The sequence below is a fragment of the Arctopsyche grandis genome, chromosome 11, assembly GCF_051622035.1.
Source record: "Arctopsyche grandis isolate Sample6627 chromosome 11, ASM5162203v2, whole genome shotgun sequence".
Classification (NCBI taxonomy): domain Eukaryota; kingdom Metazoa; phylum Arthropoda; class Insecta; order Trichoptera; family Hydropsychidae; genus Arctopsyche; species Arctopsyche grandis.
This window is the reverse complement of record NC_135365.1, coordinates 29,398,172-29,520,067: the sequence shown is the minus strand read 5'-3', so window position 1 is coordinate 29,520,067 and position 121,896 is coordinate 29,398,172. Positions and strand designations below refer to the sequence as shown.

The following is a 121,896-nucleotide window of genomic DNA, read 5'->3' as shown; positions in this document are numbered from 1 at the left end:
TACATACAATTGAGCCATTTTATTGGAATAAAACATTAAAAAGCGCAGATGCAAATGCGGTGATCACAAACTAACAGAAAGTTGGCAAGAAATATGACTGTTATTTAATCTAATATATATGTATGTATTATACATAGATACATTATATTCATCATAATTATTTTTTAATAACTGTAAAATACAATATTATATTATAGCTATTTAATTTTCGACTTTTGAAAAAATGCACATTCTGTTAAAAATTATATTACTTAACAAAAGAAGAAATGAAATATGCATAACTATTGCAACAATGATGCGATGATAATATACACAAAAAAATGGTTCTCGGTTACTTACCCTCAAAAAGGCGAAGAACGACGCAACTTGGTCGTTGCGTCCATTTCTCTCGCAATCTTTCTAAAATTTCTGAAAATAAAAAATGATAATTAAAAAAAACTATTGAGGATCTGAAAAACACATGAAAAATCGACCAACTACTTATCGAATCGTATTTGTTTTGAGATGAAACATTATTCTGAATGGCGTGACAAACAACAAAGACTTTTTTGTCACGAGAACGTCAAATCTATTAAAATTAGATTCTTGGCAAACATCTAAGTCCTATCTTGGCAAGTAAATGCGTAAAATTCATATAAATATACGGCGACTACCATTCAAATTATGGGAATTTCTTTTTCACGTGGTCGTGAATGTACGCACGTACATATGTATGTATTATATTTACCTACAAAAATTTATTCATGAATTGTATGTACATACATATGTATAATAATGAGTGTGTATTTCATTTTCTGTATTTATTCTATTGGCAAAATTTTCAAGTTAAAGCCAAAACCTGTATTTGAACTTAAAACTATTTAATTACATATTAATATTCGAACTATTTATATGTTCATACATATGTACATTGACGTCGATTGTAAAATTTTACTCTTGATACTTACATTTGATTAATATGGTAATAACTAATCTAAAAATAAAACCAGATGGATCTCTGAAAATACATAAATTTGACAGCGGTATTAGAATTCGTGATTTCTTTTCCTTGGTATATATAAGTATACGGAAAATAATAATTTTATTTCCCAGGAAACACGAAGAACGATCGATATTTTGATTAGGTTTTTAAACCATAATGTGTTATGGATCTTTTTTTTTCGAGCATTTTCATACTAGCCACATTTTTTTTTTGTTTTGACGAACTGCATTCTATGCACATATTTAGTATGGATTTCGTCAATATTTAATTTAAATTTAGAGTTTCAAATACATATTATATTAGGTATATTTTATGTACGAAGAACGAGTATTAAACGTAGGAAGAAACGAAAAGAGAAGAAGAGAAGTGGCAATTGTGGAGCGTGACGGATTGTTTCAACGGGTGACATGACACCCCAACGGTTTATATTACGAATTGTTCTTTTTGTTGCACATACATATTATACATACACGTATGTACATACGTAAAAGTTAAATGTGCGTGCAGTCATTTCGGTAAAATTCCGGTTCTATTCTCTCTAAACTGCAACTGCACTACTGTCAACTTGCATTTATCTTGTCCAATATTGTACATACACAATGTAGTATGCATAAGTACATACATACATATATTGATCTATCTTTTTAGCCACCAAAAATACAAGAAAAGACTGACCTCTAAGAAGGGCGTTTAGGGGTGACTTTCCACCTGGAAAGTACATAATATTCTCGTGAGTTAATGAAAAAGAACTAAGAAGAGGCTAGTAAAAAAAATGATACATATTTTATGTTATAATTTGTGATCAAAAGATTTAATAAATATCGTTTTTTTTAATATAATATATTCACGAGTAAAAACCTACACCCCTAGCATATATGTACATATGTATAGCACATATGTACATATACATATATGTATATGTAATACATATACGCATGTAATAGGTAGATTACACTAAAGTTTTAAAATAAATCAAAATGAAATATTATTATTTGAAATTCTTAAAGGAGAGATTCGACTAGGTTTTTGTGTAATTGCACAATATGACATAGTAAAAAAAATATATGATTCACAAATTAAACGCGAAGCCCCGATGGAATTGAAAAATGCGCAAAAATACATTTCACGTACATTTGGCCCAAATTCAAATATACAGCACCGCAGGATAAAACTAAAAAGCGTAAGATTCTATTTTAGAAGCTCGGCAATATTCATTTTATAAGAGAATATTCAAAATATGCAAATTTATGCATCAATTCGTCGACGATTTCAAAATGCGATACCCATCTACTATTATTGTTAAAACTGTAAATATTACTTACAACAAAGTAACGAGTTCGCGTAGTTTTTGTTTTGTTTTTCTCTTCTCTTCTCTTCAAGAGCATTGACTGACAACTATTTTCAAAAAAAACAAATTTTGTACATATGTATGTACATACATACAAACTTGAATTTACAAACCGTTGAACACGCATTAAATACGTATAAGTAGGTAGAATTGATAAACCAAATTTTGACAATTTATTACTATCTTACTTCGGACAAACATGAAAAGAAAATTAGGAATTGATGTAACATGAGAATGAATTAAAACAGTGTGTTTATACAAGTAGCATGATTGCAAAAGTGCATCCATTGGTTACTACGTACATACATACATATGTAGATATATATACATATGTAGTAAAAACGTCTTCAAAAAAATTTTAAACGCGTCTACTACGATTATTTTTCACCATCGTACTGGCGGAATTGATTTAAATATCTATCGTTGACCAAACCGCACAAAATAGCAAAGTTTAAAAACGATCGGAATAATGTAGGAATTACAACGGAATCATTAGCGAAGTGAAATATAAAAGAGCCTTGTCAAAACAAATGGACAAAAAAAATGAAAATCAGTTCGAGTATGTATGTACGTCGGTATAATAAAAGGTAACATATAACATGCCATAAATGTTTATTAAAGAGAATATAAAGACCTGAAGTAAATAGAGATAAAGTGACGGCCGCAGAAGCAGCAGATCATCGAACGTCACGAAGGCAGAGCAGTAAGTACATCACAGATCAGTGATGTGAGAATGCATACTTGTAATTATAGGGTTTCCTAGAGAGCCAATGGGCAGAGGTAGAGTTGTAGAGTTGTAGAGTTGTAGAGTTGTAGAGGTGTAGAGGTGTAGAGGTAGAGAGAGAAATGTGACGACCGGAGAAGAACGCGTCGCGACACCGACTGACGGCAAGGACGCTCTAAGGTCGACTCGAACTCGTCTCAAAACGTCGCGTCGACCGCCGACACCAATATCACTAAACACTACTATCACTGTCACTACCACACCACACCACACCACACCACTCCACTCCACTTCACTTCACTTCACTTCATTTCACTATCGCCACGCTTCCACCTCCACTTCCACCTCGTCTTTCATTCAATTTACTTTCATACTCGGCAATCAAAACACACCACCACTAAAGCTTCAACCTTTCTCATTTAAACTGATCGAAATTGATCGACCACGCATCATCTTTCTATTCTATACATACTCAACACGAAGCTTCGTTGCTTTGTTTTTTACATTTTTTACTAATGAGAGAAAGCCTCACTACTTTTTTGGACAAATTCATATTTGGCAGTGGCGAATCTAGAAAATTTGCAGGGTGGTGGCCATTTCTATTTTTATACATACACACATTTTTTTTCAAAAATAAGATTATTAATTTATTGACTATTAATAAGCAATTAATGTATTATTAATTATTCAACGGAATCCAAGTTCCACAAGCTTTGTCAGCCAAATATTTAGGACTGCATCTTGACTCAAAGATTACGTGGAGGCATCACATTAAAAAAAATAGAACAGATTCGAATGAAACAAAGAGAAATGCATTGGCTAATAGGAAGACACTCCAAATTAGACCTACAATGCAAAAAACTGATATACCAGGCAATCGTGAAGCCAATATGGACATATGGCATACAACTGTGGGGATGCAGTAAGCCATCTAATATCGAAAAAATGCAAAGATGTCAAAACCAGTTTAAAGCGAAAAAAGTCAGAGGTGTTTAAAGCGAAAAAAGCCTCACGAATTGGTGTTCTGAATGTGAGAGACTCAGAAGCCCAATTCACAATTTTGGGGACGGAGTGATGATTCCGTAGTGCCCGTACATGATCTGAAGAGCAACGATATCGCTGGTGATGATTTATCGGGAATCGATAAGATGGCACCAAAAAATAAAAAAAATTAATTATTCATTTATTGTTATGTATGTAAGCTTATTAATTTTTGAAGCAATATTTCAACTAAATTATAAAAATACAACTTCATAAAAAACATATATATTTTCAACTTTAATTACTTACATAAAACCACAACATTAAATAAAACCTAAAAAATAGAAGAAATATTGATACATATGTATATGTGTATTATAAATATACGCATATTAAAAAAATTGCACATACAAAAAATACACATACATATGTTTGTACATACTGTTACGTATACTTAAAAGAGCCGCCGGTTAGTTGCAATCGGATTAGGCCGGGTAGCATCCCAGAGACTGTGTGACCGTTATAATTGGTTTCGGGGATTATCGGCAAACTAAGTGCTGTCGTATTTCAGCGGTACTCTGTCGCTTTCCCATGGAGTTCTCAGAAGTGACCCATACCGTGGGTCTGAGTGTCGTGGGAATGCATATCCGAGTACGTGACGATAACAATAGGTAAACAAATCGGAAGTCGAAGATCTCCTGAGAGACCTATCCCTTATAAGGCGATACTTAGGCGATATCAAGCCATTCTGGACTGAGCACTGCCAGTGTGCGTATCTCCTTAATCATCAATAAATGCTGTGAAACGACTTTGGCCTTTTACTTGGATCCTCCACCCACCCCTACGTAACAATACCTTTTTATGGGAAAAAATGAAAATGACAAATAATTGATTTTCAAATAATAAATTAAAGTAAAGTAAAAATTCATTTCATAAACGGTGCCTTATTTAAAATCAATCCAATCATTTAAAATAATTGATTGTGTAATTGTTGATTTTCAAATATTAATCAATTTAAAAATTATGTCCGAAATATCCCTAAGTTGATAACAAATCTAGATTTTCATTTTACACCAAAATTTTGACAAATTATTATTTTCCCAACGAATTTATCAAATTATGGAATTTATCAAATTATCAGCTCCATTGATTATGCACATGACAACATTTTATACTTGAAGGGCAGAGTAGTCTGCTCACACCCCCGATTCAATAATGTTACTTTTAAACGTGGAATGCGAATTTTAATTATTATGTATTATATATGTATAATATTATGTAGTTGTCTAGACCAGCGGTTCCCAACCTGTGGTACGCGTACCACTTGGCGGTACGTGGTTAAAAAAATCAGTAATGGCGGACATACAGAAATTAATGATTTACAATCATAAAAAAGTAATATTTATATAATTAATAAACATTATTTTAACTAATCATAGTCGACGTCAATTATCGAAAATCTGGCAAAATCTACCGTTTTCCTCTGATCTGGCGTGGAGTTCATTTTTAAATTTACCCTGTTAGCGCTCCAATAAATAAATAACTTGAGTTTTACACTTCAGAAGAGCTCGATAACGATCTTTAATGTTACGGATAAAATTGAAAGTATGATTAGAAAATTAGATTTTTGGAGGCTGTGTATCGAAAAGAAACAACCTGAAGTATTTGAAACCTTACGCAGTACTTTCCCAAACCTGAAAAAGCAAACAATTGGATTTCAAACCCTTTTGGTAATGAACATTTTCGGACAGCTCGTCATTATCAATCAAGAAAAAAGAGAACTTGATTGAACTTTCAAGTGACAGCATTTAAAAAGCTGAATTAAAAAAAAAAATGTTTTTAATATAAACAGCTTGCTGACAACGCGCTTCAATTTCTGTTGCCATTTACTAGCAATGAACTAGTTGAGAGAGCTTTCTCTTCATATATTTTTATAAAAGACAAATATAGAAATATAGTAAATGCACCTCCAGACTGAGTATATCTTGCATGATTTGAACCGAATTAAAAAAAAAGTTCTTCGATACAAGCGCATGGATCTCATTAAATGTATTTTGTAAGGAGATTTAATTAAGAAAAGTAAATATATTATAAATATATTGGGTTGTATATAGTAAATATATTATAAATATATTAGTAAATATATTGGGTTGTCCCGTCATAAAGTATACTATAAATACATACACACCACTAAATACTATCTGCAACAAAAAAAATCAAACATCCATTTGTTAATATTGATCGAAATTGAAATCATATCGGATGTGTTGAAATTTATGTACTTTGTAATTTTGTGTTTGTATTAAAATCTTTTATTAGTAATAGAAGTATGACGAAATAGTAGATAAATACATTAAACTTTGAACATATTATATGTAATTGTTACTCCGCAAAACAGGTCCATTGCGTCTACCATGTCTTCACATTCCTTATCATGTAAATACTATCATATATATGTTATTACACTTGCAATAAAAAACTTCATGAAATACAATCATTTTTATATAGTGGTACAATTCAGCGTAATGTACTATTAAGTGGTACGCGAGTCAAAATGGGTCGGGAACCGCTGGTCTAGACTCTAGAGTGGTAGCTATTGACCTCTTGCCACCACCGTGAATCCGCCAGTGATATTTGGTGATACTGATTTTGTTAACACCGCAATTCTTGTAACAATGTCGTGTACTTACGGTTCGGTGATTACATCGCAAAAGTGAATCGCTACCAGGATAACCGCCGCTACGAAAATTCGCCGTACAGAAGACTGCAAATATTATTGCGCGAATCTTTTTATAATGTTAATAATAAAAATCTCGTTAAAAACCATTCGCGCAATACATTTGCGCAGATTTTTCTGTACACCGAATTTCGTGCGCCGGGAGATCCACGCACGCGATTTTCGTAGCAGCGGTTATCCTGGTAGCGATTCACTTATGCGACTTAACCCGTTTACCATACATACATATATAAAAAAAAATCAACAAGTTTGATAAACCGAAAGTGGGATTTTTCCTCTAAGAACCACACCATTTTTACAAGGTTTTTATTTCCACATTTATTTATTTTTTTGTACTAGTAGTAATAATTTAAGTATAATTTTTTTAAAACAATATTTCATTATTTTATTTTGACCTCTAAAATTATTTCTAGATATATGAAATTTAAAAGGTCAGAGGTCTTCTTGACATTTTATGCTTGTAATCTTAATACATATGTATTGAAATAAAAAATAAAATCACGTGTAATATATTTTTTAGAATTTTTAAATATTTTTTTACGTATTCACCATGACACAGAACGTCTTTTCCAAATTAAACTGTTTCCAAATTCCAAAATTTGGTGTTTTCGATGTACTTACCCTAGTGTAGATACATACATACATATGTACACGTATATGTATGTTGCATGTATGTAGATATATCATATACATATGTACATTCAATAAACAATTCTGTCGATCTGGATCTTACCCAAAAATCCAACTTATTCGGCTTGCAAATAATATTTCCGTATTTATCTCATGTAAAAATGATCTAGTTTTTACTTCCTACGTAATGTGTATGTATAATTTGTAAGTATAATATATAGGTACATAATAGTATTGAAAATAAATATAAACGAAGCTGAAAAAGTTGTATACTGACGACTTTATAAATTATAAAAATATTTTTCTAACGTTTAATTTTATTTTTCAAAATTTTCGATTTAAATCAAATTTTACGACCAATATAAAATATGGTGGATTTATAGATAACTTGTTGTTTTACCCGGCTTCGCTCAGTATTTGTAATATAAACAGCTTAAACATGGCGAATCTAATAGTAAATATTCATTTTTTTATTAAATTTATTTGAATCGAAAAAAATATATATCAAATCGTCGTCATAGAAACTGTGATTTTTTTTCGATGTTACCAACAAACCTTACATACATACATAGTTAAAAAGTCTCTTTCGAAATTATATTAGATATATTGAATTTCATATATGTATGTATGTACATACATACATACATACATACACCCAGCGCAAAGCGAAGCTTATCAGTCACAAATTTTACCGGAATGGCCCATTTTTCGCCCTATTGGGTCTCACTTTCTGGCAATTTTGTTTTTATACTTTTACAGTTGTTTTCAGCATACCTCAACGTATTGTTGCCAAAAGATTTTAAAGTCAGTTTCCCCCAGACTTTCAAGTAGTGCGTGTTTTTACTTTATCTATGTACGTAGTAACAATAGATGAAGTTTTGTTTTTAGTGTTGTGAGCGTTGAGCGTAAAATATGAATTTTTGTCGTTCGCCGAGAAATCAAAAATTGTCACTTTCTGGGAGGAAAATTATTCTTTTGCGGAAATTTATCGACGAACGGGGACACATTCTTCCTACAATAACTGTATTTTTTAAGAAGTATAAAAAAACAATGGACATAACACCTGTCGAAAGAGGAAAAATGGCAAAAAAACTGACTTCTCAAGACGAACGGATTTTAAAGAGAATTTTACTTCAAAACAGTTTCAAAACTGCGTCAGAAATTAGGTCTGAGTTCATTGAAGTTGGAAAAAACAGTAAACCTTAGAACAGTTCAATATAAACTAAATGAACTTGGTCTATTTTAACGGCGCCGTGCAAAAAAAAACCCTCCTCACGAAGAAAATGAAGGATACTCGTCTTTGGTGGGCCAAAGAGAAGAAAAATTGGACAGTTCAAGATTGGGAGACGATTACTTTTTCAGAAGAATCCAAATTCAACCTGATTGGATCAGATGGGACGGCTCTAGTACGACGAAAATCAGGCAAACGCTATAAAGAATCGTGCTAAGCGCTGACTGTATAACATTCGCCATGGTATGGTATTGGGGGCCATCACACAGTATGGTGTTGGGTCAATCATTAAACAAGATGGGATAGTCGACTCACAGGAGTTAAAAAAAATCATCGACAAAAGCGTTATTCCTACATTAGAAGGCTTACCGGAAATGGTTAAGGATCTTCTCTTTCACGATGATTCAGCACCGGCGCATCGTTCAAAATTAGTGTGAGTATTCAAATTGTTTTAACAATTAATTTTAATTATTTTTAATGAATTGGTATATCACCATTTGGTTTTGTTTTAAATATCGATCAAGATAAAGATAGTTTAGGTATAAACTCCATTGAATGGCCAGGAAACAGCTTGGATCTAAATATAATCGAAAATATTTAAGCAAAATAGGCAAAAAAATTAGAGATAAGAAACCAAAAACCATAAAATATTTCAAATAAATTATTTATGATGTATGCTACAGTGAAATTGGTGATGAATTATTAAAAAAAATAATATGAATCACTACTTAAACGAATAAAACTACTTATTATAAATAAAAGGGGTCCCATTAAATATTAATATAAAAAAAACATTTTTATTTGTATTCCCTATTATTATTTGTCCCCTTCATATGTTGAAAAGCTTGAATAAGAAAAAAATCCGTTTTTATCGATTTGTTGATTTATGAAATCTACTCCAGGTATAAAAAAAAAGTTCATTTTTACTCCAAATTTACAATGATTCCCCTCATAATGTTATCTATTGACGAAATCGCTTTTATTGCTGCATATTGGTGAAGAGGAGTTGTAGAAAGTAATACGAAAACTGTTATTTTAAATTCCTTTCCTAGTCTTTTAAAATATATCGTTATTTGCATGTGATGCAACTGATAAGCTTCGCTTTGCTGCTTATCTTTTGCGCTGGGTGTATGTATGTATGTATGTACATATGTACCTATACTGAAGGGCTTTTTTCCAATTTAACGCGGTGAACGGCGTTCTGGCACCTTTTTCTCGACATTTTTTTATGCTTCAGAAGAATATTCTCAAAAGTTTACTTTAAAATATTTTTATTTTTTCTTGGAAACCATCGGCTGTTTGTCCTTATCTAAGATCCGTTTTGAATGTTATGTACTGGGTACCATAATAATCATAAATTAATGTCAATACAAAGCAATACCAGATCTATAGACTTATTTTGGGACCAAAACCAGTGGGCTAATACTTGATGTATTTTTTTAGCTTATAAGTTTAACCCGAAGTTTAAAAATAAAAAATTACCACTTACACGAAAGCCATGTGAAACTTAAAGGAGGTATGTAATGAAAAAATCTCTTGTTACTTCTCAGACGCTGCTGCCGATTCCCTCAATAAAAAGCCGAAAACAATCAGTGGCGTAGCTAGAAATTTTGGGCCCTGATGCAAAAATTACGTAAGGGTCCCTTGATAGTGGAAAGTCTATTGGAACTGAAACTGAAAAGTCTATTTTGTGACATTGTAGACCGGAGATAAGTTTTAAGTTTCGAAAAACTACGTTCACCACTTAATACAGTTTCAGGCAGTGTCAGCAAAATTCACATAGCAACCCAAAAATTCGGATAAAATTCTTGTAAATCATTCTGTTTTATAAAATTTAATACAATGAGTGGATTAATTTTACTTTGAACTTTATTTGAAAGATGGGCTTTTATATTAATTGGTTCATCGAAAAGTTCATTACTAATAATATCTTAATTTGAAGATCGGCACTTTCAGGTAACTTTATCTTTTATACCATGCTTCCCCGAAAAATAATAGAGAACTGCATTTATATATGTATATATGTGCAGAATCACTAGGAAGTACTGAAAATTGGAAAAGTTTCAAGTACCCGTTGGGTGGCATCTACATACATAGCTTTCGTTCAGTTTCTAGAAAATCTGCTTTTAAATTTTATTTAAATAAAATTGAATATAATATAATATGAAATATAATTTTGTTCTAGTAATGAACTTGACAAGAAGTGAGTTCCGACACCATTTTTTTTTCAAAAAAGCCCTATCTATACATACCAAGACAGAATGCCTCCGAATGTAAAAGCATCAAAGCGTCGCCTAATGGTGCGTACGCACCAAGCCAACGAACGGCCCACAGGCCAACTTTTAAAACCAGTAGCGTACAAAATATCGAAATAAAAATTAAATTTAAAAATTGAAATTAAATATCAAAATTAAAACTATTATTATTATATAAAAATTAAATTCAAGTATCAAAATAAAATTATAATCATTATATTAAAATTAAAATTAAATATTGAAAGTTAAAACAGAACATGCACAATTTAAATAAATTTTCGAGATTGACCTAAAATTAGATCATCAACAATCACATACAGGTAATCCTCGACTTTTGTTTGTCGAAGATGTTTTGACTTACGAAGATACGCACTAAGATCGAAAAAAAATCAAAGAATTATTATTTTTACTTCCCCGTAATGCGCAGTTACTGAGAATATATCATGTATTAGTATGGGTGATCCAACGATGGAAGCTAACCCGGGGTGTTGTCGGTCACATCAAACGGATTTTTTTATTTTTAAATTGTTTCTCACGTCGAAATAAATCAAGTAATTAAATCATTTCAGAGGTGAAATTTATCGGATAATGTGTGATTATTAATTTTATTTCGACGAAAGAAAAAAAACCCTTTGACAAATCACCGACATCCGATACCGCGTTTTTTTATGAATTGTTTTTTTTTTTATCGATCATCCACGTGGAAATACAGTAACATCTCGTGACGACTTTAACAATTTTTTTTTTTTCCGCTCGTAAGCAGAGAAATTATAATATTTCTCTGGTTTTAAATGCGTATCGTCGTAATTCAAAACATTGTTATAATTCAAAACATCAACGATGATCTAATTTTAGCTCAATCTCGCTCTTTAGCTTGATTTTGATATTTTTTAATTTCAATTTTAAAATTTAATTTTTATTTCGATATTTTGTACGCTACCGCTGGTTAAAAAGTTGGCCCAAAATCGTCGTTGGTTTAGTCCGTAAGCACCATTATACATGATATGTTCGTATAATGACTCCTCTATCACTGTCTAGTGTACTTACTGTCAGGTGCAATAAATATATAATTGGTACATATTATTTGGGAAGTAAGTGTATATTTAATTTTGATTAGAATACAATAGAGTTGTATTGAAAGATATGTAAGTTGTGATTTATACATGAACGTGTAGAGCGCGCATGCGTAGATTCTACGAGAATGTACCTATGTATGTATGTATGTATGTATATTATGTTCGTGAGCCGTAGTCAGTTGTAGAGCCGATGCGAATCGAGCTGTACCCTTCCCTTGTAGGGCCGGCTACTCATACTTGCGATCCGCAATGCGGCAGACATACTCTCGTACATGTCACTATCCCCGTATCCCCGCTAACACTTATCCCCTCGTAAGAAACATACATACAGTCATGTCATACTAACCGACACCCTCTACACTCTACACTCTACACTCTACACTCTACGACCTACGTCACCTGACATGTTATCCCCCGCTGACGGCACCGAACCTCTCTTTTCCACCAAATGTCTCACGCAGGTATTACATACATATCTACAATCTATAATACATAATATTACATATTGCACTATGTATAATACATACATATGTATGTATGTATCATTAATTCCTGTGCGTTTTTATGTCATACATTATATATGTATGTACATACATACAATATGAACATGCATACATACCATTAACTATGTATTTTGAAATAAAACTTTTCAGATTAACCCCCTTTCTCATAACTTTTTTGAGGTACTTACGCAATAATTGATTTCGATCATTTTTTGCGGGATCTTATTTCAATATTTATGTATAAACATATATTGTACGTACATGTGTGAGTAAATAGCATAAGACAATGAAAATCATTTTCGAAAGCGCTAATCGATTTTGATTGTGCAATGATTGTCTCATTTCGTTTTGTAAAATACCCGACACGCATACTACAAAACCATATATGTAAATACATATGTACATATGTATGTACCTATACTTGCATATGCTTTTCTCATATTATGCGTGATCTTTTTTTTTTATTATGACTTTTATACATTTTAGCTTGGGGTGGCATGAAAGTTAATCCGTCCATATACAATGTACATATGTATGTACATAAATAGTACCTAACGTTATTCGATCAAATTTTGAATTACACCCAATTGATCTATTGTAGTACAAATATATATTTAAACTAGTGTTGTACCCGATGAAATATCGTCGCATGGGTGTTGACATATTAAATTATTAAATAAAAAAAAATTAAATAAATGTGACGATTTTGTGTTTGATCCGCACGCGGTTGGATTTTTTTCAAATCCCTTTTAAATACATCTAATTTAATATTTATATTTAAATGTTTAATATGAAAAAAAGGTAAAAACTACCTACTTACCTACATACATGTAAAAAATATAAAATACAAATTAATTAATTAATTAAATAAATTTTCAATAGATGGCGGTAAATTATCTGGCAATAGGAAACATTGGTAGCAAATAGTATATATATATTATATATATATATATATATATATATATATATATATATATATATATATATATATATATATATATATATATATATATATATATAGAAGTTTTTTTTCTTTTTTTATTGTATTCGTAAATACGTTTTGACAGTGGTTTAGCTGTGACATACATATGTACATATGTACATATGTCGAATCGAAACAACTATTATAGTACGGCGAGCGTTATCTCAGACAGACACACAGGCAGAATAGTGATATTATATATATATATATATATATATACATACATATGTATGTACATATATACATATGATTAACGCATTGCACCTTAAATTTAGATGACGCCTCGATTCGCACCGTATTGAGAGAAGAAAAACATAAATAATTGATATTTGAAATTTGATTACAGATAGCATATGAGAGTGTGGTGGTTTTTGCGGCGCTTGGCGCCTCTCGTCGTCGTGGTGATAGCGATCGTCACCTCCATTGGATTGATGCTGCAATGGGGACTGGTTTGCACAAACCTCCAAACTCTACATCACATCAACCATTTGGTAACGTTGTCGTTACATCTACACACATACATACGTATGTACATCATATAGATTTTTTTATGTTAACATGTGGCCATGATAATTTTCAGTGTACGAAACATCTGCTGGGTAACGCCGTTGGAAATCTTTGCGAGCCGTTGTGCCTTGAAGAAACGATGGAAGCCCTCGCGTGTCATCCCTCGAATCAACCTGAAAGAATCGCATTCAGCGCCACTTGGAAGGGCAAACGAATTCTATTCAAGTCGCCCAAAAGCGACGTCCTTTCGATACCAAAACTACTCAACCCCAACAGTAAAGTAGAATTCTTATCGAGTATCAAGCAATTGGTGTATTCAAAGCTCTACATCAACATATCCCTGGAAGAAGCGAAGGAGATCGGTACGCTTCCGCGAGAAAATCAGGGAAAATCGGGCGATAACTTGTCCGAAATGGATAGCGCGTGGATGCTGTTACAAGACGAAGACTACTTATCGACTGTGCTGTTCGCGAAAAACGACATATTTCCTAAAAGAATTGGGACTTGTGGTAATTTGTACGCCATCGAATACGCAGAGACCATAAAAGGCACGTCCGCGCTGTTTTCACTCGAGGATGACGAAGAGGAGTGGGAAAGAAGAGTTCGACTGGCCGTGTTGGTGCTGGATTTGCTCGTGAAATTGGACGAGGCCAATTTGCAACTATGCAACGTTCAATTCAAGAACTTCGGATCGTTGGGAAACAGAGTGCAGTATCTGTCGCCTGGCGATGTCCGCCTTCGCAACTCCTTCCCCAAAAACTTTTCGTGCAAAGCGGACCACGATTGCGGCCATTTTGACTGTCAGTCTTTGTGCAACATGACTACGGGCCGCTGCAACAACCCGATCGAAGGCGACAATCTGCAGCTGGTGTGCGAGAAGATCTACCTGGGATGGACGGCGGCCGGTCGCATCATCCTTCCAGGACTGTTGGTCTCCACTAAAGCGTCCTCAGCTCTGGCGAGTCTGCTTCGTCGGTGTGCCGATCCCACCTCACGCCCACTTTCCACTTCTTTCAGGCGCACACTTTACAACACCTTAATTCGTAAAAACTAACATTTATAATCTATCTATTTTTCAAAACATACATACTATATTTTTAGACAGACTCGTTCTTATCATACATTCGCATGTATTTAGTAGTCCTAGGAAAACCGTACAAGATCATTTTCTCCTATGCCGAACGGGTAAAAAGTTTCGCCACATTAAACGTATTGTTATTATAATTCGAATATATCTGTGGGTTAAGAAAACAAATTTGCCCAACATTTTTTCCAAACCATATGATCGCCTTAAAATATTTTATCTAAATAGAATTAAATATATATTTCCGGTTTTGTATTATTTCATTTGACTGCTGACAGTTCTGTGACAGTCATAAGATGATATGACATATCGAGACTTTCTTTCTAAATTTCTAACCAATACTAACCCTCAGCAGTTACAAAATAAAAGAAAGCCTTTTCATGCCTACTTTATACTTCTGCTCATTAATCAATTAGATACATACATAGGTATGTACATAAGTGATGCAACTAGTAGATATATACATATAATATTTTCTCTCCAATTGCAAAATTTACAATGATTCATTCGACTACATACAGCAGCAGTCACATAAAACGGAACGCTTAAGCGAAACATGTTTTTGCGTGAAATTTCGGTAATCTTATATAAAACCAAAACCGAAAGTCATTTAAATGATAGGTTGTATCATAGTGCATTCGTGTAACACCAAACGTGAAAAAAAAAGGTGATAAAAATGAGTTGGGGAGAAATTTAATGGAGGGCAGATTTTACGACCGTGCGTTGACTTCACAGTTAAATGAAATTTGAAATGAAAATAACACTATACATGTACATTTTTAATTTTTTTACAGTCACATATTATTATTTACATCTTATAAAAAAGAAATTAATATTTTGTAGCGGCTCCTTTCGATTTTATAACTTATTTTATTCGGTTTGGCATAGAATCTACTAAAGTTTTTAAATTTTCGATTGGGAAATCTTCGTACCATATCTTTTCTATTATTTCTTTCAACGATTTAAGAGTAGTAACATTGTTCTTCCTTAACCTGTACTTGATACACATCCATAAATTTTCGATTGGATTTAAATCGGGACTATTGCCAGGCCATGGTAGTGTCTTTACACCCATTTCTTGTAAATAGTCCCGAACCTAAAAAAAAGTTAAAAAAAAAATTCAGTTTTTTGATTGAAATTTTATAATTTATATTCAATGCTATCAAATAAAATGAATACTCACCAATTTAGCTCGATGACAAGGGGCAGAGTCATCTTGAAAAACTATATCATCGGAATATGAAAGGTGGTTTTCCATCGATGGGACAAAGCTTTCTTCTAAAATTTTTTTATATTTTTTTCCATCGATGGCACCTTGTAGAAACTCCAATTGTCCAATGCTATGGTACGAAAATCATCCCCAGACAATTTGACTTCGAGGATGCTTAACAGTTTTAAGGGTACAATTTTCATTATACCTTTCGCCAACTTTCCTTCGGACATACGGAAAACCATCAGGACTATAGAGGTTAAACTTTGATTCGTCGGAAAATATCACTCGTTGCCAATCTGATGGACTCCAATTTTCATGTGCTTTCGCCCATTCCAATCGATTGTTTTTCATTCTCTTGGTTAGTAGTGGTTTTTTTGCAGCTTTCCGACCGTAGAGTCCAGCTTCTCTGACTCGCCTTCTTACTGTTGAGTCATTGATTTCTATGGAAAATTGTGAGGATACATCTGTTCTTATTTCTACAGCAGTTTTGAATCGCTGCTGTAAAGATAATCTGGTTATTACACGGTCTTGCCTCTCCGATGTGCATATTTTCAGTCCGGTCCCCTTCTTACGGTCAAAACTTCCAGATTCTCTTTTTTTTTATCAGTATTCTCGAAACAGTCGATAACGAACATCCCATTTTCTTGGAAATTGACCGAAAGAAAAATCCTGAACTCGCCAATGTTGCGATTTTTACACTCTTCTGCAATGATAACTGAGCTCGTTTTTTCATGTTGACGTGTTAAAATTCGAATTTGATGCTTTCTCCTCGAAAACCCACACTATACTGAACTCAAATCTTAGAAAACAATCATATTTAGAATATTTGGTCGTTAAAAACCCTACACATAAAGGGATAATCCTTAAATGGCCTCGAAGTCGTAAAATTCACAAGCGTTCCGTTTTATGTGACTGCTGGTGTATATATGTACATATGTACATATGTATGTATAGTCAAGACAAAACAACGTCCATGATGCTTCCAAAATGCTCCATGATACATAGTATGTATATTAATAAATTTTATTAAAAAGACGTATTTAGAATACATATTTCGATTACTATTACTGCAATATTAATATTCGCACTTAATTATCGATTTTATTTTAATTATTTAAATTAGGGTACGTGGGTAGATACCTATTTACTAAATTTCTTAGTCAATTTTTCCACTAGAGTACCTATTACAAAGAAAAATTTAAGCATGTGATAGAATTTGCCTGTAGCAGATAATATACCTACTAAAATTGGGTTCTATACGATAGATAGTGTAAGCAATAAGTAAAAGAGAACTTTTATGACAAAGTCTGTTTTTGACAAATTTGTCTCATTCATATTTATCGAATAACTTATGAAAAAAAATATTCTCAACTATGTAAGTCTTATAAAAGATTGGATTGCAACGATGGCCTTATTTAAGTGTTGCCTATGTTAAATTGTACAAATTATAGAATTGACATTGATCGTGAGTTAATTTCACAAATGTAAAACTTTTCAAATTAAATCCTAGATAGTTCAAAATGCATTTAAACATTTTTTTATATTAATTAAACACGTTTTCAAATGTTCTGTGAACATTTATTATATTATGTACATATTTAAATTTGAATTAAATTATATTTAAATTTTCAACCTAATTGGAATGAAAAAAAAATGGTTGTGCGGAAAATAATATTACTATTAGATTAAATAAACAACCAATATTCTCATCTACATACATAGTTTGATTACCATTTGGTATATTAGTGGACCAAGAATAGTTTCTTAGAATTTATGATAATTCTCAATTTTCCATTTTTAAAAATATAATATTTTCGACTGAATCAAAACGATGCAATACATTTATATGCATATGTATCTATTTACATATGTACATATATACGACGGTAAACGGATTATTTCGCACATCGTGATCACGCAAATAGCGAATACGGAATATCTCTCTGGTTCTTGATTGTATGATAGTTGGCGTTGGTATCGCTTTGTGCGGAATAGTTACCGAACCACATACGACAAAGTCGACTATTGTAAGTACATACATCTAATAATTATTAATTGTTACTTACATTCTAATATTTAATGTAATATCTATGCGCACCTTATTAAAAATGTTTGAACTTTATCTCGTATTTATTGAAAACTAAATAATTGTAAGACACACCTTGTTCACGTGAAAAATAACTAATCGATTACTATAATTAGAAAGGTGGGGGAGCCTACGATGTCACTCGTCATTTAGATTGAATAATACATTCACGCTGATTGACGGTAAATGCGGTAAACGGGTTACATCCCAAATGTGAATCGCTACCAGGATAGCCGCCGCTACGAAAATCGCTCGCGTGGATCCCCTGTCGCACGAAAATTCATCGCACAGGTAAATTGCCGTACAGAAAACTATCTAAATATTGCTCAGCAAATGCTCATTTGAGCAGTTTTCTGTACGGTGATTTTCATGTGCGACGAATTTTAATGCAACAGTAGATCCACGTGAGCGATTTTTGTAGCAGTGGTTATCATAGTAGCGATTCACATTTGGGATGTAATCACCGAACCGTAAATGCAAGGACGTCATTTAGAGGGGCAGAGAGGGGTATTTGCACCCCCCCCCCCCCTTCCTCCATATCTGGTCATGCCAGGAACAGAATCTTAATCAAATCAATTATTAATTACTAAAATTTTAGGCTAGCAATAAGTTTAAACATGTCGATCAGAAATTTTATATAAAACAAAAGTGGTCTTATAAAACGCAAACACAAATTCAGCTTCCTCCCCCTGGCAAAAGCTGAAAAAATATTTATGGGTAAAAATGAAAGTATTTCTATCAATTAGTAGTGAACAATGTAGCAGAAAGGATACAATTCAATCACAGTATGGGGAGCCTTTGACATGGTCGAACCTGGGACCTAGTACTTCCTTACCACCTATCATATTTAACAAGTGAAACTGAAAGTGTTCCAAGTGAACAACGAATTTAGCATGAACGACGTCTGGAGTGTTTTCTGTGACCGTTGTTTTGAAGCGAAGGACGAAAGGGAGGTAATGGCATTTTGAATGAATTAAAATGAGTGTGAGATGAGAGTTTGAATTACCCGTGCAGTAAGACTGGCCGCGCACTAGGCAGCCAATCTAACATACGGTGGCTCATTGGAGCCCGCGCACTAGGCAGCCAAGAATTCCTGGCTGCGGCAGCCAATAGATCGCGTACGATTGCACGGCAGCCAGCTGGCTGCACGCAGCCAGAGCGTGCAAGGTAGAACTGACAGGCTAGTATGTGGCTGCCTTCAGTCTCCGCGCACTTGTCGTAGCAGCCAGAAGTATTTTACGCTCCGAAACTAGTTTTAACTTCTTTTTGAAAATGAGTTTCGATACAGAGAAACTAATTCGAGAAATCGAAAATCGTAAGGCAATATGGGATATGTCTTCAGAAGAATATAGTGATCGGAATGTGAAAATACGAAGATGGGAAGAAATCACAAATACAATGTGTGAGGAAAGCTTAGCAGAAAATGAAAAGAATGAATTCTCCATTTATTTGCCAGAATGGAGATAATGGACGTCATACAAAGAGCACAACCGCAACCTATGGAAACTCAGCATTCGCAATTTGGTCTGTTTCGCCAAGGCTATGCTGATAATGAACCAGCAACATATAGCCGAAGATATACGACACAATCGAATTATGGAGCAGAAACTTCAGTTAATGGGCAATATCGCCAATACTCGACACAGCCAAACCATGAACAGGAAACCTTCAGCAGTGGGCAATATCGCAATCGTACTACGGCATATAATGAGCGGTCAAAATCTTCTCTTTGATTTGCGTTTCTTACGAAACAAGAGGTAAAGAATTATTTCTTCTACGTCCATATCGCTTGACGGAAGGGTGACTACCGGCCGTCGACTCTGGCTGCCGAAACTGGCTGCTCAATATTTTGGCTGCGGCAGCCTGGCTGCCTAGTGCGCGGCCAGCTTAAGTGTGCATAGAAAAATGGGTATTACATACATATAATGTGTTGGCGGCATTGGCATAACAAAGAGCGGTGTGGGTGTGGGTGTGGGTGTGGGTGTGGGTGGGTGTGTGGGTGGCAAGCGTGCTAGCGTTCGGGTGGTGTGATGTGAAGTGATGTCAGATGTGTGTGACGTTCGCATCGCATCGCATCGGCCGTCGTCAGTGCGAGGTGGTGGCCGGTCGGCGGTGGACGTGCGGATCGTTGTCACTGTCGCTAGCACTGTCACTCACTGTCACTGTCACCGGAACTCGCACTCGCCTCCTCTTCCCTGGAACGCGCTGAAGCCAAGACATGAGTCCGGGATCGCAGCCCCTACCTGTGCGCGTGTGGTGCGATGGCTGGTATGTTCTCTATTCTCTTCTTTGCTCATCCTTCAAATATTCACGCCCAAACCAAAATAATACCGATCTCGTACGTCGTATTCGGCGAACATGTTAATTATATTCGCCTCGACATTACTTACACGTTTCACGATTCAATCTTTTATATATCTTTTCATTACACATATGTACATACAAATAATATTATTATATTGCATTGCATGCCATTAAAACCTTACGATTTAAAATAACATACATACATGCATGCAAAACTTATGTATTATGTACTGTACTGTATATTTGTGGTGAGGAGTTGAATTGTCGATACGCATTTATAATTCATATACAGTCGCCGCATTTAACAATTATAGATATTTTAAGAGTGGACTCAATTCGCTATCTGCTGATGCGCACTATTCTAATTTTCATTTTTAATTCGTCGATTCCAAATCTTCAAACTACAACATTTTTTGTGGACATTGTACTTTATTCACTATATTAGAGCCAACAATTTAAAAGCTTGCGCGTATTTACGTATAGTATAGAGTTGCCATACGTCCCAGTTTACGGGGACATGTCCCCGTTTTGAGGCTTGCGTCCCAGTGTCCCCGTCAGAAGGATATTTGTCCCAGTTTTCCATATATATTATTTAAAAATATATCTTTCCGATAATATATAATTAATTGGATTTGCACTAGAAGCAGATGGTTATCACTCCTTCCATCAATTACAAGGATACTAAGTATGTGGGAGGCGTTGAAAGACTTTTTCTTAAAAGAAGAAAATGCTCCAAAAGCGATAATTGATTTCTTTAAAAATCCTTTGTCAGAACTTTATACCATGTTTGTACACAGTCAAATGTTTTTATTTGAAAAGCAAATTAAAAAGCCTGAAAATGCTATTATAACTACAATAGAAGTAAAACATATTTTAGAAGATACAAAAAAACAATTAATGGAAAGGTTAACTAGTAAATACATAGGTTTACAAGCAAAACAAACTGAAGAAATGCAAAGAAATTACGATAACACAATTAAAAGTATTTGATGAAGAAGTGAATAATTTCTTCAAAGTTGGAATTAAATATTTGGAACAGCGGTCTGTTCCAATCGCGAAATATAATGTTTTTTCATGGATGCTTCTCAATGGTGTACTCAAATAGGAACGAGTTGAAGAAACTATTGCATATTTAAGTAACATCAATATATTTTTCACGAAGAAGTACATAATTAATGTACATGAAATCATTTAATATTACAATTTGTTAATATTATAATTAAACATGATTCAATTTATTATAATTAAACTATCAAAAATTATAATAAATTATTTTTATTGGGGGGGGGGTGTCCCCGTCTATGGTCCGACAATTATGGCAACCCTAGTATAGTATCAGGGCCGCGCCTGCTATGTGTACAAATGTGTGCAACACACACAGGCGGCCGAAACAAATGAGAGTCAAAAATATTATACTTGTGGATGGATTGCTGTTGCAAGTTACAACTTATAACACACCCGAATTATAATTCGGGGAAATAACGGAATAGCAGGTATAGCTTCGGTCCGCATAGAGCTAAATATTTTATGTTCCATTATCTTTGCAACTGCGAGATAATTATTTCTTCGAGGATGTTGAGTAGTATTGGTTGGTCATCGAAAGAACAATGTCCTAGATGTGAGATTGAGGGTAAAAACACTATATTTTCATGAATGAACTTGAAAACATTCAGTCTCTCTTGTCGTCTGGTTCTATTCAGAACTAAATGTTTTAGTTTTCTGTCTGTTTTTCTGGTTAATTTTTATTGTGATTAAAATTTTTAACTGAATCAATATGACTTAAATGCTGATAAAATTAAATACTTAAATGCTGATACGTATATTTAAATGCTTAAATGCTGATAAAATGAAAGAGCGGCCGATTTAAGTTTGCACACAGGCGGCCAAACTCCTAGGTTTGGCCCTGTATAGTATAATATAATATTATATATGTGTATAGTATCCAAGTAATTTGACTTGATAAAGGCCAAGTATATCTACTATGTAGTTCCCAATTGCAAAATTATAATAAATCATGCAGTGTATTGAAATTTAATAGGTTTTGTTTTCGAATCCAAAATGTCATTAAAATTATCAAAACGAACTGAAATTGTATAAAAATTTCCTCCAATATAATAATGCGTATATTTATCTCGATATAAATATGTATGTGTATATACATACATATATTAACGAGATATCGCTATCTGCATATAAACCTTGTATTTTTTTTTTGAATCGTATTTCCGTTTCAAAATAAATGTGTATTGGACATATGTACGTACGTATTAATGAGTGTTGTAAATGTTTGCTTTGCAGCTACGATATGGTACATTTTGGACATGCAAACTCGTTGAGACAAGCGAAAGCCCTCGGTGAAATTTTAGTAGTGGGAATTCACACGGACGAGGAGATTTTGAAGCACAAAGGCCCACCTGTATTCACGCAGGAAGAGCGCTACAAAATGGTGCGAGCGATCAAATGGGTGGACCAAGTGGTGGAAGGAGCTCCCTACGTCACAACCCTGGAAACTCTCGATCAAAACGACTGTGATTTTTGTGTGCACGGAGGTTACTTCAAAACAAATAATACATATATACATACATATGTATGCGATATATGGACATGTGTGGATAAATCTTATCTTGAACTTTCACAGACGACATTACGATGACAGCAGACGGAGTGGACACTTATCATTTGGTGAAAACGGCCGGTCGATATAGGTTTGTGCTTGTACTTGTCCACTGGTGACCTTTTAACAGTTGTGACGCCGCAGCTACATATCATATCTTTCACGGTGTGTGTCATTTGTTATCCACAGGGAAGTGCAACGAACTGCCGGTGTGTCCACGACGGACTTGGTCGGAAGGATGCTCCTACTCACCAGACAACATTTTCGGTTGGTATAATATTTGTAAAAGGAGTCGTCACCATGATCATAGTGACATAGTGACTTGTGATTAATTGGCTCGCTGTTTTTAGACGAGGCGATCTCGAATACACGATTGGCCACGATTCGTCCTCAAATATGGGCCAAGATTCTGCGGCTCGGAGCCCTTATACCGGTTGTTCGCAATTCTTGCCTACCACACAAAAAATTATTCAATTCAGCAATGGATTGGCGCCCAAGCCTACAGATCGAGTACGTAATTTCATGTTTTCGTTAAAAAAGCGACTATTTTTTTTATTTTCTATATTAGATTTTATTTTGCAACAACTCATACTTACAATGAAACTTGCATACATGTTTATGTAATCGGCTTATGTTGAATTATTTGATATTTCGTTGGACCTTTTAGTGAAAATCGACTTTCATATGATGTAGTTTCAAAGTTATTCCAATCGCTTTATATTTGCATTGTACATATGTAACATATGTATGTATGTTGTTTTTCAGGTAGTGTATGTGGCTGGTGCGTTTGATCTATTCCACGTCGGTCATGTAGACTTTTTAGAAAAAGCCAGAGAACATGGTGACTTTCTGATTGTGGGCTTGCACACGGATCCGGAAGTAAATCGCTACAAAGGATCCAACTTTCCGATAATGAATCTCCACGAAAGAGTTCTGAGTGTTTTAGCTTGCAAAGTCAGTACTGGTTTTTACCATTGTGTACACATGTAGTATAATTAATGTATGCATGTGCCCGTTTGAAAATAATGAATTAACATTTACTTGCAGTACGTCCACGAAGTAGTCATCGGTGCACCTTACAGTGTGACGGATGAACTGATGTCTCACTTCCGTGTAAATGTGGTGTGTCACGGCAAAACTCCGATCGCAGCCGACATGGACCGCAGCGATCCGTACGCCGCCGCCAAAAAAAAAGGCTGTTTCAAAGTGATAGACTCCAATAACACCATGACAACCGAACACATTGTTCAGCGAATTATTAGACATCGGTTAGAATTCGAAGTACGAAATCAAATGAAGGAGAAGAAAGAAATGAGCATGCTGAACACGTTGAGCAATGGAAATTGACATGTACATGTACAGTTTCAATCACGAATAGTTCAAAAATTATGAAACCTGCATTTATTGTTAAAATACCAACGCTTCTTTCTAAATGATGAAATTGAAAAGAGTGTTACTATGTACATGTATATGTACAACATACTTGTATTACACCGTGTTTTAGGTGATCATTTATATGTACATAATAATATTACTCTTTATGTAATTGTTAACTGTACATTCACGACTGTTTCAAAAATTATAATGGAAATTTTTATTAATATTGTACAATAACCATACAATAAATACGTATGTAAATGTAAATTTCTAGAAAAATTTTTACACTAAAATTAGTTCAAACTCTATCAACATTAACACTTAAATCGATTCGCCAATAATCTATATATTACTTTTATTAACTTGCCACAAATTATTTTATACATATTATTGAATGCATGTACATATACATACATATATGTATGTATATATTTAAATCTATTGATTACTTTGTTTTATCACAAATGTGCTTATAATTTTTATACACCGAATATATTGCAAAATATACCTACGTATATTATATTATTTAAATATTTATTAATATATTATATAAATTGTTTGCATTTATAAATATTATATTACTATATTACTTTGTATATATGAATATAAATTAGCAATTACATTTTTCTGTACATTTTTGTTACTTGTTTTTGTTACATATTTTTAAAATGATTTAAAAATGAATAGTAATTACAAATACGTTTTTATTTCTGCCAGTTTTATTTACCACATTTTAGTTGTCATGATTAAGAAATCGGTAAATGGGTCGGATGCGCTTTTGACTCATTGCCGTTTCCCAATCACAAGCTAATCAAATGTTATACACACACACACACATACAATACTTACAGCAGGTACGCAAAAGAATTAAGAATTAATAAATACAACTTACATATAAAGCTTAATAGCAATAATAATAAATTACGCAACACATATCAATAGAAATTGAGTGGCAGGAATGAAATATCCAACGTGTATCTCATCACTGAACTGTCGGTCTCCCCGTATATCCTATCGAATCGCAATACGTGTTGGTTTGAACTTGGCGTACTATTTGTTCGATAGATTTGTTGGACACATTGCTATGCAGGGCAACTGTGTGTAGTCGATTAGCCAAATAGCACATCTGCAATTGAGAAAAACTCGAATGTACCATACCATGGTGGTATGTTTTCAAAGATAATTTCATAATAATGATGAAGAGGGACTCACGATGACGCCCGACAGGAGCAAGAGACACCCCAACGCTCCGGCGAGTACCAGTGTTGTATTGCAGGACGCTTCCAACACAGCTGATTTGTGAAATAATTCTCCAGGCATGACGACAGTGTACTCAATATTCTCCTTGAATTTGGTGAATTGAGTTGTGTCGTTGAATTTCTGAGTTAGGGCTTCTGCCCTGATTCCTCCTGACGATAACTGAACGTTGGTTGTATTTTCATATAGAGCGAACGACATTTGCCGTTTCCTTCTCCCGTGACCTGTAATGGAATCACAAATCAGTCGAGTGAACTGTGTAATATATCATACAATATGTACATATATGTACACGTGTATTAGTGTATGCAGAAGTGAAATTACCCGACGATTCAAACAAATCTAGGCAAAAGTCTGGTTGACAGTCTGCGACGTCCATACAAGCTTTAATCTGAGAATGGATCCAAAGAGTGCTGCGTTCCTTCATGGTGCTCAATAGAAATGCTTCAAAATCCAAAAATACTTCGTTGTGTTTATCTCGATATCTTGCCGGCTGATGCGGAATGATCGAAGCGAAATCGCGATTTCTACACCTGCAAATTTTTTTCGAAGATTAGTGTTTTAATATTATATAAATGACCAATTTTATTTTGAATAATATACAAAAATTAAATTATCATTTTTATATTGATTTAGGGCTTAATATGTACATAATCTTCGAATATATGGATAAATCGATACTCCGTTGATTTTTATTTTATATTTAAAAATACTTGAGCGGGGTGGCATAATCGATGAGTCCAAAGAGATTGTAAATTACATACATATAAAATAAGAAAAACTAGAATCGAATTAAATTGAAACTGATAAAAAGCTTTTAAAAAGACTCAAACATACGATAACAAAAGAAATAAATATAATATCCTAGAAATTTATCAAGAATATTTTTAAAGAGGTTTATGTTACTATTAGTTACCAATTAATTTAGTAGACTATTCCAAATTTTAACCACTATTTAAAAAATAGGATTCTCTGATTCTAAAGAATAAACATATTTTATGGTGACTATTTTTTTCAAAAAAACGTTAATTAAATATCAATTCCAATTTTCGTAAACAGACCCACCCCAAGGAAGCAGTTGACTCCGCACCCCCCTTACATTTTTTATTTTATATATTATTTCTGGGAAAAAATAAAGTCATTTTCTTCAAATTCTACACAAGACTGGTTAAAATTATACTTAGTAATTAGCAAACATTTTAAAGTTTCTGCATTCAATTGCTTTTTATCACTGGACCACATATTATTCATCAAAGAAAAGAGTCGTTTGGCAGTTGCATTTGTTCTTGGTAAAACAGAGACAATATTCAACTAACTTTTCAATATTTTTGCAAGAGACAAACCTTTTTTGCCGAAAGCTTTGAATATTTCGATCCATGTATTTGATTAAAAAATGTGGACTGGTTTTGTCTCACAATTTACCTGGACAGATACCCAAAAATCCAGCACAGTACTGATAAAACCAATACGAATGGTCACCCTAATCTATTTCGAGCAGTGGCGTAGCAACTTGACAGCAGGTCATGCAAATCATGAGGGCCCAAATTTCTAGCACTCGATATGAAAAAATAACTGTTGCCAATCTAAAAATATCGAAAGTTTAAACAGAACATACACAATTTAAATAAATTGCGAACTTCATATGAAAAAATAAAATCAGAAGCGAAAGATATGGCCAATTAGTGGGGCTTAAATGATTATTTTAAAAACAAAAGTCACAATGTCATCAAACTTTATGCTGATGAGTTAGCGTCCGACTACCGATTCAACAACTATTCAGAGTTAGTGTATTTTATAATATTATTGACAAAGTAACAAATCAACTTAAAAGTCGCTTTTAAGGAATGCAGTTACTGAAAATCTATTTCAGTTTTCTCGAACCTCGCTATAATATAAATACATCAGAAGCAAATATTTATATATGTATTTTGAAAAATGGTTTGAAACTTAGAAAAAATACCCAGAAGTTTTCTCAGAGGAAATTGATGCCCAGTTCATTCACATAACTTCACTATTGAAAAAAAACTTGACTGAAAATATGACAATTTTCAGAATTTCTCGTCACGAAATACAGTTGCCGAGAAAGTGATTTTTCAGAAGTTCATGTTATTTTTTATTAAAAGTGGCGAGTGTTAAAAATGATTAAGACTAAATAATCTCGCATTACTGGCCGTTGAACATAAACAAGTATCAAAAATAAAACTTAAAAAACTTATTAGTGATTTCGCAAATATAATATTAAAGCAAGAGAGAAGAAATTTTAAAATCGGTGAGCTTATAATTCAATTTCTTATTTACTCTATTATTAGAATATTTATTATCTGCAAATATGTATGTATGCAGTTAAAATTATTTTATTTCATATTTTTTTTAAAATGTTAGGATACCCTTACGTAATTTTTGCACGATGGCTCAAAATTTCTAGATACGCCATTGATTTTGAGTATGAGAATATGACCTCTTAGATAATTGTTTTTGTTGAGCGTAAGAAGGACAATTATTGTCTTGATTACTGATTATGAATTTATAATGTTGTAAACTTCTATTAGATCGTTTCGTCTAATCGAATGTGGAGAGATTCAAATCTCTCCAATGTACGAAAGTGATTTTAGTTCGGAAGGCATTTTTGTAAATGTTCTTGGAACCTTTTCAATACATATAATAAATACTCTTTCTAAAATGAGGACTCCAAATAGTATATGCAAATTCCTATTTAGGTCTAATACACATTTTAAAATGTATAGTCAAAAAGCTTAGCACTAAAAATAAAAACATTCATTAATGATAGAATTTATATGAGTTGACCATTTCAGATCGCAGGTGGTAATAACTCATAATTTATAAGATATTTTTAAATAATTGAAACCTAAATGAGGTCATGATTAAATGCTCTTGACCATGCATTGATGCAAAATCAAGGTCGTCTTGTAGTATAATATGTATAATGAATATTGAGATCTAGTGTTAGTCTGATATTTATTGATTAATAAAAGTTAATATTAATATTGTCATACCCTTCTTTCACTAAAATTACACTTCCTGACATTCTGGGGTCGTCAGGATCGGGGGAAACCGTCACTTCCATTAATTTCACATATTTCCAAGCCGAGTCTGGGTTGATTCGAGCTCTCAGTTGTAGTTTGGTACCGATGGGAACAGCCTTAAAATAAAAAGTAGGCACACGTAATGAATAAATAAAAATCGTCAAGCACACATACACACGTATCTATGTAAGTAATTTGCATTCACTTGATCAACTGGAAGTTCGCCTGTAGAATTGGTCACTCTCGCAGCTGGCGCCTCTTTATACAGAGCCACCTCGTATTCCAGTCGACCTGGAGTTTCCTCCACTACTCCAGAAACGCGAGCGCCGTGTGGACTGCAAACGTTTACTTTTTAAGTTGACTAGTAGTCAAATAGAGATCATAAAAAAATAACAGATTAACTCACAAGCTTCCTGCAAAACCCGCTGCCTTGTTTTCTATAACCGTCGGTTCCGGAGGTTTGCACATTATGATGAGTTCTTGGTCAGATTGCATCACTACGCCAGGAAACTGCGGAAACCACACCCGAACATGCACAAACCCCTGCGAAAAATAATATTGTACGCACTATGCAAACTACATATGTGTGTGTATGTAAACGTTGAGTACTGACGTTTCTTTTCAAAACTCCGCAACGAGAAAAGTCTGTGATTCGCAGACGATAGAGCAGACCCGTGGATTCGGCTGGATCGGGCCTGATTTGACACGAAGTGTCAGTTTCTGCAGCCACGGACCTGTCGTCTGCGAAAAGAGGAGAACCCTTGAATCCTTCGGGTTTCCTCAAAAGAGCAATGATTGAATCGCGACTGCCGCCTCCATTCACTCCACCCCCAAAACTGCATTGGATGTCCGTTACTGCAACAGTAATACCTGTATATAGTACATGCATATTATCTTCATCTACCGTATTAATTGGGATTACCACTTATGCACTATCCATGTACACAAGTTATACATACACATAGTATAATATGTACAATTTACCGTCATAATCTTGCGACACCGCGGAGTGAAACTGAAACAAAAGTATACTTTTTAGTTTAATGTCCTAATATCCTATATTTTTACGAATTACATTTGCAAGAAAACTTTAATCGAGAGCAATTACCTACACACATTATATTACATATTCTTATATTAAGTTACAATCCTGAGATTCTAGTAGTAGGTACAACATATACATATGTATGCACTGGTGTCACCCCAATTTTGGAACAATGGGTTTCCAATTTTTTTTTCAATTTTTATATATTATACATATATGAATAAAAACGGAGTCTTCGGCTTTCTTTGGGTAATTACAGAACGACACAATAAAGTTTATGACTTTTACTAGAAAGGATGATTCCGAATGCAAACTCCAGACTAGGGATCCCAAATCTGAATATTCGAATACTTTTTATACGATCTTATTTTTTTATTTTCAATCTATAGCACATTTAGTTCTATTTGATGTTCCGGATAATGATTCTCTTAAAATTTTAATAATATCTTGAACTTCTTAAAACGACAAATAAGTAATTTAAAGCTACTATTCGATATTCGAATATATTCGAATTTGGGATCCCTACTCCAGACCATAAATATATGTATGTACATATGTATATTATTTATTATTTATTAATAGTTTTGGACCATTGTGGCATCACAGGAAGAACCTAATGCGCCACAATGGCCTACTTTAAGTTATTTTATATCAATACTGTAGACAAATTAAACGGCTAAAAGTTAATTTTGCTTGTGCATAACGGAAAAAAAGTATTTTCTCTTTACCTGCTAAGTAATCGACTGTAACCTTTTCGAAGTTGAAACCGTCGAAAACAATTTTTAAGATTTGTATATGTTTTGATAAAAAATATATGAATTTTTAGATTTCTAACAACGGGTTTACGGAAACTTTTTCGATTTTTAACAGCGGGTTTCCGGAAACCCATGGAAACCATTAGGGTGACACCACTGAATGTACATACATATATACATATGTATGTATGTAGTACTCACGTAGGTAATTGAACGAAAGCAAAACATCACTAAGAATGATCAAATGATATTTTAAAGCTCTGTTATAATATACATATAATATAATCAGTATTATGTACAATATCGGTGATTATCCGGTATAATATCAGCACTTGACCTAATACCGCTTCATAAACAGTTACAAGTGCGCAAGTGGTCATCATCCCGATATTCATCGTTCCGTAACTTTTCGGTCAGTGGTCCACGATGCTTTTTTTGCATTCAATTTTCATTCTTTCGCCATACCGAATTTGGAACTCGAATTAACGCATCAACAATGAAAAAACGAACAGTAAATTTTCTCACGCTATACGAATTCGGAAGGCTGCGGCCTACTTCTTATCCAGACATCTTAACCCTGAATATGTACATATAGGTAGGTAGGTAGATGATGGATGATCAGCAATAAAATAGACTCACTGCGAAAAGTAGCAGCAGCAGAAGCAGCAACGGCATGGTGGGGATGAAGACGGAAGACGGAAGACAGAAAACTGAAGACGGGGGCGCCACGCTCTGGTTGAGGCGGGGGCGCGCGCTCCGGGTCACCTCAGTTGCGGTATCGCTTGCGGTTCGCTGCACAAACATCATCAACTTCGTCAACACTCTTACTCGCATTCATTTATCAATATTAACTACATATATCTATCTTATTTTGGAGTTGGCTAATATGTGTAGCTAGCTGCATACCTTACATATTACATACCTACATTTATGTAGTATGTATGTACCTACACTTTTAAACGTGCTTGAATAAAAACCCAAAAGTAACAGAATATTGATCAATTTTATAATACATATCTATGTGCATTGATTCTGCCTTCAAAATTAGCTAAAATCAATAAAGACCTTAGCTGATCAATTGTGCAATCGATATTTTACTTGGGTCCCATATGTATAGGTTCAATTTAATTTTAGCACTGGTGATTTTCAAAAATACATTTATTTCACAGCTATTTTGTCACACATTGTTCATCGCAGTATGATTTTTGGCAAATTATATACATATGTACATATATACTTTAGTCATTTATAGTGTTTTTCGGTTCAAGGGATAACAATGCTTTCAGTGATCAAACGAATGATTTTAGAAATTTTGAACTTATTATTCGCTTTATTTTCTAATTTAGTGAATGAGGCGAGGCGCAAGTGGAATTTTCATACAAAATGGGGCTTTTTTCATGCAAATGTCCTGAAAACTTATAGCATTATATACTTTTCCTTTTACTTTTTTAGTTATTCTCACACAAAATAAATTGCAAACATAGTTTAGAAAACACTGATCTAAAAGCCATCCAGTTGATAAATACAAATAGTAAATTCACAATGGTTTATCTCAGAAAATTTTAAATGTAATATTATGACATATGTATGTACATAGTAGGTTTTAGCAAATATTAAGAGTGAGCTGATCAAGCTTTTTATAATAAGAAAAAATAAAAGAAATGTTACCAATTGTCAGGCGAATGAGCGAAGATAGTGGTGATGGTTGCGAGATCAAGAAACGACTGTCACAGAGTGGTGTTGTAGCGTTTTCTAGTGAAAACCGTTGCAGACAGATGGAAATGGCACTATGTACAACTACGATTACAACTACACTACATACATACATACATATACATAAATGTATGTATCTACAATACAACTACGGCTACATTTGCCTGCAACATTATATTATACATCCATGATAAAAAAAATAAAAAAAATGTGTGTGTAATATACATATAATATATGCTTTTTATTTCATCCTATCATTCCATCATTGTCTATTTTACAAGTTTTTATTAGTAATTATAGTATTATATTATTTTAATGTTAATGTATAGCATATATATATATATATATATATATATATATATATATATATATATATATATATATATATATATATATATATATATATATATATATATATATATATATATATATATATATATATATATATATATATATATATATATATATATATATATATATATATATATATATATATATATGTAATACATATATATTTATTTATAAACATATCTACTTACAGTCATACTGTTACTTAGGGCTGCCACTTACTTACTCTACTATTCTACTATCTATCTGTAACGGTAAATAATGCGATTCACTGTATTATCGTCGCATGCATTTACGTCGAATGTATTCCTTCAAACCGATCATCTAATTTCCATACTATTTTACTCTTTTGGAAAACACGCTACTAACTAGGACAGTACATACATATGTACATATATTTACATTATTTTTATCATAAACACACACTTCTTCATTCACATACATACATACAATATAAATACATATATACAATTATAGAAATACATATATAAAATTATAGAAATACATACGTATAATATACATATATAAAAATCAATGTTTGTCTATTTGTCTGCTGAGTCGTATGATGTTTGTAAAAAATAATCACCCAAAACCGGGAACGGGAACGGAAAAACAGGAGTGAGTGGCATTGCAATACATGCGTTATTGTGTGCATGCCTGAATTAAGGGCCGAGTACAACCCTCTACCATTATATTAAGATATCACCAATTCGTCACTAGTATGACCACCATCATGTATGACTCCTTCAATGTTAACAATTAAAACCACTAACCAGTAGGGATAAGACACACCATTGATTTGTGGCACACCTAATTTAATAAGTAACACCATTGATTTATAGCACACCTTAAGCACTGACTAACCAAAATTGTACGACACGTGTCTTCAACACTTTATTGTTTTAAAGAACAGTATATAAATTTCATTACTGTTAGAATTTAAGTTAGTCCGTAATTAGCTCTAGTACTGAATCTATATATATAAAAATCAATGTCTGTCTGTCTTGAATAGGCTCCTAAACCAAAGAACCGATTACGATGAAACTTTCAGAATTTGTTGTATGCATGTCCGGAAAGATTACTGTGAAAATAAAAAGGGAAAAAACCTCTCAATAATAATAATATTCGTAATTACGATTTTATCGACGTGAAAGTGTGTAGTGTTTACGTTAGCAACCAACTTGCGCGCACGCATTGCCAACGTACAAATACTTTACTATAATTTAATTTGATTATTAAGAACTAGCTGTATTACCCGGCTTCACTCGGTATTTGTTATATACACCGCATAAACATGACTAATTTAATAGTTAACATTTTATTTAAAAAAAAAAAAAATTAAAAATACATAAATAAAAAATATTATTTTTTACTATTAGATTAGTCATGTTTAAGCGGTTGATATTACAAATACCGAGCGAAGCCTTATTTTAAATATTAATTTGAAACTGAAACATTCACTTATCGAAACACATCGAGAAACGGAAACGGGGACGGGAATTGCATGCGTTATTGGACGATGGAACGATGGAACTTTCAGGATTTATTGTATGCATGTCCGGGAAGCTTACTGTGAAAAAAATCGGCCAAAAACAGGAACGGAAACGGGAAAAACGGGAATGAGTGGCATTGCAACGCAATAATTTCAAATGTTTTTGTTCGCTGCCTGCGTTTTTAAGACAAATGGGAACGGGAACGAGAACTTGAACGGTAATGGGAATGGGAACGGGAACGGGAACGGGAATTGCATGCGTTATTGTGGCATTGCAACGCATGCCGGGTTCAGCTAGTATATTAATAAATCGTTATTTTTTATTCAAACCGTTCGTCTGCAATTATTTATTCCTGCGATGATTTCTGTAAAAATAATTGCCCAAAAACGGGAACCGGACCGGGAAACCAGGAATAGGAGTGGCATTGCAATGCATGCCAGATTCAGCTAGTATACTATACATACATACATATGTATGTACATATGTATATTGATATTTATTTATTTATACGCAGTGACATGCCCAGTGCCGGCCTTACACCCTATAGTAGTTGTGGCTGCGTTTTAACGATAGTTTATAGGGAGTGCCACTCCCTTAACCTATCCATCGAACGTGTTGTATGGGATCGGACTCTCGGTGATGTTTGTGGTGCGGGCTGGCGGCTGCTCGCTTGTGGGGTGTTTGTCGATCTGGAACACTAAGCAAAATTAGTGCAACATCTGTGGGATACTGTCGGGGTTAGTGTGTTAGTGGGTGGTTAACGGGTATGGACCGTTTGGAGGTGGTTGAGTCTGGTTAATTAAATTGGGTGCTATTTTAGCCTATACCCATCTTCAGAATGTCGATGGGTCTTTGGTTGGACGTGAGTTTGGTCACACTGAGGGAGCACCCTATAGCGCTCTCGGACAGTGTTTTTATACACCCCTAGAAAAAAATTATAAAAAATGGTTACCATCCTCATTCTTCCGGGCTTGAGACCGGCAGAAAAGCAGTTAAGAAGGTTTCCCAACCCCATGTGGAGTTGGGAATAACAAATAAGTATAATGATATTTCAGAAGTGAACTTTCCGAGCCTTTCTTTCAGCAAAATCTTTAATTAAAGCAAAAAAATCAAGATTTTCGGCGATATCATTTTCAATAGATAGAGTACGGAAAGTTTCGAAAAACTAGGTTCATCACTTGCTGCAGTTTCAGGCAGTGTCAGCAAAATTCGAATAGCAACCCAAAATTTCGGATATAATTCTTGTAAATTATGCTGTTTTATAAAATTGAATACAATGAGTAGATTATTTTTACCTTGAACTTTATTTGAAAGAAAGGCTTTTAAAAGTTCATCGAAAAGTTCGTTACTAATAATATCAGATTTTGCTCTTTCGTTAGATTATTTACAAGATACAAAAAAAACCCCACGTCTTTTAATATTCGTTCAACTTTAATTAAAAAACTCGACCTCTAACTTTTTCTCGGGACAAACGATGGGCTCGTTTTGTGTATTTTTGTCAAATTACCGTCTCACGCGTATGATTCTTTTTAATTGTTTAAATACCGACTCTATTTGTAATTCCTTGGCTAAATCTTTAGCTGTGATTATAGCTATTTTAAAACCGTTTTCTCTATAATCATTAAAAAATAAACAACATTTCCGCACATTTGGAGAAATCCATATGTTTTTTTTTTTGAAAACAACGTTTATTTGAAAAAGAACATCGTGACAAACAATTAATGAAACAAGAAAGCAGAAATATTTTAATTGTCCCGCTAATGTGGTTGCTTCTTGAGCTCCACCTGGATCCCTTCTTTCAGTTTCAAATAAAGTAATTAAAGCATCATGAACGTTAACAGTTTGATGACGAACTGCATTGACACTTTGTATTTTCGCTTTCCACCATGTGTCAGATAAAAAGGAATGTAACGCGACGTTCTCCCCATCGTCCCATAGGGCAACACTCGCCCTTTATTTCGTGTGGCCACACAGAAAAGCGCGCCATTTAGGCACGCTCGCTTCGAGATTAGCTCTCTCACCCGCCATCCACCGAGGAAGAGAGATATCTCCTGTGCACGTCTCCAGGGGGAGACGGGGCCCAGAGATCCACCATCTTGCTGAAGAACCGCTGTGAGGTCGAGTGCAGCATCACTCCCTCCCAAAAGTACCAGCCCAACGTCCCCTGTATTCCTCACGCCGTTTCTGGAGAAACATCAGCCGTGAGAGGACCGCAGAGCCAGCTTCCCGACCACGAGCAAGCTGTTATCAACGAGACGATTTGCAGTCAGGAACCTCCCCGACTATATATAAACTGTATCCCAAGGTTAGTTCACGTTTCCATATTACCCGACCCTTGGAAGAAGAACGACGTAAACGCCCTCTGGACCTCCCACCGCGAGATCAGATAAGCGCGCGTAAAACCGTTCGTTACAGGAATTATTTAAGGAATATAATTGCACGTAATCAGTTAGAATCTTCCAGCGATATATTGAAGCTGAAAATAGTGTAAACCATCTTTGGAGAATACCAAAAAAAGTTACAGAAGATTTCGCAGCGTCGTATAGCACAAGATTTAAATTGTGACTGCTACAGGGAAACGTTGATTATGTATAATAAATACAAAAGGGAATGCGGCTTTAGCCAATGAATAGAATTTGCCGAGTACAAATGTTTGAGGTTAGATAGTATTAGTGTAAAACGAACTTCCTTAGAATTGACTTGGCGCCCGAACTTACTCGGCGCCAAGTCAATTCTATTCACCGGCTCGCATCTTGGTGAACATCCCCATTCCCCCCTCCCCAATATATGTACATTACAACAATTTTTGTTTACATTGCATACGTTCATTACAAATAGTATATTGATTTTCATTTGATACTTTTGCCGTAACGGGTAATAATGATGACTTCTGAGCAGTGGCGTAACTACTATGTAGCGGGGGTAAGCAATGCTTACGGGCCCACGGAGATAGGGGGCCATAAATCGACAAAATAACTGTTCAAATTAAGACACGTTTTGTTTAAATCAAGAAAATTATATTATGTACCTAAATATTAAAAATAATTATATTTATATTAATACTGCGTTGCGAAAACAAAAATTTGGTATTTCGATTTAAAAATTCGAGAGGGGGGGCCTTGATGATTTTTTGCTTACGGGCCCAAAATTCCTAGTTACGCCACTGCTTCTGAGCCATAATTTAACGAATTTTATAACTTATAAGGATCCGATGAAGTCAGCAGCGAATATATCAAATTAATGGTCATTAAGTTCGATATATGCATATATTATTACAATTATTCCAATTTTAAGCGATATCAATTGGAATTCACTTTTGTCCAATTTAAATATTGATTTAGCCTGTAAAAAATTTTACGATACCTTACAAAATATTATTGAATGCCACGTCCCTTTTACTCTTAAATCTAAACGTACCAAATATCCCCCTTGGTTTCCATCGTCTCTTATTAAAATAATAAAAGAAAAAAACAAATTCCATAAAAAATTTAAAACTTATTCAAATCCCTTAGATTATCAAAGTTTTTCACTATTAAGAGCTCGAATTAAAAAATATTCTTTAATCTGCTTTAGAAATTATATTTCTCTTATTCAAAATAATATTAAAACTAATCCCAAATCATTTTGGTCATATATAAATTCAAAAAAAAAATACTTCCTCTTCATATCCTTCCGTAAATAAGTCGAAATAAGTTGGAAATAAGTCGCTTCCCATGGTTCTGAAATCTGTACCATTTTTGCTGACTATTTTGACTCCACTTTCAATAGTGATTCTACCAGGTTACACGACAATTGGTGCAAGTCCAAAAGGTTCAACGACAAAATGTGCCCGAAAATTAGTGCATTGACAAAATGTACCCGCGACAAAATGTTCACGCGACAAAACCTTAACCTTTCTATCTCTAATACAGATACTTCTTCATGTAACTTGTCTACTTTTCATTTTGACATATCTACTGTACTCAGTCACATCAACTCTCTCAATGTTAATTTGTTTGCGACTATGACTATTTCATAGAATATTATCTACATATTTAATCTCTGAAATCATTTATCTCAGAGTGTTATAATTAGTCACCGGAGCCTGAGGGGGCCGTGTATTGTTCAAAGGTTGTAAATGCATTGTTAAAGGTTTGCCGAACAATGGATAGCACTGTGACTATCCTACCTCTAGTTATAATATTTTCATTGCTTTCGTTTAGCGGTTTAGTTCAAATTCAGCTTTGGTGACTATTGACTGTTGTCTAGCGCTTGATGTTGTTAACTGTTGCTTATTATTGCTGTCGGTTCCCTCATCACTGAGGATCGTGACTATGATGTGCGGTCAACCAGCTGCCTCCATTCAGTTCTAAATTCGGCCAGGCGAAGACTTGCTACCGTGGAAGCGCCCGTCGCTGCAGATACTTGGTCAGTCCAGCGTGCGGGGGATCTGCCTCTGGCTCTTCTGCCTTCGACGCTACCAACCACAACCAACCGCTCCAGGCTCTCCTCACCTCTTCGTGCAATGTGGCCGAAGAACTGCAATATACGTTTCAGGCATATTGTTGACAATCTATCCTTGATTTTCAATTCTTCAAGAATAACACATTCGTGCGTTTGTCGGTCCAAGGCACGCGCAGTAGCCGTCTCCAGGACCACATCTCGAAGGCATCGATTCTCCGTCTATCCGCCGCCTTCATGGTCCACGTCTCGACACCATAAAGGCAGACAGAAAAAACGAGACTCTTCACGAGACGGATTTTGACAGCAGTTGTAATGGCTCTATTTTTCCAAATCTTCGTTAGTTGTGACATTGCCGATTTTGCTAATGTAATCCGGCGCCGTATTTCCAATTCGCTGCCGCCGTTGTTAGATATGAGTGACCCCAGATAGACAAAATTATCAACCACATCTATACCGTTTAAAGCTGAGTTGTTGTTTTGCAGCTGTTGGTGACGGTCAATTATCATAATTTTTGTTTTGGGGCGGTTTATCTGGAGGCCAAGCACATTACTCTCTGTCTCAACACGACGGATCAGTTCGGCCATTTCTTCATGATTATTAGCTATGAGCGTTGTGTCATCCGCATACCGAAGATTGGATAGTTTTTTTCCACCAATGGACACTCCACCCTTCCAACCATCCAGTGCTCTACGCATTATATACTCTCCATATATATTAAATAGGTCTGGAGATAATATACACCCTTGCCTTACTCCACGTTGTACTCGAAAATTTGTCGAGTTTAGCGAATTGATTCGAACTACTGCATTGTTATCATTATACAAGTTATGTATTATTTTTACAAGATGCATGGGGACTCCCATGTCCAGTAGAACTTTCCACAGATAGTCCCAGTTCACAAAGTCAAAAGCTTTTTTATAGTCTATAAAACAAAGAACGGCTGGAGTTTGAAACTCCCGACATTTTTCAATGAGTTGACGTATATTCAGTATTTGTTCCCTCGTCCCTTTGCCTTTTACAAACCCTGCTTGTTCGTTCGGTATTTGCCATCCAAGGTAACTGCTCAAACGATCTTTAATTATATACAGCAATACTTTACTAGAATGCGATATTAAGGCTAAGGTCCTGTAATTCTCGCATTTTTTTGTAGATCCTTTCTTGTGTAAGGGAATGAATATTGAATTGACCCAATCTTTCGGCCATACTCCGTTTACCCAGATCTTGTTGCACATATTACATAGCGCCTTTATCGCAGTTTCACCAAGCTCTTTCAGAAGTTCAGCTTGTATACCATCGCTGCCAGGAGACTTTTTACATTTCAGTTTCTTTATGGCATTTACAACTTCAGATGTCAAGATGTCAGGCTCCCTGACATCATCAATTAGGGAAACAATTGAGGTCGACGAACTACCACTGTACAATTCCGAACAGTATTCTTTCCATCGGTTGAGTATCACATCAATATCTGTAAGCGTGTTTCCAAATTGATCATCTATTGTCCAAGTTTTGGGTGAAAATTTTTGAGTGACGATTTTTACTTTGTGAAAAATATCCCTTGCCTGATTCTTTAATGCGTGTTTTTCTATCTCCTCACATATGTCATTTATATATTTAGCTTTATCCCGCCTACAACTCCTTTGAATATCTTTATGTAATATTGCATACCTTTCAAGATATTCTGTCGATGTTATGCCAGTTTGTTTAAGTCTTTTACGTTCTTTTATCTTAACCCAAGTTGAATCAGAGATAAAAGACTTACGATGTTCATTTTGCGGTGTTTGATGTTTTCTGGCATACCGAATTATGAGATCTTTAAAAATTTTCCAAGACTCTTCTACATCTACATTAGGATTTATTTGGAATTCTGCATCTTTTTCTCTGATTACATTGCCAAAATTAATTACATCATCATTGGTGAGTTTAATTGCTTTATTTTGATGTCTTTTAATCATTTTCAATTTCAGTCGAAATTTAGCAACAAGTAAGTTATGGTCCGATCCGCAATCTGCACCTGGATATGTTTTGACGTTATGTATCGATGATTTCCATCTAGAATTTATTAATACATAATCGATTTGGTTGCGGTGACGATCCCCAGGAGATATCCAAGTGTACAATCGCCTAGGATGATGTTGAAACCAAGTATTCATAATGGACATTTTATTTTCAATGCAGAAACTTATAAGTTTCTCTCCTCTCTCATTTTGAATACCCAATCCATATTTACCTACTATGTTATCAATGTTGCTATTATTACCGACTTTGGCATTAAAATCACCAAGAATGATGGTCATTTCTTTGTTTGAGATATTTGACAATGTATCGAGTAGTGAAGCATAGAACGCATTTATTTTAATATCTTCGGCATCTGCAGTAGGAGCATATATTTGAAGGATGTTGAATTTATACGGATGCGTGTTGAGTTTTAAGTGTATAAGTCTGTCGCTTATGGGGTTGTAGCCAATTAGTGCACTGGTTAATTTAGATGCTAAGATCACCGCGACACCGCTATGTGACGAATCTTGGTTACCAGAAAAATATATCGTATTTCCAAACTGTTGCTTATTACGTTTTAAAATTATTTTTTTTTGAGAAAAATGTAGACACAAAACTTTATGTTTGTCGCTTCATTATCTTTTGCTGATTTTTATAAATAAATTGTAAAAAAAAAAGATTCTAATAAAGTAGCTTCTTCAAATAATTGTCAAAAATAAACACATGCACTGAGCAGACGCACGCAACTGCAACCGATAACACTGAGCAACAAAAAAAATCACGTTTTTGAGTTACCCGAGCGGAAACAAACTAATCAATCTTTACTAAGTTTGACCCACTGAATTCGAATATGATAATGATTTTTGAATATGATAATAATTTTGAACTTTTGATTGGTCTCCGCTCTGGTAATTTTTACATACCTCCTTTATTTTTGTTGCTCAGTCTAATTAATTATTCTACTCCATAATTATGGAACCAGCTCTACAAACTAAAATTACTTCAGCAACCGGATCAATTAAGACGTTGCGAATATATTGCAGTACATCACTGTATGTAAATATGTATGTATGAATATGTAAAGATACATCAGTGGCGGCTCGTCCATATGGGCTGTGGGCTGCAGCCCTCCCAGTATAGTACACATGCTGTAAAATTGTATAATACTATGAAGATCACAACAGGACCAATTAAAAGAAAGGGCCGAGGAAGTGAGGACTGTGAAAATATTAAGTTGGTTGGCATGATATCTGAAGAATACAAGACAGAATGTAAAAATTAATGAAAGAGGTTTCGCAGGGGTCTAAATTAGGACCTCTATCGTTTATTTTATATATTAACGATTTGATGACAGTATTTGGTGTTTTTAAAGTTCATATGTTTGCGGATAAAGTTGATGATATGCAAGTCATAAGTGATTTTCTATGTAAGGAATTACAGTTTGTTAGTGATTATTTATGCGAGATTAAACTGAAAGTGAACGTAAGTAAGACGAAGATGATGTGGATGAATAATAAAAGCGTTTTGAGTTATGTAATTATGGACGGGAGAGTGGTAGAAGTTGCAGATACTGTAAGTAAGGCATTTATATACATTGTAAGTTAAATTTTAGCGTGCACATTGATTATATAATTTAAAAAATGGCGATAAATTTGGTGTATTAACACTTTAGGGACCGCGCGATTACCATAGAAACTTACACCAAATACCGCTAATTTTTTGCGAAAATCGGCAAATACGAATGGTTTTACTAAAAACTTTGTAACTTTTAAACCAATAGACATATATGTATAAAATTTTCAGGAAATGTTTTCATGACCATAATGGATCGAGGGATGTCTTTCATTCATTGGTTATTAACCCCTTGCCTGCCGTCTAACCAATAGCATTTCATAAATTTTCGTTTATCAATATTTTTAAAACCATATTTTTTTTTCTTAAATCTTGTTATTATTATTACATAAACTGTCTTTATGTATAATCAGAATGACCATTTGCGTATGTTTAATTTTTATAATGAAAAAAATGTTAAATATAAAATTATGATCCATGATCGATTTTTTATGAGTTTATAAAAACGTCTACACTAATTAAATGCACTATATTTAAAAATAACTATATTTATTATAAAACACTAATATTTTATATTTCTGGTATAATTTTCCTCTAACAGCGTATCATCTCCTGTATTCTCCGTGATCGATTTTTTATGAGTCTATAAAAACGTTTACACTAATTGAATGCACTATATTTAAAAATAACTATATTTATTATAAAACTACGAAAAAAACACAAATATTTTATATTTTTGAAATAATAATCACTCGAGTAAAAGTTACCGAAATGCTATTCGCGCGATGGTCCATTGGATTTTTTCAAATATTTTTGTGCCTTCAGGATCAAGTTGAAAAGTCATCCATGGATAACAAACCATACTATATGGAAATATCAAATAACTTGCATTCAATGCATAGTGAATAGTCGAAGAAACAACGAAAACACATTTATATAAATGGTGCTCTTTTGACACAGATGTGTCGTTGAATAATTCTTCGACATTATCGGATGCACTGTATGCATGATAAAATTAAAAAAATTTCATGTTTCAGTATTTAAAAACACGAAATTTCAAAATGATTGACATCTCCCGAAAATAGTGAAACTTACATATATTTTATCATTAATTGATTTTTCGTATATATATCTAGACATCTCTTGATAATTTTTCGAAGCATAAATGGAATACCCATATTTATTTTGTTGGCAAAGTTGCATGTATTTGAGAACGCCTATGTGGCGTCCGCGGGCGCCAATGCTTGGACTATTCAGGACGCCAATGTGGCGTCCGCGGTCCTTAAAGTGTTAAGTATTTAATTAAAATTAGTAGCTTATGAAATTTATCAAATATAGACAGTAAAATAATAATATAATACTGTATATTGCGCCACAGTGCTCAATCTTTTCAGTGGATTGAGCATTGATAAACTGCAAAATATGCAAAATAGGGCAATGCTTGAAATTTGGAATGTGAAGATACGTAAGAATATTAAGAATATGTTAGATGCATTGGAATGGTTGATATTAGAAATAGTCTTAAATGAAAAACTTTAAAATTTGTATATAAACTTGATAAAAATTTATTACCTACATATGTACATAGATATTTTAATAAATAGAGATATGCATAATAATAAAACTAGAAATAGGAATAAATTAATTATAGGTAGGGTTAAGAAAGCAAAAACTGCAGAAAGTGTTTTCCGCAGGGGTGTTCAAATGTATAATGCCCTTCCTGAAAACATTAGAGGTGCTAAAAACATTAGTGCCATCTTGAAGGATGCTAATGGATACCTACCTCTGTGGAAGATATAATTATATTAGTTAAAATGTTCTTGATAATTAGCAATTTGATATCAAATAAATAAATAAATATGTAAATAGCGATGTGTATGTATGAAGAAAAAATTCTAGTGTATAAAAAATTATTTTATTATTTCAAGTATACATATACATATATTAACAAATTGTAAATTTCACATACATAATAAAAATGAACATTTCACTGGCTGTTTAGTGTACATACATACATACATACATCTGTATATAATAATAAAATTTATTACATATACCTTATTATTATTATACATATTTAAAAATATATGTTATAGTTAATAATTTAGTTTAGAATATCCCAAATTCATTATACATACATTATTAAATAGCAAAATTTTGAAATAACTTCAGTGTATCTCAATGTTTATTTATGGACTGTATAATATTATATATGCAATATAACAAACACATGTTTTTAAATTAGTGGCATATTTTGGTCTTAGAAAACTCAAAAACTAATATGCTATCAACAAAATAAAATACAAAGAATTGATAAAATATAAAGCAATATGGAATTATAATCAAATATTAATTAAAACAATAAATTATTTACAAAGCGTATATTTGTAAAACACAGTCAATAATGTGATATTAAAAAAATTGACTTGATTAAAATTATAATTCATTATTCATTTAAAGTTCTGGCAAGGTTAAAATTATACACAAAAGACAAAATTTGACAAATAATTCCTATTTAATTAGAATCAAAAATAAAAATTTGTGTTAGTTTATATTAAAAAAGTATGTATGTATATATAATATAAGAGATTCTTAAGATTAACAAATTTTATCATAAAATCGTTGATCGCTTGTTAACATGGTTTTCAGAATATTACAGAATAGAGCAAGGTAATCCACAACAGAGTGGTAAACAAACAACACTTTTTGTCGTTGTCGCTGATGACTTAGATTTACTACGAGATTCGGCTTCATATTCATATTTTCCTCTAGCTTTCATATAACCGCCCTGTAAAATAAATTTATTAAATTAAAAAAACTGCAACGTTAACTGTCAATTTAAAATTAAAAAGTAACAACAATCAACTCACTCCGGCCTGTTGATAAGCTAGCCCTTCCTCCTTACGAGTAAACATTTCATGTCCTGGTGGGTAATAAACCGCTGCTCCCGCGACATTTTTACTCGGAGTCACTGCCTGAAAAATGACGCAAGATTTTATATTATATACGTACATATATAGCAAAATGTTCCATAATGTGCAGAAAAAAATCTGTACTAACCATTTCCTGTCCTTTACTAGATTGCGTTTGAACTTTAGCAGTTTCCCTGACAGCGAGATTGCCATTGATTGAACCTCCAGGACCACGAGCAGGATTTGGTCGCATTCTTAAGCCATCATGATCGGTGTGATAATTCTAAAGTGACCAATAAACAAAATTGATTAACATACTTACATATATGTAGGTACAAATGTCGAAAGTGATCTGCGCCACTTGTTTAAAAGCTTTTATTATTATGAAGATCATAAAATGTATCAACTTTTGTATTGTATAAATTAAATACATGTATATAAACCTCATGTCCGGGAAAATCTGCCATCAAATCGCCCAATCTCTTGGGAGGTTCTTGGGTACGTGGCGCAGGACTCTCCGTCCTCGGGAAAGGACTTGGAGACGTCGGCGGTGATAAATTACCGGCAGGGAAAGGTGCGGGCTTTCCTCGTCCGTCGGTGGTATTGTACGTTGTATAATTTGTTGTTGTATATTTATACACGTTAGGTCCTTGATTTGGAGGATAGTCTGATTTGGGAGCATTATCGACGGGCACAGCATAAGTGGGACTGCTATCGCTGGGATAGGGTGGTCCCCTGTTATCTGGATATGCTGTGGTGTAGTTGGTGGTTCTGGTGGTGACTTTGGTCGTTTCGTTGCCATGAGGTGACGATGGATGACTGTGTTGCAAAGGATGATGGTGTTGCGGCATCGGCGATCCGGCCACAGAGGTTGTTTTCGTGGTCGTAATGCACGAATTGCAATGACTACAATATTGGCAACCTGGCTGTGGTGATGGTGGAGGTTGTCTGAACAAAAATAATCATCGTTAATTATAATTATTAACATACATCGTTAATAAAAAAAAGTATTGTATGAACCTCAATAGACATACTTGACTGGTGTGGAAGTGTTAAAATGCGTGTTGGCATACGTGCGATGCTCTTGATTCTCCTGTATGTAACTACGGTCAGTAGTATGATACTTTTCTGCCACGTTAGTTTTGGGCGGCGTCGTTCCTGGGATTGGAATTGACGCTGGATCTTGATCGGCCGGAACTTCATACGTATACGTTTTAACGGTGGTGGTGACTTTGTTCATCGGTGTGCTCACCTTCAAATTGAAACGCAATGAATTCAAATGAAACGCAGTTATTGTATTATTATATTTTATGTTTATGTTTTATGTCTACACTAACAGAAGCATTGGGATGTGACTGGCAATTAGTACAGATAACAGCAGGAACAGGCTGAGGAGCTGCTGGTAATACGTGCGATGGCACTATATGAGATTCTGGAAATAAAACATTACACTTTACACCTAAACAACTCGAAATTTGTTTCCAACTCATCAATTGTTCAAACACATTGTTCTAAAAGTTTTTCACGAATGCAAAACACTCCTATATGTACACATGTACATAAGAAAGTTTAAGCATTTCTTTCAATATGTTATACATACATACATATTAGCCTACCTGTGGTAACATGGTTTCTGACAATTTCACGATTAATCTCCCTTGTAACAGTTGGCGGTTGTGCAGGTAACCATTCTGCATCCCTTTCTACTCTGCTGAGAGAGCTGTACCCAGATTTTATGGGCGTTCTAAAACATTACAATGTAAGTTTCAATCTTTTTTGTTTTTGTTTTATATGATTATAACATTTTTTAAGAACACTGAAAAAAATAAACACACGTTGGTTTGTAGTCGAAAGATGAGGATTCCAAAACATCGGACGTATATCCTCCTGGTAAAATAAATTCAGCAAATCAAATCAGTTTTGTCGATAGCATAAAAATAATAAAAGAGCGTTTAAAGATATTTGTAATTTTAAATACCTTTGTAAAGTTTCCTTTCTTGATCTTTTTGCAGATCATCGAGTAAAGAATCCAATTCTTCTATATTATGTGTCAAATCACGGTTAGTAGTCGTAGTTGTCGTCGTATTCATTATCCTTTGAGGACTATTCTTGATTCCCGAACTGTTATAATTATAACCGGAATCTCCTGGACTGGTGAATTCGTATTGCTGTGAGTAAAATTTAGGTCAAATTAACGCCAATGAAAAAATATTATAAAAGGTATGCGCATATCATATGTATATAAATTTTCAAATTACTTTTTTATCGCAATTGCATAAAATTCAAACTTAATACCTCAACTGTGTGCAAATCTCTTTTGTCGTAAGTGCCCGCCGGGTTCTTCTCCTCTTTGTATTCATAATAAAATTCTTTATTATTGGCTGAAATGCGAATAAAAAATGTTATCAAAATATGCTAAATGGAATGATACAATATGTACAAATGTATTTAGAATAAAATATTAGCAATAATACCTGGTGCACCATTGTTCGGTTGAATGAGACTTCCGTATTTGGCTGGCAGAAGTTCATTTTTCATTGACTCTAAAATTGAAGCATAAAGCAAATAACAATATGTTCTGTTTGCGTGTTTAGTGACGTGTGTACTAAAAGTGTTAAATTTAATTACCAAAATTTTTGTCGTCGTATGTTCCTTTGGCAGAGTACGTCCTGTACTCGCTGTGCTTGCTGAACGCCTTTTGAGACATTTTCACTTGCTGTATACAGTTTTATATATCTGAAAAATAAACACCGATAAGTTTTAAATTATCTGATTTATAAAATTTTCAATTGAGTGAGTTTCGAGTAGTGGACAAAGCGACAGTGGCAAAAATGAGGAATATACAAAGTTGCTGCAAGTATTTTGCAACCGTGGAGATGTCCATATTTGGTTTCGATCGGAGACAGAGTTACGTCAGCGGAAAGCACACTCATCATACATTCATACATGTGTACTCGATGGGAATTCGCACAATCCTCCTTAAAACCGTGAAGGAACGATGAACAATATACCTACATATGTACACCTAATTAACTGGCATTTGACAGTGTACCTATTTTAGTTAGACGAAATTGCACGTATTTTGCAAAGTAAAACTACTACGCTGCATACGCTGCAAGTGCACAAATGCATCAATGGATCAAACCAAAGACCGGTTCTGTAGCTAAACAACCTTGACACGGTTATCTCGAATCTCGAAGTCCAAATTTGGCCTGAAATTATTGAAATGTCCTAGTATGTACTAACCCAATTCAAATTTCGAATACCCACCCAAGGGGATTTTTTATTTATATTTTCTGATGATGCCATAATGGTATTAATCTTGTACATACATATGTACATATATAAATTTATAGATTATATTATAAATTGGAACTCATTCAAATAGTGGTGACATAGTGCCTTTGTCAATTTGATGGACAATCATTTCATCAATGAAATCAGATAAATTAGCAAACTTTGAAATGAAACGATCGACTTGGAGTCAGTCACAAATATCCAAGAAATACTACCGAATACATTATTTTCAATCGAGAACAACCCAGGGCATGAACCGACCGAGAACCTCTCGGTGGTTATCATTAACGCAACTAATTTAAAATATTCTGAGGAAAAAAAATTCTGAAAGATTTTATCTACTCGATTGTAAGATGCATATTTACAAAGCGATACATTGAATATGATACGAAAATAGCACCAGTGTGTTCGACGAAACATGGAAGAGATATGTTTATCTAACGGCCGAAAATAATCGTTGCATTAGAAAATAAGCAATGAATCGTAAACGCGTCTGAGGTATTTAAGAAGCTACTACATATATGAGTGAAAACAGTCTTGGAATATAAGACTTTATAGTTTGATATATCGATAATAAATATGTATGTAGTGCATAAAAAAATAGTATTAAATGTCAGCCATATAAAATTTTGAAGAATACGTTATTCTTATAAATTAAACGTTAAAGGAAATGGGGGTTTATATTACAAAAGTAGCATTGTGGCATATCTAAAACCCTATCTGCCTTTTTTTTTGTCGCACACCTTCACTTATGTACGTGTGCGCGAGCAGGACACAAGGAGATTCGGTATTACATCACCAAATCCCCTTGTATCCTGCGAGCGCACACGTAAGAAAGCTGTACGATAAAAAACAGGGAGATTACCACGGATAAGTACACTCAAGCCACGGATAAGTACACTCAATTATAAGTTAAATTGGTGTTCAGTGCATTCTTCAAAAGTAAACAATATTGGAGAAATAGAGTAACAGGAACCCAAGTGTATGTACCAAGTATATGCATATGTATGTAACTGCGATGCACCTTCATTTGTAGCCGAAAAACTGACATTGTGAGATAAAAGGATGAAGTGACTTTAGAAAAATAATTTGATATAAAAGCATACCTTCACACGAGAAAGTTTAATCTAGATCGACGAACTCATGCTACGAGATGATGACACATACTCTTACTATGTTACTATTACTATGTATGATGTATCTTGTGCTACCAGTATGAATCATTCTTAAGAAAAGCACGTACCAAAACTTGGACGATTGTCAAAGAACGACGTGTATTCTCGTCAGGTGTGAACCTATCCTTAGCCCGATTACCAAAAACGAAACCAAAAGTGAGGTTTGAATGGAATAAAGAAAAACATTCGAATCGATTTCCACATGAGTGAACCAGTTGAATGAAAATCCACTTGTCAACTAATTATGTATTATACATACACACATATGTACATACATATGTATGTAAGCATATTGTACATTACATATGTATGTATGTACTTACACAATAATTGTAAATAAACGCAATTCAAGATATGCCTTTGTGCCTGCCACTCTGAACAAACACAGTTTCGCAAAACCAAACGTGTGTATACAATTGATACATAAATCATGAGCAAGGATTCATTCAAAATATTTTCTACTATAATATTACAACTACATACATACATATGTATGTATATCATATAATCTAATGTATAATTTCAAAAGAGACTTTGTATGTAAGGTTTTATGTAACTACATATGGTTTGTTGGGAGCATCGAAAACAAATCAAAGTTTCAATGAATACGATTCGATATATGTATATTTTTTTGGATTCAAATAAATTTAATAAAAAAACAAATCAATGTTTACTATTAGATTGTGTTGCCATGTTTAAGCTGTTTATATTACAAATACCGAGCGAAGCCGGGTAAAACCACTAATTTATAATATTACAAATACTTACATACTGGTATGTACTTATGTATATATGTATGTATGTAGTTTAATTTGAGGATATATGTATCTAGGTACCGACTGGTGTCCTAATCACGATGACAGTGAAATTATTAAATGTACATTAATACCAGTGGCGTGCTGTGGAAATCTCTCTCTATTTTTGTCGCACAGCCTTCTGGGTATGACGTCACCTACATACATATGTACATATGTAGTTCCCTTGTAACAGGGAGATGAACACGACACTACACTCCACTGATACCTAACATATGTACGTATGTAGGTGCTTATTTCCATAATATGATAAATATAATTATGCATATGAAAGATGAACTATTTTATCGAATGAAAATAACAATGAACCTTGAAGATATGTATGTACATACATACATACATTTGTTATATCATTTTGAGCACAGTTGATATGTGTGTGTATGTACATATAATACATATCATAATATTTCGTCCAGTTGTTGAATTGAACATTTTCAACAAAAATTGAATATTTGTATTCAGATTAGTTGAAACGTTGACATTCTTAGAATATACATATGTATGTATGTATGAAGGTTAGGGTCACAAACATACACATGTATGTATGCGATACATATGATTAGAGGTAGGAAAGTCACAGTGCTATCCATTGTTCGGCAAACCTTTAACAATGCATTTACAACCTTTGAACAATACACGGCCCCCTCAGGCTCCGGTGACTACATATGATATTATAAAATGCATGATATCACATCATATAGTACATATTACTCGTATTAATTATACGAAATTCATTCAGTCGTCGTAGTTGACACTCGTATGTAGTTTTATTCATTTTACGAGCTCTGTTCATCGGAGACGAATTTAGCGTTAAAAACCTTTAAAAGCAAAGTAGAGAAAATAGTACATACCTAATATTACCTATGTACAAACATATACATATATTCTTATATGTAGATTTTCAGATATGAAAATGATCTTAAAAATCAAATACTATGGACATACAAATACGTATTTCTATTATGAATTTCAAATATTTGGAAGAACTGATTTCCATTTCAAAATTTCAAAATTCAATCAATGATTCAAATTTATTCCAAACGTCATTTGTGGCATGATAAATAATGATAATTATGCATGTTCATTTTTGTTTATAAATCTGATTTATAAATAATCTACATATGTACATACATATCATCACAGGCAACAACAAAAGTGAATATGTTATGTACACGTGTACATACGTATGTATGTATGTATGTAGGTACTTGTTTTTATTCGACGATAAATCGGAAATGGCGGACGTTGCTTCCTATCTTCAAATTTTAATATGTGTACTTATTATAATATTAAAATCGACAGTTCGTTGAACGCTTTATTCAAATACGTGTGTAGAATTTAATTTTTCTTGATTCGTCATCTTTCCAGTTTTAATTAATCTTTCTAAATTTACGTACTCAATCATCCAAGAAAAGATACATGTAGTAGTTGAACTTAACATACATATGTATGTAGTAGTTAAAGCAGAGAATTGTTGTTTAGAATAGAAGTGGTAACATTTAAGTTGGAAAGGCTGTAGAGTCGGAGTCTTAATAAAAAATCAACTGACTCCGACTCTTTTTTTTTAATTTATTTATTTATTACAGTGTGTGTCGAGTAGAGTTTCCAATTTAAGTAAATCTACTAATAAATTGAAATTTAATAATCATAAATTTAAATTATGTATGTACATTATATTTTGATGTGTTGTGGCCGGCCAAACCAAACCAAATTGTTTCCTCTGTCTCATGCTTTTTTTTATTTTCTTTTTATTAAATTGATTTGTTTGTGTACGAAGTTCTATATCTATTTGTATTTATATCTATTTCCTTACCAATAATCTAATAAATTAGAGAACATGTCAATTTTTAGTGATTTTTTTGATTCCTTTAATTTTTTATATTTTGAAAATCGCCCTTATTTTTATATTACTAATAATTTTATGCGTTGGTAAGAAAAATCAAAAATCGAAAAGGGTCACTTGAAGCAACCTCAAAAGAAAAAGAAGCTCTCTTAAAGAAAAAATACATTCAGATTATATCATACGTATGTATGTATGTACATATATATATGTGTGTATGTATGTATGTATGTACATATATATGTATGTTCATGTATATGTATACATGTAGGGTATATGTATCTACAATTGTTATCAATTATCAAATATTTGGAAGGATGCGGGTCTGCTATACTTAAAGCTATCTGACCCTACAAATTGATCAGACTTTTTATGACCACAACACAGAAGCTTAAATGGATTCATTTTTAATCCTCTTCAAAAGAAAATTTTAAAGGAACCTCCTAATAATATGTATGTATGTACGTACATGTACATATGTAAGTGAAGACAGTGTTATAGATAAGAGAGTATAGAAGACGTGTATGTTATCATGAGACGAGAAGTAACATGACGACAATTACATAATTGACACAATTGGAGTCACATTTTATTTGCGCACTTCCTAAGGTCATCCAGCGAACATGAAAGCGTGGGACGTGACTTTACGTTTAAACACTTTGTTTCGTGATTACTCATAAGTATGTATTATATTATAATACAGGTAGTCCTCGACTTACGACGGTTCGACTTACGACGGTTCGCACTTACGACCGAAAAAAAATAATATATTTTTTATTAATTAATTATTTTTCAAAAATTGATTGATAAATCTCAAGCGGATGTGAGTTATGAAAACGGGGAATTCTCTTTCGGAAGAAATGAAACATAGCAGTAGTTTTAAAAATTAAGTTATGACTCATTCCTTTGGGATTCGTCACCAGTCGCACGACGGTAACAAACTCATACGGTCGTTACTGTTTGTTACATAACTGTTCGTTATTGTTTTAGGATGTTTATTTTCTCAATTTCGTGTTGATTAGTGCTCAAATTTTTATTTATAAGAACATTTATAATGTGTGATAAAGAAACGGGATAATAACTGATAAAGAAACTCTTGTTAAAAAAAAGAGAAAGGTGATAGACTTAGAAATGAAACTTGAAGTGATAAAACAATATGATAGTGGTAAAAAAGTGATGGACTTGGCAAATAATTTAAAATTCTCACATTCAACGGTCTCCACTATTTTAAACGATAAACAAAAAATTCGTAAAGCCATTAAAGGGTCCTTATTAATCAAATCTAAAATAATAAATAAAAAAAGATTCGGAACCATTGAACAAAAGGAAAAATTACTAGTGATTTAGATGATCGATGACAAGATTACATTTGCGCAAGGCATTGAAGCAATAGAAGAAGGAAAAACTTTTCAAGAATTTTGGAAAAATTATAATATCCTTCATGCTATAAGAAATATAGATAAGGGATGGACCCTTTAACGGCTGAAGAAGTTACTTCAGCATGTATGTACGGAATATGGAAAAAAACTCTTGATTTGAACCCGTTTCTCTTTCCATATACGAAAAAGAAAAAAATGTCGAGGATATTACTTAACTAATCGTACAATTTAGTGAACGTCTACAATTTGACGTAGATAACGAAGACATCAACCAACTTGAAAATGATTCAGAAGATATAACCAATGCAGAATTATTAGATCTTGAAACTTAAATGGTTGCAGAAGAGGATATTGATGAAAATGAATCAATCACATCTGCGGAACCGCTGAAAAAATTTGTATTGAAAGAAATGGCTGCTGCTTTTAATTTAATTAATCATGGAATACAAAAGTTTGAAATGATGGACCCAGACAGTGAAAGATTTTCAAATGTGAGCCGCAGGATACTGTTCAAACAAAATTAGACACATTTTTCAAAAAAACTCATACGACTGTATCTCAAACTGAAGATGAAGAAATTGATTGTACTTATGTGATAAGTGATGAGGATGTATAATTTATAATTAATAAGTACGGATGATGTAGATGTTTCATTTTTTTAAATTTAAATATGAATTCATTTGAATTACTGTATTAATAATAAAAGTAAAATCACCGAAAAAAAAATGTATAAATATATTCCTCGACTTACGATCGAGGTTCAGGAACGTATCTCCGTCGTAAGTCGAGGAATACCTGTACTAAGTACGTTTGTATGTATGATTAAAATCACTATGATGCACCCGCACTAAAAATACCCGTTTGTCATTGCGGTATTCAATATTGAAACTTGCACAAGAAAATATTATGCAGAAATGAGTGACAACCCAAGACGTTCCGAGAAGCGACCGCGATGATGGTGGCGATGGTGATGGTGATGGTGATGGCACGGCCACATGAGGTCACACTTTCAATTAGTATGAACCGTTTGTTTACACGAGATACTAGCTTTGTATACCACTTTTGATAATATACATAAATATATGTATCTAACATTGTAAAAAAAATCAATAATGGTTATCTATCATGGGTAATGTCGTATGCCGTAGGATTATTGATCATACCATTTGGTATTTTGTAAGGGAATAACATTATCGCTGTTAGATATCATAAAATAGAGAAGTAGTATATAACATTTAGGTAGATACTAAAACTAGTATGTAAGTACATATGTATGTAATCTAATATCTAATTTTGAAAGATACTTCGTATGTATGGAAGTGTTAGCTACCAATGTTTCCTCTGCCAAGAGGAAACATTGGTAGCAAATAGTATATATACATATATAGAAGTTTTTTATTTTGTTATTGTATTCGTATATATGTACATATGTATATGTATATGTACGTTTTGGCAGTGGTTTAGTTGTGACGTACATACATATGTATGTATGTCGAATCGAAAGGACTATTATAGTACGGCGAGCGTTATCTCAGACAGACACACATATGTAATTGCGATATTATACAAATGGGGTATAATATGTAATCCACGAAGAATCGTCTGTCAGTGTGTCCTAGTGGCTGACATTGGTACATTTACACCAAACCCAAGCCCCCGAATTGTACGTACATACATACATACATATATTACGGGTCTACGTGACTTGACAGAATGTTAAATTACAGAAAACGCAAATATCGGAAGGCAAAGATCGAAAGTCGAAAGATCTTAAGTCGAAAGATCAAAAAAAAATGGTGCATGATAAACGGTACATACTCACTTAATTTGCGCGAGCAGGATACAACAGGAACAAGAGGAACATGCTTTTCCTCCCGTATTCTGCGCGCGCACATTAACACGGGAGGAAAAGCTTGTTCCTCTTGTTCCTGTTGTATCCTGCTCGCGAAAATTAAGTGAGTATGTACCGTTTACCATGCACCATTTTTTTTTTTTGATCTTTCGACTTAAGATCTTTCGATTTTCGATCTTTGCATTCTGATATTTGCGTTTTCTGTAATTTAACATTCTGTAAAATCACCGTGACCGACCGATATATTACATATGTAGTCAATAAGATGGAATAGAGTTTCAAGGGCGTCGAAGCGATGCAGATGGCGTTTGCAGAGAACGGCATCAGACCAGACGCATTCGGCAGAAGGTGTACTCCACTCCACTCCACTACACCAAGGTGAACCGGTTCGTTTCCCATTTCGGCTTTTGTCAAAAGACGTGGGCGAGTCACCCCACCATACGTTTTACACACGATCCAAAACGAGACCGACCTCTTCTTAGCTTTGGCAAAAAAGGAGCGAAATTCAAGCTCTCCGGTGATATTGTAATGCCGTGTTTGGGCGAAACCTCCCAAAAGTTGCCACACTCACCTGGAGGTCTGCGATTCATTGACAATAAGTACCAACTACCAAGTGAACAAAATATCCAAACGATATTTTGTGTAATGTAGCAGCTTGCATCTCTCCAAAGTGATAGTAAAGAAAGTGATACCTTTGTTTGTCACTTGATGCAAATCCGTACCCAAAAGAACAGCTGAGTGGTCGGAATTGGGAAAAAACTATTGATAAGTGAGAATTAAAGACGGGAATGCGTGGCTGGCGGAGCCAGATGGCGTTTGACCTCTTGGAACACCTACGCGAATACCGCGACCACAGGTACATCTTATTATATCTAATATACGTACATTACATACATACATATTATACAGCTGACTTCTCCATTTTTATTTCAAATTCAATATCAAAAATAGGAAAAAAGCTTCTAAGCTTGAATCAAGATCTGTACACGCTGGCGCCAAATATCTACATATGTATGACTGTTACAGAGTGACAATTGCAGTAATTCTGTGGTAATTCGAAAACCGCACGATTCGTTAAATAATAGATATATGTATATGTAGGTATTCTCTAAACCGCAAAGAAAGAAGTTATTTTTTGCACAGCTAGTGTTTTGGAGGAACCTGTTTTCCAAATTCATACATACATACATATGTATGCTCGATTTGCATAACTGGACGAATTAAAAGTTTGAGTCTCGGCAACAATAGCGGCGACCGTAAGACAGGAAAATTTACGATAAAATCAATGTGAAAATGTGATCTAATATTATATGTACATATATCATTTCAAAGGAGACTTTACATGTATTTGTAACTTTTGGGTGGAAGCATTCGAAAACAAATAGTATTATCGTTAAATATTATTCTTGAAGCTGGGTAAAAACAGTAGTATTAACCGCTTAGCTGCCCAAAGCGCCTTAAGGCGCAAACAGCCGTATCTATTATGGTGCTTACGGACTAAACCAACGACGATTTTGGGCCAACTTTTTAACCAGCAGTAGCGTACAAAATATCGAAATAAAAATTAAATTTTAAAATTGAAATTGAATATCAAAATCAAGCTAAAGAGCGAGATTGAGCTAAAATTAGATCATCGTTGATGTTTTGAATTACAACAATGTTTTGAATTACGACGATACCGCATTTAAAACCAGAGAAATATTATAATTTCTCTGCGTACGAGCGAAAAAAAATATTGTTATAGTCGTCACGAGATGTTACTGTATTTCCACTTGGATGATCGATAAAAAAACGCGGTGTCGGATGTCGGTGATTTGTCAAAGGGTTTTTTTTCTTTCGTCGAAATAAAATTAATAATCACACATTATCCGATAAATTTTACCTCCGAAATGATTTAATTACTTGATTTATTTCGACAAGAGAAACAATTGAAGAATAAAAAAATCCGTTTGATGTGACCGACAACACCCCGGGTTAGCAAAAATCGTTGGATCACCCATACTAATACATGATATATTCTCAGTAACTGCGCATTACGGGGAAGTAAAAATAATAATTCTTTGATTTTTCTTCGATCTTAGTGCGTATCTTCGTAAGTCAAAACATCTTCGACAAACAAAGTCGAGGATTACCTGTATGTGATTGTTGATGATCTAATTTTAGGTCAATCTCGAAAATTTATTTAAATTGTGCATGTTCTGTTTTAACTTTCAATATTTAATTTTAATTTTAATATAATGATTATAATTTTATTTTGATACTTGAATTTAATTTTAAAATAATAATAATAGTTTTAATTTTGATATTTAATTTCAATTTTTAAATTTAATTTTTATTTCGGTATTTTGTACGCTACTGGTTTTTAAAGTTGGCCTGTGGGCCGTTCGTTGGCTTGGTGCGTACGCACCATTATACGCTCAGCGCGTCGGCTGGGCGTCTAAGCGGTTAAATAATGAAAACTTATCAATATTGATTGCACAATAGTATGTATGTACAGCACTTAACTACAATGCGGCAATTTATTTTTCGTAATGAAAAAGAATTACATCGAAACGAAAAATCAGGCTTATTTCTAAAAACTAAACATTATATAGCCACGTCGAATGGAACGGGCCGTATATTTATGTATGTACATATTAGTCAGTGTGGGTTAACACTTAGCAGCAGTAAGCTGTCAAAGTAAATTGATACATAGTTGACAAGTGAGAACCTCAATATGTTCATAGATTGTATACTTATTACATAAAATTATATTTATCCCGTACACAGCTGGATTTTACGTGTTATGTATTTACATTAAAAAATATTTTGATTTTTATGATAAAAAAATCGAGAAAATACGTGTGCAAAAAGACACGAAAAAATACACCGTTGTTCGATGTACCTACATACATATGTATGTAAATATGTACACACATACAAAATTCAATAATGAAAAAAGCAAGTTCGGCATAGAAATGGTGTTATTATGCAGCCAAGTGATGTAATTCGCTAAACATCCACAAAGTAATGTGTATGCATGTATGTAGATACATTGTTATTCAAGGCTACTTACTGTCTTAAAATCACCAAAATTGACGGTGAGTAAACAAATTCTGTACTGTAGTACATAATGCATATGTATGTATATGTATACTTACATATAATACAATTAAATAAATTGGAATAGGAAAATTGTGTAGATGTAAGAAGAAAATAAAAGAAAAAAAGAATGGAGAAGGATGTAGTTGGTGAGAAGGGCGACTCTACATGTGTTGTGTACATATGTATATTTCGTGAAAACACATACACATTTGAAGTAGAATAACATCATCTTCGTGGAAGTCAAAGCATGAAGTCATACAGTTTATGCCGACAATTGATTCACATTGGCCGAGTTTCAAAAGCGTTTCGACGATGACCACACGTTTGAATAAAACGCGTGGGATTCACTTTACTCTGACTGACAATCAAAGGCGGACTAAAGGGCTACACATGTACATATGTACATATGTATTATATGTACACGTTTCCAAATTATGGTAAAAATTTGGCTATTATTCTAAGTTGTCACATATTATAATAGATATTGTACATACATATGTATGCACATGTGTATTAGATTTAAATACATACAATGTATATACGTTGAATTTATTTTACATTATTTAATCTAAATATTTAAATAGTTTCCGTATTGATAAGATGTCAGAGAGATGACGCACAGTTTGGTCAGTATGCGTGGGATGGGTTAAGGAAACGGGCGTTGTCTTTTCGCTAAAATAAACAAGACAGACATGAATGTACATACATATGTACTTACTCAATTTAGTTTGGCAAAACACTGAGGCTCAAAACAAAAATTAGACAATTGAATTCAAAAACTTAAAAAAACGACACCTACTCGTACATACAGCCAGCAGTTTGGCTTAATGGTAGCGTATATAATTAGCACCACTGAGACCGAAGGTTCGAATCGTCAAACTGCTGGTTAGGTTTGGGGGTTTTGTGACTCCAAATCGATCGTTTCTATATCAGAGTTTGCCAATTTTATCTGATCATTGCTGAAACGGTTCCTGAAAAATTGGTATTAGATCATTTCCTGTTGTCACAATCTGTCTGTGTATAATTTGTAATAATTATGCACAATAATCTGAAATCTATAGATATCTCAGAAAGACATCTCTATAATTTCGTATTTATTATATGTATAAAAATTGTACACAAAAATCTAAAAATAATCCATAGATGTTTCTATGATTATTATTTCTGATAAATTGTTATATAATTAATTGTTATTTGCTATTTATTCTGATTGTATATGTATTATTGTATTTCTGATTTCTGATTCTTTATGTATTCTGTATTTCGTTATCGTACACCCGTCGCATTGGAGCGATCTGTAATGACGAGTGTATATTGATTGTAACAATAAAAATAAAATACATATAAGGGAAGGTACAATTTCCGGTCAACTTAAAAATTAACGTCGTATCGATAAGAATTTCATTAACCGATACTAAGGATAGGATAGGACTAACGGTGTTCAAAAAATCCCCAAAATAGACAGACACACACACATTTTTTCTAGATCATGAAAACGTCATCAGTGATCGATTCTGAGTTCGAATCAGTCAAAATCTCGAGTATATGTATGTATGTATGTATTATACATAAATAAAGTAAAAACACACATCTAACAAAAATGAATGTTTAATAACAAACGTAATTCAAGTGTTTTATTTTGTACTTATGTATATTTAGGTCACTGTGTCGAAGATATGGGATATATTAAATTAAATAAATAAGTTTAGCGAAGCAATTAATTTAATTATTTTCCATTGCAATTATTCCAATCATCACAAATACATGTATGTATATTTGAGTTTCAATTTCAGATTTTATCTGATATCGAATTGAGCAAGTGCTTTATAGTTTTACTCTGCTGTTCGTTTACACTTTCAAACAGCTCGAGTTTCTCTTTGATCGGGTTAGTTTAGATGTACACAAGTATATATGTATGTATGTATGTATATTATTATGTATACAATGCACGTATGCACTTAATAATATATGTATGTACATGTGTATGTATGTATTTCTTCTTCATATGATAAAAATCACAAAGCGATCTAAATTTTCAGACTGAATTTTGAAAGAAAACAAATTAATCGGAAGGGGAAGTAATCAATCGAAAGTGTCTGCACAATCGAAGAATAATGATTGGGCCTACATCAAAATTAGAAGCTACGTGACAGCTTCACGACTACATTTATTTTCCCAAATATCCAAAGCCCTCGTTAAGCACCAAAATAGAACAGTCTATATACATAATTCTAAAAGGGCCGGTGACAAAGTTTAAAAGAAAATACACAAGCAAACCCGCATAGGCACATTTAGATACGTACATGTATTATACTATGTATACCTACTACATACATATGTACATATTAAATTATTAATAAGTATTATAATCATGTCTGTGTCCACACGCTTACCATTTGTGTTTTGCAAAATTTTCATTGTAAGTAACCAACCATCATTACTAACACAAATCTGCTAAATAAAATATTAGGTACATATGAATATTGAACCTAATAGGTACTTACTAAGTACATATTGCTGAACGTGCTTTCGTACAAGAAGCATCGATTGCGAAGGAATATGTACGTATCTTCATAGTGCATCGGTAAATGAAATGGAGTAAGTTAGTACATACATACATACATACATACATATAACGACGAATGCCAAATTCAATTAAATTAATAGTTGTACATATGTATTATTATATGTATGTGCATACATACATAGTATAAAAACCTACTTTAAAGGTCAATAAAGTCGACCAATAGAGCCCTCTACATGAGGCCTCCCCCCCAACGAATACAGTCTTGAGACCCTTTCATCAGAGAACGAGACTTTTCTTTTTTTGTTTCTGGAGATTCTCAAGAATTCTCGAGTATAATTTTTATTTTTTTCAATATAGTGAATCGATTTTTTAGCATATAAAATCGACAACATCACAGACTATAATATATTAAGGGTTTATAAATTTATTAAAGAAAATGAAAGAAGGCATAAAAAGAAAAAAATATATATTAGTAATTTAAAATATTAAAAATAACAATATGTATGTAACAAAGAATTTTATAAAATTCCTAGTGTTGCTACCCGGCTTTGCCCGTGTTTTTGTGACAAAAGATAACATACTGATCAAAAAATAAAAATGGTTGTGGCTATTTGCAGGTACTATATCTGCGACAGGCGCAAAACCTTCTGCGCATGCGCGTGAACTGTCAAATTTGTTAAAATTTTGTTTTAAGCCTCTTAAAATTTTGTTCGATCACAACCTCTCCATACGAAGTTATGTAGAATACATACATACATACATACATACATACATACATACATACATACATACATACATACACATAATAAATATCAGCGACGAGAAAACGCTTTGAGGATTGGTATTCGTATTCCAGACGCGATTTTAAGCAAAACAAAAACCCCAACTGTCGACAGCCACAATCCACACATCGCGTCGGTTTCGTTAATATTATTGTATATATTATTGTATATATACATATATTACACATATTCCAGATATTCCACGACGACCCAATTCCACTTAAACATTTACATATGTACATACATATTTAGGTATGAAGTTCATCATAATACCTTTTTCAGAAGTGGGTCAAATTTCGTTCATTATGTTTTTAGAACTAGCCCGTGGATCACTAAGTCAGTGACATAGGTGGATCCAGACAATGGTCAAGGAGGGGGCCATTTGGGGATTTGCTGTTATAACAGCACGGACGGTCACTTTCATCTTCGGACCCTTGCATGTACATAGGTAGAAAACTTGTGCAACAAAGTAGGTATAAAATAAATGGAACTTAATATTTATAAAAATATAAATCCGTTACAAATAATATATATATATTTAAATATGAAAAATTTACAATATATATGAAATTAAATTCATCCCAAGGGGGGGCTATGGCACCCATGGCACCCCCCTTGGATCCGCCTATGGTCAGTGAAGTCATTTGAAGGGGGGTAAAAAGACTGCTAATAAATTTGTAAATCCAAAGATTTGTTTAACAGTTGATTCTCCAAAAATATTTACGTGTTCTTTTTTTTACTATACTTTTACAAGTGAAGAGAAAAAAACGAAGGTCAACGTCAACAATTTTTAACGGAGTCATACTTTGAATTCGAAAAGCTTGTTTTATTTCCTGTGTGATAATTACATAGATGTTTCAATTTTTAATTGCATTTCCTTGAATTTCAAGTAAATTTTCAAAACTTCTTGTATTTTGGAAATGTTTCTGTAATTGAGGAAAATATTTCATATTTTTGGTTTGCAAATCTTTTATGAGGATGTCAAATTTCATCATAAATATTTTAATATTTTCAAACATCGTTAATGCAACTTTCCCTGAGGTTTTTTATTCAATTCGCTGAAATGCCGAGTGATGATGTCACATAAGAACATTAAATCATTTAACCAATCTATATTTAAAAATTCGTCACAACTACTGTTTTTTTCGTTCAAAAAGAGATAAATTGAGAAAACCGATCGAGAATTCGACCGCAGCTGAGCCATCGAACATTGCTGTACTTCAAAATACCCGAATATTGACACGTATTTTTTTCTTATAATTGTGCAAATTCTCGTTTATTAAGACCTCTTGCATTTATGAAGTTGATGACTTTTATTACAACTGGCATTACAGTAGAAAATGTTTTAAATTTTCACGCGTCAACAAGTGGGTCATTCAACAAGTGGACCTTCTTGGGTTAGTGGCTGACCCACGGGTCATAGGTTCGCCATCGCTACTCTATACCTATGGGAATCCATCTGAATTGATCAAGAGTATGTAGTTTACTATTTACGTATTATGTAAGCATATGCATATGTTACACCGAATCCGTGAAATTGTCTATTACACGCATTCGGCAACAGAATTGCCGAATGCGTGAAAAATGCAAGCACGTTGCCCAGTTCACGGATTCGGCAAATTCTTTGGCGAATGCGTGTATTCGGCAAGAATTTGTCTGCTCAAAGCGTGGAGTCGGCAAATAGACAGCAGCGCTCCGGTGTTGTTTTTTTGAACTGGACAGCGTGTCAAGATGTAGCCTAGAGCTATGTTCTGGGACATGTGTAATGAAATTAAATATTTATAATATAATACTGATTCTTCACGGGGTATAAAATTCCAACTGTTAAAATATTGATCAAAATGTATAAAAATAGCATTAATTTATGTATAAGTTATATGAGATGATCGAAACATATGTATGTAGTCATATTATACATAATAATATGTAAATTAAACATCCTTATTCAGCTGTCACTTTGACACTTGGTTATAATATAACACGCTGTCCAGTTCACGCATTCGGCAAAGAATTTGCCGAATCCGTGAACTGGGCAACGTGCTTGCATTTTTCACGCATTCGGCAATTCTCTTGCAGAATGTGTGTAATAGACAATTTCACGGATTCGGTGTAACACATACATATGTATGTATATCAAGTACGTACATCTTGTACATAATGAAAGTCAAAATGATCGCATCCCACTCGGTGAGTAAATTTGATTGTAAGCGGGCGTTGATTCAACGCCTCCACCGGAGAGATCGCTTCTCCGGTGTTCCTCAATTTAACAGTTGACATTGCCCGACTCTTCCAACTATCTATTGTATCCAAGAGTAACTGGACAGGTGACTGGGTTTAGCTACATGTGTATGTTATGTATACCTAAACCTAGTAGTTGTATAGCAGTATAGTAGTAGCACACTTTGGCTCAATTTAGATGGCGCCGGTTGTTTTATCCGTCTCGAAGCCAAAAATAAACGCGTCTCTTCGACTTAGTTGCCAAACCCACTGGACCACCTCGTCCCATTTTCAGAAACACATTAATTATAATAAACCTGAACGAATCGTCACGTTGGCCATACTGCCTGCCTGCCTGCCTACAAATACCTAGTGCACCCCACGCACGACAACAAGCTACTCGCAACAGAATGTTTACACTTTCATCTCAAACGAAACGTCGAAAAGTAAAACATTAAGTATGTAGGTATTCAATGCCGAATCTTCGTGGTGAAAATTAAAATGTGTATTCTGTCGAATACGAATTGGAATATTACAAACAGGTTTTTTCTTCACCTCCGCCGTAAAATTGCGCAACACCAATATTTGAACGGAAAATCTGAGAATGGTTGGAAATGTCTTTGAAACGTACAACATTCAATTTTCCTCGATTCGATTCACATATGTATGTACTGACTAAAACTCGGTACACATTACAGATTTGAAATATAAAACCTAAGTAAGTGTTCCATACAAACTCCCACACACCAAACTAAAATAGCCATTTTTATGAGCCGGCGATTTATCGTGTCGTTTGTTTCCCCTTAAATTTGTGTACCTCTGAACGGTGAACACCAAATGTTTTCTTTTCATTTAATTTTAACTTAGATGCGGAATCGTTAAATTATCTACATGTTTGTTTGCCAAAAATTCATACATAATATAAGAATACATATATAAATAAATTATAGACGGCATTGAATATTGAGAACGTTTGAACGGAAAAGCTCGTCCCACGGTTCTGAATTGGCGTCATCTTTCCACGAAGCGCAGTTAAAATGACCATCTGGTCAGTTCTAGCCCCCGCGAAAGGCAATTTAGAAACTTAATGACACGCAGAAATATTTCAAAAATTAGCAACTGTAAAAAATATCGAAACAATTAACAATTTGCAACATTACAGGCATTAAAAAAGAGAATCAACTATAATACACACATGTGTATGTGCATGCACAGGTGTATGTGCGACCATACTTATTAGGTTGTCAGGTTAATTTTAATTATTAAATGAGAGCCTTGTGACGTTCTTTCTTGCCCTTAGTGGTACCCACGTTCACTATTAGCCCTTAGAGTGTTGACGTATTTATTGTTGAAAGCCCGCCTGAAAATTTCGCCCCACCTTTCCAATTAGAATTATTTAGAATTCCAATAGAAAATCTAAATTGTATAAAAAATTGCAGTAAATCCAAACAAACCCTAGATCACTACCCTAGATAACTACCGCCGAGGATTTCGTGTTTTGTAAAGGTGTGTTTAGACATTTCCAAATAGAATTATTTAAATATCCAATAGAAGGCAGCTATAAAAATTGTAGCTAATCCAAACAAAACCCTAGGTAACTACCGCTGAGGATTTCAAGTTTTGTAAAGGTGTGTCTAGACTCTCTAATATATCTTGCAACAATTTAAAATAAACAAAAGAAGTCTATTAATGAATGTATTTTTCCAAAAACAGTTCCATCTTCTTCATTGTTGTTAAAATGTAATGCTCACAATCAAAATTCCAAGCCACAATCTAAAATACTCAACATTTAGATATTCCATCGAGAAATTCTGCTATGGTTATAAATTCAGAAATCCCGGTGTAAACCTGTCTTTAAAAACATTGACACGGATTACACGACCATGTTCAATGCATTTTTTTCAATGCTACCTGGAAAGGCTTAGCGGGTAGTATTGTTTAGTTTTTACATACTCAAAAAACAACGCCTGTAGGCGTATTTCAGGCTCATGGACTTGGCAAACCGCCGATCGGCGCTAGTCAGCATTCAAAGGGTTAACCAAGAGAGGAAACTAATTGTACAACAGCATGAAAAGTTTGAAATTTTTTGTCGTTTATTACCGCGTCGAATGGATACAATCGAGCAGTTAATTGTATGAGATTAATTAATCTAATTTAGGGTTACCATAATTGTCGGACCATAGACGGGGACACCCCCCCCCCCCCCCAATAAAAATAATTTATTATATTTTTTGATAGTTATTATATTTTTTGATAGTTTGATAGTTTGATAAGTTTTGATATTTTTTGATAATAAAAATAATTTATTAAATTTAATCATGTTTAATTATAATATTAACAGATTGTAATTGAATCATGTTTAATTTAATTTAATTTTACTCATTCTCTCTTGTCTTCACTCTTCCCCAACTTCTTGAACTTAATCTTCATTGCCAGCAGCGTGGCTCGGTCGTTAAGCTTCTGCTTAACACTGAGAGGCGCCGAGTTCGATCCCTTGAGCTGACCTCGATTGAAAAGAATTTTTCTGAGTATATCTGTAATGCTGCTGGTCAGACCAGGATTTGTGACTCCTGGTTGATCGTTTCCTATCAGAGTTTGCCAATTTTCTCTGATTTCATTGTTGAAACGATTCCCGATTAAAAATTGGCTAAAAATCCTTCCTACCTACTATGTCACCACTATTTGAGTATGATTAATGTAAATATTACAATAAAAATGTATGTACAATTCATAGATGTCTCGTTAATTGTCGAGTTTAGGTCAGTGTCTCGTAATTTAACCACTTATATAATAAAAAATGCTGTATTGTTTGTAATTTGGCCAGGAAGGCGCATTGGGGTTTACCTGTAATGCCTTCCTGGTATGAAATAAATAAATAAATAAATGTATGTATTTTAAATGTATGTATTGCTCTTCGTTGCCCAATCATACTTTTCTGACTTTTTTGCTTTTTGAAGGAGTTTCTTTTTCCCTTTTACATTATAGGTATAAAATTCGATGAATGACATTTTAAAATTGAAAACGCACCGAATTATGATTTCTACTGTGTCAATTGAAAACTTATTTCGTTCATCTTTCCACTGATTATTAATTAATGAAAATACACGCTCAACGTGTGCATTATGTGTTGGGATAGCGTACAGGTATTGGCACAATTTCAGTAGGTTAGTTTTTCTTTCTGTTTTTTTTTTTAGTATTTTTAAAAAAGCATAACCATTTATCATGTACATCTTTGGCATCCCATTGTGCATTGTGCAGGTATACCATTGTGCAAACCCACTTAATTATATATTATCGGAAAGATATATTTTTAAATAGAAATAACTAAGGAAAACTGGGACAAATATCCTTCTGAAGGGGACACTGGGACGCAAGCCTCAAAACGGGGACATGTCCCCGTAAACTGGGACGTATGGCAACCCTATTCTAATTGGAAATTGAAATGAAACGCTCTCAGTTACATATTCAGAAATGTCGCGTCTGGGGTTACAAGCGCGCAAGATGCGTCGATAAAAATGAAATATTGTCAATTAATAACGAAAGTGAAGAGAGTGTGGAGTGGAGTGTGGAGTGTGGAGTGTGGAGTGTGGAGTGGAGAATTGAACGTTTGTACGTTTGAAACTCACGTGTCGTTCGAGTTGGATGAGTTGGTCGAGTTGCCGAGTTGATCGTGTTTACGCCAAACCGCGCCGCGCCGCGCCGCGCCGCACCAATCGCTGGCGGGGAGAGATCTCGCCAAATGACGCACTTCTAAATATAGAAATTTCCCGCGCGGATGAAAATGGCGCGCTCCAGCCGTGCACGAACACGAATACGAACACGAACACGAACACGGCACGAGCGCGAGTCCAAGCACGAACGCGTCTGCAGCCGCACGAGTGTCGCTCGACACTGAACCGAACCGAACAACACAAATGCGTATGCGGTGGAGTGGATACATACGTAAACATATACACACATACGTATATACATACATACATACATACCAATGTATATAACAGCTTGCCCAAATATGGCTTCCGGCGCGCCATTTTCAACTTTATTCGACTCGTTTTCAACATTTCGCCAACAAACACTCCCCAAAACAGCCCCCATAATAATACCTCTACATACATACTTTACATCTACTATTTGACGCACTCGTTCCATCTTTAAGACTTGTGGACGTAAATATGTATGTATATACTTTTATAAATCTTTAAACTTAGGCTAAAGTTATGGTCGTTGAATTTGTACAGCTTCGTCATAGTTACGATTTCATTTCGAATATATACAGGAGATTCGATCAAGTTTGAGATGGATTCGCTACACAACTTTTTCGTGTTCTCAATACTACCTGAAATTACTAGTAGATTGATCTCGATGAAAAGCACAGAGAATGGACCAGCGAACTGCTCCAAATAAAATAAAATAGGAGAAATAAAATCATTTGTGATTTAACCGATTCAGTAAAATATTAATTTAAAACCTTTCTTGAAAACAAAAAATATACGAACTTTCGGAAAAATAAACGAAAAATAAACACATCTGTTTTTGAGACAAAATAAAGTAAAGGGGACCTTTCTAACGATTCGCTCCATAGGATGAACAATTTCTAAGAATTTTACCCAAGGCATACCACTTAAAAACCAAAATATACTTGTTTCGAAATAATAAAATCTTTTTTTTTCAAAGCACATAGCAGCGATTTATTTTATTAGATACCCAAAAGTAACATACAGTAGCATTCATAGATCCATAGTATCTCATTAATCGTTAAATTCATAATATTTTCTAAATTCACACTATTCCTTAATTTGGGGAGGCGAGCGCCCCCCTATTACGTCCCTGAAAAAAATGCATAATATTTTCAGTTAATGTTAATCGAAAATCGGGATTTTGGGGAGGGGGCCCCTATCCTTTATTCCTGTATACATGGTTGTGTCTAGATTAGGAATAGATTTTATATTCCGAAACTGTTTAAAATTTTGTATTTAAATCTTACTATATCGTCGAAGTATAATTAAATGTTATTATGAAGTAAATTTAAATCGCTGGTTGATGATGAATCGTCCTATCAAAATTGTTTTAAGCAATTCAGTTTATATTATTCACAGAAATTTGTTTATTCCCATTTTTATTTCAGTATGTAGTTGTTACATAGGTATTGGTATATACATACATATATGTACATAATCTTAAGGTTGGAAATGGGCCCGGCAAAAGGGCCCACGCAAATGTTGAAACTTACATTTCGAGCCTAATAAAAAAAAGTTAACCGATCCTTGGGCTGTTAAAGCAGGTATTAATTGTTTGTGTATATCGTAAGAAATTCGTTTTGTTAAAATACCCAAACTTTAGGTCCCAAAGTGCAATATCCTATAAATTTTTACACACGTGAAATAGTTAAAAAAAACGTTATTTAATTTTACTGAGGGCCCATATTTTCTAACAGATAGTGGGGGCCCACATGCCATCGGGCATGTTCGCTTGTATGGCCAGTCGCCACTGCATATGATACGTACATAGGTAGATAGCAGTGGCGTGCCGTGATTTTTAAAACAAGGGACTAGGTTTGGCCAATTTTTTTTTCAATTTCAGGCAACAAATTGGATAATGGTGCGTACTGACCAAGCCAACTTAGTTGCGATAGTAGCGCATAAAATATGTATGTATGCAGTGGTGACATAACAGGTAGGAAGGTTTTTTAGCCAATTTTAATCGGGAACCGTTTCAACAATGAAATCAGAAAACGATTTTAATTAATTGTTGATATTTTTTTTAAGTCTAGATTTTAGGGGACTAGCCTAGTCCCTCTGATCCAATAACGGTACGCCACTGGTAGTGAAGTGACGTCAGACCCTGTTGCCAACGGAAACATAAACACCCTGTTCTGGTGGACACGAGACTTGCATATTATTAGATGTACACTTTACTTCATTTACTAATAAATTATACGCTTCGAATTAATCGTAAGTATTTCTTATTTTGTGGGGGAACACTGCTTTGAATGAGACCAAATATTCTTTCAGTTTTTAGTTTCGAGAAAAAATAGGATGTAAGGTAACTTTAAGGGTTACTTCTCAAATGTGAGTCGATAACAGGATAACAGCCCGCATGAAAATTGGTCACACAGTTAAATTGCCATACAGAAAACTGACCAAATAGGCTTCTTTCTACAAGATTTTTATTATTTGACCAATTTTCGTGCGAACAGTTGTCCTGTTGGCGATTCACATCTTAGAAGTAGTCTCACTGAAAACCATATAAATATATATGTCTGCAATTTCACATTTTTAAAAAAGGAAAAATAAATAAACATACATTTCAATTCATTTTATTTGTCGTATTATTACACAATTGTTCAAATGATATATTTTAAAAAAATTTACAGTAAAAATAGCCATCTAAGTCATCAAAAAAGTACTAGATACTTTCATCGGAGGCCGCGTCTCGCGCACGAGATGAAGACGACCGAAGAAGACGACGACGATGATGATAAACATCTCACTCGTATATAACCACTAAATACCAAAAAAAATAAATACACAACAATCAAATCGAAACAAATTTAAAAGCGCAACCGCTAAACGAGGACGCACCTTTTTATATTTAGTGAATTTGTTTACAAATCTGAGATCAAATACTGGAGAGATGAACACCGACATTGCTAAATCGCTTACTGTTCAAATTTATTTATTTTTACTATTTTTAAAAAACTTATAAAGTACAAAATCACAACTTTTGTACTGCAAAAATAGGTACATTCACTATTCCGACAGCGTAGTGTCACAATATCATCGCTTTCAATTAGTTCACTTGTTCACATTCATCCTATTACATATGTATGTATTTATATTTCCTATTAATGTATATTGCAAAAAGGAAAATTCTGATTGTGAACCAACTATAGAGATCCAGTACTCAAATTAGCTAATTATATTAATCGAATTATACTAGTTTTTTTTTATACAATGTTTAAAATTTGTAAATAACTATACAGCACATGTCTTATTTAATGTAATTTTTTCTTCAAAGATAACGCGAGAATTATAGCCACAAATTTGTTACGTTACGTTGTCAAACATCTACATTGTATTAGAGACTATTTATTATATGCACAGCTTCTTCTTCTCTTCTTCGTCTTCTGAACGTTTTCAAACTACTTTGGAACATAACTTATGTATATATTTCACATTTCATATATTCTTATAAGAAATGTTCATCGAAATACATATTGAAATGAAATCAAATAAAATTGCAACGCACAATCATTGTCTTTTGTTTTTATTATATGTATCTATGTATGTTTGTATATAATATATTTAATTTACTCTTGGCTCGTACAAATTTGCATGCATTTTTCCAAAACAAAAAATAAATTAATCACATGACACATATAATAAATATTACATTATTAATGTGTAATGATATAATAATAGTATAATAATAATCATAATAATAACGTACTCTATGAGACTTTCTTTCAATATAACAAATGTGCGTACGTACGAGTATATTTTATAATAAGTTCACAACGACAACTTAGCTAATTTACAATTCAACTCAACTCAAACAAAAATCAAAACAATTTCATCGTCCAAATTTAATTCAATAGATCAGACATTTTTCCATGAAGCTGCATTTTTATGTTTTTTTTTTTCCAACCACCCACCCACCCACCCACAAACACACACACACGCACACACACACACATACACAATGTAAAAATTAGTGTGTTTACACGTCAATATTAAAATATCAGTCATTTATAATAATAACCAGACTACAGATCAGATACAGTGATTTCGCTATTTTATATGATATTACATTTGCGTAAATTTACGTAAATCCCAAAAAAAAAAAAACAAAAAAAAAACGAACTTTTACAATCTGTGTTGCAATCTTATATAGCAATATAATATTTAATACTGAAATGGTTCTTTTGTACAAAAATTGAGTTGAACATTAAACAATTAATTAGTTTACACTTAAAACGTTTGTATTCTTAATGTAAAATTAACGAGAAGTTGTCAATGTGCGATTGCTGAATTCATCCTCGTGTGAATGTAAAAACTTTAAAAAATTAATTTTGGCCCAAAGCGCCACGTCAAAGTATAATATTATAGTTTTCAAAAATATACGAGGCAGAGTGAAATTCGGCAATTGCGAATAAATTGATACATAATAAAAATAATAAAAAAAACATTCTAAAAAATCTACCTCCGAGACAACTTAAAATGAAATAAATGCGAAAATACTGAAAAATTCATCAAACGAAAAGTCACTGTAACTGACGACGACGAAGACGACGACTAAGAAAAAACAAAAAAATAACCACTCTTATTCAGCGTCCCGCTAAATATTTTTTCATATACTGGAAGCAACAATCATTATCTAATTTTGCAAAATAAAATTAATTACAATTAAATCTAGCATTTCATTAATTTGTTTTATCCTTTCTTTGATATTGTACAATTACTAAGATGGCGGTAATGAATTTTACACACACATATATATATGTATATATAATATAATATAATAATAATATTTACAAAGACACTTATAATCTGCTATAAACAAAGTATAATGCAATAAAAATGGCATTCACACACCCGCAAATAAACATACATTAATATTGTATTATATAATATGTACATACAAGTAATTTGTAAAACATCCTATATTTTTATTTAAAAATACAATTAAATGTTACTTTCATAAACTGTCATACACTTATATAAAACAAAAACTATGACGGAAATCAAAGATTATCAAAAACCTTTCTTTATACAATTTGTGACTAGAAAAACATGATCATCTTAAAAAATACATCGGTGGAGAAGTGACGCGCAAAACGAATGCCATATTACCTCTTTGTTGTTTTAATTCCACAAACAATGAAATTCACACACTCTTGACCCATCCAACAATCGAACCGAACCGAACCGAACCGTTCCTTCAAAACGGAAACTTTATAAATGTATATATATATATATGTAATATTTTGTATAAATATGAACATATTAATTAGGCTACACTCTAATATACATTTGATATACACATTTATCTTCATAACAATGATTAAAAATAAAAAAAAGTAATAGGAATCTATGTATATACAGAGATACAAGCTATTTTTTTATTATATTTTATGCATGTAATGTTAATGAAAGTGTGTATGTGTGTGTGTGTGTTTGTGTGCTGAAACACACCCACAAAATTACAACATTTATGGTATTTATATTGTATTCACATATCCTTCTTGCCATTTGTCATTTGCTTCGTTAATAACAGCCATTTGACTATTGTCAGGAGAAATACGAAAAGACGAAAACGAAATATACATAATGAATGTATGTATGTATGTAGTATGTACGTATGTATGTATTTTACTGTATTGCTTTGCTTTTTTTTTAGTAGGTATAATATAATATACATAATAGTAGTAGTAGTAACTAATGTAAGGGCGGAGGTCGCCTACGAGGTCGGCGAGACGTGGAGCCCGAGTTGGAGGCGGAGGCGGAGGCGGAAGTGGGCGGTGGTCCGCCACAACAGTGACAGGAGCGTTTAATGCCTCCGGATCCTCGGAGCGACACTCGTCTATTATTAGCACTACCCTCTTCCGGGGTGGAACTGCCTGAATGCATGACGGTGGTTCCACCTCAAAGACAAAACACACACACATGAAACAACTTATTAGATTGTAATTGCATGCGAGTCCGAGTAGAGTCTAGAGTAGGTAAATGTAGTAAGCGTACGTACGTACGTACGGGTAGTAGTCTTATCCGTGATATTGGAATGAGGAATTGTTATACTCACTTGTCGATTTTGTGAGTATACTGACACCCTCTGAGCTGCTGGTTTCGATCTCAGCGCCCATGTTAATCTCGGCGGAGAGCGAGCGCGGACTCATCGCTCGGCGCCCGCCCGAACCCTTAAGGCTACGTCCCCAGCTGCGACGCGACCCCGTTCGGTTGGCCGCGTCCGACTCTTCCGGACTCGACGACGTGTTTGAGTCGCTGTTCTTGTGGATGCTGTTCGCCAGCGGCGTGGGCTGCAGCTTATTGGAAGCTTCAGCCGCGTTGTTCACGTTGGACGTGTTGGAGATCAGGGCGCTGTGCAGGATGGGTCCGTCGGCCGCGCTCGAAATGCCCGAAGTTTTGATCACCGAGTTGACGCGGAGCGGGTGGTGCGAGTTGTGCACCTGTGGATCGTGACCGCCCAAGCTGCTGCTGTCCGTCGAATTCGTGTTCTCTTCGCACGACAGCGGACTCTTGCAGCACTTGTTGCTGTCCTCCGACGAAAAGTCCAGCAGGTTCTGCGGCGCTTGGGGTATGCGCTCTTCCGACTGGTTGGAATTCGAGTTGGACTCCCAAAACAGTTCACTGTGCTGCTCCGGCGAAGAGCAAGTGTCTCTGCCGTCTCTTTCGAGCATCAACGATTTGAGGATTCCTGACTCGGCGGTCGTCCTCGCGTCGTTGCTATTCTCCGAGAGAAAGCTTCGTCCGTTTTGCGCCAACTCGTTGACGTTCGCGTTGCACAGTTTCTCCGATGGATCGTTGCCCAGCTGATCGCTACTAGCGTGTCGGATGACCTGGGCGACGTTTCGTTGGATGATACTCGACGACATGCAAACGGACGACTCGGTCGACGACAAATTTAGATCTCTCTTCACGATCTCGTTGGTGAGAATGCCGTCGAGGCTTTTGTTGTTCGCGAGTATGCCTTCCTTGCTCTCGGCCGAGTTCATCGAATCGTCGGCGCCCTCTGAATAATCGTCGGAGCTCTGCAACGAAGACAGAGCGTTTCTGGAACGTCTCGATAGATCGACCAACGAAAATTGCGAAGCCATTTTGGATTGAGAGAATGTCGTTATGCCACCACTGCTTCCGATGCCTTCGATTACACTGCGGACGATCTCATTTCGTTTGGATGCAACGTGTGATGATGGGATAGACTGTTTACTGGAAGCGGTTCGAAAAGATATCTAAAAAGAAAAATAGCCAATTGAAATCATAGTCTTAGATCTTAGTTAAGCAATGTAGAGAATTCAATTGTGGTTAGTTTGTGCCCAGATACGGTGGAACATCTTCGAAAGTTTTTTTTCTATACTACTACTGTTACTCGACTTTATTTTAAACTTTATGTTTAAACGACTTGGCATATTAAGTTATTAAATAAAAAAAAATGTGTCTGCATGAGGTCGTATTTTTTCAAATACCTTTTATATTTTAATTGTTTAATATGAAAAAAAAATGGTAAAACCTACCCACATATAAACAATATACAACACCAATAGAAAAATTAATTAATTAATCAAATAAATTTTCAACAGATGGCGCTAAATGCTCAAGAGACTTATTGCCCTAGAAGAAACATTGATTTTATTTTTCACTAAGTGTGATCGAAAGAAGGGAAAGAGTTATAGAAAATTGATTATATTTACACAAATTGTTGTATTGAGTCTTTTCGAAAAAAATATAAATCTACATACGATATACATGTTTTTTTTCATTTTTAATTTCCAGAAGTCAGCGCGCATTTATGTCCATCGGAAACTTTATCACGATCCTAACATTTCAACATAAAACATTTCAACATAAAATATTTAAAAAAATGTTGATTTCAAATCAAATCAAATCAGTGGCAGAGCAAGCAAGCAAGCAGCCTACATATTAACGATGAACTGTATGCTTACATTAACAGAGGCGTCGTCGGCATCGTCACTGACCAGCTCGATTTCTCCGCTGTGGAATGTCGTGTTGGGGTGCATTCGAGCGAATTCAGACTCTTCGCCCACATCCATCGGCTGGTCGTTGAGCATGCGCGAATCCCTCGTCAAATTTGAAGGCAGCGACGAACTGGTCGCGATCTGATGATTGCCCACTGTCGAGATGTGAGTAGTAGACGGCGAAGCATGATTCGCAGTGGGTAAGATGCATCCGTCTTGCGACTGATCGAACTGTGATGACGGTGAAGCGGCGAATAGAAGCTCCGCTTCGGGAAACAAATCAGACGCTGACGGCGAATCCACTCCAAGGTCTTCACATTCCTCAGAGAGCGATTTCTATGTGATAAAAAAGTATTAGAAACTTCACCCTCATATATGTAGCAGATAAAAAAAAAGTGGCACTACCTGAAGTCTCAACTCATGCTCCATAACGGCATACTTATGTCGCAAACTAGCCGCACTGTGGATCGACGACGAGCTCTGAGCTATATTTCTACCACCCTGGACCGTTCCCGTCACGTCCACAGACTCGGAACCGCAAGATTTTCCATCAGGGTGTCTGATATCCAATACCTAAGAATTCCATCATCACCATCATTATCGACACTAGTCTACACGTGTATTCATGCAGATATCATTGTTCAAAGATGCTTACTTGGACATACTGCTTGTCGTCATCTACCGATGATACGGAATGCTCGATGACTTCAGAGCCGAAACTTTTCTTCACCGGAGTCGATATGAACATTTTGTGATAAAGATGGCGAGGACCGGTGGGCGAAGATGATGGACTGTACGAGTGCCGAAGCACTCTCGTCGCAACACTGTCGGATAAATCTCGACCTTCTTCCGTCTAAAATAATAAATAAAATAATAAATAATAAGTGTAAAAAAATGCAAATGAAAATGCACCACAAATATAATAACCTCTTGTTCATCGACATCGTGATGGTCATCGTGATTGGAAAGTCTGTGAGGAGAATTTTCATAACCAAATGGAGACGAATTGTCTCTGTTGACGCCACCGTTAGTACTGAAAATTAAAATAATAATATTTATAAATATGTACACATTAATATTTCATATTTATACATGTATATGTTAATAAATATGAAATATTACCTCCAAGGGGTGTGGCTGTCGGAACTACCGTGACATTTGCCAATAGAATCGTCATTTTGCTGTGACCCATGAGATAATACAAAATTCTGTTGCACATTATTGGGCAGATCGTCTGTCATCGAAAGATTATCCTCCAGTTGATTGATATCTGACAGCTTCATATCCACTTCACTGTCACTCTCCTTGTTCAAGCGCAAAAACTGGCTGTCCAAGTGCACCTGCTTCCGCAACAAGGATTCCTGCACGACGGTGTCACTGTCGGCATTCAAACTGTGCAGCGTCTGGTTGAGGCTAGACTTGGACAGCTGAATCAAGGAATTGAGACCCGAGGAGTTTTGCACCGAGAACAGTTTCCCACAGTCGGGCGAATTCAACGAGTGAACTTGGATCAAGTTCAACGTTGCATTTCCGGATGGCTTCGTCACGTGCACCTGCTGCAGAACGTGCTCCGACATGTTGGAATCTTGAATTTGATTCTGGTCCATAGATATGTTGTCGTCGCAGCGGTTCTCCGATGAAGCGTCAATGGAATCTTCGAGCTTCACCGACGAAATATGCTCCCCGCTCAACGACATGGTCTCGTCTTTCAACGACTGCGAGTCGGATATTTCCGACTTGACAGAATCGGGATTCAAGTCTGAATTGGCCGCCAAATTGTGATTGTACTCGACGACTAACTTTGGCTGCGCGTTATTCAAGGAACTGTTAGTGATCCACGACGTGTCTTGAGGATTAATGTTGGTCGACGGAGACAGGTTGAAAGTGTGCAGGTTTTGAACGGTGTTTGCCGGCAGTCGCACGTGTCTAACTTGACCCGGTCTAGTGAGCATCGGTTTCAATCCGGCTGGACTGATGAGTCGCTGCAAGAAGAGCGTGTTGGTCGTGTTCCCGTCGCCGTGGGGAACATTCAATATCTTGGGACCCTGATTGGTGACTATCGTGATTTGTTGACCACCTTTAACCATCGACATCGGTAGCAAATAATTTGCAGGCATTAAGACAGCCGTCGTTTTGCCGGAATTGGGTCTGGCCATCGCGATAGTCTGACCGTCTGCAATGATCACGTTCCTCTGCTGCTGTTGGGGTTGTTGTTGTTGTAACTGTGGAGCCGAGGACAAGTCCGAGTCCGGCTGAAACAGCAATTTTTTGGCAGCCTTCTGCGGACTCGCTTGGGGAGATGGATTATCGGGACCCTGAATGCTATTATCGGTGCATTCACCTTGAGATAATCCGCACGAGCTGTCCTCGGAGCCCATTGTATGTCCGGCGTCTTCGCCTCCGAGGGGACTCATTTCCTGCAGACTCTGGCCACCGCTGCCCTTCTTCGAACTACCGCCGGATCCCTTCTTGCGTTTTGAAGACGTCGTCGGATTTGTGGGCGGGTTAGATCGCCGTCTGGGAGCCGGTTTATCTTTGTCCGGAGAATTTTCGACCTGTTCTTTATACTCGGCCAGTATATACAAGATCCTCTGCGTCGTTTGCTCGTCTTCCAGCGGTTTTTGTAGAGACGTCTTGGTCGGTACGGGATTGCTCGGTTTTGTCGCAGTGCTACTGGAGGGATTCGTCGGCTTGCTCGGCTTCGTCTTGATCGACTTGGAGTTGACCTTCGTCGGTGTATTTGAGCAAGGTTTCGAGTGCGTTATCGTATTGACTAAGCCGTGTGTGATTTGGCTGGATGGCGAGTTTTGCGAGGAAATGTTGGTGATGATCGAATCGGTCGTCGAATACGTGGTGGTCAAGACGGCCGGTGATTTCGAAATGACCTTTTGATTGACATACGTAACGTTGACCGTTTGATTCGGACCAATGGAGTACAAGACTTCTCTGGGCGCAGGAGCGTGCACCACACTGGACTGCGACTGAGTGTCGATGTCGGCGCTTTCGATGACCTGCCTTTGCGGGGAAGTGTCGGAAAAGGTGGAATTGCTGTTACTGCCCGGCTGAACGGTGCTGCGCTCCTTCACTTGCTCCAGCACCATATCGAACTCCCGCAACTGTTCGAGGGTCGACGAGCTCAGATTGGATTCTTGATGCGGCGCCGTACTCGCAGGCCGACTGGGACGGATGGTCGTGACGGGTGTCGGCACAGGTTGGCGCAAAGCGGGAGCCGTCGTCAGCACTAATTGTTGATAGACGGCGGGATTGGTTCCCGGAATCAGATTGCGTTGTATTTGCAGGACAGGTCTGACGACGCGGGCTCCAGTCACCATCTGGCCACCGCCTTTGCTCAACATTGGCATTTTGATCCTCATCTGGGTCAACAACGGGTGAGTGTTGACGTGACTCTGCGTCTGTTCCGCGAACGATTGATTGGTATCATCAGAACCAGTGTCCATCATCACGCTACTGTTGGCCTGTTGATCTTGGGAAACGATTTTGACGACTTGCGACTCCAACTGCTCCGTGCTGTTGGCCTTCTCTTGGTTTTGCTTTTGAATGTTTTGCAGTTGGACTTCGTCGATCATGTCCGAGCTGGGCACCGTGATCAGATTGATCGTGTTGACGGGAATCTGCCTGGTGTATATCACTCCGCCGTGTATCGTCTGAATGTTCATGGGAGCCATCGACTGCTTCACTTGCTGCATCACGTTCTGGTGTACAATGTTCGATTGAGCGTTTTTGCGAATGAGCAACGGCGGGTTGCTTATATGCCCTAATTGGCTGAGACTCAACGATGTTGACATGGAAAGATCTTGCGTGGATTGTTGTTGGTCGCAGGAAGCGGACACCGATGGATTTTGGGCTTGTTCAATGTTATCGTTGTTGCTCTTTTGAACGGTGGTGTTGTCTTGAAACACAGATTTTCCAAACGCTTGATTGAATTTGGGCAATGTGATAGATTTCTCGGGACTCGAAGGCATAATCTGGCTGGAATTTTGAATAAACTTGGCGTAGTTCTCTTCGTACACTGATCTGGACTTTAATTCTTGAGCTTGATCGTTTTGCGGTTTTATGCCCGACTGCACAGTCGTGACGTGCGTGTGTGTGGTGGTTTGAATTTCCGACGATTTTGACGGGGTGAAGTTGGAATTGTCGATGGGCTGCAATCGAAGAACCATGCCTCGTTGATGTTGCGCGTTCAACTGGATCGATTTTCCGTCGGAGGATTTGCAAACGAACTGAACCATCTTTTGTTCGTTGTTGCCATGAGGGTTGGTGATGCTGGTGAGTAGATTCACCCGTTTCAACACTTGAGCCGTGTTGTTTTTGTTCTGCATGCCGGCGTTGACGATGTGCAAAACTTGATTTCCTGACTGTTGCGAGCCGGAATCGACGAGCGAGAGACCGCTGAACTGCGACTGACTCAGAATGGAAGCGTTGCTCGTATTCGGAGTGGATTTCCCCTGAACGATGTGAAGGACTTGAGTGGTGCCCGACGCATTAATGACAGAGGACTGACCGTTGTCGACGAGCAAGCCTCCGAAGGAATTGCTGTTTTGAGATCCGCTCTTTCCCTGAACTATGTGAACCACTTGGGGTCCCGTGGAATGACTCGCCGTTTGAATAACGCCATCGCCGGAGGCTTGGCTCAATGGCGGAGGCAATATTTGAGCCAAGGCTTGCTGCAGAGAGAGTGCGTTGATCGTACCCTTGGGGAACGTAGTCATTTGCACGTGCTGTCCGCCCACGGGAGAGTGTATGATTTTTTGCGACAGCAGGTTGACCAAAGTTTGCCCTCGATTGGTTATAAAGTTAGCCGTACTGCAGGGGACGTTTAACGGCATCTGACTTTCACTGGGCGAATCTTCAGCCGTTGCGTCTTTTTCTTCGATGTGAATGTTTTCGACAAAGTTGGCCTGACTCGTAACTTGATCGGAAAAATCTAAAGACGGCTTATCCAGCGTAATCTGTCCCAAGTTTCCCATGGAATTGGTCGGATCGGAATTGGACGACATTTGAATTTGATTCAAGTGCACCATCTCCCCTTCGGAAATGTTCAAGGAAGAGCTATTGCCGTCGACTCTATCGCTGTTACTTTCGGCCGAATCTTCTCTCTTCTCCCCGTTGTCGTCCTCTTTCAAATCGGGCAGAGTGTTTTCGTTGCTGCTCGATTGATGCGAGTCGTCGTGCGACGGCGACCTATACTCCACCGAATTGTTGGCGGAAATGTCTGCATACTCGTTGGTGGTAGTCTGCGAAGCGGTCGGCAACGCCGACAATGGATTCTGTTGCGTCGAAGTCACCGGAGACTGTCCCAGTTGGACCACTTGCACGATGGCGTTGTACGGCGACGGTCTCATAAAGTCCAAGTCCTCCAAACCGGGTACTCGCGAGAAGATGTTTTTGAAGTCGGATTTAGGATTCGATAGCTTTTCACTCCTCTTTTCCTTGTTGTGGAGGCATTTGGATATGTCGACGGAGGGTTTGTCGTAGGCGTACATGTTTTCGTTTGAAAAGTTTTTCAGTATGGCTTTAGAATTCTTCATGATTTTGTGCAGCGAGTTGTTGTTCAGTTCCTTGTCCGAGTTGAGCACCCCGACGGAGTGTTCGTTTTTGTGATCAGTGCTTCTGCGGTTGGCGGAGAAGTTGTGCAGAGCGAGGGGCGGCCGAGCGGTGAATGCGTCCGACAGCACGGCAGCCGGACCCTCCGGGCGACCTCTCAATGAGCCCTTCAAATTCCCACTGCCGGACTTAACACCAAAACCCATCCCCTGCCGTTGATGTTTCTCTGATTCCACGTTCCTACTTAATGTTTCCGCTAATGTTTCGTGTTTCTCGCATTTTTCAATGTAGCGCTTGATGGACTCGCACTTGTCGACTTCGCCCTCATTGAAGATTGGCGAATAGAAAGAGCTTCTGGAACAGTCGTCGGTTCCCGAATCATTGGATAAAAAATCAAATTCTGACAAGTCAACGCCCAAGTCCCCTCTAATGGGACCATCACCCAAATCGTTCTCTTCGTCGTCATCGTCGTCGTCGTCATTGTCGTCGAACCCCCGCAAGAATAGTTCCTTGATGCTGAGATTGAAAGCACGGTCGTACGACTGCTGTTTGTCGATATTCAATTTATGTGTTGTTTTTCCGACCTCTTTCTGCGACACTCTCGGCAGGTCTATCTGCGGGTTGTTGCGAAATTTCTTAACAGTACCCGTGTTGTTTGATTCCATTTTCCGTTTATTTTTATGATAGGAATGTTTTTGGTACGTTCTGAGCGAGCCGAGACTGAACGACAGATTGAAACTGTGATCGCCAGAATTGTCAGCGTTAGATGTGTTGTCAAAACTCGCCGTCTTCTTACAGTCGTTGTTGCTCAGTATGATATCCGGCTGCTGCATCGTGACATAAGATTTGCTGTCGTTAGTTTTGCTGATCAAGTCGGGACATGACGACATCGAAAATTGCAACTCTTCAACGGGAGCCCTTTCTTGGGCCGAATCTACCATCTTGCAGGGCGATCTGCGACTTCTCGCATGATTTATTCTCGGTTGATGCAGGATATCGGGCTGTACTGATTTTTTAATACCGGCGGGCGACTCTTCGTCGACAACGCCGATTCTATTGGATATGTCGAGCTCGTGTTCGAAATCGATCAAGTTGTAATTGTTCAAAACGTCCGGTTTGTAATCGCTCTTGTTGCTGGATATATCGTCCTCGATATCGGTTTGAAAATCAGACGTTTTATTATTGATGAAATCGAGATAGCTACGATTGAATTCCTTATCTTCGTTCTTGGTGACGTCTTTCGAATTTTGCTCGGTGTTGGTAGAGTCGGCTTCGGCAGCGTCGTCCGAAGACGGGTCGCTATCCACTTCCAGTTTGATTTGGGCACGAGAGAGCACATTCTGGCACAAAGTTTTCAAAGAATCTACAGTGCGAAGAGGCTTAGTCGATTCGTAATACAGGCTGTCCTTGTGGCAAGTGTCTAACGACTTTGCTTTAGAAGTGGTAGGTTTCATGCCTTGAGATACAGTTTTCGAACGACTCCTGAGCGTCTTGGTGTCCAGCGACAAAACTAGGCTTTCGCCGTCCTTGAGAAACTTTTTTAATCGGCAAAATTTTTTAGTTGAAGCACTCGTCCGCTTCTGTGGAACTTTCTGCTGTAACTTTTTCTTCAACATCAGCAGATCGTCTCTCTTTATTCGAACTTCACACGGTTTCTGCAACTTTTCTCGATCCGAAGGTGGTATTTTGCCAATTTTTATTATACTCGATACATCGTTGTTCAAAAACAGCAACGAATCGGATGGTTTTTGGGACAATTTTCGTCTATTCCGCATCCAATTGGACCTCTTGGTGAGTTTCCGACGTTTCGTATTCTTAGCAGTCAAGGAGTCGGAAGCCATCGTAAAAAATACGGGAGTTGGTGGAATCGAACTATGGCTCTGAGCATTCACCTGCGGGAATACTGTAGGCTTGACGTCAACGGCAATAGGATCATTCGTCATGACGAGTTCGACGTCACTATTCGAACCACTATTATTGAGCGTATCGTCTTCATCTCCATCGGACAAAATTTCGATGACTTCAGTCGAATTCACAGCCTTGTTTTCATCTTTGGCGGTTGCACCGTCGTCGGAATCGTCCAAAGTAATAAAGTCCTCAGTAATAATAGTATCACTTTTTGTTTCACTTTCGACAATTTCAGGAGTTTGATTTGGCTCCACTTGGTCAGTCGGCGGTTTTTCGACTTTATCATCAGAAACGTTCGTTTTTACCTGCTCACTAATGAAAGAAGTTTCCATCTCTTCAGAAACGTTCGTTTTTACCTGCTCACTAATGAAAGACGTTTCCGTCTCTTCAGAAACGTTCGTTTTTACCTGCTCACTAATGAAAGAAGTTTCCATCTCTTCAGAAACGTTCGTTTTTACCTGCTCACTAATGAAAGACGTTTCCGTCTCTTCAGAAACGTTCGTTTTTACCTGCTCACTAATGAAAGAAGTTTCCGTCTCTTCAACGTGAAAATCGGCCAAAATATTTTCTTTTATTTGGTTACAAATTTCAGATTTCGTTTCTTTGATGATCTTTTTATGCACAGTTTGAACTGATTCTTCGCCAGTGATAACTGGCGAAGAATTACTGTCTATACTTTCGGATACTTTTGGATCATCGACAACCGAAGACACATCAATTTCACTGTTAACAATCATCTCAGATATATCTCGCAAATCCTCGGTGGAAATTTCGCCGTCTATTTGCATCGGCTCCAATACATCTGACATAACATTGTCATCATCTGTTTTTTCTTTCACGTCTGTTTGCATTGCGTCGTCAAAAGACAGATGGACAGATAAATCTGCAAGGGGCAACGGAATAGGTGGTAAAATCGAACACACACTATTATCTTCGATTTCGAGGGATTTTGATTGAGCGTCGTACATTGGGACGCATTTCTCTTCGTCTAAAATTTCCGCAAAAGGCAAAACGACAATATCTCTCAACGAGCAGTCACCAGGATCCTCACTTTCGCATTTAGCATTGCCAATTATTATCCCAGGATCGTACAGTGAGTCTAGACTACTATCAGCTTCTTTGCATTCAGTTGAATGTGTCAAAATTTCATCTTTACACTCGGTCCAATCTTTAAACGGCAAAGGAATGGGGATCGAACTGACGACATTTTCGACTTCCATTTCAGTTTGTACTCGAGCAGTTGACACAGTTTCAGAGTCTAATGTATCTAAAGTCGGCACACTTTCTACTCGGTCCGTCTTCAACTGGGGCCCTTCAAGTAAATTCAACATACAAATACTAATCTGTTCCGTCGGTGCATTAGACTGTGCAGATGGCAACGAGTCCAATTTTGGAACGGGAACGTTGAATGCACTCGTCGTGGATGCTTTAGCTTCATCTTTAGTGTTTACACTAGATAAGTTTGATTTGGTTTTGGGCACAGGTGCCGATGCATTTGACTTTAATTGAGTATTGGGAGGAAAAGAATTGGAAGCAATTTTTATAACCAAATCATTCCGTCCAGACATTTTGGAAATTATGGCTTTTATCGTTTTATGCGACCGTTGATTATCATGCCTCAGTCTTTCAACGTCAGTCTTGAGTTCCGCACTGGTTATGGTTTTGTTCAACGTTTTCATTGGTACGAGATAAGCTTCAACGTTGTCGAAATTTTGAACCTTCAATATAGACGTCGTAAACTTGGACACGGAAACATTAGACTTCGGTGGCAAAGTTTGCGGGGGCTGCATCGTCACGCATTCGTTACTCGAGTCTAGTTTCGTCTGGGTCATATTTCCCATATGCGGATTCTTCTTAATCAAAAGACTCCTCAGGGTGTCGTAATTGATGGTAGGTAACGGGGCGTGTAATTTGGATTTAATCAGAGGATCCACAGCAGGGAACTTTGGTTTGTTCTGTCTTGGCGGCTGTACAGGTTGTACTTTCGTTGTACTCGGAGACTTTTCAGGTTGTACTTTTGTTTTACTCAGAGACTGTTCAGGTTGTACTTTCGTTTTACTCGGAGACTTTTCAGGTTGTAATTTCGTTTTAATCGGAGACTGTTCAGGTTGTACTTTCGTTTTACTCGGAGACTGTTTGGATTCAAAATGGTTCTCGATGGGAACGCATACGGGACCCACTATGCTGTTGGGACTGGTGAAGTTCGATTTGACACTCGTTGTAGAGATTGGCGTCTTCGTCGGTTCCTGGAAACACGAAGAAGACGTGGTCCGATACGTCTGGCCGATGCAATTGAAACTATTCAGTTGAGAGGATTTTTGACTGGACGCAATTTCATTCGTGTGAATATTGAATATGCCAGCGTTTACGGAAGACTCTAGTTCCGCCACAAACTTCTTATATACAGTTTCAACATCGGCGTTTTCCGTATACCTCGGTTGAGATTTGTCCTCTAGCTTAGTCGCATTACTTTTGGCAAAATAATGCGACTGGCATTTGTTTGCATATGAAATGGGGGCATCCACTTTGGTATTAGCCATTGATGATTTTTCGACTTTGACTTTTGTTTCATAGTTTGTGTAATTCGATCCGGTTCCAATCCCATCCAGAGGCAGAGGCGCGAAGCATCTTTCGATATCATAATCGCCGCTCCAAGCTTCAGATGGGACCCTTTTAGGTACCGCATTTGTTGGGTGTGAATTGTCATTTGTCATGTCATAGTTTTGATATGTATGTTGAATCTGTACCGAAGGAACAGATTTAGTCCAGGCTTTAGAATTGGTCGTCTCGGTTGAAGTGTTGCGTATAATATTGGGACGGTAGGCCGCAGCAGCTTTAGTTTCACAAGTGGGTTGTCTTTTCACATACACATTGGAAGTGTACTTCTGCTGTTGTTGGTTGTCTGTGGCGAAATAATGTAACTTTTCGATTTGTTTCCGATGCACATCGGCTGCGGGTTCCATTTTATCGCAGACGAATTCGTAAACGTCTTTAAATTGCGGATTAATATCGTTTTTAACGACAGCGTTGTACCGTCGAGAGGTTGGCACCTTGGCGAATTCGGCCCCGGACGAAGACGGGTTTTTTCTGCTGTTGTTGATGTACTTCCGGACGAGCCTGGCAGGATCGTCATCTTCTTTGTAAGGCAGTCGCTCATTGTGTAGATATGTTTCAGTAGGTTTTACGCTGCAATGACTTTGGCTCGACATAGCGACAGGTTGAACGCTATGGTCGACGCTGGTGTTGGGTCTTTGAGGTTTGCCGCACTCACCAGATCTTTGCAGAATTTTCAGTCTGTTCTGTAGCAGCTTCAGTTCATTTAAAGTGGTCACTTTGTCATTCGACTGGGTGCAAGAGGAGTGTGTGGGAAGTTTGGTGGAAGTCAAATTTAGCGATTTTATCACGTCGTTCGATGACGTGTGTATGACTGGATTTTTCGGTACGCCCAAGTAAGTATGATGCGAGGTGGAGCATTTTGAAGTGTTCGATTGATACGTTTTGGTGGTAGTCGGCAAACGATTTATCGAAGAAGCTTCTGAATTCAGTAGATTTTCCCAATCTACAACTTGGTCAGATTGATTAGCGGACGCAGGTTCGACAGTGTGTGAAGCGTCGTAATACGACACAGAAGTAGATGGCATAGTGTGTTTGGCGTTGTACTTTCGAAACGTCAGTAAACTAGATTTGCTTACATTGGACTTGCAATGGTTGGGACTTGTATTGCTCGCCGTGGAATGGTGGCCCGAGTTACTATTGCTTTCTGCGGAAACAGGAGAGTGGAGGTTTTGAGAATACACCAATTCAGTTTTAACTTTATCGCAATAGTTTTTAAAATTTTCTTTAAGCCCCTCGTGATATGTTGCATTATTCGAGCTGTGCGCGGTGTGATGATTTGGCTGAGGATAAGAAAAGTTCAAGTCGTTCCGTTGCAGTTTATCCTCTTCGCAGGAAATTTTGACGGCATTACAGCTGCCGAACATGGCCTTCTCCAGTTCTCTCTTGTGCGCTTCGTGCAACTCCATCTGTTTCCGGTACACCGATACGATATGCGAAGACTTGTTTGTATTGAGAGTACTTTTTGATATATATTTCTTCGTCAACGGGTCAAAGTAATAGCTGGACTGTGGTGATGGAGTTTGGTGATTTGCACTGTAGGTTCTGGATATGGCCGGCTTCAAATGCATTTGCAGAATAGAATTGTTATTTTTCTGCACAGGTCTGACGACGTACGATTTGTCCGTGCCGATGTATCGATTTCCTTGGTAGTCGAGATCACTTTCGTTACAACTTTCCGTACTGCTAGTGACAAATGCTTGCTTCACATTCGATTTATTCTTACTGACTTTGCTTCTATCTGCCACTTTATGTCCATCCTCTGGGGGTACACTTTTCTTGGAAGACTTTTTCTTTACCTTCTTTGGATCTTTAGTTTGATCACAGCTATTTTTATAGTGCAAAGAACCGTCTGCAGATGCATTGTTAATACTGTTTCGACTGTCTCCAACATATTCGTCTTCATCCCAGTCGTCTTCTATTTCCAAATGATGTTCATAACCTATATATATATACATATAATAAATATGAAAATTTGTTAAACAGAAATCAAATATTATAGATATATATATGTAAACATTTCTTTTCAATATTCTTAAAATCAAATTAATTATTACGTTTATTTTGTGTACTCAAAAAAATTAATAACTCAAATTAAATACTGAGAATAGCTTTGTAAGAAATGGAAAATTGACATTTTCAGCCAGTTAAAAATGTATTTACCTTTTTCTATACCATAATAAATATCATAAATTTCTGGCTCCTTAATTTCAAACTGACTATAATCTAAATGAACATATTTTAGTTCCGTTGTCACCGTCTTCGTTCCTTCTTCAGTGTCTGCCATATACGATACACAATGTTGTGACAGTTTATCCCTAAAAAGAAAAAGAAAAAGAAAAAATTCAACACAAACCAAATGACACATGTCAACAAACAAGATTGCATTTTAATTAATCTCACCAACTCAAATCCCAAGTGAGATACTTTAAACGAGGACCGCTAAGTAAAACGGCGAGATCTCTACACAGATCCACACTCAACTCCAAGCCTTCACCCTCCAAGACGGCTGCAGATATTAAAGACTGTGTCGACTCCTCGTCGGCCTTCGTATCATCGTGCAAATCCATCCTGCTCACATCTGACTGCATGGACTCGACCGTTTTGAAAAGCGACGAATCCTCAATCGCCTTGTTCCCTTTCTTGAGCCAATTATGTATGTGCGACGAACATTCGAGAACCTTTTGATAGTAATGCTTCGACGGATGTAGCGAAAATGCAGTGAGCACGCACTCGGCGCTGACGATGGGATTGGCAGCGACGAGATCGGCCAACGACAGAAACCAAGCGGCCAAAGTATGCGAAGCACTCGAAGTGGCAGTCTCATCCGACTCGTCTTGGATCTTCTGACGCTCCAATTCGTTGACGCCGGTGGTGAGGGCGCGGATGTAAAGCTCGTATACAAACGGACGCATTGAATCTTGAAACTGAAATATGTCATACGTTGAAATGAGCAACACGCGGCTAATTGTATCAAATTATTCAGTAGAATGTTTCGATGATTACTTGATGCTGAACGGCCCTGCACACTATGTAAATGTGAGCAGCCGTATCGGCCGAGTGCAATAGTTTTCGAAAAGCTGGAGCAAGTTCTTCCGGACACTGTGCATATAGAGAGGCGAGCTGGGCAGCCAGAGTACCGAGTTGATTGTTTTCCATCGGTTTCACCAAACACGTTGCTACGAGCACCTGCGACATATCATTTTTCACATTCATTAGTACCCACTATCATATTATATTAACACATCACGTCAAGTAATCATTTTGTAACCTGGCCACAAAGCAGAGCTGTATCGTGAGCGTGTCTCCATATACGGCCAAAAGATTTCTTTCGGGTAGCCAATCGACTGATGATAGCTATAGCATCGTCCACTTCTAAAGCCTTAATCTGTCAATGTAAAATAAAAACAATATTATACATACATTCATATTTGATAAACAAGTTTGATTCAAAATTCAAATGCAATTATTATTAGTAAAATGTCATCATCCACACACTTTCATTCATCTCTATTTAACCCATTCAATGCTGAAATCTTTTCTGAAACATTTCCAACTAAAATTATTTAGTGATTCAATAGAAAGCAGCTAATCCAAACAAACCCTATACCGCTGTAGCTATACCGCTGAGGACTTCGAGTTTTGTAAAGGTGTGTTTAGATTCTGTAATATATCTTGTAGCGATATAAAATAAACAAAACAAGTCTATTAATGAATGTATTTATCCAAAACTAGTTCCATCTTCTTCATTGTTGTTAAAATTTAATGCTCACAATCTAAATGCCAAGCATTAGGGATTTCTATTGGGAAATTCTGCCATGGTTATAAATTCAGAAATTCCGGTGTAAACCATTGACACGGATTACACCACTCAATGCATTTTTTGCATTGAGTGGTGTAATCATGTTCAATGCATTTTTTCATCATGCTACCTAGAAAAGCTAAGCGGATAGAATTCTTGTTTATTTTGTAAAATACAACGTCTATTGGCGTTTTTCAGGCCCATAGTCTTGGTAAAACGCCGTTCGACGCTCATCCGTCTAGCCTTATACATTTTCATAATTCCAATCTAACTTATGGCCAATCCAATCTACATATACTCTCTAAGAGCACTTTTCTAGTCCACATTTTCATCATTTCATCGATGCAAACATTGGGATTTTAATCCCATCACTCGTTACCTCTTTGCTTGTACACACTGTCATTACAATCAAAATATATCTTTTTCAACAGCATTCATTCGTTCATCTGCACTCATACAAAATACAAAAAAGTTATAAATTAACGATCTTGTAACTATGTGACGTGATTAGATAGATGAATACTCACGTGAGATATGCACTCGGTGGTTTTCCTGGCTCGTAGCAACAGCACCAGCAAAGCTTCGGACGCAAAAGAATGAAGAGTCGAGGGGAGAATGGGAGTCGTGGGAGGTAAAGGAGCGAGAGCAAACGCCAAGCGGAGAGCGGCTCCTTCCAGCTTTCCTCCAGCCGCGCACAATTGTATCAAACGTTCCGTTGCGCCGCTGCCTCCCTCTTCACGAATCCACGAGTGCACTGAAATAACAACACACGCTCGTTTACCACAATAAACCACATCTTAAATCTGAAAAGCACACTAAAATACATACGAATTTACACACTAAAATACATACAAATCGAGAAAAACCAAGAATTGATCAAATATAAGGCTGGCTGCGCACTAGACAGCCAGGCTGCTGCAGCCAAAATATTGAGCAGCCAGTTTCGGCAGCCAGAGTCGACGGCCGGTAGTCACCCTTCCCTCAAGCGATATGGACGTAGAAAAAATAATTCTTTACCTCTTGTTTCGTAAGAAACGCAAAGCAAAGAGAAGATTTTGGATGCATCCTCTTCTTCTGGAACGACACTCAAAAGGCTTATTTAATAATTATTTTATAGATCTTCGTAACGTTTTTTTAACTTAACAAGAATGTCAGTGAAATCGTTTGATAACCTCTTGAACAAAATAAGAAATTCAATTACGGGTACTAATACTCGTATGCGAGCTTGTATAATTCCAGAAGAAAAATTGATAATTACTTTGAGGTGAGTACATAAATCAAATATATTTCGTTTATTTTTAGAAGCATTTATTCTTTTATTTTTTACATTTTTTAGAATGATTCTGATTCCCGAAACAAGTCAAGTATTTCAGTATTCTGAGTATCTGATACATTTGTATCGGTTGGTGATAACCGCTCATTATATGCCGTAGTACGATTGCGATATTGCCCACTGCTGAAGGTTTCCTGTTCATGGTTTGGCTGTGGTGAGTATTGGCGATATTGCCCATTAACTGAAGTTTCTGCTCCATAATTCGATTGTGGCGTATATCTTCGGCTATATGTTGCTGGTTCATTATCAGCATAGCCTTGGCGAAACAGACCAAATTGCGAATGCTGAGTTTCCATAGGTTGCGGTTGTGCTCTTTGTATGACGTCCATTATCTCCATTCTGGCAAATAAATGGAGAATTCATTCTTTTCATTTTCTGCCAAGCTTTCCTCACACATTGTATTTGTGATTTCTTCCCATCTTCGTATTTTCACATCCCGATCACTATATTCTTCTGAAGACATATCCCATATTGCCTTACGATTTTCGATTTCTCGAATTAGTTTCTCTGTATCGAAACTCATTTTCAAAAAGAAGTTAAAACTAGTTTCGGAGCGTAAAATACTTCTGGCTGCTACGACAAGTGCGCGGAGACTGAAGGCAGCCACATACTAGCCTGTCAGTTCTACCTTGCACGCTCTGGCTGCCGTGCAATCGTACGCGATCTATTGGCTGCCGCAGCCAGGAATTCTTGGCTGCCCAGTGCGCGGGCTCCAATGAGCCACCGTATGTTAGATTGGCTGCCTAGAGCGCGGCCAGTCTAAGTGTCAGTTGAATTTAGACAAAATCTCATGGAAGGAGTTTGGAATTCAACTACATTCACACACATATAGCATATAACGAAGATGAAAAACCTTTTTGCGTATCGGGCTGAATCCCATCCATGATGTCTTTCAAGACGGGATGATGCCAAGGATCGCGTGCGACGAGTACCAAATAGCGCACACGCAGCTCCTCGGCACTCGGTGGACATCCGGCTCGTTGGATCGAATCGCCGCATTTCTGCACCGCCTCTATCAGTCCATCGCGAGACGATTCCTCCAATCGCGACCATCCATTCTAAAAACAGAACGTACACGTTATGCAAATTTCAAAGGGCAAGCACGAGACGAAAGTTGGATTTAGATACAATACCTGTAAAATGAAATGCAACGTGTATCTGTATAAATTATGTAACAACTGAGAGGATACAGGCGGAGCGGTCGCATCTCGCCAACGCGTCACGAGAGCCGAAGCTCGCTCCGCCGCCGGTAGACTGTTGAGAATCTCCAACTGAAATTGATTATGCAAGTCATAAGTTTATCAACATGTGATGATATCACTATTTATATAAATTGTTGTGTATGAAGATTGCCATTTGAATGTTATTCATTGTGTGTGTGTTTGTTTAGTTTGGTGAAAAGTGAATGTTTTGATTTGACATTGGATAAGGTATGAGACGTTTGATCTGCGACTTTCGAGTAATTTTTGTTTGCAAAATGATGTGCAAACGAAACCTTACAGTGTATGTTAACCCTTTGAATGCTGACTGATAGGCGTTGTATTTTGAGCATGTACAAAGTAAACGAGAACTACACCAGCTAAGCCTTTTCACGTAGCAATGAAAAAATTATACATTGAACATGGGTCGTGTAATCCATGTTATTCATTTGTCAACGTTGATTTCCATAGCAGAATTTCCTGATGGAAATCATTGACTGCTGAGTATTTTAGATTGTATTGCTTGGCATTTAGATTGTGAGCATTACATGTTAATAACAATGAATAAGATGGAACTAGTTTTGGATAAACACATTCTTGTTTTGTTTATTTTATATTGTTGCAAGATATGTTAGAGAATCTAAACACACCTTTACAAAACTTGAAATCCTCAGCAGTAGTAACTTAGGGTTTTGTTTGGATAAGCTACAATTTTTATAGCTGCCTTCTATTGGATATTTAAATAATTCTATTTGGAAATGTTCAGCATGGCGAGCTTTCAACAGAAAGGACACCAGCACCCAAAGGGTTAAAAGAAGTAAAGTAGTTGCCATCAACATGATCGATTAGGTCCTAACTCACAGAATGGTGACCGAAACTCGACCATTTCGCAGGGCTCCTACAATCGAATACACCTTTTTGCACTCGGATTACACCACTATCACTCTCCGTTCCGTTTCCATCAACCATGTCAACTTGCGATGCCACTTCTTCGCTAGTAGTTTCACTTCTACCCTTCATACAAACGAATGTTCGATTTCAATCAAAGATTTCATACAAATCGAAAGGTCAAGAATTGGGATACCGGTCAGAGGTGAAATTTTCAGTATGGTGGGTTTTCAACGGAAAAGACGAATAAACGATCTTCAATATTTTGTTTCATATATTTTGATAAAACTAAACATTTTTTTAGGAAATTGTACAATATGAATAAAATTTTCTTCATCGCTTAGTTCTTCAGCCAGTTTGAAATTTCCAACAGTTGTACAATCGAAATTGAACGGATGCACCCAATATTTTCTTTTCTGTTTATTTCGCATTAACTGATGACATTTCATGACTGCAAATAAAGCCCCCCTGGGAGGGGGGGGGGGGTGTTTACGTCGCATTTTACATGAGTGCTAAATGTGGCGAAGCATTTGCAGGGTGTATGCTGCATGCGTATTTGGTGAGGTGTCTCACAATAGGGTGCTGTTTGTGTGACATGTTTTTCTTCATTAGTAATGCATTTTACATAATATTGAGAAATTGAAAGTCGAGAAGGGTCCGTCCGACTAATGTTGGTAAAATTTCGACATTTTGAAAGCGTTCGAACGGTCGAGAGACATTGAAGGCCAGACCCATCCAGGAAATAATTTCGGAATTGAAAGACGCATTTAATGTTTTATTAGGATCGAGGTGTCAATACAACATGATGGTGTGTGTGTGTGTGTGTGTGTGTGTGATGTTGATGGTGACAGCGGTGTTGACGTATCGATGAAGTGAAGTGTGGGGTGGGGTGGGGCGCACCTGAGGGGCGACGGGAAGTTCCTGCGCGGGGGAGGGCGAGGGTGGGGCGGAGGAGGGGGGCGCCGAGGCCCCGTCTAAGGCGGCCATGCGCGCTCCCGAGACGCCTCCCGCTCATCACATGCTCCCGCAGCGATTGCGGTCCTCGTCACACTCCGAGTCGCGCTCGTCTTCGCGCTCGTCTTCTCCCGACTCCCGACTCCCGACTCTCGACTCCCGACTCCCGGCTCTCCGTCACACTCTTCGCGGCGTTCGGCGATCAGTCGAGAGGCCGCGAGTGGCAACCGGCGACCGGCGACCGGCGACTCACGACTCCCGACTCCCGACTCCCGTCCCGACTCACGACTCAGTTCTCGCTATTTACACCGCTCGCGCTCCACCACTCGACCACTGCCCCATCCGAACGCGGCCCGCCACACACGCACCGCTCGAATACGGCTCGCGCATCCCATACACGACCGAGCCCGATTTACATTCGACGCTCTTTTCATCGCTTCGGTGATTACTGGTCACAAAGCGCTCTCCCAAAAATCACTTACATCTCTATAACGGAACATCTGGCAGCCGAAAAGTATATCATACTAACGAGAACTTGAGTGCCAAATATTGCGTATTCGCGATTTTAATGGCAAAAATTGTCTTTGTGACTAATAATCCAATTACAATTTTCATCGGGACTCCGATAGCCATCACTATATTACCGACTGCCTACTATTTCCTAGTCTTCGACGCTAAAACTTACCTTTGATTTTATATAACAAAACAACACTAATTGTGTCAATTGAAGTTGGGGTATATAACGATTTTATAGTGGTTTTAATATATAGTAGTTTTAAAAGTACATGCGAGTAGTGCAAAATTTATTTTTTATACACATATACCACAGGCTACCCCGATATGACCCTGTGGCCAAAAAAATCATAAAATACATTTTGTATAAACATACATATGTATATGTTACATGTTATATGTTGTTATTGTTGATGTTCAAATATAAGTACAAAAGCAGATATATTTACATACATACATACAAAAATCTTACCTTGTTAGAAATACAGTGTTGAAATTTTTAATCACAATAAAAATTAACCAGAAAATCAAAACGTTTAGTTCTGAACGACAAGAGAGACTGACAGTTATCAAGTTCATTCATGAAAATATAGTGTTCTTACCCCTAATCCCACATCTAGAACATTGCTCTTTCAATGACCAACTAATACTCGACATCCTTGAAGAAATACAACTGACAGTCGCAAAGATAATAGAACATAAAATGCCTAGCTCTATGCGAACCGAAGCTATGTATATCTACTATCCCGTTATTTCCCCGAATTATAGTTCAGGAGTGTTACGAGTGGAAACTTACAACAGAAATCCACGAATATAAAATGTTTTTCTTTAATTTCACCTTGAGCCCTTTTGGAATAAATATTATTCTTCTTCGTATTCCTTTTCCTCCCAGAACGTCGGCAACTAGACTTCCCATCCGTATTCTGTCTGTGGCTGTTCGGAAATGTGCTCGGGTGCTGAGGCCGTACCACTGCCGAAGATTCTTTAACCAAGATGTTTTCCACCTGTCCAGACTACGTTGGCCTACGGTTTTTCCAAAAATACTGAAAACGTAGCACTGTAGAAAACGTAGCACTGAAAACGTAGCACGTTTCGCTAGGTTATATTTACCACGATCTTTTTTATTTATTACCAAATTTTAATAATTTAACAATCACCAGAATTTGTCGTCTTTACTACTGTGTCGATGAATATATATTTACTTTTTTAATATAACCATGTCGTGTACCATACTTCCTTGGAATATAAAATATTGTCTTTCTATTTTCAATCTTCGCTTTTTTGGGTACTCATTCACTAGTTGGACTCACGTTTCATATCACATTCAAAAACCAATGATTACGCTTCGCTAATAAATATAAATAAAATAATAATTCAATAACGCTTCGCTAATAAATAAAGTACTAATTCAGTACGACAAAATAATTTAAAAATAAAACAAAATAGATGAATAAAATAAAGTAATAAGCTACAAATCGATCATTCGTCACCAATCTCTACATAAATTACTTACATATATAGATATTAAAAAACAAATCTGACATAACCATATTATCTGAATTCTTCCCTGCATTAAAAATATGAGGAAATTTTTATACATACATACATAGATCTCGATACGTTTGTATGTTTTACTTATTTAAAAATATTAGCATCCACGAATCTCGAAAAATCCAACAACTACAACGAATGTGGGGCTACGTCAAAGGGAGAAATACGTGGACTCGAGGAACGAACTAGGACTTTATGGAATCGTATCGGGCCAAAATTGATTGGCGGACGAAGCTGGATGGAAGTGATCCCTACGGGACTATTCTCCGAAACGTATTTTGATTTCCATCACTAGATTATATTAAAAACCAATGAATGATTACCCTTTTGATTTATATTTATTATTCTGTAAATTAAAAAAATATATACTTTTTAACTCGAGCTTTTTTCGGGTCTAAACGATACGAGTGCATACATTCGTATCGTGTCGCATTTTTTATTATTCTTCGGTATAATTTTACGCTCATAATTTACGATACAAAAGTTTTCGCCCACATGTAGTAAATTTCCAACGACGTAAATATGTACATGTCGTTAACGGAGTTTCCCGTAAATCTGAATAATGATATGAATACAATAAAAACATATTTGAGGAGACTCGTCCTTTGTCAGAATGTTTTTGCCTATTATTGCGAAATCTAGCATTCTTTTCTATACTCCGATATGTATAGTCGGATATTTAATCATATAGCTGATCAGACGGACATCGATAGACATTTGATCAGTTTTGTAGATCTTTATAAAATATTGTTTTTCCTTAATATTATGTTTTTTGTTATATATGTCATATAATTACTTTATCTATGTATGTACGTAGTAACAATAGATGAAGTTTTGTGATCATGCGAACTCGAGATTTTGACTGATTCGAACTCAGAATCGATTACTGATCACGTTTTCATGATCTAGTTTTATTTTATTTAACATAGATACATATATGTATACCAAGAAGGCTTGACAGGAAGACTCCGATGCCCTTCCTGGACGATTAATTACAAAAAATGCAGCATTTTTATTATATAAATAATAGCTAATAGCTAAAATTATATTTAAATAAATCACTATATTAATTAATTAAAGAATTAATCCAGTGAGACATCTATGGATTTTAGACTAAATAACGGGTTTCGAGAAACTCATGGAAACCCTTAGGGTGACACCACTGCCCAAGTCTGACCAGCAGTACAGCGTGTTCGAATCCAATAATCACTTGGTGCTAAACATACATACACGCTACCACTGAGCCATACTGCTGGCTAATAAACCGCGTATTATTGTTTTTGTCATTGCATACTGTTTTCTTTTATTATTATTATTATTATTTATGTCATATGATGTACTGAAATGGGGTTTTTACTGCACAAAATAAAAAAATAGAATAGAATTCGTACGATGCAATTTTTGCAAGACAACATTCGTCTTCGGACCTCGGGTATCCGAGACGGCAATGAAAGTTTTTGCGTTTTCACGACAATATTTTCATCGTCCACGCATCGTGGACAAATATGAAATATGAAAAAATACTAAAATTCTCCGTTCGAGCACATTCATAAGGAATGTAACCAATGGTGTCACCCTAATGGTTTCCGGAAACCCGTTGTTAAAAATCAAAAGTTTGCGGAAACCTGTTAGAAATCTAAAAGTTCATATAATTTTTGTAGTATTAGAAAGCATAAGCCAAGTCCAGATCTGAAAATTCCCTTTGGAGAAAGTTTGAAATGGCAGTCAGTAATAAAAATTTAGGAGTAGCGTTCGATAAAAGAATGAGATGGGCACCTCACATTGAGGCAGCGAAATGCAAGGCGATGCGGGGTATATCCTCAATATATCCAATATTTAATCGCCATAGTTATTTATCAACTCAAAATAAAATAAAAGTATATCGCGCGCTCATATTATTATTATTAACCTATGCTTCATCCGTATGCAATAACGCCTCGAATACTAACCTTTTCAAGCTCCAAGTAATACAAAATAAATTCCTAAAAATAATTTATAATACACCTATATATACTAACTTGAAAAAACTGCATGCCATATATAATATTTCGTTTGTTACAACAGACATTACTAACAAACTAACCAGTAGATTCTATGACAGAATCACTAATAACCATACTAACACACTTGTGAAGAGTTTCGGTGATTACAACCCTTTAGGTATAAACACAGATTACCTAAACACAATCTGCTTTAGGTCATCGACTTTAGAGAGTCTTTAATTAATATTATGAATTAGATGTATTATGAACATTTATAAGAATTGTAAATAGGTTTTTGAACTCTTTTTCCTATTATGCTGTACATTAACATTATAATAATATAATACTATGATTACTAATCAAATTAAATTGAATTGTAAAATAGAAAATGATCAGTAGATCAGTAGCTATTAAAATAGATATAAGATGTATTTTGAACATAATTTCGTAATAATAAAAAGCGAATTTAAAAATCAAAAAATCCTCTTAAATAAGTTTCCCAGGATCGAGACACATTTGATCCAAAATTTTAGATCAGAAATAGAGGTTGAAAAATTATGTCAAAATCTAGTGTAGTATTGTTACTATACATTTACATACATAAAAAAAATGATTAGCTCGTTTAATTTGGCATAAGATAAAAATATATTTACAAATTATAACGAATTTTGCTATGGTGATGCTTCGAGGGTAGTAGAATTAATTCTATATATAATAATAATAGGCTTTGCAATTGATTGATTCGCAGTGTGTGAGTTCACAGTTACTAATCAAATTAAATTGAATTATAAAATAGAAAATGATCAGTAGATCAGTAGCTATTAAAATAGATATAAGATGTATTGTGAACATAATTTCGTAATAATAAAAATCAAATATAATTTTTGTCAAAAATTATACAAATCTTGAAAATTGTTTTCGACGGTTTCGACAACTTCGAAAAGGTCACAGTCGATTACATAGCTGGTAAAGAGAAAATAACTTTTTTCGAAATATATGTATGTAAATACATATAATATATAGTTGGAAGCCCGTTGTTCCAAAATTGGGGGACACACACACCACAGAACGTAACGAAACGAAAAGAAACGTGTCGAGTGGTGAGGTGAGGGTGGCAACGTCGAGCTTTCGGGCGTCGAGTGTAAGCGCAGGACACGGTCGCATTCGAGACGAACTTGCGGCCGCGAAACAATGCGAGGAAAATAGTGGTGGTGTTGTGTCGGTGTGTGGTGTGTGGTGTACGGACTGTGCGGACTGTGCGGAGTGTGTGGAGTGTGCGGACTGTGGAGATCTGCCCTCGCGAGAGATCGCACTCCAGTCGTAGTCGCGCTTTCGTCCTCGCGTTTTCGTCCTCGTCCTCGTTCTCGTTCTCGTGCTCGTTCTCATTCGGGGCCTGGCCGCTCGCCCGCCGTCGGAGGGCGTCCGCCAGAGGGCGACCGGCGCTCCGCCCCCGCCCCCGCCCCCGCCCCCACCCTTCCCCTCCCCGGCCCGGCCAACTCGGCCAGCGCTCGTGGGGTCGCGACCAGCGGAAGCAGAAGAAGCAGCAGCAGCAGCAGCAGCAGCGGCAGCAGCAATTGCGGCAGCGACAGCGACAGCGCGGCTTCATGCTGACGCCGCCGCCGCCGCCACCGCACTAATACTCAGGTACGAGGAGAACCCCTACCCCTACCCCCGCCCCCCCTCCCCCACCCCGACCCCCCCCCGCTTGCGCAACGTGGACTTCTTCGTTTACATCACACACGCACACACACACACTCACTCACCCGCGTGCGCACACACACACACACCCATTCGCATGCACGCGTGTCAGCCTCCATCGAAACTCCTCATCCACAGGATATCTCGGTTCGCAGCTCTCCGGACCGCACTCGGAGCGACCACACTGCCACCCTATACGTGTACCCTATACATGTTTCGAGGGTCCTGGTCCTTTGATGCACTCGGCCAAGTTTCCTGTGAAAACATATTGTGAAGCCTATCGAAAATCAATTTTCATCGGCCTTAGACGAATTGTCATTATTTGTTTATTTGTAAACGTAAATATAAACATTCCGCTGTGCCGTTCGACGAGTGCAATTTTCACGTCGGTTTTAAAACGCATACACATGCACATATGTATGTAACAAAAAGCTCTCCGTCAGGGTGTGAATTCGAGAGTAATTGTCGGGTGTCGGGTGTCGACGCGAAAAAGAGTCGGCAGACATTTCCTCTCGTGTGCAAAAAATATCTCATCGATATATTGTATATGAATATGACGCGACTTTTATACGATTGTTTTTTTCTGTTATAATGTAGAAAATCTAATATGCCTGTAACTGTCTACACCACTAGGTCTGGTTTCACCAATTCTCGTTAAATGAACTCTTCGTTTCTATACATTAATGCAATTTGTCATCAATTTTGTATACAATTAATAATTGTATGTTTATTACAGCTACGTGCACATGTATATTTATATAATGAAACCAAAGCCTTTTAAATTGAAAATTTCATTTCACAATAAATCGTAACATTATAGTGTTTATATATATTGGAGAGTGTTTCTGGTATGATTAATATGATGATCCTAGTACTAAGACGATGAGACAAATATAGAAATAAAGAATTCATTTAACAAAAATTGATGTTTTGCATCACACATGCAAAAATTTATAATTAAAAAAAAAAACACTCGAATTCTAAAATTAAAAAGTGTGAACTCGGCAAGTTTACAAGCTCTAGCTTTTGCTCACTGCCGATCAATGAAGATGAATAGATTTACCATTGATCAGAGTCTTTTAAAGCTTTCTTATTCGATTGATTGAAAGACGACCATGATGTTTTCAGCATGCTTGAAACGTTTCACTGAATAAATAATGAAATATTGAAAAATTTGCACGACCATGCATACTTACCTTACTGTGCTGAAAAATTCCACTAACCACTGTGTTGGATTCCAAGCATCCAGTTGAAAATGTGTGTTTTTTGTTAAAATAATGCAAAATCTACAAAGTTAATTGTTGTCATAATTTTCTATAATAATCACATATTAAACGCTGAATAATATATGTAAAATAAGTGGAAGAAATGAAAAAAAATTAGTGCTGAAGCAGAGCAGTCATTCCGAGACAAATATCACTCTTAGACAGACTACTGAACACGACACATGCTGAACTCTTCTCGCATCTGTGAGGCACGTCTACAAGATAATTAATTATTTCTGTCGATGGATGTTTTTATTTCGTACTGGCATAATTCAAATCATAACATTTTAAAATTTGAAAAATAATGTTAATAATCCCTCGAAAATCAAACGAACTTTATTATCCCTCTGGGAATCTCTTTCAAGTGAGGTCGTCGATCAATTTACAAATTTATGTATGTAAATAGATGTATAATTGTACGTTTAATTACAGTCAAATTGGCGAAGGCACGCAGAGGTATGATAAAGGATAAGGGAGACAAAGTAGGCGGCAACAGAAATACCATCAAGGAAGAAATTCCCGATGCGGACGCCGGTACGATAGTTGAAACTATTTACATGATTATATACGCGCCGTTGGTGGACTGTCGATAATCAAGTTTCTCGTTCCGTGTCTTGTAGGCCATGTCTCCCGAGCGGGAGCACCGGGTGGCGGGAGTGCGAGCGGCGGATCCGGGGGGCTCAAAGAGGCCGACGAAGCCCCCCGTGTGAAACTGGAACGCGGAGACGACACCGGCGAGCTACCGAATGCCGATATCAAAACCGAGATGGACGGTCTCATAGACTCGGAGGGCGATCCCACAAAGTCGCCGTCATGCGATATGGTCGGACCAGGTTCCCTCAAATCTGAACGTCTCTCGTCAGATTCCAACGACATACTCGATCCGCAGACTGGCCTGCGAGGACCCGCTCTGCCCATGCAGGTAATGGCGCGACTGTGTGTACTGTATACTGTGTCATCTCTGCCGTTTGGAAGTTTTGATGTTTCATTTCGAAAAATTGTCCGTAGGAGAGCTGTCAACGCGGAACCGGCGGTGGAAATGCCAACGACGGTCTCTCCTGTCGGTCCGAGGGCGTACAACCTCTGCCGTCGAACGTGATATCCAAACAGCCCAGCAATATGGAGGTCAGCATTTATCCAGGGTTCGAATCTTCGATCTATCTGTGTATGTTTAACGTTTTAATCGATTACAGTATTCTCAGCAGCAGTCGCAAATATTCGTGTTTTCTACGATGCTCGCCAACAAGGGAGCCGAGGCGGTGCTGCAGGGACACTATCCATCGATCATCGCATATCACTGTGCACAACCGGGTACAAAAAAGTATCTCGAGGTAATTGAACCCCATCCTTTTTGATCGTCCTGTTATTGTTTTGTGAGATTGTGTTTTCAAATACGTCACGCTTTTTTTTTCACATTAGAAACATCCGTTGAAGATGGGCCAATTCAACAAACAGAATCCCGCCCAGTGGTTGAACAACCTCGCTATGGTGAAGAATCGGGGTGCCATTCGAGGCTCCGGCGGACCGAACATGGGTCCCAACATGATGTCGGGGCAGAACTGCGGTCCGAATCACGGCCAGATGGGGCAGATGATGGGCGGCGGGCCCATGGGCAACATGCACATGGGCCCCGGCATGGGACAGATGGGCCCCAACATGGGACAGATGGGTCCCAACATGGGGCAGATGGGACCGTCGAGAATGTCCGGTCCGGGACAAGGCAATCAGATGATGATGATGAAGGGGAACAATAGTCAGATGAGTGGGATGGGTCCCGGGGGCATGGGCCCTGGGATGAGTCCCATGGATGGATTTCCCGGGAATAATGGAGCGTGCGGTGGGATCGACGGCATCGGTGGCGAAGGTGATCTGCCTTGGGAATCTGTGAGTATTTAAAAAAAAAATTCGGATGTGACCAACCCATCACTTTATCTATGTATTTGAGGAATATAAGAAGGTCACAAAATAAAATTCGATAATTAAACATACATATACATTCACACATACCGGTTATGAGAGCATTTTCGATGCAAATGTAGGGTGACAAAAGTTCTACTTCCTCACTCACGTTTAAAATCACTATCAGTATTATACACAATAAATATCAAGAAGATTAAAATAATTTAAAAAATCAAAATAACACAATGAAATATTGTTTTAAAAAAAAAATACTTCTTCCGGTCTACGAATTCTGATCAAAACCTTATCAGCTCTAAGTTTGTACATAGAGAATACAAATATACATTTTTAGCTTGATTCATTCAGGGGTGTGGAAAGAAATTTTTTCGTGAAGAGAGCACACATAGTGGAAGAAAAATCGAACGAGAGTAAAATGCAAATTGTATACATGACTTGGTATTAAGCTTAAACTTCTAGATATAATATATCAGTTCAATATACTAAAAGTTTTCTGATAAAAACATAAAAAAACCTTGATTCTCTAGAGTCAAAGTACTACTTCCGGTTCAGATAAAAATATTTTAAAAATATAAGGCTATAAAGATTATTATTTCTATTACATGTAAAAAAAATTTAGTCCGATTTAGTTAGTGGTTTGGGAGATAATTTAATTCAAAAAGTTAAAAAGAGGACACCTATAATTGTAGGTACCATTTCCGGTCAACTTAAAGATTTGAAAAAAATTTACGTTGTGTCGATAAGAATCAAGTACTTTCCAGTTGGGGTAAAAATATTCAAAAAATATTAGAGTATAAAATTAATAATTTCTATTTCTACAGTCTGATTCGGTTAGTGGTTTGTGAGATAATTGTATTTAAAAACTTAAAAAAAGAGTACACCTATAAGGGTAGGGTTGCCAGATGATAATTTGATAAAGGAGGGCAGATGGGTCTAAAAAGGAGGATTTTCTGTAAAAAAGGAGGACATTCAGAAATTAAACGAATTTTTTATATTATTTTACTTTATTTTAATCATATTTAGCTGAGCTGCCAAATTTGGAAAGAAGTTCTTCGTTTTTTAACAAATAATTATAAAAATCTTCACATTTCATGTTTTTGAAGTTGTATTGAGTAAGAATTAAAGATTTAACTGACTGCACACTTAGTCTATTCCTCTCTTTGCTCCACTGAGTATTAATCAGTGAAAAAACTCTTTCCACATTTGCGTTATGTGCGCTTATACAAAAATAAAACGCAGATCTTGAGCAGTTCTGAGAAACATTCAATGTTTTTAACACTTTTGAAGTAGATTGTCCACTACTCGTGCAACTTCAAATCATAATATGCTTAGCAAAAAGGAGGACTTACAGTAGGTAAGGGAGGAGGGGAGGTCCACCTTTTGGATACCATCTGGCAACCCTATATAAAGGGAGGTACCATTTTCTGATACTAAGTTTCAGTTCGATAGGACTAACGGTGTTCAAAAAATCCCCAAAATACACAGACATATACACATACATTTTTTCTAGATCACGAAATCGTGATTGGTGATCGATTCCGAGTTCGAATTTTCATGTATTGTTACCGCGTACATAGATAGAGTAAAAATTTGTGCGGTATACGTCACGGTCGGTTGGCTGAAATGAATTTTTCCGCAGAAGGGCGGAATGCACCCCAACGGGATCAATAATGTGGGAAACGGTAGTGCCGGAGGCGGCGGATCTCACCTGGGACCTGGTTCTGAGGGCGGACCACAAGGAGGCCCACCGTCAGTCTCGTCGGCGCAAGAATGTTCGGGTGGCAGGGGCGGCGGAAGTCCCGGAGATCTGCTGAAGCTGCCCAATTTGCAAGGTGCGTTTGCTTTACGTACATATACAACACATGATGTACAATGGCAGCATGGTAAAATAATAAAAAACAAAAAAATGTGTTGTTAACATTGTTCGATAACCTACTAGTATAGGGATAATATAATTAATGACAAAAATATGTATACGATATGTTGTTGTTTTAATGATGATTGAATTTGTACTTATGCATTTATAACGGCAGGCGTGGGAGCATATCACGGGGCGCCTCTCATACGCTTCCTGACTCACCCTAGTCTGCTTAATGCCCACCACTCGACTGACACACGTTTGTCTCATATAATCATACTAATACCTTTTTTTCTTTTCTTTTCTTCTCTACGTGTATTCTGGGTGTCTCCACCGACTATATCTAATATTTATATATGACAACTTGAACTAGGAGCGATTCTGACTACTAATATTATAGACTAACTAGTCTTTTGTACTCATATATAATATATTTAGGTATTCCAGGAATTAATGTCGTTTTTGTAATATGCAATTTTGACTCGGTCTCTTTCGGTTCGTTGACAAGTGAAGACGTGTCTTGTGTTTTTTTTCTTCTTCGGGATTCGTTGCGTTCCTTTTGAACAAAAGAAATCTTTTGTTCAAAAGGAACGCAAGGAATGTCCATCAGAAGCTCATTTAAGGAGCAGTATGTTATTGTTGTTTCTTCAAAATTCATTTGCAACATATACGGCGATATACTGGATGTGAGGAAGTGCCAACGTTGGTTTAACAAATTTCGATCGGGCAATCTCAGCTTGGATGACGAGCCTCGAAGTGGACGGTGCGGTGCATTCAAGAGGATTAAGCATCTCTAAAGGCGGATATCGAAGCAAATCCAATTTTGACTCTTGATGATATATATCTTGATGAATTATAAGTAATTAAAAAAATAAAGTTTGAAAAACGACATAAATTCCAGGACGACCTAATATATTATGTATGCATTCACTCGCTGGAGACACCTAGTGCATATTTTATTTTACGTGTTGATTGGGTTGATTTTCGTAGATATATTGAATAAAATATAATACAAATGATTTTTATATTGCATGAATATTGTTCTATCATATATACATATGTACACTACCGTCCATATGTTTAAGACCAAACCTATAACTTGTTTTCTCACGTCCATAAAATTAATTTTGCGTGAAATAGTTCAAATAAATGAATGCCAATTTTTTCCACAAACCCTTAGCTTTAATTTGAACAAAAAAAAACAGGGATTATCCCATTGGTTTATTGTTTTTTTTGTGTAAGAGTTCAAAATTGTCTCAAACATGCCGCGTGACGAATCGACATATGTTGAAATCTGACACCTTTTCTGTGAGCAGTTAATATTTCGACCTTTTTTTTTTACTTAATCCTGCTGATATGACATAGAAGTAGTTCAAAACAATAAAAACAAATGAATTTGGTTCAGTTTAAGGCGATCAGCCAGACTTCGAAGTCGTATTAGCGAAGAAATTTATAAAATATAGAGAAGACAAATTTTTTTGAAGAAATATGGGAAGAAACAAAAATCTTACCATGGAGACTCGAGGAGCTGTTATTGCTCTTTACAATCAACACAAAAACCAGCGATATATTGCCGAAAAATTAAATATTTCGAAGACTGCAGTACAACAGACAATAAAAAAATTCCGAAATTCCAACAATATTATGGATGAATCAAAATCAGGACGTCCCAGAATCACAACACAAGCATTGGATCAACAAATTATACTATTAAGCAAGCGAAATAGAAAAAGAACGGCACCCGAAATTGCATCTGAGATAGAAAAGACCACCCTCAAAAAAATATCGGTAACCACGGTTAAACGTCGGCTGATGGAGGCGAACCTTGGAGGGCTCATAGCTATAAGAAAACCTTTTCTAAGAAGAAATAATAAGGCGAAAAGACTAGCTTGGGCTCTTCAGCACCGAAATTGGTCAATTGAAGATTGGTCAAAAGTAATTTGGTCCGATGAATCGAAATTCCGATTGTTCGGTTCGAAAAGACGAGTGTACGTCCGGCGCACACCCCAAGAAAAATTTATGCCAGACTGTGTGCTGCCAACAATTAAACATGGTGGTGGTTCCATAATGGTATGGGGATGTTTTGCAAGAGCTGGAGTGGGAAATTTAATTAAAATTGACAGCATTCTGAAAAAAGAAGAATACTTAAAAAGAAGATGCTTAAAGAAGGATAATTTTAAAAGACCAAGTTTTGCCGTGCGGTCGGAGATTATGTGGGCAGAATTTTGTAGTTCAACAAGATAATGACCCAAAACATACCTCAAAACTCTGCAAGGACTTCTTATAAATTGGTCCAAAATTGTAATAAATATGTTGAAAAAACACTTTGGTCTTAAACATATGGACGGTAGTGTATGTACATGTTTACTTTGTAGTTTATTTTGCATCGTAGTAGGCTTTCACTTTTCCACGATTCGATAGTTTTGTTCCAAATTAGATGACGTCAAAGTCAAATCTACACTGATATATATATATACTTAGTTATGTTGTTTAATTAATTATTAATAATTTAAGATTTTTTCGTCTTCGTAGCTGTGTTCAGGTAGTAACTTGTCGGTGATACCTTAGCCAATATTTTTCATTACATCATGACTTTTATTTGAAACGTTTATGTGAAAATATATTATCATTTATCAGGTGATCTTCAATATTATTACTCCTTAATGTGTACTATGAAAAATATTGATATTTAATTTTGAGTTCCTTAAGCTTTGGATGTACGGGCCTTGATTGAAATCTACTACTTTTAAATCAAATTATGATGAATTATGGAAACAGATATTCAGATATACAGATATAATAATAATTTTTGAATTTTGATTTCACGTTTTTGGAAAATATAACTTCCAATATATAAATAAATTTTCATCGACACTTTTTTTTTAATTGCTTTTTAACTAGTTAGGTGATTTTGTGTTTCTGTTGATTTTCGAACTTAGTTTGTTGTATGTATGTACATACGTACATACATACATCTGTTCTGTGTTTATGGCGAGATTCTAGCATCATTTTTATGTCATTAGGCGTCAAAATACCAGACGAAAATTTAACACCGCAACAGCGAGCACACAGAGAAGAGCAATTGGCCACGATTAGAAAGATGCAGCAGATGTTGTTTCCTGAATCTGGAATGGGCCCGGGCGGTCCCAATCAAGGACAAATGATCGATCCGTCGCAAAATTCAAACGACCAAAATTCGATGGGGAACAATTCCAACATGCCACCCAATTCCAACGCGGGCGGACCTGGAATGAACCCGAACAACGTTCCTATGGGCTTCAATCCAAATCAGATGGGTCCGATGGGCCCAAACTGCCCGATGGGGCCGGGAAGCATGGGCCCAATGGGACCAAATGGTCCGATGGGACCTAACGGACCGATGGGTCCCAACGGACCAAACTGCTCCATGGGCCCCAATGGTCCGATGGGCGGTAACGGACCGATGGGCCATAATCCAATGGGCCCGATGGGAGGTAATGTCCAAATGGGACCAAACGGGCCGATGGGCCCAAACGGTCCAATGGGGCCCAACGGACCGATGGGTCCGAATGGCCCCAACGGCCCCATGGGGCCCATGGGTCCTAACGGTCCAATGGGACCTGGCGGGATGATGGGACCCAACGGTCCCATGGGCTCCGGAATGGGAATGGGATCTATGGGTCCTTGCATGAAAAGCAACATGAGGAATTCGGCGTGCGGAGGTCCCGATATGAAACAAAACATGTGCGGTGACATGCATATAAACCGACCCTGTTCTGGACCGATGACGGTATGTATCACACTACTAGCATAACATCATATTTATTTTCATATGTTTTAAATTTTGTTTGTTTTTTTTTAATGACAGCGAATGAATCCTATGAGCGGAATGAAGCCGTGTATGATGGGAGGTCCAAGAATGATGCCAGGTGCTAACATCAATGCCATGAACGGTACGCTACATCTACTCTTGGTGAAAACATTTTACGCTGGATTTGTCTTGACGAGTTGATTTGTTTCAGGTGGTATAATGATGGACGGGGGTATGAACGATTGTGGAAATAATGGAGGACCCAACGATCATCCGATGGGCTTGTCGGGTCCTATGTGTGAAGACTTTGTACGCGGCCGAAGTGTAAGTGTATTATTGTGTCTCGCGAAAAACTCGGATGTGGTAGAAATCCATCCAGTATGAAAATGGTTGAGAATAATCGATTACATTTTGATGTTGGGTTGTGTTTCAATGTAGGTAGATAGATTTCGGTTCTCATTCAGTTTGTGTAGCGGTGTTGTGTTCAAGTTTTCTGTTCATTTCCCCGAGGGCAATATGGATTTTCCTCATAGAGCATTTAAGAATTTGACGACGTTCAAGAAGGTGGAGATGTTAGATAGGCTTGCGAGAGGAGAGAGTCTTAGATCGGTTGCACTTTGTTACAAAGTGTCGGCATCCACAGTTCATAGAATGAAATCACGCGAACTGATGATACGATCCAAGTTTATCGAAGAAAGTCAACAACCTACACTTTTAACTCAGTGCAATAACGACCATGAGGTAAATGCATCGTAAAACTTGATGAAGATTTTTTGATAATATTATAATTATTATAGATGACATTTTCTGTACTTTATCTATGCAAGTAGTAACAATAGATGAAGTTTTGTGATCATGCGAAAATTCGAACTCGAGATTTTGACTGATTTGAACTCAGAATCGATCACCGATCACATTTTCATGATCTAGAAAAAATGTGCGTGTCTGTGTATTTTGGGGATTTTTTGAACACCGTTAGTCCTATAAAACTGAAACATTAGAATCGGTTACTGAATTTTTTTTTAAATTGACCGGAAATGATACCTCCCCTTATATGTAAGTGTCCTCTTTTTTTAAGTTTTTAAATACAATTATCTCACAAACCACTAACCGAATCAGACTGTAATAGAAATTATTAATTTTATACCTTAATATTTTTATCCCAACCGGAAGTAGTACTTTGACTCTCGAGAATCGAGGTTTTTTTTTATGTTTTTATCAGAAACCTTTTAGTTTATTGAACTGAAATTTTATATCTAGAGTTTAAGCTTAATACCAAGTTATTTATAAAATTTGGTAAGCATTTGTCAACTGGAAGTGGCAGTTTACTCTTGTTCGATTTTTCTTCCACTATTTTTTCGACCTCTTACACATGTGTGCTCTTCGCGAAAAAATTCAAATATAATTCTTGTATCAATGTGATGAAGAAAAAAAATCACTTAATTTAATAAATCCGAGGTGGGATTTTTTCCTCTTAGAAAAGTCAAAAATGTTGTGACCACGATTCTTTACACACCCCCTAAACGAATCAAGCTAAAAATTTATACTAGTATTTTTTATGTATAAACTTAGAGCTGATGAGGTTTTGGTCAAAATTTGTAGACCGGAAGTAGTATTTTTTTTTTTTTAAACAAAATTTCATTATTTTATTTTGACCTTTTAAATTACTTTAATCTTGATATTTATTGTGTATAATAATTACAGCGATTTTAAGTAATAAAAAAGTTTCGAACAAAATTTTCGACAACCGGAAGTAGAACTTTTGTCTTGTGTAAGTTTCCCTACATTTGCGCTCAATTTGCGTCGAAAATGCTCTCATAACTTCTTATATTCCTTAAATACATAGATAAAGTCAGGGGTTAGTCATATCCGTATGTTTTTTTTTTTTTTTAGTCTTGATTACAACATTTTGAATTTATTTATCTTTATTTTTTCCATTGCACAGTCTCATGCTCAGCTGTAAGCAATGATATGCTAATGCTCTTTGAGTTTGTTTTGACTGATTGAATTTTCAAACTCTTTTGTAATGATTGGATTTTGGAGGAATTGCATTGCTAACTGTATTTATTCAATTTTTTAATGTGGATATTAATATGTGTGTGGACAGATGAGTGGCGCGAGTAACCCAGGCGACGGTCATAAACTCGGTCTCCGAAGTCCGAGAAGTCCCGGCGGAGCAGATCTCGACTGGCAAAAATTGCACCACCAATTCTTCGAGCACGACCACAAATCGAATATGGACGGTGACATTGGTATTTATTTGATAATGAAGCAGTATTTCGATCTGTATTCATTAACTGGTACTCTATATATATATATTTGGTATTCCGCGTATTTCAGGAGGTCAGGCAAAGTCTCCGTGCAGCGACAGAGGTGGAATGTCGTCAGGCGGGTGTTTGCCACCGCCGCCTTACGGAGCGTCGCCGTTGCATCGGTCCGCCTCAGTGCCTATAGGTTTGATCATTCACTCGTCATAATTGATTTGTATCAGTCGTCACATATTGATGATCATTTGTGTGTTTGTCTTCTCGTCAACAGCTACTCAATCGCCTAGTCAGTGTTCTAACATTCAAATGCCTATGTCAGCGGAAGCATCTCGCGCCAGTTCTGCGCTGAACAGTCCTGCCGAGTGTGGGGTCGCTCGAGCGCCTCCAGGTCCCGCTCCTAGCACTACGGGATCGGCCCCACATAAAGGTCTCCCTAAGAATCCGCTCGAAGGTGGATCCGGTATGTTTATCACGAATATGCATATAGTATACGGCGAATCCTCCATTGTGCGGTTGATTTATTTTATAATTATTTTTGTTCTCCGCTTATTGTAATACGAGTAATGTGGAGAATTTGCCGTATCATTATAATATAGAACTTTACTTTTTAAATCATTTTTTTTTTATCAAAGTAGTGAAAATTCAGTTTTTTATTCGCTAAAATAAATAACAGAATTATTGTAATTTTGCATGTCTTTAAATAATATAATAATACATACATGTATACTTTTATGTTTAACCACTGGAGTGCTTGACACAAATTTTGGAATTTATTTATTTTTAATCTATACCAGGGAGGTTATTTTTAATCTATAACTTCTTGGCCAGAAATATTTTACATTTGATACAAGTATTATACAAAGTAAATACACATCAATTAACACCTACATAGATATCTATGGTCAAATTTGTAAATTTGCAGCATTTTTATACAATTCAGCGAAATTCGAGATTGCTGAATACTCGAGATTTGCGAGAAAGTGGGCAAGGTTGCCAATTTTTTGGAACCATTTCAATTAAAAACCAGATAAATTGGTAAACTCTGATGGGAAGTGATAGACCTGGAGTCACAAATCCAAGGTCTGGCCACTCTGTTCAAAGCATTAAAGCATAAAGTCTATTCTGCTGTAAATGGTCTTGCATTTGCCCAGAGTCAATTCTCTGAATCCGAACTCATTATTTATACTAAATGAGTGTAATATTTGAACAGACTCTTATTGTTCATTTAATAAGTTCTACAGCTCATCTAATGTTATATGTACGTTGAGTTTTGCTAAAATCGAATAAATCCTCATCAAAGCTTCAATTTGTATTTAGGTCAGCACTTGAATGGTTTTATTTTTATTTTTAATTTTTTTTTTTTTCAAATCCACCGTTTTCTTCTTCAAATACAATTTTTTATGTTAACACTTTGCAAGCGGGTAGGTTCCCACAAAAACATGCCTGCATTCGCCTGATCGGTGAATGCGGGCATGTTGTCATACATTTGATTCTCCCTAAAATTCGTATAGGATTAATTAAAATTCACGAAAGCAACCAAAAGTACCGAATAGGTACTTTTTTCTTAAGAAAAATTACATCTGGATTTCATTTTGGGGTGAAATCGGAAGAAACACGGGAAAGATGGGAAAAAAACCGGCTGTGACATATATCAAACACATGTTACGAGTATAAATGGTTCCACGAGAAAAAATATATAGATCAAATTGCTATTTTTTCATTTATATATGAAGTATATATCCAGTTACAGAGATGTCGTTGATTAAAAATATTTTAAGAACACGAGTTTTCTCGGGAGCCGCAGTCCAAGCACAGACTACATAAACACGAGAATTTTCGTGAACCGCTTGCAAAGTGTTAAAACATGATTAAAAAATATAGTTTAGTTTGAATTGAAGGAAATGGTGTGAATTTTAATAGATGTGTGCCAATTTCGGAACAATATTTCGTTCACCCAAAGAATTCCGTTTCTCGTTTTACATATTTCTCACTGACAATGTAATAATATTTTTTGTATTGTGCAAAATATTTTGATATTGGTCCGATTGAAGGCTTACATTTATGAGTAAATCCAAAATGTTTATTATTTCGGCTAGTTTCTCTGTACTGTACAAGAATGGCTCATGGTTAGCCTCATGCAGCTTTTTATCCCATGAAAGCGTTTTCACTGAAACATTTAACATTTAAGTATGCATTGTTACTATAATATTAACCCTTTAAATGCTGAACAATGACGATCGGCGTTTTGCAAACAAGGCCAAGTGCCTGAAATACGGCGATAGGCGTTGTTTTTTGAGTATGTAAAAAATAAACAAGAATACTACCCGCTAAGCCTTTCCAGGTAGCATTGAACATGGGTCGTGTAATCCGTGTCAATGTTTATAAAGACTGGTTTACACCGGAATTTCTGAATTTATAACCATAGCAGAATTTCTCAATGGAAATCCCTAACTGCTTAGTATTTTAGATTGTGAGCATTACATTTTAACAAAAATGAAGAAGATGGAAAAATACATTAATTAATAGACTTCTTTTGCTTATTTTATATTGTTAGCTTTCTATTGGATTTCAAAATTTTCAGCGTGTGGCGGGCTTTCAACAGAAAAGACGTCAGCACTCGAAGGGTTGATGTATCAGTGAAAATTGCGAAATGAAAGCGAGATATGAATATTTTGGATATTATATTATGAAATATAATTTTGTTGTTATTGTTTAGTAATTTATTTGTTTGTTTTTTTTTTTTTCTTTTTCGTTTTTGTCCTTGTGTGTGTGTGTTGTGTGTTGCCCCGTACGGTGTGTGTGCCGGCCACGTGTTAAACTGTGCGCGCGTTAATCTGAAATGCTGGAAATTTGACCATGACAATGACAAATTGACAAATTGACAATGTGGGATACATTCAGAAGAGGGCATGTTTGTGAGAACACTGCAGTGCTTAGCGGCGCAGCAGCAGAAGCAGCAGTCGGCTCCCGTTAAAGAGGCCAATCTGATGCCGGTGCCGTCGCCACAGCAGATACAATATTTGAATACATTTGAAGGTAAACACGGCTAATTTCGACAACAACCACGGATAATCTCATTCTCTCATTCTCAATTTATATGGGACTGTTTTGGATTTTCATTTCTAATTTTTCTATCGTATCGATTTTTTACCATTTGTTTTTCTCTCGCATATATCCAGAAGTCCTGAAAGGTTTGGTGGCCGGCACATTTCTTAAAAATACATTTTCAATTTTAAAAAAATTATACCATATGCATGATAGCCGCTTACATACATATATGCATGTAATACGTTTTTTTCTTCTTCTTCTTCATTCTAATAAAGAGTACTTACTATACAAGTGAAATGTAAAAGCTTTAAGTAATATTTTTTTTAAATATTATGTAAATTACGAGCTTCTTATGTTTCTCTTCATATAAATATAAGTAGGCTTTCGACGCATAAAATTGAATAGTTTTTTAATGTTTGCAGGACAAGAGTTGACAATTCAAAAACAGCCAAACACCTCACTGAAAGAAGGGACGCCTACGAATCAAAAATCTCCAGGGTTTGTTTGTCGTATTAAATTTATGGGGGGGGGGGGGGAGTTGGTGAGCGATCGCACGATTGATTGATTTACTTTTTAGGATGATGCCCGGCACACCGGAGGGTCACAGTTCGGGGAACGGCGGTAATAATAACGCCCCGATGTTGGATCGAGCGGGACGATACTCGCTGGACCACAGTCCCGGGTTTCCCGGTTCGAATAACCCGCAAACGCCCAATTCTAACATAACGCCAAGTGAGTCTTTCGTTGACAGATTTCGTTGGGGCGTTTCGTTGCAATGTGTATGTGATACGTATATGTGATGCGCTTAAATTTACAGACGACAAACAGAGGCCGAGTCCGTCGTCGAATAGATCGTCGCAGGATCCAAACTCGAAAACGCCCGTCAGAGACTCGATGGGTCCAAACACGCCGTCGCAGGGCCTCAGTCAGGGTCCGTACGCGCCGAACCCTTCGAATCAGTCTGCAAACCCGTCGATGACGTCGCCCAGCCACGTGATGATGTCGAGTCACTCGAACAATCCCAACAACGTCAACAACAATCCAAATAGTATAAATAATAATCCCAATAGTCTAATGAATAATCCTAATAACCTAAGTAATAATCCTAATAGTCTTAGTAATCCCAACAATCTGAATAACCCGAATAATTTAAGTAATCCGAATAGTCTCAATAATCCCGCCGGCGCCAACGCCGGTCCTAATAATAACTTTAGCAATAATAAAGGTGGGGCCGGTGCCGTGTCAGCGCCTTCTAGTGTAAATTCCTCTAATGTAAATACCAGTGGTAGCATAAGCAATGTTAATAATCCCGGAGGAATGGGAATGGGTAGTAAAATACCCAGTGGATTGGACGACAGTCCAACTGGAATGTCGAACGCTCCGGGGTCCATACCGGGTGCCGGTTCAGAGGTACGTCATCTAATCTCAATTGTTGTGAATGACTGCGTGTTTTAGGGATCTTTTTTTTAATTGAAATTTGTTGAATTTTTCAGGGTGGAAATATGGGTAGAGAACACGCGCCGTTAGTCCCAGGCGGAGGCGGCGGTTCAGGGTTTGATCCCATCTCGTCACTCACTCAAATGTCTCAACAGTTGACCGGCGGGCCGACTCATCCTCATCCACATCCACATTCCCACCATCATGCAGCTATGCTGATGCAGGATATGGGTATTTATGATTTCTTGAGCTATCGAGTTGGTGGGATACTAATTTCGTGTTTTATGGGGCTAGTCATCGTTCGCTTTCAAAAACTATTCCCAAAATTGATACTAACCCATCACACACACATATATGTATGTACTGTATCGAAAACCCCCACTTTCCGTACTAAGCTCGTGTTTGTTTTGTTTTCAGGTTGTCACATGGAAGGTATGAACTCCGGAATGGGTCCCATGGATGGTATGATGGGCCCCAACGACTTTCCTCCCGAGATGAACATGAGTCCGAAGATGTCGAGTGGTCCCATGGGTCCCATGGGGCCGATGGGCCCCGACCCGTCCATGATGGGTCCCCGCATGGGCGGTAAAATGGCACCGTTCAATGGCGCCAACGTTCAAGTCAAAGCGAGCGCGCCAAACACGATACAATACCTTCCGACGAGGCCTCAAATACCGTGCAGCGCCGGGCCGCGGGGTCCGCCTCGTCTCGACTTCTTGCAGCGAGTCGCGAACCCCATGCACATGGACGCGTCCAAGTCGGCGAACATGAACATGCAATACTTCCCTGGCGGTCCCTGCGGTGGGCCCATGGGCCACTCGGGTTCACCGGGCATGGGTCCGCGGATGGACATGAGCGATCAGATGGGACCCATGGGGCCGATGGGGCCAATGGGTCCTATGAGAGGCGGGCCCGGGATGCTCCGCATGCCGCATTATCAGGGCGGATTCAACTCGCCGCCCAAGATGTCGGATCCGTTTTCGTCGGGCATGGGTCCTAATCCGGGTATGATGTGCAATCCCAACTTCAGACCCATGATGAAAGGGGCGCCGATGCGTATCGGCGCTCCGACCACCTCGCAACCGCTCCCCGCTTCCATGGGCGGTCCTGGCAGCTTCAAAAGCTCGCAGAATTTTGTCGTGCCGTCTACGGCTGATCCCAACTATGCTCAACAATTCCACAACTTTCAGCAGCAGTTGTACGCTACAGGCTCGCGCTCTCAAGCCCAACCGGGGCCCCACTATCCCGGCTATATGCCCAAGTAGCCTCGAATTAATTGAACTTAAGTGTTAATTATATATATTATATATTATTATAAAATATATGCATATATACATATATGTACTAATAATGTTAATATTAGTATTTCGTGATACGTTATCACTGAAAACTTTTTTTTATATACTCGTAATTTCATTAAATGTATCAGTATTGTAACAATTCACAGTTCGATTGAGGAAAAAAGGAATCTACAAAGCTTTAATATTTTTTATTCAGATCTGAGAAATATAGTATTTTATCATTAATAAAAGTACAATAAATTTATTAATGTACTATATATATATATATATATATACATATATATATATATATATATATATATATATATATATATATATATATATATATATATATATATATATATATATATATATATATATTTATATGTATACAATATATGTATTTATTTGAAGTGCAATTGTTAATTAAAAAAAAAAAAAGTGAGTTCGTACAATATTGTAATATTTATAAATAATATTGATATTTTAATTTTGAAGAGACAATTGAGATAAAAAAAAAAATTTCAAGAATCCACTCCCCCTCCTTCCCCACGATAAGCTTGCACAGGTATATTCGATTAAATGAAAAATTCATAAATAATGTGAATATTAGATGTAACGATTTGTTGTACGATTGTGTGCAAATTATGCACATATTTTAGTACCTTCAGTAAGTAAGTTCAGAAAGGTTTTCAGATTTATTTTCGTCCATTTGTAAATTATGTCACGCTATTAATTTTTATTATTATTATATATTATGTATATCTAGGCTTTGACTTTTTAGTGATTGTATGCTGAATCATTGCATATATGTGTATATTATACGGGTGATTCACGACTCGCTGTATCAAACGTGCATAATGTAATCTAGTATGTACACGTATGTGTTTTGAAAATGAAACATTTAACATGATAATCTCCGATTTCGAATTCGATATGTAAGAGTCGTGAATCGCTCTGTGTATATATACAAGTGTATGCGTGTGTTGTAATTTAGATATATGTGTATGTTTTTTATTATTGCCTCTTTATTTATGTATATGATGGTTTGACGACAATTTTTGTCGAGGTTTTTAATTTTTGTATAGGATATTTTGTATTTAAAGCGGTGAGATTTTAAAATTCTAAATTATTAAAAGGAAGAAGTTTATCATTAGCGTGTGTTGTTTCAAACGAAACGTATACTGCGTACTTCTGGAGTAAAAATAAAAAAACGAGTTCTTACGTCAATTTAAATTAAAAAAAATTAGCATTTAAGGCAGTGTAGACTGATTTAAAATGAACGTATGTAGTTAAGCGCGCGCCTCACATAAGTTAACAAACTCTTTCAATGGTTTTTCATTTTTTTTTTGTTCACATTTATTTTAATACACTCATTGATCTCAGTGATTACTTTTCAATATTTGTATTTCTCGGTGGGAATCTTCATTTTATATGAATATATATCACGGACATGTATTACAAATGTTATGTGTATAGTAATTTGAAACGATGATACAATACCAGTACGAGGAATTAAGATTGATATATTTTTTACATCGATGTGTCGTCGATAAAGTTTATTAAGCATAGGGGCGGATTTGCTTGTGATAATTGTATATTTAACATCACTGCTTGAAATTTATGATATAAATTTCCGACATTTGGCAGTGAGTAAATGATTTTTACTCGCGTGAATATTTACAGCTGAACAATCTTATCAATAGTACCTGAATAATGTTTAGTTAAGGCGCTATAGATAAAATATTATCTTCGTACATTTGTATGTACATAAGTAGTTTTTTTTTTTTTTTAATACAGAAAATACATTTTATAAAGTCAATGTAATTTTATATGGATAGCTGCGTTTTTTTTACAGCTCTCAAGCTGGTATTGTACGCATCCGTATTGTTTTTTTTTTTTTTAACCCGAGTTCGGCCACGATACATCCTATTGTAAGAACGTTAAGATATTTCTAAAGCTGTTTTAATAAATAATTAAAAAAAAAGAGCATTAAAATTTCACGTTCCTTAGTCATTAATCGTCATTTTAAACATATGCACACTATTGCCATATATTAATACATATATTTATAGATTGTTTTTTTAACTATTCGTTTCTAATGTAAGGAAACACGCTTACGACGAGTAGACTTTGTCGAGATTTGATGGTATATATACATATATATGTACATACGTATATTTGAGTCGATTGATTTTGAATTTAGTTGGAAGTGTTTGTGAATTGACGTGATCGATTATTGAGTATTACATTTGCATAATTGTACAATAGTAGGTCTCGATGAGTTTATTTTCGTATTCAGCACAAGACTAGAGTCGCATTACTGCCATAATTATGTTTGTTCGTTCGATTTTCGTTGTTCTTTTTTTTTAAACAAACCGACTAATCTATAAAGTATAGTTTGAGGTTAACGTGCACGTACTACTATGTATTATTATGTGCTGTAGTGATTTTATTTATTTAATTATTATTTTTATTTTTTCTATAATGATAAGTTGAAATTATACTTGTTAGTTTATGTGATAGTTTTTATCATGAGAGATCCGAGATTTGTTTAATTCTTTTTAAAATTGGTGGTGGCTTGAAAGAACATGGTTGTGCGCTTTTGATTTGTGTCTTTTTTGAAATTAACAAGCAATATCATACCAATTGTGTGGATATAATAATGGATTTTACGTTTTATAGTCTTCCGTTTATATCGAATATGCATACATATATATAAAAAATCATGCACAATCTCACACACAAATGTTGTATGTATAGTATGACGTTCACATCATAAACTGTATTTAATATAATATACATATAATATAGTTTCAAAAAACTACATGTTGCGTTGTATTTTTTATTATTATTATTATTATTATTATATATTTTTTATTTCAATATAATTATTAACTTAATTGTATGGATAATGTATAAATGAAAATCATTATATTATTATTATTATTATTAACCCTGTACGGGATAGTTACTTTTGGGTAATAAATTGAAAAATAAAAATTTTGTGAATAATAAACGGTCTTTTATTTACGTAAATACCCAGTAGCGTCGCTAGGCCCTGTGGGTGATACCAAATTTTTCAAATTAAAACACGCTAATTCGACATATTCGTTGTATTATGGTCCTCGTTGCAATTTCCGTATATATACAGCCAGTGGCGGACTGGGACTGAAATCAGTGCATGCCAGGAGTCAAAGGGGGCCCCCACCCAGGGTTAAAAAAATTTGTCCCCCCCCCCCATATAACAAAATTTTTTTCTTTCCATCACGCTAAAAATCAAGGGCAAAAAATAAATAAAATTTTCAAAAATGGGAATAAACAAATTTAGGCACAAGAAAAATGGCAAAAGCAAAATAGATCCATAAATTACATTGTATATTTCGTTTTAATCCTTGTCATATAATGCATCATTAAAGAATGCGGCATAAAAGCGGCTTTTACTTTCGGTAGAAAACAATCAGGGACGTCATTTCAGCTTTTTCTTGGGGGGGCAGGCAAAGATTGGTCAAATTGAATTTTTTTTCAAAAAATCTTTTTTATATCGGAATAAAAATGGAAAATATAAAATATGAAAAAATTAATCTTATTTTTGAAAAAATAATTATAAAAAAATATTGTGCAAAAAGCCAAAAAAGTGCCGCAGGCGAAAATTTTTTTCCAAAAATCTTCACATGGTTAACAAAAATCGACCATCAAAATGTATCACTATATCAAAAAATATACGAACATTCGGAAAAATAAACAATACACATCTGTTTTTGAGACAAAATAAAGTAAAGGGGACCTTTCTAACGATTCGCTCCATGGGATGAACAATTTCTAAGAATGTTACTAATGGCATACCACTTAAAAACCAAAATATACTTGCTTCAAAACAATAAAATCTTTTTTTTTCAAAGCACATAGCAGCGATTATTTTATTAGTTACCCAAAAGTAACATATGTACATAAGAAATAAACGCAGTATTCATAGATCCATAGTATCTCATTAATCATTAAATCCATAATATTTTCTAAATTCACACTATTCCTTAATTTAGGGGGGCGAGTGCCCCCCAAATTACGTCCCTGAAAACAAAAAATGCATAATATTTTCAATTAATGTTAATCGAAAATCAGGATTTTGGGGAGGGGGCCCCTATCCTATGTTTCTATATACATGGATTTGTCTAGATTAGGAATAGATTTAATATTCGGAAACTGTTTCAAATTGTGTATTTAAATCTTACTATATCGTCGAAGTATAATCAAATGTTATTTTGAAAGTATGTATGAAGTAAATTTAAATCGCTGGTTGATGATGAATCGTCCTATCAAAATTGTTTTAAGCAATTCAGTTTATATTATTCAGGGAAATTTGTTTATTCCCGTTTTTATTTCAGTAGGTAGTTGTTACATAGGTATTGGTATATGCATAATATTGAGGTTGGAAATGGCGAAATAATAAAAAAAAAAGAAATCGAGCCTAATAAAAAAAGTTAACCGATCCTTGGGCTATTAAAGCAGGCATTAGTTGTTTGCGTATATCGTAAGAAATTTGTTTTGTTGAAATACCCAAACTCTAGGTCCCTAAGTGCAATATATCCTATAAATTTTTACACACGTGAAATAGTTAAATTAAAAAGTTATTTAATTTTACTGAGGGCCCATATTTTCTAACGGATAGTGGGGCCCACATGCCATCGGGCATGTACGCTTGTATGGCCAGTCCGCCACTGTATACAGCTTTCTATATTTATACAGCTACCGCGACATCCGTCTGGTGCAGCTATATACAATGTTGGCATTCATGACAAATCAGTGTATGTATGTACCTAAAGGTAAGAAAGTTAACTGATTCAGTCAGACAGAGACCCAGTCCTGAAAGAATCCATCATCGATCTATCGACTGAATATCAGGGTCCTGATTGGTCGGTTTTGTCAGTGGGGTTGTAAAAAAACATGAAATACTGTAACGTATGCGAAAAAAGGAGCCGCCTTATTAATTAGTTTTAAAGATTATCTCCAGGCTTAAGTGCAAGTCGGCTAACGATGGTAACGGCACCCAGCCACTTCCCGCTAGAATTCTCAGAACTGACAGCGCGAGACCGTGGGCCTGCATATCTGGTACGTGACTATAACAATAGGTAAACA

General features: G+C 36.1%; 6 protein-coding genes across 6 annotated transcripts; 3 read left to right on the top strand and 3 right to left on the bottom strand.

Annotated features, from left to right (window-relative positions):
- Positions 1–12,135: 12,135 nt before the first annotated feature.
- Positions 12,136–15,399, top strand: aln (divergent protein kinase domain 1C). The gene is made up of 3 exons (XM_077441408.1): positions 12,136–12,425; positions 13,796–13,940; positions 14,030–15,399. Exons 2-3 carry the CDS (start codon positions 13,803–13,805, stop codon positions 15,008–15,010), a joined length of 1,119 nt encoding a protein of 372 aa, XP_077297534.1. The 5' UTR covers positions 12,136–12,425; positions 13,796–13,802; the 3' UTR covers positions 15,011–15,399.
- A 4,878-nt stretch (positions 15,400–20,277) lies between these two features.
- Pect (phosphoethanolamine cytidylyltransferase) lies at positions 20,278–25,157 on the top strand. Its single transcript, XM_077441844.1, has 7 exons — positions 20,278–20,607; positions 22,942–23,192; positions 23,282–23,348; positions 23,447–23,524; positions 23,608–23,767; positions 24,023–24,211; positions 24,305–25,157. The coding sequence occupies exons 1-7, from the start codon at positions 20,558–20,560 to the stop codon at positions 24,602–24,604; spliced, it is 1,095 nt and encodes a 364-aa protein (XP_077297970.1). The 5' UTR covers positions 20,278–20,557; the 3' UTR covers positions 24,605–25,157.
- A 162-nt stretch (positions 25,158–25,319) lies between these two features.
- LOC143918855 (uncharacterized) lies at positions 25,320–33,095 on the bottom strand. Its single transcript, XM_077440930.1, has 11 exons — positions 32,988–33,095; positions 32,404–32,612; positions 31,375–31,527; positions 29,920–29,950; positions 29,549–29,790; positions 29,342–29,478; positions 29,141–29,270; positions 28,906–29,051; positions 26,216–26,424; positions 25,847–26,115; positions 25,320–25,760 (listed from the first exon to the last, which is right to left on the bottom strand). Exons 3-11 carry the CDS (start codon positions 31,408–31,410, stop codon positions 25,617–25,619), a joined length of 1,344 nt encoding a protein of 447 aa, XP_077297056.1. The 5' UTR covers positions 31,411–31,527; positions 32,404–32,612; positions 32,988–33,095; the 3' UTR covers positions 25,320–25,616.
- Positions 33,096–44,196: 11,101 nt separating this feature from the next.
- LOC143919487 (uncharacterized) lies at positions 44,197–68,123 on the bottom strand. The gene is made up of 13 exons (XM_077441843.1): positions 67,806–68,123; positions 47,840–47,947; positions 47,686–47,754; positions 47,507–47,592; positions 47,190–47,379; positions 47,047–47,098; positions 46,828–46,955; positions 46,549–46,643; positions 46,246–46,463; positions 45,655–46,159; positions 45,360–45,494; positions 45,170–45,274; positions 44,197–45,087 (listed from the first exon to the last, which is right to left on the bottom strand). Exons 2-13 carry the CDS (start codon positions 47,916–47,918, stop codon positions 44,953–44,955), a joined length of 1,797 nt encoding a protein of 598 aa, XP_077297969.1. The 5' UTR covers positions 47,919–47,947; positions 67,806–68,123; the 3' UTR covers positions 44,197–44,952.
- A 5,141-nt stretch (positions 68,124–73,264) lies between these two features.
- On the bottom strand, positions 73,265–94,553 carry LOC143918801 (uncharacterized). Its single transcript, XM_077440869.1, has 15 exons — positions 94,101–94,553; positions 92,247–92,384; positions 91,967–92,171; positions 90,308–90,534; positions 89,250–89,366; positions 88,985–89,167; positions 88,382–88,905; positions 88,142–88,296; positions 77,015–87,920; positions 76,820–76,925; positions 76,548–76,745; positions 76,298–76,465; positions 75,860–76,228; positions 73,981–75,148; positions 73,265–73,822 (listed from the first exon to the last, which is right to left on the bottom strand). Exons 1-15 carry the CDS (start codon positions 94,185–94,187, stop codon positions 73,617–73,619), a joined length of 14,757 nt encoding a protein of 4,918 aa, XP_077296995.1. The 5' UTR covers positions 94,188–94,553; the 3' UTR covers positions 73,265–73,616.
- A 4,837-nt stretch (positions 94,554–99,390) lies between these two features.
- Positions 99,391–116,745, top strand: LOC143918643 (uncharacterized). Its single transcript, XM_077440584.1, has 19 exons — positions 99,391–99,844; positions 101,596–101,697; positions 101,784–102,085; positions 102,172–102,288; positions 102,357–102,494; positions 102,583–103,047; positions 104,720–104,912; positions 107,962–108,707; positions 108,786–108,870; positions 108,940–109,052; positions 110,836–110,980; positions 111,069–111,182; positions 111,267–111,455; positions 113,897–114,031; positions 114,466–114,541; positions 114,621–114,775; positions 114,861–115,453; positions 115,537–115,711; positions 115,898–116,745. Exons 2-19 carry the CDS (start codon positions 101,622–101,624, stop codon positions 116,743–116,745), a joined length of 4,665 nt encoding a protein of 1,554 aa, XP_077296710.1. The 5' UTR covers positions 99,391–99,844; positions 101,596–101,621.
- Positions 116,746–121,896: the final 5,151 nt, after the last annotated feature.

Excerpts from the sequence above, each read along its gene's own strand:
- aln (XM_077441408.1), top strand. The coding sequence starts at position 13,803 with ATGAGAGTGTGGTGGTTTTTGCGGCGCTTGGCGCCTCTCGTCGTCGTG. Across the intron at positions 13,941-14,029 it reads TACATCACATCAACCATTTG|TGTACGAAACATCTGCTGGG; the intron begins GTAACGTTGTCG and ends GATAATTTTCAG.
- Pect (XM_077441844.1), top strand. The coding sequence starts at position 20,558 with ATGAGTCCGGGATCGCAGCCCCTACCTGTGCGCGTGTGGTGCGATGGC. Across the intron at positions 20,608-22,941 it reads CGCGTGTGGTGCGATGGCTG|CTACGATATGGTACATTTTG; the intron begins GTATGTTCTCTA and ends TTTGCTTTGCAG. Across the intron at positions 23,525-23,607 it reads CTCACCAGACAACATTTTCG|ACGAGGCGATCTCGAATACA; the intron begins GTTGGTATAATA and ends CGCTGTTTTTAG.
- LOC143918855 (XM_077440930.1), bottom strand. The coding sequence starts at position 31,410 with ATGCCGTTGCTGCTTCTGCTGCTGCTACTTTTCGCA. Across the intron at positions 29,791-29,919 it reads GGTGTCGCAAGATTATGACG|TAACGGACATCCAATGCAGT; the intron begins GTAAATTGTACA and ends TTACTGTTGCAG. Across the intron at positions 29,271-29,341 it reads GCGGGTTTTGCAGGAAGCTT|TCCACACGGCGCTCGCGTTT; the intron begins GTGAGTTAATCT and ends AAACGTTTGCAG.
- LOC143919487 (XM_077441843.1), bottom strand. The coding sequence starts at position 47,918 with ATGTCTCAAAAGGCGTTCAGCAAGCACAGCGAGTACAGGACGTACTCT. Across the intron at positions 47,380-47,506 it reads GAGATTTGCACACAGTTGAG|CAATACGAATTCACCAGTCC; the intron begins GTATTAAGTTTG and ends TTTTACTCACAG. Across the intron at positions 45,495-45,654 it reads CAGATTTTCCCGGACATGAG|AATTATCACACCGATCATGA; the intron begins GTTTATATACAT and ends TGGTCACTTTAG.
- LOC143918801 (XM_077440869.1), bottom strand. The coding sequence starts at position 94,187 with ATGGCCGCCTTAGACGGGGCCTCGGCGCCCCCCTCCTCCGCCCCACCC. Across the intron at positions 88,906-88,984 it reads GCAGGGCCGTTCAGCATCAA|TTTCAAGATTCAATGCGTCC; the intron begins GTAATCATCGAA and ends GACATATTTCAG. Across the intron at positions 76,926-77,014 it reads GACAGCCACACCCCTTGGAG|TACTAACGGTGGCGTCAACA; the intron begins GTAATATTTCAT and ends TTTAATTTTCAG.
- LOC143918643 (XM_077440584.1), top strand. The coding sequence starts at position 101,622 with ATGATAAAGGATAAGGGAGACAAAGTAGGCGGCAACAGAAATACCATC. Across the intron at positions 108,871-108,939 it reads TAACATCAATGCCATGAACG|GTGGTATAATGATGGACGGG; the intron begins GTACGCTACATC and ends GATTTGTTTCAG. Across the intron at positions 115,712-115,897 it reads TATGCTGATGCAGGATATGG|GTTGTCACATGGAAGGTATG; the intron begins GTATTTATGATT and ends TTTTGTTTTCAG.